Source organism: Phodopus roborovskii, unplaced genomic scaffold, assembly GCF_943737965.1.
Source record: "Phodopus roborovskii unplaced genomic scaffold, PHOROB, whole genome shotgun sequence".
Taxonomy (NCBI): domain Eukaryota; kingdom Metazoa; phylum Chordata; class Mammalia; order Rodentia; family Cricetidae; genus Phodopus; species Phodopus roborovskii.
The window spans coordinates 2,416,360-2,560,538 of NW_026126459.1; the positions used below are offsets into that span (position 1 = coordinate 2,416,360).

The window sequence follows — 144,179 nt, forward strand, 5'->3', positions numbered from 1 at the left end:
GAGAATCTTTCATTAGCTCCCAGGATGAAGTTCAAGCCCATGCACACTACACAGAGGGTCTCCTGTCTACTGCAGCCCTTCCCTTCATTCCATTTGCTCCCTTAACCCTGTCAAGAAGCTTCCAGAACTCCAGGACTGTGCCTTCTCTCCCTCACAGGAAATGTCCCCCAGTCCCATGTGATGTGATGACCAAGCAGGACTGCTTCATTCTCTGTCTCTAGCATGCCCCTGTCTGGGCCTTAGAGACATTCTTTAGACATTGAGTCACCAGTTTCTGAGAACACAGCCCCATTCAAGGAAAAATTGTGATTAAAATAATAATATTCTTAAAGTTTCTAGGACTTCCTGACTTTACAGTCACAGAAATAATCTCCTCTATGCCCTTCAGTGGCCTGGCCTTTGACCTTGTGATGACAGGGCTCACAGTGCTGAATATGTAGTTGTGCAACTTGTCCCTTCTTACCCCACACCCAAACAGTACAGTACAGCCTGTCTTCCTTCTTCACCCCTCCCAGGCTGAGTAGAGGCTGGGGAGTCACAGGGGAGACAGAACTGTCACCCACCTGCTCAGCCCACTTCAGAGAATCCCCAACATGACTCACATTCCCCCAGGGCTTCGCACAGACACATGCTCAGAGACACAGTGTGTGGCACTAGTCCTGGGCACCATGCATCAGTATTTGTTTTATCTGGCCTTGGCAGCAATAATTACCTTGAGCAAACCTCAGGGTGCACAAGACACATGAACAGTCACCTCTCCTGGGAGGTGGCCAGGTTTGGTCATGCTGGCACTAGAGCAGAGACCTGAGGACGCTGGTGAGCTCATCTAAAGGTTTTCACCCTTTCTGGTATGCATGGCAGAGGAAAGGATGGACAACCAGCTTCCAGAATGGCTGCACTTGCACATTGTGTCTCGGGTTGATGTCTAACCTTGATCATCTTTCTCTTTAGGAGCTGCTGGGATGAGGAGCAGGTAGGGGATCTTAAGAGGTCCCAAGTTTGCTGACAAATCTTCACATGGTTGAGCCGGAACGGAACACAGCTCTCCTTCCCTGTGCAGCAGCTCTCTGGCAGTGCATTAGGATCCAATAAGAAACAGCTGCCTCCCCAGTGTACCCAGCAATCAAAAGAGAAAGTCCCACCATCCTGAAGTAAGGTCCAACCCACACAATCAATGGCCACTTGAGGAAAGCATCGACAGTCCCAACATCCTTGCTGACCCATGGAACGGAACAACCTAAATGCAAATCCGTAATCCCTCTCAATCCATGGCACCTTACTTGGGAGTTTGCTGTGAATTTCAGGAAGATCTGCCATCACAGACCTTAAGGCAAGGGGAAGCAAAGCTGCAATGACTTTGGGAGACAAAAGATGAACACCATCACCACCTAGTGGATTTCAGGAGGGTCAGCAGCCAAGGCACAGAGCCATCATGGTCACCACAGCGCAGGTCATGGCCTAGAAAGGACAACTGACTGAGACACTGGCTGCCTTAGAACAGCTCATCTCCCTGATGTCCTCCCTTTCTCTAGGGACCATGGAGAAGACAGGGATTTTTCCAACCTATCATGTGACATGGGACATCTGAAGTTACACAAGTGATCAACACAGATAAACATGCCAGGACTGCAAAGCACAGGGAAGGAAATGGAGCCCACACTGGCATTGCTGGGTGACTGCCTGGGAGGGAAGGATGCTGACACTGCAGCCTGGCTTCCACACTCATCCTCAGGACTACGCTAATTGCCTTTGCTCACATACTGCATCAGGCTTGAGTAATGTGGAAACCTCATGACAAATCAGAACTATATGTAAGACAACAGAGTTGATCCCATGATCATAGTATTTCCATGTAGAAGTGCAGATAACTCTGCCTTTGTGTGATGGACTCAATGCCCACAATGGTCAGGAGCATTAGTCACATTATCTGAGTGGACACAGCAGCTTTGGGATTCCAGTTTAAACAGGACCAGAAATTGACTCAGCGGCTGGTGTTCACTTGAAGACTCCACTGAGTACTGAGGGAGCTGTGAGTGAACTTTAGACAAGAGAGGATGAGGCCTCAGGTTGGTCTGACCAGCTTAGCTACCACCAAGGCCCACAGTCAGCTCTTGGCCCACCCTAGCATCCACCCCATCTACAACCTGCTGGAGCTTCTGAAAGAACTGGTCCTGTGGAACAATATCCACAAATCTCCATGACTCAGAATAACCACAGGATATCTCAGAATAGTTCTAGGGAAGATCCAGTGTGGATGATGAACCAGAAACCAGAGACCTTGAACCAGACCAGTGACTCACTGCAAAGAACATTTGCTAGTAAAGCTGATTTGAAATAAAAAAGGGTATTCTATATGGTAAAAGAAGATATGGTGGGACCCTTGGTCCTTCTGGGTGACTGCTCAGGTGTAAGGAGTAAGGTTTTTCCACCCACCACTGGTCTTGTCCTGCCACCACACCAGCCCCAAATAACACACTGAGACTCTATATTTGATATAATGCTGTTGGCCAGGTACTAGTTTCTTATCAGCTAGCTCTGTCTTAAGTATTAACCCATTTATGTTAATCTACTTATTTCCACGTGCTTTCATCTTACTGGGGAATGGGGCAGGCGTCTCGTCTCCCCAGTCTCTCCATCTTGACTCTTCCTTACTACTTCCTCTTTCCTCCTTGTCTCCTAGTCCCGCCTGTCTTGCTTTCCTATTGGCCAACAGTGCTTTATTCATTAACCAGTAAGAGAAACATATTTACAGAATGATATCTCCCATCACTCAGGGGTGAGCACTGGGCCAGAGTGCAGGTCCAATGCCCCTCCACCTCCTTAGAACTTCCTGGGTTGGCTCTGAGCATACTGGACCCGCCAATCCATGTAGGACCACCTTGAGACTGCACTCACCTGATCTTTGGGCCTCATTGCCTGCCCTCTGCCAGAGTGAGTCTGGGACCAGTTCAGGCCCAATGCCCCCACACAGATATTCTTCACTGGGAACTCTCTGGGTTAGCTCCACATCTTGCTCCCTCCTATAACCTTGCTCTAAGTGGTACAGTCCTGGTACTCTGGTTCACACACCACCCACAGCCTGCATTCCCCCTCACCCTTGGTCCTGCAGGGCCCACTGCTCGGGGTGAGCATTGGGCCAGAGTGTCAGTCGAACACCCCCTCCACCTCCATGGAACTTCCTGGGTCAGCTCGAAGCATACTACAGATACCTATGCACGAAGGACCACCTTGAGGCCACACTCACCTGATCTTTGGGCCCCATCACTTGTTCTTTGCTGGAGAAACCTCCAAGAGAACTTGGATCATCCAGAGTTACAGACATTGAACTCCTGACCCAGCTACACCCACCGGGAGAGCAGGGTAGAAAGAGAGAGACTCCACATGCATCCACGGGAAGAAGCATGGGAAGACAGCACAACAAAAAAACACCCAACAATAAAAAGACAAGCATGACACCACCAGAATCTAGGGACTCTACACCAACCAGATCTGAACACACCAAAGCAGAAATCAGAAGAGAACAACTTAAAAAATTACTTCATGAAAATGATAGAGGCCCTTAAAGATGATATGAGAAAATCCCCTAAAGAAATGGAAGAAAAAAACACAAACAAAAAATTGGAAAAAACAGAGGAAAAGACCAAGCAAAAAATGCAAAAAATGAACAAATCTCTTAAAGAAAGTAAGGAAAGCCAAGAAAAAAACAATCAAACAGATAAAGAAAACAATTCAAACAGTTCAAGACTTGAAAACTGAAATAGAGACAATAAAGGAAACACAAACTGAGGGAATACTGGAAATAGGAAAACTAGGTAAATGATCAGGAACTACAGATGAAAGCATAGCCAACAAAATTCAACAGATCTAAGAGAGAATCTCAGGTGCTGAAGATAAACTAGAGGAAATCAATTCATCGACCAAAGAAAATCTTAAATCAAACAAATCCTTAACACAAAACATCCAGGAAATGTGGGACACCATGAAAAGACCAAACCTAAGAATAATAGGCATAGAAGAAGGTGAAGAAGCCCAGCTCAAAGGTGCAGAAAACATATTCAACAAAATCATTAAAGAAAACTTTCTCAATCTGAAGAAGGACATGCCCATGAAAGTATAAGAAGCATACCAAAAACCAAATAGACTGAACCAAAAAAAATTCCCCTAGCTACATAATAATCAAAACACCTAACCTAAAGAATAAAGAAAGAATATTAAGAGCAGCCAAGGAAAAAGGCCAGGTAACATATAAAGGCAGACCTATCAAAATTACACCTGACTTCTCTGTGGAACTATGAAGGCAAGAAGGTCCAGGATAGATATACTACAAATAATATGAGTCCGTGGATGCCAACCCAGGCATCCCGCAAAACTTTCAAACATTATAGACAGAGAAAACAAGGTATTCAATGCAAACCCATATTTTCACAATACATATCCACAAATACAGCCCTACAGAAAGTTCTGGAAGGAAAACTTCAACCCAAGGAAGTTAACTACACTCACAAAGACAAAGGCAATAGCTATTCCAACTTTACCAGAACCCAAAAGAAAAAGTAGGGCAAATACACACACAATAACACCAACAGCATCAGATCTAAAACAAACAAGCATTAACAATCAATTATCCTTACTTTCCCTCAATATTAATTGTCTTAACTCAATGACAAAATGACACAGGCTAACAGAATGGATATGAAGACAGAATCCATCCTTTTGCTGCATACAAGAAACACATCTAAGCTTCAAAGTTAGACATAACCTCAGTGTAAAGGGCTGGGAAATGATCTTCCAATCAAATGGACACAATCAAAAGAGATGAAGACGGTCATTTTGTATTCATCAAAGGAGAAATCTATCAGCACCAAGTCTCAATTCTGAACATCTATGCCCCAAATACATAAAAAAAAAAAAACCCCTGCTAAAACTCAAAACTCACATAAAACCTCACACACTTATAGTAGGAGACATCAACACCATACTCTCACCACTAGACAGGACCACCAGTCAGAAACTTAACAAAGAAATTACGAACTAACAGAAGTTATGTCTCAATTGGGTTTAACAGACATCTATAGAATATTCCATCCAAACACAAAAGAATATACCTTCCACTCTGCTCCACATGGAACCTTCTCTAAAATTAACCACATACTAGGCAACATAACAAACCTCAACAGATACAAAAAAATTGAAATAATTCACTGTTTCTTATCAGACCACCATGCTTTAAAGTTGGAATTCAACAACAACACAAATCACAGAAAACCTTCAAACTCATGGGAACTGAACAATTGCACCATACCTGGGTCAAAGATGAAATAAAGAAAAAAATTAAGGACTTTCTAAAATTCAACAAGTATGAGGACACAACATACCTGAACTTATGGGCACCTTGAAAGCAGTGCTACCAGGAAAGTTCATTTCACTAAGTGACCATTTGAAGAAAATGGAAGATAACTACATTAGAGAATTAACAACACAACTGAAAGCCTTAAAACAAAAAGAAGCAAACTCACCCAGGAGGAGTAGATGCCAGGAAATAATCAGTTTGAGGGCTGAAATCAATAAAATAGAAACCAGGAAAACAGTTCAAAAAATCAATGCAACAACGAGTTGGTTTTTCAAGAAAATCAACAAGATAGACAAACCTTTATCCAAACTAACCAAAAAGCAAATAGACAACATGCAAACTAACAAAATAATAAATGAAAAGGGGGACATAACAATGGACACTGAGGAAATCCAGACAATTTTCAGATCATACTTTGAAAACCTGTACTCCACAAAATTTGAAAATTAAAAGGAAATAGACAAATTTCTGGATAACTATCACTTACAAAAATTAAATCAAGAAAAGACAAACAACTTAAATAGACCTATAACCCCTAATGAAGTAGAAGCAGTCATCAAAAGCCGTCCTACCAAAAAAAGTGGGCCAGATGGCTTCAGTGCAGAATTCTACCAGAAATTCAAGGAAGAGCTAATACCAATACTCCTCAAATTGTTCCACACAATAGAAACAGAAGGTTCATTACCAAACTCTTTTTATGAGGCCACAATCACCTTGGTACCCAAGCCTCACAAAGACACAACAAGAAAGAAAACTACAGACCAATATCCCTCATGAACATTGATGCAAAAATACTCAATAAAATACTGGCAAACCAAATCCAAGAATTCATCCCTGGGTGGATTAACATATGAAAATCTATCAACTTGATCTACCATATAAACAAACTGATCATCTCTCTAAGTGCTGAAAAAGCCTTTGACAAAATCCAACACCCTTTCATGATAAAGGTCTTGGAGAGATCACGGATTACATGAACATACCTAAACATAATAAAAGCAATACACAGTAAACCAACAGCCAACATCAAACTGAATGGAGAGAAGCTTAAGGCGAATTCTCTAAAATCGGGAGCAAGACAAGGCTGCCCACTCTCTCCATATCTTTTCAATATTGTACTTGAAGTTCTAACTAAAGCAATAAGGCAACAGAAGGAGATCAAGGGGATACAAATTGGAAGGGAAGACGTGAAACTTTCTCTATGTGCAGATGATATGATAGTTTATATAAGTGACCCAAAAAACTCTACCAGGGAACTCCTACAGCTGATAAACACCTTCAGCAAACTAGCAGGATACAAGATAAACTCAAAAAAATCAGTAGCCTTATTTTATTCAGGCGACAAAGGGGCTGAGAAAGAAATCAGAGAAACATCATCCTTTACAATAGCTACAAACAACATAAAGTATATTGGGGTAACGCTTACCAAACAAGTGAAAGACAGAGAAAGGATACAGTTGACAAAGCCAAACATCAATCCACAGACTGGGATAAGATCTTCACCAACACCACATCTGACAGAGGGCTGATCTCCAAAATATACAAAGAACACAAGAAACTAGTCAACAAAACACCAAATAACCCTAATAAAAAGAAGGGATACAGAACTAAATAAAGAATTCTCAATAGAGGAATGCAAAATGGCTGATAGACACTTAAGAAAGTGCTCAACATCCTTAGCTATCAGGGAAATGCAAATCAAAACAACTCTGAGATACCATTTTACTCCTGCCAGAATGGCTAAAATTAGAAACTCCAATGACAGTTTATGATGGAGAGGATATGGAGAGAGGAGAACATTCCTCCACTGCTGGTGGGAGTGCAAACTTGTCCAGCCATTTTGGAGATCAGTATGGTGGTTTCCCAGGAAAATGGGAATCAGTCTACCACAGGACCCGGCAATCCCCCTCTTAGGCATATACCCAAATGATCCACATCCATGCAACAAAGACATGTGCTCAACTATGTTCATAGCAGCATTATTTGTAATAGCCAGAACCTGGAAGCAACCTAGATGCCCCTCAACTGAAGAATGGATAAAGAAGACTCCCAATGACTTGACATATTTAGATGACGCCTCCTGGAGGGCATCACCCTATATGTGGAGTGGGGGGTGTGATGGGAGGGGAGTGTGGTCAGGGTTCATGGGAGAGTAAGAGAGAGGAAAAGAGGGAGGGAGGGAGGGATAGGGTACTGGGATCGATATGTAAAATAAAAATAAAAAATAAATTAATAAAAAAAGATGTAAATAAAAATTAATAAAAAAAAAAAGAAGAAGAAGACAGGGCTGGAGAGATGGCTCAGGGGTTAAGAGCACTGGCTATTCTTCCAGAGGTCTTGAGTTCAATTCCCAGCAACCACATGCTGTTCACAATCATTTGAAGTGAAATCTGGTATCCTCTTCTGGCTTGTAAGCATGTAGGCAGGCAGAATACTGTATACATAATAAATCTTTAAAAAAAGAAGATGTAAATAAAATAAAAAATAAATTAATTAAAAAAAGATGTGGCACATTTACACAATGGAATACTACTCAGTGGGAAAAAAAACAATGGAATCATGAAATTCACAGGCAAATGAATGGAACTTGAAGAAACCGTCCTGAGTGAGGTAGCCTAGTCACAAAAAGAGGAACATGGCATGTACTCACTCATATATGGATTTTAGACATAGAGCAGAGGATCACCAGCCAGAGAAACTAGGATACAAGGAGGAACCTAAGAGATTCATACAAGGTCCCTCATAGAAGGGGAAAGGAACAAGATCTCCTGAACATATTGGGAGTGTGTGTGGGGGGAGCAGTGAGTGGAGAGGGAGTTAGAAGAAAGAGAAGGGGAGGAGAAGAGAACATGTGGGACCAGGAAGTTTGAGTCAGGGGACGAATAGACAAGAGAAAAGAGAGAGAGAAAGAGAGAGAGAGAGAGAGAGAGAGAGAGAGAGATACCATATAAAAGGGAGCCATTATAGTTTTGAAGAGAAAACTGACTCTAGAGATATGCCAGAGATCTACAAGGATGACCCCAACTAACAATCTGAGCAACAGTGGAGAGGCTATCTTAAATGCCCTTCCCTGATAATGAGACTGATGACTAACTTGTATGCCATCATATAGTCCTCATCTAGTAGCTGATGGAAACAGAAGCAGACACCCACAAATAAACACTGAGTGGAACTCCTGGAATCCAGTTGCAGAGAGGGAGGAGTGATTAGAAAATGGGGTCAAGACTAGGCTATAGAAATCCACAGAGGCAGCTGACCTGAACAAGGAGTAGCTAATGGGCCCCCCAGACTGATAGCTGGGAATCCAGCATGGGACTGACTCAGAACTCCTGAACATGAGTCTCAATTAGAAGGCCTGGGCAGTCTAAGGGACCTCTGACAGTGGAACCAGGATGTATCTCTGGTGTGGGAATGACTTTGGAAGCATATTCCTCATGTAGGGATACTCCCTTAGCCTAGAGGCAGGAGGGTGGGTCTATACCCTACTCTAAATGACTTGATAGATTTTGATGATCCCTCCTGGAAGGCATTACCTTCCTTGCAGAGTGTGATGGGGGGGTCGGGGGACATGGGAGGGAAGAAAAGAGGGAAGAAGGGAGGGAGGGAGAAATGGAGGGAGAGGGAATTGGGATCGATATGTAAAATAAGAAAAAATTATATATATGATGTGTTGGAGAGGCCAGGAAGAAAGCAAAGCGAATAGATTTTTTTTGTTTTTTGTTTTATTTTTTGTTTGGTTTGTTCTTGTTTTAGTTTGTTTACTGCTTTGTTTTGTTTGGGGATGTCTTTAAAATTTTCTATTAGGGGTCACTGCAAGGGTAAAGGGAGGATATGGGAGACCAGGGGGAGAATGGAATTGGGGTGTGTGATGTGAAATTCCCAAAGAATCAATAAAGAAACTAGTTTTAAAAAAAGAAAAGGAAAGAAAAAGAATCCCTACTGAAGACAGTACCAAAAAGATACAATCAGCTAATAAAGACTGTTATCCCAGACATGGTACTTGGCACCTTAGGAAAACTTACAATGAAGATAAAATCCAAAACCCCAAGTGGACTCCCTATGCCCTCTGCTTGAGATCTCCAAGAGAGCTCGGACCATCCAGAGTTACTGACATCAAAGTCCTGACCCACCTACATCCTCTGGCAGAACAGAGTGGAGAGAGAGAGACCGCATCTGCACCCACTGGAAGAAGGAATGGGAAGACAGCAGTGCAAGAACACATTCAACAACAGAAAGACCATGACACCACCAGAAGCTAGGGAGTCTACACCACCAGAAAATACCAAAGCAGACAAGGCAGAAGAGAATGACTTAAAAACCATTTCATGAAAATGATAGAGGCCCTCAAAGAGGATATGAAAAGAATTCCCTGAAAGAAATGGAAGAAAAGACACAAAAAATTGGAAGAAATAGAGGAAAAGACGAACCAAAAAATTCAAGAAATCAACAAATCTCTTAAAGAAAGCAAAGCTGCATCGTGGCTCCCCTCATGGCTCAGGCACTGAGATGTGGAATGATAGCCCATGTTTCCTTCCTCACCCTAGTCTCGCCATCTGCAAAATCACATCACAGCCTCGGGGTACATGTGGGAATTACACAGTGATTTGAAAAATGAGTTAAGATTTGGATCTTGGGGAATGATTGTAAAACTCCAAATGGTAAAATAAATGTGCTACAAATTGCAGTGTGTGGATCCCAAGTAGTCACCTGCTCTCCATCCCTCAAACTGTGTGGAAATGGCCATCAAGTCCCAGTGACATTTGTCTATGATGAAATAGACCCCAAAAGAAAGGGTTGTGTAGGCCCCTGATGTCCAGCACCTTAGTCCCTTCTCCTAGGACAAAGCAGAGCTGTCTCATAGCCATCAAGCTGCAGGTTCTGGGAGAGCAAAGGGCTTTGTTCTGTCCATCAAAGATGCCATGAGAGTGAGGCATTAGGTAGTTGGCTCTGCCATAGAGGATGCTGGGAACTTCTTAGAGGAAGCAATGCAAGATGGTTTCAAGTAAAGGCAGACTCCTAGTACCATGCTTACCAACTTCAGCAGACTCCTACCAGCATCAACCACTCCAGAGCTCAGGACTGTGCTGAGGGTGAGGAGAGGCTGGTGTTCTTGTGGAAAGATGGGATGATCAGAACTCAGGAGCTGTGCAGAGTGATTTCTGGAAGGTTCCATCATACTCATCTTCACCACAGCTCTAGATGAGAATGTACACATTCAGTGGATTGGTTCTAGCTGTTTCTCCTAAGCACAAAAGAATTTGGGGAAGCTGCTCATTTGAGATGATAGAATGCTTGAGACATATCAGGGACCACAAAAGGAAGATGTCTGATGTGGGTGCTCACTTCACTTGAAATGAAGGAAACAGATGTAGGAGGGCAGAGGCCTAAGCTTGCCAGTCCTTGTGACCTTGTCAGTAAAGCTGGCTCTGCAGGATAAGGACAAAATCTGCCTTCTAAGATGCAAGGATACCTTTCTGGTGGTGTGGGGGGTATGTCCCACCCAACCTGTCTCTGAATTGCTATTCTAAGTGAGTCTCTGTGTGGAAACTGAGGCTGCAGGAGACAGTGGCTTGTCCAGGATACTGGAAAAGTGGCTGAGCTGTAGGTGGTAGCATTGTGTTCTCTGAGCTTCACTTGGTGTCTATTCAGCCTATGTGGGGTGAGGAAATGACAGGCTGTCTTGTGTACCGAAGTGAAGAATAGACAGACATGGACATACACCCACTTTCTGGCATCCAGCCAACAAGCTCCAGGAAGCCATTTGTCTCAACCTCTGTCCCACAGATCTCCGTGGTTACTTACTACCTGGCATTCTTTGCCCACATTCTATCTCAGGGATGCAGAGCGGTTCTTGGTGCTTATAGACCATGGTTTGTCTGTCTACCTCATTAAGGTTGGCCTGTCAGGTCTTCCCCATCCATTTGGACAAACAGGCTGCTCTTTGCCCCCCCACACACACACACTGCCTCTTTAACCATACAATGTTGTCTCTCTACTAGAAATGTGGGGTGCTGGGGGACATTTACTGGACACTAGAGAAAGGCCATATGGCTGGTCCTGGCTACCAGTACTGGGGTGCTACTGGGATCATGCCAAGTCTGCTGGTCCTGGGTGAGAGATGGCATGGGTAGGTGCTGGAGTGGTTGCAACAGGGAGCACGGCTTATGCACTGTATGGAAGCCCTTGAACCTGACACTGAAATTAATTTGTAGTCTTGACCTTTTTCCCTTCTAAAGCAGAGGCAGGAAGTTCCACTGCACTGGGAGGCTGTGCAGACAGCCTTGGTTTTGTGTCGTTTGGAGAACTCAGCACAGCTGGGGAAGGACAGGGCAGACATCATCCAAGATCCCTCAAAGCACCTACCCAGGGGACACTCATCCAAGAAGATAAGAGCTAGACCCAAGGCAGGTTCACAGCTGACCAAGCGAGCCTTCCTCTGTCCCAGTGCTAAGGATTCAGGGTCTTCTGCATGCTAAGGAAGTACTGTATCACTGAGCCACATACCCAGCACCATAGGATCGTGGAAGAATGGAACCCACAGTGCAGATCCTGTTAGCCATGTGCGGGGTCACCCAAGACTCCATCTCATCCTTCTGCCAACCATCCCAGATCTATTCAGCACATGGTCCTCATGCCTCTGGGGTCTTACAGCCTATGAAGCAGTAAGAAAGAGAAAGGGACAGCTAGCCATTCTGTCACACCTGTATCTGTAGTAAGAGCCTGCAGGACTCCTGTAGTAGCCTTCCCTTCATTTCTGCCCATGTCACATGGTCACAGTTGCTTTGAGCATGCCCCACTGTACAGGGCTAAAAGACCTTGTGCATACGATGAGCACTGGAGAGGCCAGAGAAGTTGACACAGAGCTCACCTCTCCAATGGAATGGACCTCCTGGAATGCTGGGAATGAGTGTAGTTTACAGCCTGGTGATCCTTTCCTGTCTGCTGAGCCAGGCTCAGCCTGTATCTTCCAGAGCTTATGCTTTACTTCTCCCAGACCCTTTCCCCCTAAATCTTAAGCATTGTTTCTAGGCTATAAAACCCATCCTTGTGAGTGATGTCACTTGGACTTGGCAACAGCCTAAGTGATTTCTGTATTACCTTAGGGCCTACCCAATCCTGACACCAACAAGCATTAGGTTTATTTACCCCAGTCACTCTCCCTAGACCTTAACTCTTGGGCACTATCTCTGAGTCAACAGTACCCATTCTTGATGTATGCTATAAAGAATCTCGGTGTAAACATGTCTTTAAATTGTTATGCACTTTAACTGAGTTAATTGCTTTTTTTCCAAAATTGTATTATTCCTAAATGTATCTAAAGCAAAATGACTTTGGGTCAGACTCTAGAAGTCCTGGCCCAGCACCAGTTACCAAAATCGGGTCAATCCCAGTTTCATTCTTAACCCTCTGTGATTTTTTTCCATGCCTGCTGTAAAGCCGGAAGGAGCCCTACCATACCCCATGACCAGAATCCTGGATTTCCAGTGTCCAAGAGGAGAATCAGTCGTGGGGGAGGGGCAGAGGGGTGGCTTCTGAGCTGGTGGATGCACAACAGGGACCTGGGGAGCCACTGTGTGAGCAGGTGCTGCTGTGATGAGGTCAGTGAGCAGACAGCAGCTGCTGAGGAAAGAACTATTGGAGCCATGGCCACCTCTAACAGGGACACCTCACAGATGTGTTGCTTTATTCATTCCTCCTATATGACTCAAGCAACATACACCTGTACGGTCCATGTCCATCAGCCAAAGATCCCAGAGACACTCCTGTGATGGTCAGATGAGTCAGACAGGTGTTCTTCTCAATGAGGCAGAAACCTCGCCTTGGGGTCATGGTATTAGTGAAGGTGATGGGAGAAGCCACTGTAGGAACTGGGTATTGGTGAGTGTGCTTGGAAATTATCCACAGTAGTGGTTCTCAACCTCTCTAATGATCCAACCCTTTAAGATACTTCTTCATGTTGTGGTGACCCCAACCATAAAATTATTTTCATTGCCACTTCAAAACTGTCATTTACCACTGTTATGAACTGTTGGAAGTTAAGGCCTACCAGGCAGAGAGGAGCCAACTTGGCAGCTGACAGTTGCTGTCAGTGGGCCTCATCCTGCCCAGCCAATGAGGAGCAGCTAAGCAATTCTGTCTAAGACCCTACCAACAGGAGCTGTCAGAAGTACTGATTCTATGCAAAGTCAATGGATCAGGATGCCTGGGTGCTGGAAGAGTATGTAAGTTTGTATCCATTGCTAAATAAAGGAGTCCGTTCTTCCTTTCACCTGACTCCCAAGGCCTGTGTGCTTGACTTCTCATCTTCTCACCCTCTTACCTGAAGTAGCCATTAGAACCCAAAACAATTAATCTTAATGTAAATATCTGATATTTCCAATGGTCTTACGTAACCTCTGGTCTACAATGTCTGCTGTAGAAAGTGAGGGATGGATCCCTGCACAGGTGTCTCCTTAAATCCTATCTCTACAGAGAGACAGCCAGAGTGGAAATATCTTTAATATGTCAGTCTGCCTTGGAGGATAAAAGACAGTCTCTTAATCTGTTCTGAACAAACAGAGCACATAACACACAGTGAGAATCATTAAGAATGAAAGCAAAAGGGTGCTAGAAAATTATGATTCACAAGGTCAATCAAGCAGCAATGGACACTATGCAGTTCATGCCAGTGGGTGCAGCCACCACAGGTGTCTCCCTTATAATGGATATGAACTGCCTCTAAAAACTCAAAGCATTTGCACAAGGGTGCAAAGGCAGAGTCAGCTGCAAAGCTGCAGCAGTGGGCTAAGGACCTGGAACAGAAGTTTCAGGAGTTCATCCAGGCCCATGAGTCTGACTCAGTGACCTCTTCTTCTCCCCAGCAGCACAGGGGTTAGGGGAATGCTGGACATAGGTGTGGACAAATGAGAGCCACCAACTGCATCACTTCACAGTGATGAATGATGGTGGCAGTCCCTGCTGAGGGGAGGGAAGAGGTCATATAGAGAGGTGGGAAACCAGAGCACAGGAAGGGTCCAGTCTTGAGACCTCCCACTAGGCTCCATCTCTTAAAAGACACAGTGACATCAGGAGTTAGACTCTACCAAGCAGTCAGGATGGGGCCCTGACCCTGACAGCTTCTACTTGCCAACAAGCACTTGCTGGCCACAGCTGAAGACAACCTGTTTCCTAGAAAAACCACCACGGAGATTAATAGGCAGCTGGTAACTATCCTGCCTATAGTCCCCCTCTCCTTTGCAAAGCCCATTTTTAAGACCCCAAATCAGAGCCAAACAGCAGCAATGCATTCTTAGGTGAGAGCTATGAAAACCTTTGATCACCTAGCTGCTAATTCTAGCAGAGCTCTCAAGAGCTCCCCTGGTGCACACTAGCACCCCCTTATTGTCTGCACATCCCCTTCACCACACTCTGAAACAAAGCTCTTGAGCTGGCTTCTGGGGTTGGATACTCTGGTGACTTCTTTCATACATTTCTTTTATTTTTTCTTTGACAATTTCATACATGCAGACTATTATATTGATCATATTCATCCCCAACCTTTACACACACTCTTCTAAGACACCCATGACACATGCCCCTCCTACCTTTGTTTCATTTTTTTAACCCAGTGAATCTAATCGGTGCCCCTTGCTGACACACTGACTGATCTGGTCAACTTGACTGTGTACAGCTGGTCATAGCTACAATGAGTTCATAGCTACAACAGCCCTGCCATGCCCAGAAGAGAGCATTTCACAGCTTTCCTCCCATTCTGTGGGCTCTTAAGTTCTTTCCATCCCTCCTCCATGATGTTTCCTGAGCCTTGGCAGGTGTGGAGAGGTGGGAAGTGACATGGATATCTCAACTGGAGTTCAGCACACAACAGTCACTTATCCTCAGTACTTAAGCAGGCATGAACCAGCATTGCTTGCTGCCTGCTGCAGAGAAAAACTCCTCTGGATAAGGGTGAGTGAGCACTAATGTGTAAGTATAGATATAAATACTCAGAAGGCTTCTTTACAACATGTCCATTCTTAGCAAGTCAACTGTAGTAGCCCCCCGCCCTTGTGCCTATGATCTCCCAAGACAAACACCTCCTGGCTTTTGAGCAAGTTTATAATATTTGACATGAGTTTCTATCTATGAAACAGACATCCCTCAAATACAGTGCAAAAGCAGCTGGTTGTTCCTATGACCTTTGGTCACTATTGCACCAATGGGCACACGTAGCCTGGCAGATCACTACTATGGCATATGAGGTTTACTTCTGGATAAGACCACTGACGGGTTCTTCTCCAGAAACCTGCATATGAGCATGCGCTCATATATTATATATACTCCCAACACTGTGTGTGTGTGTGTGTGTGTGTGTGTGTGTGTGTGTGTTTATATACTCCTATACTCCTATGAAAGCAAGGACTTCTGTAGCTTCCATCTTTCCTGAGTCCTCCCACAGCTAGGAAGAATGCTTCTACAAGCCCCCACCCCCACAGACCAGTGAACCCAGCAAGACTCTAGCCTCTCTCTGGCCTCCCTGTCACCCTCTTGTGTTGGGTCAGTCATTCTGTCACTGTGACACACATCCAGGAAACATTTTAAAGCATGAAAAACTTATTTCTGCTCATGCTTTAGCCATTCCATTCAGTTAGCTGGCTCCATTGCTTTTCGGTCTTTGACAGAAACTTCATGGCACAGGGGTGTGGGGGAAGAAAACTGATCACCATAGGGCAGCCAGAAAACATAAGGGACCAACAGGAAAGAGGCAGGACTAAGATAACCCATCAAGGGCATGTCCCAGCTCTAAGTGCTTCACAGTTCTCTAGGCTCTTCTGGCAGTCAGAGCCTGCTGTCTCTGGGCTTGACTCCTGTTAGCCTTTGCCTGTACAAGCTGAGCTCTCCACCATTTCTCCATCTACTACGGCTGCCAATCCTGGTCCTCATATGCTACAACCCTTGTGCCCTCTTCCTTGGCACCTGTCTCGCCTGCCATCTTCACTGATGTGGCCCCTGATGCTACTGTTGCCTCTTCCTCTCATCAGCCCAACCCAGCATAAAGACCGTGGGATGGAGATGGCTCAAGAAATTATTCACTGGAAGTAAAGTACTTGCCTTGCAAGTGTGAGAACCCGAGTTCAGATCCCGAGGACAGATTAAAAAGCCAGACACAATAGCACACATCTGTAGTCCCAATATTGAAGAGTCAGTGACATGAAGCTACCTGGGGCTTGCTGGCCAGGCAAGTCTAAATGAATCAATGAACTCCAGATTCAGTAAGAGACATTATTTCCAAAATGAGGAGAGGGCTAGTAAGATGACACAGTCTGCTCACTTCTGATGCAGAGAACAACAGGGCCTTTCTCAAGCCAAAGGGGCCTGACTCAGGGACTCAGATCACCAAAAGTCAACTGAGACTGTGAATCTCAAGTGCATTGTCTCATGTGAATGATAATTAGTGACATGAACATACCCAGAGCAAACAAGAGCAGATTCTGTTAAGGGAAAGTTAACATGGGCAAAATCCCTGGGAGCAGCATGGGTCCCAAGAGGGAAAAACATGGAATTGCTTGCCTTGGGAGCTTTTCATAGGACAGATAGAAGGAACTGGACAGAACTGTATGGCAGGAACTGAGCTCATTTTTATTAAGCTTAGTTCATTTCCTACGCATATCAAGGGCCAAACCTTGGCCCAGCTAGAGAGATGATCACACAGTTCCCACACTCTCACCCAGCTTGGAAGAAGGCCATGCACTTAAGTCTATGTATCTTTGCCTACTGCTTTTTTAGCTATGGACTTTGGCTTGTCTGCTGGCTGCTAGCCCTAGCTGGTGTTTCTGGTAACCAACCTTGGAGGTATTGCTGACTTTGGCAGATGTCTTGCCAGCTCTCAGATAAACAACACTCTACTGTGTGGTCCTAGTATTTTTCACCATGGGCCACTTCCTTTATTATCTGTGAATCAGGCAACTCCTGCTTCCCTTTGTAAAACCCAAAAAAGGACATCATGCTGGATGGTATCTTCTCATCATCACCCATCTCTTAGACTTGGGTCATAAGGCAGACCTAGCACCCTTGAAGGAAGGGATGCCAGAAGCGCCTAAAAACAATCCTTTCATGCAGCCATGTACAACCTACTAACACATGTCCTGTGTTCTCCATGGACCTGGAACACCCTCCAAGTAATGTAGATGAACCAAAGGAAGCATATGTGGCTGGGACTGTTGGGCACTTACCAAACATGCACAAATACCTAAGATCATAAAAACACCACCTCCATTGACTATTTTCAGACAGGCACAAGCCAAGTGTGCACATGACTTCAGCTTACCTTGTACCGATTCTTTGACACCCTCCCTTTGGAAGTGGCAGATGGTCCACCAGACCCATGGCTGGGGTGAAAAGATGTCAGTGAAGATTGCTGTGAAGAGACACCTTGACCGTGACAACTCTTATAAGGAAAAGTATTTTAATTGGGGCTTGCTTACAGTTTTAAAGGTTAGTACATAAGCATCATGGTTGGGAGCATGTCGGGAGTAGGCAGACATGGTACTGGAGAAGTAACTGAGAATTCTACATCATGAATCGAATGTAGCAGGAAGAGAACCACTGAGCTTGGCATGAGAATTTGAAACCTCAAAGTCCACCCCCAGTGATAGACTTCCTTTAACAAGGCCACACCTACTCCAATGACACACCTCCTAATCCTACTGAAGTATTACAACTCCCTGATGACTAAGCATTCAAATATATGAGCCTAAGGGGACCATTCATATTCAAACTAGCATAGGGGCTAATCCAATGAGACTGTCCAGTGGAGGCCTCTGAGTTTTTGTGTCTCTAAACAAATACCTAAAAAGCGCTTCCAAGACCAAGATGGCCACGAGACTCACTGCCTACCTGAAGAATGCTTGGGCGAAGGAGCCGGGGCTGGTGGTGTCTTTCTCGATCTGGGGCCTGGCTATAATTATGCCCATGATCAGCCCCTACACCAAGTATGCCAGCATGATCAACAGGGCCACACCCTACAACTACCCAGTGCCTGTTCGAGATGATGGGAACATGCCCGATGTGCCCAGCCACCCCCAGGACCCTCAGGGCCCAAGCCTGGAATGGCTGAAGAACCTGTGAATACTCCTGCTGATGGAATTCTTCCCTGTTGCCCCTCAATAAAAATGTGAAGACAAAAAAAAAAAAAAAAATACCTAAAACAAAATCAACAGCATCTGTAAAGGTGCAGACACAATGTCATCATTGAGGCTCATAGGGAAGGTCCATAACACAGGAACTCAGTGGACAACAGAGATGTATCTTGGAAAATAAAGGCTAATACCCTTAGCCTGAAGCAATATTCAAGTTGCCATTACAAAGTTGATCCTGCTAATTAGCACAAATAATATAGCCTTTAACTCATGATATGTATCAATCAGCCCTCTTGCTAATGAAAGACAAAAAAAAATAAAGTTAAAGAAACCCCCCCACTTGAAATAAAGGACAGTCTGACCTGAAATTTGCTAACTTCCCCTCACAAGTCCCTGAGATGGCAGGATACCAAGAATTCACACTGCCCCTCCTTTCCGTGAGTAAACAGGTGGTAAATAGGGTCCTTAAGAAACAAAGAGATAGCTTGCCCAGATGAGATTAGTTAGCACACACCGAGGCCCTAAGGTCTGTTGACCCTAACAGCGAGACCATCGGCCTCAAAGGGTCACGTACTCAATGGACAGAGGGTCACACCCCCTCCCTAAGCTTGTGGGTTTTGCCTTTAAAAACACCTGTGCCCAGGGGATGGGGCTTCCCTCTAACCTGTGTGCTGAGGAAGTCCGTTTGCGCAAATGTTTCCTGTTCACTAAAGCCTCTTCCGTGTTGCAGCAACTGGAGTGGATATTGAGTTCTTGGGATACCGACCGAAACTGGAAGATTCCTCATTCTGAGGGTCTTACATTTTGGAGGTCCCACTGAGATCTGGTGACCCCCAGACTCAATTCCATTGCCAGTTAGAAGTAAGATAGAGCTCACAACCTATATGTTTGATGTATGTCTGATGTGTCCGATGTTATGTGTTTTTGACTCGAGTATTTGAATCTGTGCCTGGCTTGCACAGGACTTGTATTTGGTAGGACTACAGGGGGAGACAGACGTGTCCTGAGACCCTTGGTCCCGCCCTGGACGAAAGTCCCGGGTTGTTTGGAGGAGGGGAGGAGACGGAAGTGTCACTTCTCCAGGGGATGGCTGGCCCCCCGGACTCCACTTCCCTCCTGCTTTGTAACTTTGGTTTGGGCGCCATTTGTCTACCACGGGGACTTGTCCTGTTTCTCGGATTGTTCTGTCGCATCCTTCTGTTCCTACTGTTTGTGTCCATTTCTACTCTCCCCATGGGTCAACAACTAACTACCCCACCTAAGTTTGACTTTAGATCCCCTGGAGAGCAGGGCTGGGAGACCCAGCAAGACAATGAGCATGCTCATCCCCCACCCCCAGGAATGTGGTGGGGCAGCCAGAGCCTCTGGGGCTGAGCTGCAGCTGAACGGGGCGGAGCCATGCCGGAATTGAGGGACAGGGTTATGACTTATGACCCCGACGCTGCACATGTTTGTCTCCCCAATGCCAGCCTCCACGGCTGACCCTTCTCCCTAGATCTTTGTAATTGAAAAACTAACCACCCCCTTTTCTCAGAGGATCCCCACCGCCTTACAGGGTTGGTGGAGTTCCTTATGTTCTCTCACCAGGCTATTTGAGATGATTATCAACAGTTTCTGCTTGAGGCTAGAAAAATATCCCTGGGGCCGATGGGCGGCCCACGCAGCTGAAAAATGAGATTGACTTGGGATTCCTTTTGACTCGCCCCAGTTGGGACTTCAACACTGCTGAAGGTAGGGAGAGCTTAAAAATCTATTGCCAGGCTCTGGTGGTGGGTCTCCGAGTGCCGCAAGATGGCCCACCAATTTGGTTAAGGTAAAATTTGGTTAAGGTAAAGAGAGCATTCCTTTTGACCCTATCTCAGAAGCCCAATTACAAAGCGGGAGGGAAGCAGAGTCCGGGGGGGGGGGGGGCGGCCAGCCCACAGAGAAGCAACACTTTGTCTCCTCCCCTCCTCCAAACAACCTGGGACTTTCATCCAGGGTGGAACCAAGGGTCTCAGGACACGTCTTCAGGTCTTCATGGGGAAATTGGGCCCTAGATATTAGGAAGAAACTCCAGAGACTGGAAGGGTTACAGAAAGCTGAGTTATGTGATTTAGTGAAAGAGGCAGAGAAAGTGTATTGAAGGGACAGAGAAGAGAAGGAGAGGAAAGTCAGTAGAGACACAGATAGCAGAAAAAAAATGAGAAAGAAAAAGAAAAAAAGCATGACAGAAGACAGGAAAAGAATTTGACTAAAATATCTTGGCCTCAGTGGTTAAAGGAAAAAAATAGAGAGAGAGAAAAAAAAAAGTTAGACAATTTAGAACAGTCCCTTGACAGCTAGGGAGCCTGGGCAATAGGACCCCACTCGACAAGGACCAGTGTGCATATTGTAAAGAAAAAGGACACTTGGCAAAGGACTGTCCCAAGAAGACAAACAAGGTATCAAATGTCCAAGCCCTGAGAAAAGATAAAATTAAAGGCAGCCCCAAGCCCAAGGTGATTCATGGACTATCCGAAGAACAGTGGACCTTGGCGTGGGCCGGGTACCCCACTCGTTCGAGGTTACATCCCACCAGCCAACTGCTTTTTGCCTTTGAATGGAAGGACTCTGACACGTGCAGAACTGGGCAGCTCATCTGGACCCGACTATCCCAAGGGTTTAAAATTCCACAACAATGACCAGGCAAGTAAGAGAATTTCTGTGGACATCTGGGTTTTTCAGGCTATGGATCCCAGGGTTTGAGACCTTAGCAGCTCCACACTACCCGCTGACTAAGGAAAAAATTCTCCTGGACCTCAGAGCATCAGGAGGCATTTGATGCCATTAAGAAGGCCCTGCTGAGTACACCTGCTCTAACTCTCCCTGATGTAACTAAACCTTTTACCCTTTATGTGGATGAGTGTAAGGGGGTCGCCTGGGGAGTTTTAACTCAATCCCTAGGGCCATGGAACAGGCCATTTGCTTATCTGTCAAAGAAGCTTGATCTTGTAGCCAGTGGATGGCCTGGCTGCCTAAAAGCTATGGCGGCCGTGGTGGTACTGGTCAAAGATGCTGACAAGCTGGCTTTGGGGCAGAAAGCAACTATAATAGCCCCCACGCATTGGAGAACATTGTCCGGCAGCCCCCGACTGATGATGACCAATGCCCGCATGACTCACTACCAAAGCCCGCTTCTCACTGAGAGGATTACTTTCGCTCCACCAGCCACCCTCAACCCTGCCACTCTACTGCCTGAGGAGACTGATGAACCGGTGATTCATGACTGCCATCAACTGCTGGTTGAAGAGACTGGAGTTCGCAAAGATCTTACGGACATCCCGCTGGCGATGGGAGCAGTTACATGGTAAAAGGTAAAAGAATGGCTGGGGCAGCAGTGGTGGATGGAGCCCACGTTGTTTGGGCCAGCAGCCTGCCAAAGATTTCATCTCAAAAGGAAATCAGATTGCTGACCAGGTAGCCAAGTAGGCAGCCCAGGGTATCAAACTGCTGCCTGTAATAGAGAGGTCTAAAGCCCCAGAACTTGGACAACAGTATACTCTGGAAGACTGGCGGGAAATAAAGGAATTAGATGGCTTCACTGAGACCCCAGAGGGGACTTGCTATACCTCAGATGGAAAGGAGATTTTACCCCACTCGGAAGGGTCAGAGTACGTCCAGCAGATACATCGTCTAACCCACCTAGGGGCTAACCATCTGCGGAGACTGGTTAGAGCATCCTCTTGTCATGTTCTGGGACTACTGGGGGTGCGCCTTGTCAGCTGGTTAATGCTAACCCTGCAAGAATGCCTCCTGGGAAGGACTGAGGGGAAGTCATCCAGGCGCTCACTGGGAAATGAACTTCATGGAAGTAAACCATGCCAAATATGGTAACAAGTACTTATTAGTCTTTATAGACACATTTTCAGGATGGGTAGAGGCTTACCCTTCCAAGAAGAAGACCTCAACCATGGTGGCTAAGAAAAAACTGGAGGAAATCTTCCCAAGATTTAGAATACCTAAAGTACTAAGATCAGACAATGGTCCAGTTTTTGTTGCCCAGGTAAGTCAGGGACTGGCCAAGACATTGGGGGTTGATTGGAAATTACAATGTGCATACAGACCCCAAAGCTCAGAGCAGATAGAAAGGATGAATAGAACCACAAAAGAGACCTTCACTAAATTGACCGCAGAGACTGGCATTAATGGCTGGATAGCTCTCCTACCCTTTGTGCTTTTCAGGGTTAGAAACACCCCTGGACTGTTTGGGCTAAACCCCTATAAACGGCTCTATGGGGGGCCCCCTCCACTGGTGGAAATTGCCTCTGGACATAGTGCTGATGCGCTGTTCTCCCAGCCTCTGTTCGCTAGGCTTAAGGTGCTTGAGTGGGTGAGACAGCGAGAGCGGAAGCAGCTCCGGGAGGCTTACGTGGCAGGAGACTTGGAAGTTTCATATCACTTCCAAGTTGGAGATCCAGATTACATTAGATGTCACCGCACAGGAAACCTTGAGACTCGGTGAAAATGCCCACTTTGTGGCCAGTCCAGAATATGTCCTCCTCCTCTAGACCCACTCCCATGCCACTCCAGGTTATAGGACCCAGGGACAGCCTCTTACAACTGCTCATTTTTATTCCTCTCTTGTTGCTTATTGTTGGAAAAAATTGTTACTTTTGTTAAAAATAATAAATGAGTGCAGTCCAGATTATGATACTTAGATAACAGTACAGAATCCTCCTGAGCCAAGCAGAGGCTGCCTCTTAATTTCCCTAGTTCTAAGATTAGAACTATTGACAAAATAAAAAGGGGGGAATAAAAGACAAAAAAGTAAAATTAAAGAAACCCCTCACTTGAAATGAAGGACAGACTGACCGGGAAAGCTACCCCAGACCAATATTAGTTCCTTGGAAGTTGCTAACTTCCCCTCACAAGGCCCTGAGATGGCAGGATACTAAGAATTCACACTGCCCCTCCTTTCCGTGAGTCAGCAGGTGATGAATAGTGTCCTTTAGATACGAAGAGATAACTGTACCTCTGGTTTGCCCAGACAAGATTAATTAGCACACCCTGAGGCCCTAAGGTCTGCTGACCCTAATAGTGAGATCATCGGAGCCTCAAAGGGTCATGTACTCAATGGACAGAGAGTCACACCCCTCCCTAAGCTTGTGGGTTTTGCCTTTAAAAACACCTGTGCCCGGGGGATGGGGCTCCTCTCTAGCCTTCATACTAAGGGAGCCCGTTTGAGCAAACGTTTCCTGTTCATTAAAGCCTCTTCCGTGTTGCAGCAACTGGACTGGACATTGAGTTCTTGGGGGTACCGACCGAAACTGGGAGACTCCTCATTCTGAGGGTCTTACACTAACAAGCCAAGTGATCACCTCAGTGTTGTATGAGGAAAACAGCAAGAAATGTGTTGGGGTGGCAGTAAGAAGGTGGAGAAAAGACTTGGGAAATAAAGAGATGTTCCACCCCTGCTCTGTTCTCCCTACTGTGTGGCATCTCTGTCATGTAAAACACACTATCACAGCAGGAGCCCTAAGCACAGGTCACCTTGCTTAGAATAGGCAACTGCTAATCTTCAGTTTATAAAATCTTGAGAACTGAATGACTGAGCATTGAGTAGGCAGCATCCTGAGAGACCATGCTCAGATATTCTGGGGCTTGGCCCACACACAGGCTTTCAAAAGCACTAGAGAACCAGGGAATGCCTGCTAGAGGTGACCCTGATAAGCATAGAGCATCTCCCCACCCTCTCTACTTAGAACTGTCATCTGCATTGTTTCCTAGATCAGCAAAGGATCTGGCTGGAGTTCAGCACTCCAGTGGAAATAAGTCAGGGGGATATCAGCAAAGATATGTAGGGGAGAGGATGAGGCCAAAGTTGGAAAACCCTCTTATCCTGTGTGAATGCTCTCTTGAAGATCTCTACTATCTAAGAAACTGAGTTGTGTTGTTGTTGTTTTAGGTAGAGGGAGGGAGACAGGGTCTCACTATGTAGCTTTTTCTGTCTTGGAACTCACTTCATTATATAGACTAGTGAAACACAGATTTACCTGCCTCTGCCTCCAAAGTGTGCATGTGCTACCATGCCCAGCCCTAAGAAACTCTTTATACTCAAGGGAAGAGCATGCCTTTGTGGCCACCAGGCCTCTGTCCTCCCCTGATGTACACTGTGTTTTACACTGTATGAAATGTATTGCCATGATTGATGTTAATAAGAAGCTGAATGGCCAATAGCTAGGCAGGAGAGTCTAGGCTGTACAGAGAGAGCTCTGGGTAGAAGAAAGGCAGAGTCACCAGCCAGACATGGAGGAAGCAGGATGGAAAATACAGAGATGAGGTAATGACCCACATGTAAGAACATAGATTTTAAAAGTATGGGTTAATTTATGAGTTCCGTGTCATTATTTGTGAGCTGGCAGCCCAAAGAAAAGTCTGGCTACACTCCCCAGCCGCCTAATGTTTCCAAAGATGTCTCAGAACCATGGAGAAAGGCTGTGTTTATCCACATATTATTGCCCTTACCCTGGCAAGGCTGACTACTTGCCACTTAATGAATCTCAACCCCAGAAGTGACCAGGTGGGGCACTACTGAAATGGCCAGAAGGGGATTCAGCTATAGATCAGCTGGGAGAAGCCAGCTTGAGGACAGAGTGCAGCCTTGTAGGACAGGCTGTGCAAGGGACCTCTGCAGCCACCATGGCCAGTAGAGTAACGATCTTCAGGAGGCCAGAAGGTAACTTGTTCCAGCACAACTAGGTAGCCAATGTTGGCTCCAACTTCAGGAGTCTGACTCTCACATAGTTTATTTTAGGCATATTTAAGCACATTGCAATTTGGTGGACTTTCCTGGTGATAATTAACTTTAAACCATATGCACAATAAGGCTTAAGACACGGCAACATCAAAACTCTTTCTATACATGTGACATCTTTCATAAAGCTGGATTCTATAAATAGACAAATTCAGTGAGGGTCTGGGGGAGAATCCACTGTGGTCTTGGCCTCAAAGGTAGCACAAAAGGTCACAGAGCTATTAACCATGTCTGCTCACAGCCTTCTGCATGGATTATGCATCCCTTCCCTTGAAGGAGTAACCCTGTTGGCATTCCTGCCTCTCCTGGTGCTTCTCTATGAGCACACGATCCTCTGTGCCTCCTACAGACTGTGCTCTGCACCTGAACTGAGTACCCTGCCTCACAGAAGTACCTGTGGATCTAGCAGTTAGGTGGCTAGGATGAGGATGGGCGGGTCTATGATCACACATGCTGTGCCATGTTCTAATGTTTTCCTTACATGTGATTTGGGAACCTTCAGGATGGAATGCTCCATTTTGCTAGAATCACTGGTTAATGTTCATTGAACTAAAGACTATAGAACACAGGGTGGAAGAGAAAAATGAACAGAGAGGTAGCCTTATCCACTACCCCCACCTCGGCCCCCACTCATGATGAAGCTGTGACTCTGAGAAGGTACAACCCTTGATCACAAGCTGGCTGCCCTCAACACACCACAAAGTTTCTTGACCTGCCACTCCAATCTATGTCATTCCCCAGCACTGCCCTCTAGGGCACCCTGGGCCCTTGACAACTGATATGCCCACTCTGGTGTGATCCTCATCCTTGTTACCACCACCGCTGTCATCCTAGGAAGTCACTATGGCTCCTCCACATACAAAACTCTCCCTCTGGCTTTCTCCCATTCCCTGCCTTCTCACTGCTTGATCCTACACAGCCCTCTGTATCCAAAGTGTTCTTTACTCCAAAATCGATTGTTTTGGAGGGCCCTCTCTAGTCCCCTCTGGCCCCTTGTTTCAGGCTCCCACTGCTGTCTTTTTGCTCCAGTAGCTACCTGAACTTATCTTGCAATGCTCAGACACAGAAAAGACAAACCACAAAAAGTGGCTTAGCAGTTTAGAGTATTGGTTGCCTTGCAAAGGACAGGAATTAAGTTCCCAGTACCTATATTAGGTAGCTCACAACCTCCTGTAACTCTAGCTCCAGGAAATCTAATGCCCTCTTCTGGCCTCTGAGAGCATCTACACCCACATACTCAGATACACAACGAAATTTTTGACTAAGTCCTTGTTAGAGGGTCTTGATTTCCTCTAAGAACATGCCCCTGTCTACCCACCCCCCCGAACACCTCCCCAGCCTTCTGCACTACTTTGAGGGAGGAAGCATGTTACTGAACAAGCCTGACTGCAAACCATCATGGATCTGGATGAGCACCTCCAATTTCTCCTCCAGCTCCTGAGCCTGCTGCCTCGACTCCTCAGCTGACTTACTTCCTAGGCAGAAGGCTAAAAGTTAAAAGCAGTTAAATTCCACTGGGAAGGCCTAAGCCAGTACTCATCTTATGGTATTTTCCAGGCACAGAGAGGCCTGCAGATGTCCCATGAATAGCGTGATGAGATGAAATGGCACTTCCCTTCACAGTCTACTGTCCCTTTCCTACCTTTGTCTTCAGATTTGATCCTGCATGGCTATGCAGGTACACATGGTACACTGAGGCATGTTTTGTCCAGCACTCCATTACAAGGTTAACTTCCACGGGGTTCATTTAACCAAGATTTGCCTAGTTCCCCCCACCTCTTCAGGGCTCAGTCAAGCACCGACCAGATCAGCCACCACAACAGAGCGCCCCAGTTCCTCAAAGAGCAACAAAAGGAAGAGGCCCAGAGCTTCTCAAATCTCTCAGTCTGTTCTCAGCAGGTTCGTTAATATTCTTTCCCCTCATTACCAGATTAAGTCTTCTCTGTTCTTTGTTATGCTTTTTCATAACTAGTCACTCCCTGCAAGGCAGAGACATTGAGACACAATGAAAGTCCCCATTCTCCAGCCTTTAGCCCCTCAGTAAAGCCTTGCACTGACCTGGTCAGGGGCCACAGCTGGATGCTCACATGGGCATGGTGGACCTCTTGAAGAGGCCTGTGGTTCAATTCATGGGAAAGCTGTTCCAGGAAGGACAGAGGACACACTGGGGAAAGAAGAACCAGCGTCGGCCCTACCCTACTCCTGGCCAACTGTGTGGCCCTGATAGGAGCCCTCTTTTCCCCTAGCTGGGGCCACGCACTGTTCAGCAAATCCTCCCCTGGCCAGTGAGCTTGGGGCATCCTCCTTGGGCAGGGAAGGAAGGAGTGAAGACAGCTTGCTCCTTCTAAGGAGTCCTTGATGACCTCTCAGGGTCAAGTTGAAGCCCTTTTAGTCAGTACACCAATCCTCAAGCCTACTTTGGCCCCTCCCTCCTTCCCAACCATTCCCTGATTCCCCCATAGGCCTTCAAGACCATCCTACCTCAGCAGCCATGACACTTCCATGTCGTTACTATGGCTGACCCTCCCCACTGTAGTGCCTCCCCAATCAAATAGTGAGACACTTCCATTCTGTTCTTGCTGCTCCCTCACTTTCCTATGGTCTCCATGGCACCAGACTCCCAATGCCTGCTGTATCCTTCTCCCACTACAGAGACTCCAAACCCATCCCCCTGGTGGGCAGTGGCCTCCAGGGGCCAGTAGCACAGGTGATCTATCCACCAGTTGAAAACACAAGCTCTTGATGGGCAGGGCAGAGACCATCACTGGCCCATCCTCTGTGAGACTGAAGCACCAAGCTTGACCCTTAAAAGCCGCATTAGTGGCACAAAACCTAGAATTCCAGCACGTGAGAAGCTGAGATGAGAAAGATGATGGGTTTGAAGTCAGACTAATGGGCAACTCCAGGCCAGCCTGGGTTCCTAGGGAGATGCTGTCTCAACAAAGTTCTGAGTTAGCCTGTGCCTCTTCAACTCAGTCTCTCTCCACACCCATGATCTGTCTACCCAATGAGCCTGCCGTGACAGAGCTGGGATGGCTCTGTGGTTAATGTTTGGCAATGTGCCTCCTCTAGGTCCCCACACCAGGTCCCCTTGCCTAACCAGATACCTGGAACAGCTTCTGCTTTCTGACTCCACCCACAGAATGACACCAGAAGTCAGGGGAGATATAGGCCTGTGTGACCAGATAACCATTCTGAACCCCTTGGCAAATCACCAGGGGCCTCAGTTTCTCCTACAGGATCTGAAACAGAATAGATGCTCAAAGAAGGACTGAATAGGAGCCCTCTGGGTCCTTGTATCTCAAGAGCCAGACTTGTCCCCATCAAACGAGCAGGGGCAGAGCAGACTCAAACTGGCAGAGACAGGCATTCTGCCATGTGATCCTTGGCAGCCCCCTTTTTGCTTATGCTTATTTGGGTTGGGTTTTTTCCCTGTTATTACACTTCTATCAAGTCTTCCCCCTTTATCAGGATTGATGTAATTAACTCAACAGCCCAACAAAACTACTGCAAGGTGCAGAGCCAGGTAAATGTTTATATGAGCAGCAGGATAAGGCATAGATGTCTTGAACCCCAGAAACTCCCTGACATCTGAAGATCTACTACACAACAGCTCAGCTTGACTGGTGCTATCCAAAGTTGTCTCCCAGGATGTCTGCCCACAGCATAGGGATTGGCATTTCAGCCCATGAAATAACTCTAAAACTGCAGCAAGTCAAGCAGAATGCCAGCACCACCTAGTGGACAGTGCCAGGATCAGCAGCCAAAGCAACTGACCACCATAGGTACCCTGATTCCAGCACACACTGGTGAAGATAAGCTAAACACTACACTGGATGCCCTAGAACAGGCACCCACCTCTGTGCTGGCCTCTTTCTCTAGAGAATGCAGGAAGGGACAGGGATATTCAAACTGAGCATGTGACATGGGTTTCTGCACAGACAAGCCTGCCAGGACCACAAAACACAGAAAGAGAAACCATATCCCTCACTGACAGCCCTAGATGATGGCTGGGAATGGAAAGGGCAGGCACTGCTCTTAGCCACCAAATCCTGGCCACCAGTGTCATTCAGAGAACTGTCCTGTCTTTGCTTGGATGGCACATCATACCTCCAAATGTGTCGGCTTCAAGGCTGAAAACTAAGTATAAAGATGACAGAATCTAAACCACACGTGGTGGTTTGACTGAAAATGGCACTATTAGGATTGGCCCTGTTAGAGGAAGTGTGCCTCCTATGCTCAAGCTATGCCCAGTGTTACAGTTGACTTCCTGTTGCCTGTAGATCAATATATAGAACCCTCAGCTCCTTCTCTAGCACCATGCTTGGCTGCACGCTGCCACGTTTCCCACCCTGACCATAGACTAAACCTCAGCCTCAACGAAATGTTTTCCTTTTGAAGAGTTGCCATGGTGATGGTTCTCTTCACAGCCAAAGAAACCCTAATGTAGACACCATGATTACCAAATTTGGTGTTGCAATGCAGAGAATGTTGCCCTCAGTTTGATGCACATACAGCATCGGGGCATCAGCCACATTTGCTGCATGAACACAGCAGCTCTGGGACTCTGATTTCAAACAGGATGAACAATTGGCCCAAGAGGCCGGAGTTCTCAAGACTCTACTAAGTGCTGAAGATATTTTAACCAGAGAACGGATCCAGCTTCAAGTTCAGCAGATTCCCAAATGGTTAAGAGGGGGCACCTCCACTAGGCAGCTCTGCAGCATGAGCCCAGGGTGTCACCACACTCCATAGTCACCAAGGAGCATTGGCTGATGTCACTGTCATGCCACAGCATAGCCTTGAATGCTATAGCACCTCAGTGCTATAACCAGAATGGAGGCTGCAGTGGGGTGTTGGCCAGGCCTGCAAACTGAGAATCTGGGATTACTTTTGTGGGCCTTAGATCTAATGCCAAGTATCCTTTTAAGAGACACACAGATGGGTTAGAGAGATGGTTCAGCAGTTCAGAACACTGGCTTTTCTTCCAGAGGTCCTGAGCTCTATTCCTAGCAACCACATGGTGACTCACAACCATCTATATTGGGATCTGATGCTCTCTTTTGCCATTAAGTTGTAAATGCAGATTCAGGACTCATTATATATGTATGTATGTATGTATATATATGTATATATATAATATATATATTAATTACAGTGAGTAAAGATACTTGCTACCAATGATGGCCTGAGTTTGATTCCTAGGATCCTACTCCCTCCAATCACACACACACACACACACACACACACACACACACACACACACACCACGGACACAAAGTCTAACCTTTTCAAATTTTCAGGGCTGGTGATATGGTTCTGTGGTTTAGCATACTTGTCTTACAGAGGCCCTGGCATTCAATTCTTAGCACCCACATGGTAGCTCACAACCACGTGACTCCAGTTGGGAGGGAGGGGGTTTCTGATGCCCTCTTCTGACCACCATGGCACAAGCACACATGCAGACAAAGCACTGATAAAAACATACAAAAATGTTTTCACCTTTAAAAAAAAAAAATCAAAGAAAGAGGGAGTGTTTAGACAAGACACAGCAGTAATGCCATTACAGGCCATGGAACACAAGGGCCCATCAGGTTCCCCTGGAGTTGACTAACACCTCAGCTTTGCACTTGACAGTAGCTCTCTTCTATAAGCCATCTGGCAAGTGGGGATGCTACAGTTACCCTAGGAGAGAACAAGCTTGGGCTGGTCTGTGAGGTAGCACTTCCCACTCACTTTACTCAGGAGGGAAGGAAACATCCACCGGGTTAGACCAAGGACTCTATCTCCATCATCCAGACCTCTGTGGGTCCTATCTCTGAGCTTGGCTTGCAACTGAATCCCCTGGAGGGCTGGTGGCATCCTGGGTCTGCAGTGATTGTAAGAATGTACATTCTTACAGGGCTAGAGAGATGGTTCACAAGCTAAGAGCACTTGCAGAGGACCCGGGTTCAATTCTCAGCACCCGTGTGGTGGCTCATGGCTGCCTTTAACTCCAGTTACAGAGGATATGATAACCTCTTCTAATATTCATGGGGACCAGGTACACACATGTCAAACATACATGAGGACAAAACAATAAAAAGATGATTTAAAAAGAAGAGGGGAGGGGAGAGGAGGGGAGGGGAGGGGAGGGGAGGGGAGGGGAGGGGAGGGGAGAGGAGAGGAGAGGAGAGAAAATTCAAACTCTTGCAGATGCTGTTTCAGCCAGGCTGGGGCTCCACACAGAGCCTGCTGGCTGTGGCCAGCTCTTACCCAAAAGCTCCCTTCACAAAACTTGACAAAAGAGATCAACACTCCACTCCACTACAGTCAAGGGCTGGAGATCAAGACCTTGATAACAAGCAAAACGCCCTGGACTCCTAGTCCCATGCTGCAAATCAACGTAAGTAACAAGGGACTACGCTAAGCCGTGGAGAAACACACTTAGGAACAAGCAGGTAATTGATGAAAACAGCAAAGGTGAGCATAAAAACCTGTGTATAGAACCACCAGGAGGGATCTGGCTAAGATGGGAGGGCCTGCTGATATCAGGGTTATCCAGAACATGAACTTACTCCAGTAAGACCACATCCCAGTGTGCATGCATGCCCACCAGTGCATAGATGGCTCCCAAAAGATTCAGCTCATTCAAAAATCTTAAGGTCCCATATTCTTAAGACCCACCCTCTCATCCAGACTTCCAACTACCTTCATATGTACGGATGGAAACAGATTTCCAGATGCCTCAAGGACCTACAAGAAACTTAGGTCTACAAAGGTGTCAAAGTCCCCTATTTCCTCCTCCAATGGCTTATAGATCCCAAATGGGAATCTAGGTCTACAAGTGTTCCCAGGACAATGAAACAGAGTCTGCCAATGGATACAAGTCTCCCAACACTGGGAGCACAATAATGTACCCTAGTCACCGGATGTCCTCCAGTTCCTCAGCTAGTCCTGGTTGAGAGCACTCCCTAGGCCCTAAGATATCATCAAATGCATATCATGTTGCTCAGAGCTCCACCAGATCCTCATCTGTTTCCTTTAGTTGTCAGTGTTGTGCCACTCAGAACTGGGGTTTTATAATTTGTGTCCTGGCTAGTGCTATTACTGCATACTTTATTTTGTTGAATTTTATTAATCACAGACATGTGCCACTAAATTCAATACTTTCAAGTTTAAATCTAGCAGGATCCAGGTTGTGGGGGCATGGCCTTATTCACTCCTTCACATTCGAACTGTCTAGTCTGATGACGTCTCTGCCCAGGCCTTCTGATTTCTCTGTAGCACTGTGTGGTCTGACATATTTTGGACCCCTTCTTTTTGTACAGCTTTCTTTCCTATGGCATGCTTCATCCCCACTGATGCTGTTGGGTGTTTGCCATGCACACAGCACCCCCTTGGAGGCTTCTGCTCACTGCCCACTCCTCCCCACTTTCTGCCTCTAGAACTGCAGCAGCTCCCTCCCAGTAAGCACCATAACTTCCTTCCTCTCCTGGGAGAAAGGAAGTTACGGTGCTGTGAAAGGAGAGGCATGAGCCCTGGGCCCATGGCAGCCCAGCTTCTTTGCCTGCACAGAGGTTGGAGGCTCTTAATTTCTCAGAGTCCTCTCAGTCAAACACAGAACCAAGAGCCTTCTTGGGACAGCTGGCCCCGCCCTTCCAGGGCACCTTCCGCTATGGAGAGACACCCAGACACCAAAGAGTAGGACATGGTACTCTTTATTGTGACACTCAGTGGAAACATCTGTAAACCAGCTTACTGTAGTGGTGACAGCTGCGACACATGGTAAGGCACTTTTATTATATATATTAAAAAAAAAAAAAGGAGGGTGTGAGTCCCACTCACTCCTTTGTGACAGCAACCGGGGACCTGAACTCAGAGCTTTTCTGGCATACATTGTTCCATGGTTTGACTTTGTTTGTTTGTTGGGGGTGGGGGGGAAAGGGAGTGGTTCCCTTTAAAAAAAAAAAAAAAAAAAAAAAAGCCTTCTTGATATAAGGGAATCTAAACGCAGCATTTACAAAACAGTGAGGCGCATAGAAAATTCAGCAACCAGTGTAGACCATTGTAGGACAGGTTACTTTTAGTTTCTTCTAAACACAATTCCAGGGAAAGGCAGCGAAAACACCCAGAACTGTAGCGCTTACTCCAAGAAAGGAAAAAAGAAAACCTTGTGGTGTTTGTTTGTTTTCTTTCTTTCAAAAACATCCATGTGGAAGGCAGATCTGAAGCTATAGCGTCAGCGGTGCAGCTCAGCCACCCTTGGCCCCGGTCCTAGAGAGGCACCTGAGTGCATGGTGGGTCCCAGCTCTTGGATATTCTGGCTGCTAGGCCTGCAAGTCCCTTAACCATTAAATATATTTGGTCCCCTAGAGTGCTGGGAGAAGCCACCAGAAGGCTGCTGGCCTTTCCAGTGTGGCCCTGATGCCCTGTCTGGTTGCCCCGGTGCTGGGACAGTCTGCCCTTGGCAAGGGATGGGAGGGGCATTGCACTTGAGACATTTTACAATCGGAAGGAGCAGAGGAGTGGGGAGAAGTCCCCGAGTGCCCCGTGTTCTGCACCCAGCACAGAGGTGGGAGCCCTGGACTGCTCCTTCTGGACCAGGAAGGGCCCAGGGAAGGGGGCCATAGGGCAGGTGTGAGGTCACCATGTGTGATTGCCAACAGCAGAGGAAGGAGTGGGGAGGAGCAGGCAGCAAGGGCGGAGGGAAGGTGGCAACACCTGGAGAGGGCCTGAGCTATTAAAATGTCTATCTGAAGAAAAACAGATTCGTAGAAAACTCTACACTCACTCCCATGGCTGCCCTCTGGATCTACCCGTGCTCTCAGGCAAGTGGGGCAAAACCTTGCTGGTCACCCGGCCTGAGCCAGCCTCGACTCTTTGGTATCAGATTCTTGAAAGGTATGGAGGACTGAAAGGACTGCATTGGCAGCAGAGGAAGCCAATGCCCTCAGTAAGGCCTGGGGGGAGGGGAGGCCATGGTCAGAGCAGTCTCAAGGCAGGGGTGTGGAGGGCTGGGGAGGGAAGGCAGCAAAAGATCCTATTCAGCTGGCTTGGCCTCAGCCCCGTCTGCTTTGCCATCAACCTCCTCATCTGAGCAGTCGCCAGTGCCTTTCCGGACAAGTCGGCGGGTCACCACAAATGGCAAGTCTCCACGCCTGTGGGAAGGGGCAGAGCAATGTCAGTGGGGCCCAGCTGGGGGGGGGGGGAGATGAGCAGCCCCGTGTGCTAATCTCAGAGTGACCTTCAGTGGGACTCCCGCCAGGGCAAGTGAGCCAGCAGCACTCTCAGGAGAGTAGGTCAGAACAACAGCCAGCCTTTACCACAGAGCACCAGCAGCAGGTGAGTGGAGGCAGGAGGTGCTGCACGGTGAGTGCTGAGTGGCAGAACATATGCCTAACACAGGTAGGACCCCAAGTTCCATCCCAGCACCACAAAACAAAAAGAAGTGGAGCCACAAGCTCAGGGAACAGCTGTTCACACGGGAGTCGGGGGCATCCTCTGATCACATTAGGAAACACAGATGAATTCTCATGAGTCTTATCTTCATCCTTTAAAAAACATTCCCTCTGACTGGAGAAGAATGGGATCTCTCCAAAACCTGCTGCAGCCAGCAAAGTTCTAACACTGACAAAGACTGGCTTTCCTTCCCACTGCATCATAATGGCAGCATTCCCTTTGGGCATCTCCTAGAAGTGTAGACAAAGCCAGAAGGCCTCCAGCAGCCAATTCAAAACACCTCAGCATGGAAACATCCCCATTAGGCTTTGCAAGAAGATGGACTGTTAAAATAGGCTGGGAAAAGCCAGGTGGTGGTGGCACATGCCTTTAATCCCATCAGAGACAGAAGCAAGTGGATCTCTGTGAATTCCAGGACAGCCAGAGCTGTTACACTGAGAAACCCTTGGGAGGGTGAGGGGGGCAGGAAATGAACTGCCAAGAAACTGCGGTAAGATTCAAGAGCCTGGCTAAGCCCCAGAGGCAAGATGACCCCAGAAGGGCACACTAGGGTGGGTGCCCTCTACATCGGTCACTATGCAGCCCCTCCTTGCACACTGGCTCTGGAAGGAGATGACTTTCTGAAATGCGCTCAGAACTACCTTTGAGTTAAGGTCTGGGACAGGAGACTACCTCACCTCAATTTGTTCTTCAGGGAGCTGACTTCCCGGTTCATGGCATCAGCTGTCTCTGTGGCATCCTCCAGCTCACGCTGCAGCTTCCTTCGTGAGGCGTTGGCCCGCTGGGCCTCCTCTTCGGCCTCCTCTAACTGCCGCTTAAGCTGCTTCAAGCGGGTAGACGCCTTGTCGGCCTGCAGAGACATGTGGCTACGGTAAGGGGCTCTGAGAGAGCAGCCCACCAGAGCCAAGGCTCTGCCTGAACACAAACCTGGTCCTTGAACTGCTCCGCATTCCTCCGCTCATCTTCCACCTGGAGCAGCACGTCCTTCAGCTTCTTCTCAGTCCGGCGCACCTGCTTGGAGGCTGCCTGGCGCTCCCTGGGTAGGACAGACATGGTGACTGAAAGGGAGACACTCTCCACCAGATGACACAGCCAAATCTACTTTCTGGGGCCACATGGAGGCCTGGAGACCAAAATGCCCTAATCTTTTCCAGACACCCAGTAGCTGCCATCTCAGGATGAGATCGGTGAAGTACCCAATCTATTGGAGAAACTAAGGCTTGGGACCCAGAATGGTCCTCATTACCTCCAAGTCTCAGTTCTGAGCCACAAAACAGCTAGGCAGTGTCTCACACTAGAACAGCCCACAAAGCCCCCAGTTCTAGGTACCGGCTATGGGTTCCTACCCAAACTCCATACTTCTCAGAACAAATGAAGATGACCTGTGGATCCTGGAAGACAGCGCTCATTCCTGACCCAACCTGCATTGATGGAAAAGCCACCACTGAGCCCTCTGTCTGGGTGGGGTGCTTACTTGGTCTCGTTGTCCAGTTGTTCCTCCAGCTGTGCAATCTTGGCCTCCAAGGCAGCAATGGAGGCCTTGTATTTGGACTTGACAGCACTCTCCATCTCTTGCAGCTTGGCCTTGAGCTCCTTGTTCTGGCGTTCTAGCTGCTGCCGCACATTCTCATTCTTCTGAGCATGGCTGCGCTCCAGGTTCAGGTCGGTGTTTATCTGGTCAATCTGCAAGAAGGGAGTACAGAGACCTCAAGGGAAGGCTGGGGCCCAACTGCACAGCAGGACCCTCTCTCTCCTCAGACACCAGAACCAACAAACACCCTGGCTCTCTCAGAGAGGAATCTGCCCACAAACAGGACCCAGAAACTTCCTGAAGCCTGGTCTTAAAGCCATGGGCCATCACAGGGTCAGAAGCAATGTGAGAACAGTGAACACTCATCCTATCTCTGCCCACCATGATCTGTTGACCACAGGGAGCTCAGACAAAGAGTCTGGATCCCAGTGTGCAGAGCCAGTTGCCATCCTGGTACTCACCTGCAGGTTGGCCTTCTTCAGCCGGTCATTGATCAGCTCTGTGTTGCCCTGTTCCTCCTCCAACTCCTCCTCCAGCTGGGCAATACGGGCCTCTAGGCGCCGCTTCTCCTCCAGTGCTAGGGCCCTGGGGAGGACCCAGAGGCGTGAGTGCCTGAGCAACTGGGGAGGCCCCCAGAGACCCTGGTGCTCCCTCCCTCTGCCTCACCCTTTGCCACTGTTGTTGGCAATCTCGTCGGCCAGCTCATCACGTTCCTGTTGGGCCTGGCGCTTAGCACGTTCGGCGGCTGCCAGTTCCTGCCACAAGGACCAAGAACATGAATGACTGGGACCAACACAACCTTCAGCGCCACATGTCCTCTCTGGGCCCTCACACCTACCTCTGTCCCTCCACAGTGCTGTTGTTCCCCAGGAACTCCTCTAGCTCACAGGGTCAATTCCACCCTGGGGAACATGTTTATAAAGCCCCTATGTCTAAGTACTTGGAGTCAATCTAAGAGCCAGGGCTATTAAACAGGAACTCCCAGGCCTAAGAGGGACAGGCAGACCTACACTGCTGGTCCCCCTGAATACAGACAGTCAGACCAGATACTGAGAAGGGTTATGAGGCAGGCTTGAGTGCAGGCTAGAGTCCAGGACTCTGCCACCAAGGGCAGCAGACAGAGCACCATGCACGACCGTAACAATGGAGGGAGCTATCCCTCCCAGTAGAAGAGAACAGCCATGCCACAGCAGAGGGTCTGATGGAGCATTTCATAAGCCAGCGGTGGCACTTTGTGGGAAGTCCACCACCCTGCCCCTCCCCACCATGTGCTTCATGGGGGCACTCAGGACCCTCCTTGCCACATGCAATCAATGTAAGCTCAAAATCAACACATCACTTCATGAGATGGACAGGGGACTAAATGGTCACATTTCCTTTTAAGCGGTGGGGTCTGCCGCCAGTTCTGGAGTACTGAATCTCATCCGTGTCCCATTACATGTGTGCACAAGCATGACAAGCCAAGTATGTGGTCCTTCCAGGACCCCTCCCATTACTCCTGCCAGGAGATAGCTCAGTTTTTCTGCCCTTCCCCTCCAGGCTGAGGCCTACTGACAGGAAAGGGCCCCAGGGTGGCGCTTGCTGGCCAGAAAGCAGCAGCCCCCTGCCCCACAGATGCCCACCTCCTGTAACTGGATCATCTCGGCCTCCATGCTCTTGAACTTCTTCTCATTCTCCTTGGCCTGCGCCAGGATCTCCTCTCGGGAGGCACGCGTGTCATCCAGCTCCCGCATGCAGTCCTTCATCTGGGCCTGTGTGCAGGAGGAGAGGTTGGCATCTTCACAGACTTCACACCTGCTCAGACCCTCTACCCCTTAGGGACCTTCTCTGAGCCCGCCACCAGTTTGGCCAACCTCATTTAAATGGGCAAAAAAGTAACCAAAGCCAAGTGGCTCTGCACCTGTGTCCTCCTCCAAGGACTCCCAGAGCATCTCTGGACAGCACTGACCCCTGGCTACAGTGCAAGCTGTGCCCTTCTTATAACGTCCTTTCGACTGGAAGCTGAAACCAATGGCGCCACCCAGTGGCAGCCACAACAGTCAGCAACCAGATGAGGTCCCTCCACAGTGCTGTTCCCCAGGAACTCCTCTAGCTCACAGGGTCAATTCCACCCTGGGGAACATGTTTATAAAGCCCCTATGTCTAAGTACTTGGAGTCAATCCAAGAGCCAGGGCTATAAACAGGAACTCCCAGGCCTAACAGGGACAGGCAGACCTACACTGCTGGTCCCCCTGAATACAGACAGTCAGACCACATACTGAGAAAGGTTATGAGGCAGGCTTGAGTGCAGGCTCAGGAGCAAGACAGTAGGAATGCTTCATGCCAGGTTAAGTAACTACAAGGCAGAAAACTCAGTCCCCTCTGTCATCCTCCTGCTATCTGAAGATCCCTTTTCTTCTGCAGACAAATCTCACAATGGCATTCTCAGAGGCAGAGTGTGACTCCTGTTATAGGTGGCTCTTAAAAATGCCACCAACCTTGCCCATGTGATACTTAATCTTTCCTACTGCTGGCATACTAGGCGTGGTGGACCATTCAAGAGCTGTTTTTATTAATGTTCTCTTTAATCACTGGTGAGTGGCCCAGGCTCTAGGTACCTGGTTTCTTCTGGAAGCCTGCTTTCTAAGTGGCCACATCCCGGACTCTTCTGCATGTCCAGTTATCTTCTCATTAGTTTAATGTATCCAGGCCCTCTTATTACACTTCCATTCTGAGCCTGAACCTCACCTGTGACGCTCACAGAGGGGCAAGGTCCTGACTCCCAGCCTCTACCAAACTCCTCCATCTGTGGCCAACCCAGGTCTGCCTCACCTGGAGCTTCCGCAGCTGTTTGATGGCCTCCTCCCGGTTCTTATTGGCTGTGTCAATGTGCGCCTCCAGATCCTTCAGATCCATTTCCAGTTTCTTGCGTGCCGCCATGGCCATTGAACGCTGTTTCCTCTCGTCCTCCAGCTCCGCCTCCATCTCCCGTACCTGAGGAACACCAGCAGCTCAGGAAGCAGGGCTCATGCTTGAAGCACTGAGGTCAAATGGGTCAGTTTTAAAGGATCCAAGGGACCATGGGGACCACCAGAGCACAAAGTAAGTCACAGAGCCCTGGGACAGAGGACTGAGAAATGGGACAGTGGGAGGGTGGTCTGGGAGGCCCTCCCAGGACCAGATGTTACATGAGGAGGCAGGGGGCAGTCTCTAGTGTCTTTTTCAGAGGGGGGGGCGCACACACCTGTCTGACCAGCTGTTTCTTCTTTTCCTCGCTCTGTTCATCCCGGCCCTGCAGATCCCGCTCAAACTGGGCCTTCATGGCCTGCAGGTTCACCTCCAGACGGAGCTTGGCATCCTCAGTGGCCTGAAGCTCATCTTCCAGCTCTTCTAGCTGGGTCTTCATCTCCTCTACCTGCTGCTCCAAGGCCCTCTTAGACTTCTCCAGCTCGTGGACCTAGCCGAGAACCCAAGTTAGTTAGAGACACAAGTAGCAAGGCATCCTAAACTCAGACCGCACACATACATCCCAGCTCCCCTGGCACTCACACTCTTGCCCACGTCATCCTTGGAGCTCATGAGGTCCTCCATCTCTGTACGGAACTGCTTGTTGAGCCGTTCCAGCTCTGCCTTCTGCTCCATGGCCTCCTCCAGGGCCCGGGCCAGTGACAGTGCCTTTGTTTCCTTCTCACGGGCCTCAGCCTCAGCTTGGTCACGCTCCTCTGCATACTTGGCAGAGATGGTCTTCTCTTCGGCTAGTAGCTGGGGAAAGAGGTTGTAAGGTTGTACTGTGGGGCTAAGACTGCAAAGCACTGGGGTCCTACAGCCAGACACACAGCAAACAGGCCCAAGGCTGCTGCCCAGGGACTAGCTGACTCCTACAGTGTCCTGACAGAATGAGAGCAACGGTTTCTCTAGGACTTTATTAGAGCTCTGTTTAGGTTTTGTGGTGGTAGTTTTTGGTTTTTTGTTTGTTGTTTTTTTTTTTTTTTTTTTTTTTTTTTTTTAAAGATTTATTATGTATACTGTGTACTGCCTTGCATGTATGCTTGCAGGCCAGAAGAGGGCTTTCACCATAAACAGTTTGTGAGCCACCATGTGGTTGCTGGGAATTGAACTCAGGACCTCTGAGCCATCTCTCTGGGCCTCTGATTAGGTTTTAAACAGTTATCCCCCCCCCCCCCCCCCCCCCCCCCCCCGGTGTGTGTGCGCGCGCGCGCCAGCAAAAACCAGAAGAGTGTGTCGGATCCCATAGAGCTATAGTTACAGGTGGTTGTAAGCTGTCTGGTATGGGTGCCAGGAATTGAACTCAGCCTCTAGAAAAGAAGTAACTGGTCTTAACTGCTGATCACTCTGCAACCTCTACGCTTAATTGTGATTTATATTACCAGATGCCCCTTTGAAGCAAGCTTACAAACAAAATCACCAGGCATCCTGAAACCTGGCAAATCTTTCACTCTCAAAATGAACAGGATGACCACATTCTTAAAAAGATGTGAGCCTGGCTGCTTAAAAGCTTAAATCCCATTATGCCCTTCCTCCAAAGATGGCTGCAACCCCCGTGCCTGTTCTGTGAGCAGACCCACCCTTGCTATCCCTCATCCTCCTGCCCTCCTTGTCCTTTTGGCTCATTCTTTACATGCTCCATGGTTTGGGGGGGAACCTTTTCACAAAGGGCCAGAAAGGCAAAGTACAGTAGAGGTAGCAGGCCATACAGCCTCCTGCAGTGGCTCTGCCACTGTGCACAGCTCTTGTAGCGGCCACTCAGCTCTGCCACTATATCACACGAAGAGCCAGTGGCAGCATAGAAATAAACATGGCTATGTATTATAAACTTTATCTGGAAACACAAGGAGCTAGTAAAATAGCTCAGCAGATAAATGTCAAGCCTGATGAGAGAAGACAGACTTCTGATAGTTGTCCTCTGACTTCAACGCATACACACATGTATATACACAGCCACACCAAAAGGGACCCTGGTGTTTTTAGTCTGTTATTCCATCTGGTCCCAATGTCTGCATCTCTATGGTAGAATAAGGGCTGGCTAAAAACTGAATTCTAACTCCTCTTCTAGTTACTTCCTCCCTGGGCCCCTCAACCAAGCCGCAGACTGGGCAACTGGACATGCCCACCCCACCGCCCTGCCTAGAGGAGACATGGAAGGTGGAACAGAGGCCACACCTGGTCAAACTTCTTCTGCTTCTTCTCCAGGTTGGAGACGCTCTGCCGCTGGTGGTCCAGGTCTACCAGCAGGTCATCCAGCTCCTGCTGCAGCCGAGTCTTGGTCTTCTCCAGCTTATCATAGGCAGCTACCTTTTCCTCATGCCGTTGGCTCATGGCTTCCAGATCTTTCTGGAGCCTCCGCTTTGCCTCCTCTGCAGTCTCCAGGCAGCCTACCCCATCCTCCATCTTCTTTCTCATGTCAGTCACCTGGGCAGGATGGGGAAGTTAAGCAAACACCCACACTGGCACCTAGTCTGGACACATCTTTCTCCAGGACTAGGAACAAGCCTGCTCCATCATGGGGCTTTCAGGGGTCCAGCCCAGTTTTGGACCGGCCTCAATCACTTCCCTCTTCCCAGGAAGTAGAAGGCACCACACCTGGGCATGGAGGGTGGCAATCTGCTTCTCTAGGTTGCGTTTGGCCTCCTCCTCTTCCTCCAGCTGCTCTCTGAAGGAGTTCTTCTCATCTTCCACCTGCTTGAGCTTGGTGCTTAGGCTCAGCTTCTGCCGGTTCTCTTCCTGCAGCAGCTCCTACTCAGAGAACAAACGGGATGCTGAAGAGGTGCAGTGCCACAGCCTTGAGCACACCACAACCAAGATATAGGATGGAGAGAGGATACATGTTCAGAGTGTCTGCAAACAAGACCCACAGGTGTGCTAGCTAGAGCTCTTGGAACTTTCAGGTCCTGGCACTGTCCTCACCTGTGTATCCTGAAGCTGGGACTCCAGTGCAGAGAAGTCCTTCGTGAGCTTGCTGGACTTGCTATCAGACTGATTAAGGAGACCAGTCACACTGTCCAGTTCCACCTGGGCAGGGAAGAGAGAAGCAAAGGCTGAGTGCCTGGATCTGGTCTAGCAAAGCAGGATTGCTCTTGAGCTACAACATGGAGGCCTGGATGAGGAGCCAGTATGAGCAAGCATGTTCCTGGGGCAGCAGGTAAGAAGAATGGCTCAGGCCCAGAGTCCAACAGAAGCCTCACCTGCAGCTTGGTGACTCTGTCAGCCAGCTCAGTGCGCACACGCTCTCCCTCGCTGAACTTGACCTGCAGCTCCTGCAGCTGGGCCTCCACCTTCTTGCGCTTGTGTTCTGAGTCACCCTTGCCCTGCAGCAAGACCTTCACCTCATTGGCCAGCTCTCCTCGCTCATTCTCCAGGGTCTGTTTTGCCTTCTCAAGAGTAGCTTTTACCTGGAGGATGAAGCAAGGGTGTAATGAGCATCAGGGTCTGATATGGGCCTGGTCTCTCTGAAGTCAGTAGATGGAGCCAAGGACCACTGCCTCTGTCTCAAGGCCCTCAAGAAGGAAAGCCTTGGTCACTTGCACCTATTCTCAAGTCCCTAAGGGTAGGTAAAAACACTGCCAAACGTCCTTCCCTGAATGGAGGGACCACTCTAGCATATAGTTTCACTTGTCACTTGTAGGAATTATAACAACATTCCTCATACAAAGAAAACTGTTCCTACATTTGATATCTAATGTTCAAAGCACTAATGTGATGTTCTCTTATGAACTATCAAGATGTTAGGTATAGTGGTGCACACCGTTAATCCCAGCACTCAGGAGGCCGAGGCAAGTGGGTCTCTGTGCATTTAGGGCCAGCCTGGTCTACAAAGGCTACCGAAATATACATAATCAGACCCTGTCTCCCCACCCCCCTAAAAAAAAGTGCAGCTCATTAAATGGATGCAAAATAACTCCCACACAGCACTTAATGGGCTCAACAAGGACAAGGGTAACAGGACCCTGAGTACAAAACCATGCTGAGTAAAAACACTAAGGAATGGACCTCACAGTGCTGGTGGTGGTGTAGCAAGGTATATTTCTCAATGTTTTAGACTGTCACATGGAAGAGACCTGGACTTCTCTAGCTGCCACCAATAATGATAGGAGCTGAAGACAGAAGGCAGAACCTGCCTAGAAAGAGCTGCCAGCTATCAGTTGCCTGACGGACATCACCAGAGTTTCCCGGTAAGATGTTTGCTGCTAGTGCGTGGAAGAGACCATTGAGCCCCCCTTAGGTTCGGGGTCAAGGTCATGGGTGTTCCTTGTACTTTTTGGTATTACAGATGAAAACATGTCATCATCAAGAATCAACACCTATACAGATACTTTATGGTATGCTCATTTCAACTCAGGTAATAGCAGGGCAGACAGACCAGCCACCGTCCTCCTTTACTGGCATGAAAACTGAGGCATGGAGGGACTACTTGTGAAGGTCTGGCCAGCCCACACTGCACCAGTTCTGGTCTCCCCGGACATCGGCGTAGATGCAGTAAGGCCCATCTTGGCCCTCCCCAGACACAGCCTGCCTTTCCCAGAGTTGCTGTACCCGCTTTGTCTGCTCCAGTTGCTCCGCCAGCTCCTCCACAGCCTGTGAGTGCTTCTGCCTCATCTCCTGGATCTGGGCCTCATGGGTCTTCGCCTCATCTTCCAGAGTCTTCTTCAGTATGCTCACTTCCTGCTCACGTTTCGACCTGGAAAGAAAACATGCTCAGAGTGGAGGCCAAGCAACCCTAGGGGACTGTTGTCCCTTGGCTCATCCTGACTGCAGTCCTGAAAGGGGCAGAGCCACTTCACATAGCTTCTCTTTCTCTCTCCTGGTTCTTATGTCATCCATGCTGGCCTTAAACTTGGTGTGTAGCCAAGAATGACCCTGAATTCCTGACGCTTCTGGCTCCATTTCCCAAGTACTGGATCACAGGTGAGCTGCACCACACCCAGACTCCAACAGATTCTCTACCACTGACCTCCCTCCTTAACCATCCATCCACCCTCAGGCCCAATCTAACATGCACACTGCAGAGACTCCTGTCTTTTCAGCCCTAGTAGGGTCCTGTCTCAGCAGGGTTCCTACTCTACTCAGTGAACTGAGGAAACATCAGCACGTATGCTCCCCGTCCCCGGTTCATGCAAAGGCAGGCTGCCCTGTGTGTGCAGAGGACTGTGCCGTGTGTGATGTGTGTAGAGGACAGGACAGTACCTTTTCCAGGCCTCCCCAGCTCACCACCCTCCCCACCCTGTGTGGCCAACCCTCCAAGTGGCACACCTCAGCTCCTGCTGAGCAGCTGTGGAATCCAGAGTGTCCTCCAGCTCTGTCTTCAGCGCCTCCAGCTCTTCTCCAAGATCCCGTTTCTGCTTCTCAGCTTTATTCCTGGACACTCGCTCAGACTCCAGGTCTTCCTGGAGCTCAGAAATCTGAGCTTCCAGTTCTCGAATCTTCTTCAGGGCCACGTTCTTCTGGGCAGCTTCTTCTTCCACTCTGCCAAAGAGATCAGCAACATCAGTCGAGGCCACCTTAGAAAGGTGTAGCCAAAGCAGCATCTGGCAGTCATAATCATGTACTAGGGACAACCTCAGCAAAGCTCAACCATCCAGGATGTTTAAGAACAATACCACGTGGAGCCAGAGAGACAGCTCAAGGGATGACAAGAGCACAGGCTGCTCTTTCAGAGAACCTGAGTTCAACTTCAAGCACCTGTATAGCAGCTCACAACTGCCTGTAACTGGTGCCTCCTGCTGGCCCCAGGTAGAAACAGACAGAGACAGACACAGTCAGTCAGTCAGTCAGTCTCTCTCTCTCTCTCTGGAGAAATACCATTTGAGAATTGGACAGCAGAATTACTTCATTTTCTAAATTACAATTACCTCAAATGCATAAAATTTAAACATTTACTGAAAACATATACAAAGAAATAAAACATTATGGTTCATAGCAACTGTAAGTAAAAATGCAGGTATACTTTGAATTTACACGATTAAGAGGCATTTCAGTCACCAGCTGTGTACAATAGTGGCACAGGCAGAGAAGGAAGAAGGGGCTGTACATGTGAGTGAGGGCAAGGCATGTATGAGAAATGTCAACCTTCTGCTCAATCTTGCTGTGAAACTAAATTTTCTCTTTAAAATAATAATAATAATAATAATAATAATAATAATAATAATAATAAAGTATGCAGGGTGGTGAGATGGCTCAGCACATAAAGGTGGCTGCAACCAAGCCTGACAAATGAATTCAGTCCCTGGGACCCACAGAATGAAGAGAACTGGCTCAGGCAAAATGTCCTATGACCTCCCATGTGCACTGTATACAACACATATCCCTTGTGCCCCCAAATAAGTAAATGTCTAAACAAAGTTTAAGTACAAAAATTATTTTTAACATACGCCTATAGCCACAAAATAAAAAGGAAAAAAGAGGAGGGGGTAGGAGACCAGAGGAGGGAAGCGGGCAAGGAAAGGGAGAGGGAAGAGGGATGTGGAAAGGAAGGGAATAAGAGAGGACCACAGATGACTGTTATGAGGACTAAACACCCTGAACCGCACTGTGGATCAGAAGTATCTATCATGGGCTCTTCCGCAACAGGAGCAGACAGAGTGCTCATGGCTCAGCAGCACCAAGAACACGGCAGGAAGCCACTGTGCATGCAACACTGGCCAGAAGCTGGGCCTCACCTGGCCAAGGCAGCCTGCAACTCCTCCTCTTTCTTGGCCAGCTGCATCTTGAGCTCAGCAATCTGCGCCTGGAGCTCTGCAATCTGGTCGCTGAGGTCGGTGGAGTCTCCCTCTAGCTTGCGGCGGGTCTTCTCCAGTTCCTGCCGTTGCTTTTCCTCCCTACGTAGGCGCTCTGCCAGGGAGGGCAGGGAGAGACACAGAGCCCTCAGTGGCCACAGGCTTCCTGCCTGCTGTTAATCACTTGTACAAGACCAAACACTGAGCACTTGTAAGACACATGGAAGGTTTAAAGGGACACCAGACATACACCCACACCCAACTATGAGATGGAGGGAACAGCTCCACAAGCTACCAAGGCCTCTGAGTCTCCAGAGCAACCCAGCACCTGGAATTTGTTCCTCCTCCTTTCTTCCCTTCACAGCTGTCAAAGTTCAACAGCTCCTGAAACAGCCATGCCCAACACATTCTATATCAAAGCTGCATGCTTATCACTCCTCATACAGACAAGCACCCAGCCATTCAGCAACGAGTCTACATACAACCCAGATGCCCAAGAGAACCAGATACCATCCCTAAAACCTGATGGCCTAGTCTTGAGGCAGTGGCCAAGCACTGGGCAGGGCCCAGCTTGCCTCTGAGCTGTGCAGGGCTCGGCAATCTGGGTGGACAGGAAGAAGCTCGTGCCCAGCATGACTCACCTTCCAGGTCAGTGATCATCGCCTCATGCTTGTTCTTGAGCTTGGCCAGGCTCTTGGACTTCTCCTCCTCTTCCATGAGGTTGGTAGTGAATTCGGCTACTCTTTCTTCCAGCAGCTTCTTCTCCTGGAAGTGGAGAAAGAGGACCAGGGTTCAGTGCTGGCTGAAGATACACACTTCAGCTCTTTCAGAGGAGGACAAGACCAGAAACGCATGAGTCAAGGGTAAACGCTCAAACCTTAAACACTTGGCCAAGTTCATAAGGATTTACTGAGTCTAAGATACCTCTCAGACCACCTGGCAGGTCACCTGACTGAGACATCTGGGTAAACTCACAGCCTCAGATGCTAAACATGTAGGCCTACAAGACCTGCCTGGGGTCAAGTAAGAGAGGCTTCTGGGTATCAGCTGTTTCAGGGGAGGGACAAGTGGTCCTGTCCCTGCCACTATCAGAGGCTGACACACCTGGTATTCGCTCAATTCCAAAAGCTTTGGGATGGAGAGCTCTACCAAGGAAAAATGGTAAGCCTCTTCCCCCAGCCTCCTCATTCATGAGAAAACCCCTTTAGACGTGGAGCTGGTGCCCAGAGGCCTTGGGAACCCCAGGAGAAGTAAGTTACTGCTGGGCAGAGCCCTGGCCCTGCAGCTGAACAGGCAGCCCTGGCCCTGCTTTCCCCGTGACTGCATGGAACAGCAGGCCCACCTTAGCCAGTTTGCAGTTTTGGTCCTCCATGATGATCTGGTCCTCCTCCAGTTTCTTCAGCTTGGCCTCAGTAGTCACCTTCTCCAGCTGCAGCTTCTGCCGGGCACTTTCCTCCTCCTCCAGCTGCTCCTCGAGTTCCTAAAGGGAGAGGACACAGGAGAAGGGTGTGTGACACTCACTTGGCTGGCACTCAGGGAACCTGGATGTGAACTGGGCATAAGAATGACATGGCTTCACACTATCCCCTTCACACTTAAGCCAGCATGCCACAAAGAGGGCCATGTGCTAAGGCTACCTGCTGGAAGCTGATAAGAGCAGGGACCAAAAAGAAAAGCCAATGGCTTCAACGTTCAACTGGGTAGAGCTCATAGAGATTTGAGAGCTGCATGTTATGAGCTAACACACCAAACAGCAAACTCCACAGGGATGCCCAGACAAAGAAGAATGACATGACAACTGAATCCGTGTGCCTGTCAGGTGACCCCCCCTAATCAGCCCTGTGTGCCCCACCCTGCCCTGCCCTGCCCAGCAAGTGCAGATGGTACCTGGATGTTCTGCTGCATCTTCTTCTTCTCTGCCTGCAGATGCTGGCAGCGCTCTTCCTCCTCCTCCACCCTGGCCTCCAGGTCATGGCAGATCTCCTCCAGTTCCTGCTTCTTCGATGTCAGGCGGGCCCGGAGCTCCTCAGCCTCGGCACACAGCTCTGTTTCTGCCTGCAGCTGCTCCTGAAGCTGTAGCTTCTCTGCCATTAGCTACAAAAAAGTTCCCTGTGACCTCCTTGCAGTCCGGATGGGACATGTCTCCCAAGGTGGGCACTAAAGGCTTGGCAGCCAGTTGGTGGCACTGTTAGGAGCTGTTGGAAACTTTAGGAGTCACTGGGAGCACACCCTGGCCCCTTCTTTCTCTCACAAAGGGCAGCACTGAGAGTGGCAGGGATTGATGTGTGGGGCCTCTGATACCTACCTGAGACTGCAGAGTCTCCATCTCAGTCAGCCTGTTCTCAGCAGCCAGATGCTTCTCTCGCATCTTTGACAGCTCCATCTCCTTGGCTATCAGCTCATCCTCATGCCGTTTCGAGTTCAGCACGGGCTTCACCTGGGAGAGAAGACAGAGACAGAGTTAAGGCCGGCTAGGGGTTGCCCACCTCTGATAGCTCCCTTGTCTCTAGAATACAAGCTCTAGAGATGACAACCAACCAGACCTGCTATCTGGGGAGTAGATGAAAGCAGGTGCATCCTTCCTGTAAGTCAGTCTGGTGCAATACTCAACAGGCCTCTGACCCACTTAATTACTTTCAGAGAAACCACTTCTGCATGTGCATAAAGATGTCCACTAAGATTTTAGGAGATACACAGAACCATCCTCTAGAGAAGAATCCTAAAAACTGATGCTGAATTTTAAATAGAAAATGCAAAATATAAGGCTGTGTACAAAAGTCAAAGTTTAGCTATGTAAGAATGCATACACTTAGCCAGGCGTTGATGACACACACCTTTAGTCCAAGCACTTAGGAGGCACAGGCAGACAGATCTCTGTGAGTTTGAGGCCAGCCTGATCTACAGAACTAGTTCCAGGACAGGCTCCAAAGAAACACAGAGAAACCCTGTCTCAAAAAAAACAAGAAAGAATGCATACACTTTACATAGCTGGCATTCACTGCAAGTGAGAAAGGAAGAGTGTGAATAAATACAAAACATCATAGCACTGGTTCAGTGTGAAGGGCCCATGAGTGAAGTTTTATACTCTTGCTAATGCTTTTTGGTATTTAACATTCTGCAGTTATCATGCATTATTATAAACTAAAGAAACCAGAACACATTACAAGGGAACTTTTTTTTCCTTTCTGGAAACAGAGCCTCTATGTAAGTGCTAGCTGTCCTGGAACTTGAAATCACAAGAGATTTGCCTGCCTCTGCCTCCTGCAGGCTGGAATTAAAGGTACATGCCACTACCCCCAACTTTTAAAAACTCGGGGTGTAAAGCAGAACTTCTGAGAGGCTATCCTGGGGCACCTCAGGAGGCCAGAGTCTCTCTCACATGGGGCCAGAGTGCTGGGCAAGGCCTCGCCTACAGGAGCTGCTTTCTAAGTTGGCCCAGCCCAGGCATTGCCATCCATAGCAAACAAGTGGTATTTGTTGGCACTCTGGACAAGACCAGGTTAGGCTCACACTACTGAGCTCTGTGGAGCTATTGGAAAGGCTCACGATGAGGGCAGAAAGCTCAACGTGAGCAGAAGGAGGTCAAGCTGCTTGTGGAGCGCCTGGCCAAAGTCTTCCAGGTGGGAGGCAGCCTCACAACACCCACCTTGGTGAACAGTCTCCACCACTGCCAGTTGCGCAGCCTGAGGTAGGCAGCACAGTTCCTCTGTAGAACTTTCATGGCGGTCAGCTGCTGCTGCCTCTTTGCAAAGGCCCTGCACAATAAGGGCACAGTCAGCAACTCTGAGTGAGGGAAAGCACACACACACCAACAACCCTAGCTCACAAGTCACCAAACACACGACTGGCAAGGGCTCAGGTCATTTAAAAACCAGTGACAGACCCCACTCAGTGCAAGGTCTAACTATGACCTTGGTCATGATTTCCAACTGTGCTCAGGAAACGTGGATTTGGGGTATCCACCTGTGCTACCTTCCTATCTGAGCTGCTGGCTGTACACAGTATCAGCAGCCCATGTGCTGCAGAAGTGGGCAGTACAGTGTGGGCAAAAGGGCTCCATTTCTCCCAACATCACAAACCCATGCTCATCCTTCATGCCCTGGAGAATAACCAGAGACTTGTTCTGGGATGTTGCTGCTCTGCCTAGAGCAAGGGAATCTGAATGCACTGACTACATTCTGAGCTCACGATACCTCCATGGAGCATACAACTCTACAAGGACAGGCACAGATGGGTCTGGGTGTCATGGTGCAAAGTGAGGATTACAATAAACAGACATTTGGGGGCAAATCAAAGCTCAGCTGCCTGACTACTATATGTCCCTCTAAGCTCCCTCATAAATAGCCATTTCTACCCATTGACAAGAGAAATACAGAAAGCAGAGAAGAGAGGCAACAAGAGCCTGGGGGTCCATCCCCAGACAGGTTCTGCCCAGCCCCAGAGGCCGTCAACTAGTGCTGTCTAAGCTCTCCACAGCAACAGGAGCACAAGTGAGGAAGTATGGGGTAAAGGCCCCTGAAACTTACTTCCTGGCCAGGTAGCCCCTGCAGCAGGCCTGGAAGCCAATGATGACATCAGTGATCTTCAGGTCCCGCTCCTCCTCCAGATGGGCTAGCACCCCAGCCCGGAAGAATACTTTGCTCTGGCCAATGCGGTACAAGTTGCTGTCAAGCTCCAAGGCTTTGATCTAGAGAAAAGAAAGCAGACCACTGACTGCACCACTCTGGACCCTCACACCCCAGTGTGAGCCAGGACCCACCTCACCCCAGTCATCCCAGTCATCTGGTCCTTAGAGAACGGTTGCACCTCCTGTATGAGCCTCTGCCCCAGGACCAGAGAACACAGGACTCAGGGACACTGAGAGGAGGAATAGATAGCATGGAGCAAAGTGACGAACCAGCCTGTAAAACATAGGACTCCTCTGAAACCTCTTCTACCTCCTGCCTCTGCACCCTTCAGAGTCACACTCCACAAATGCTCAACCAGGACACCATCCACTATAAAGCAGCTAAAGTGCATTGGCACTAAGATTAACATAATAAGTGCCCTCCTGGACCTCAGGACCCAACACCCCTAGAGACCCTGGGCTATACCCTCTGTACCCTCAACTGCAAAGCAAGGGGTGCTGCAGTTCAAAAAAAAAGAGGACACAGCAAACAGCAGTGCCTCCTTCCCAGTAGGGCTATCGGCACAACCCAAGAGTGTCAGGAGCACGGTGTGTGTGTGTGTGTGTGTGTGTGTGTGTGTGTGTGTGTGTGTGTGAGCACCCAGTGAGCACAGCCAAGTTTAGTCATGATGGCAAACTTGAGCAACTCCAGCCAGGGCAGCAGGGTCTCTGAGAAAGCCCACATGCTAGGGGGTTCTCTGCTATCATCTGACTAAATTCAGCATCACCCAGGAGACACACCTCTTGGTGACTGTGTGCGGATGCTTCCAGCATGTACCTGAGGATGGAATAGGTAGGGGACACCATCCTAAAGACTGGGCAATGAATAAATGAATGATAATAAATAAGTAATAAATAAAAGGGGAGAAAGGAGAAAGCAGCTGAGTGCCATTCTTCATGTCCCCTGCCTGATGCAGATACCATGTGACCAGCTGCCTCACCTTTTTCTTCCCACCACACCCTCTTCTCTCCCATAATGGGCTCTACCCTCAAATTGCGAGCCAAGACAAATGCTCTCCCCCTAAAGTTGCCATTTGTCAAGTACATGATCCTAGCCATGAGAAATGTAACTAATATAGACAGCAATGTGAACCAACAGCCTGTCTGTCTGGGAGGAGAGGGATTTACAATAAGCTCCCAGTAGCACTGGCAGTAAGTTTTCTATATGGGTTCTTAGAGAACTTTGTTGTTATAAAGAACCTTGCTAGTCTAGCAAGATGTCTTGGTAGAAAAGCCAAAGACTAGAGGAGGAGGTGGCCTCTTCCCTGCCTGCACCCAGCTCTCTTACCATGTGACAAGATTGAGGAATAGCCATATTCATCTTCCCTGAAAAAGCTAAGAAGGACTTTAGTCCCTGTAGGAACTGGCAGTCCGCCTGGCAAGAAAGTGGCCAAGGTTTCACAGAGAAGAGGTAATACAGACCCCAGAAGAGAAAATCCCCACCCTACCCAGCCCATTACTGGTTGACAAGCATCTGGACAGCAGGTAGTATCCCCCTGCCTCAGTTCCTTCCCATCTCAATCTCCCAATCACTGAACCTGTACATGGAATAATTTTTCTTCCCACACCTCAATCTAGCAGCCCCATGTCCATTACTCTTGAGCCAGCAAGCAATGGTTGCTCACACAAGCCAGGCAGGAAATAAGATGCATAAGAAATACAGACAACAGCCCGGGGTAAGGCTGAGCCCCGAGTGTGGCTATGAGACACTGGGACCATTGGTCATTAAACCAAAACCCAAATATGCAATGTACATTAAGCTAGGTCAGGACAGTGTACAGAGGTAGGTTCAGAGGCACAAATTCCAAATGCTGGACTAAGCCCAGGACCACTAAGTCCTGGCTGTGTGCTGCTATGAATACACTGAGCACACAACCAAAGAAAATGAGGCCAAGAAAGCAATAGAATGCTCCCCCAAAAGGAATAGACCAAGTCCTGTCAGAATCCTGTCTCCCATGGCCCAAGTCCTTGGCTCTTTGTCCTGATTCCAACACACCCCTGACCACTCAAGGCCTTTAAGGGCAGCCTCTCAAAGCACTTAAAAAACCCAGAACCTGAGCACAAGCAGAGAGCACAGGCATCCACAGATCAAAAGGACCATCCCACAGGATGGACACATGTACAGCTGTGACCTAACTGCCAAAGGCCCCACTCCAGGGAACTACAGCAGAACTCACCATGAGCACACACGCCTGCTTCCCATCCATGAAGCCTTTCGGAATGGAGTTAGGAGTGAGGATCTCATACCTGAGGAAGGAAAACAAGAGTTGTTCATTCTACCCATAGTTCACTTTGGCATGGACTAGGGCTTAATCAAAACTAAGGTCACCCTTGTGGTGCAGCAGGAGTGTAGTACTGCTCAGTGAGTTCCCAAAGAGGGAGTCGCACCCCAGTCACACCCTGCTCTTTCTTTGACTAAGTTTGGAGAGAACACTGGAATGTTTCGGCTACTGGGAATAAAGCTAAGGGCTGTGCTTGTACCCTGCTTGCTGCACAGAAACCAGGACATCTGGGACCCAGGGACAGACACACTTGCAGCTTCCCTGGACACTGCAGGCTGCATCACAGGAACAACCTTCACACAACAGTCCCTAGACACATAAGCCTGAGTCACCAGCACAAACAGCAAGACGCTGCAGCACTTTGCAACCCCAGCTCCATAAAGTCCCTTCAGTGTGCAAGCGTCTGGCTGCATCTGTTGTTGCAGCCACAGCAACAGCTATCATCACCCAGCACGGTGACAGTCCTTCTAGTAATAAGGCAGGGACGACTATTCTCACAGAAGTGGCTGGGCTGGATTGAAAGAGATGCCTCCTGTATTCTCGGCATTTGAATGCTAGGTCCCCAGTTTGTGGCCTTGGGAGGTGACAGTGATGAATCCCAACCCTCTGAAACTATGAGCCTCAAACAACCCTCCTCTCCTTTAAGTTGCCTTGCATTATCACAGTAACAGAAAAGTCCCTGAAACAGTGACAATACCATAACTAAAAACTAACTCCCTCCAAGGCACACAGCATAGAGAGCTGACCAGATCCTACTGTTCATAGATGGTAACACAGGCCCAGCCAAAGCTTCCTTCAGGAAGCTGTCCTCCTGAGGCTTACTCTACATTAGCCTGGGCCAAGTAAAGGGCTCAGGCCAGCTCACCTCTGCCGGAACTCCTGGAAGACCACTCGGTTGGGAAAGCCCTGGCGGCAGATGCGGATGCCCTCAAGGACGCCATTGCAGCGCAACTGGTCCAGCACCAAGTGTGGGTCCAGTTTACCAGCCTTGGAAGGAAAGCACATGTAGATGGGCTCACTACTGTACCCAGGATTTAATGAGAAAGGGGTAGATGAGCCCCGCTGGTACAGGCACAGCTTTGTCCTGCCCCACCATGCTAAGTATCCACACCTTCTTCTCGTGGTTGGGAATGATACAACGAACGAAGTTGGGGTTGGTGTTCCTCAGCGTGGCCATGAGCTTGGCCAGCTGCTCCTTGTACAGCTGCCCAACTGTGCGGAACATGCCCTTCCGTGTCTTGAAGGCCCCGGGTAGTGCTGTCTCAGACATGCCTGCCACTTGATCCAAGCCAATGATCCGATCCACTGTGAAGAACATATAAACCCGTGAGTGCCAGTGCCACACTGACAGGTCAGAGGGCACAAGAGAGACTGATGTCAAGACAAAAAGGACAGTCAGTAAGCATGGAACTGCAGGACCCTCCTGCTCAGAGCTGAGAAGTGCAAAGGACAGGACAGACCTGACCTGGGCTGGAGGTACGGGGAGGGAGGGACAGCAAAGTCCCAAGGCATATCTCTAGTGCATAACCAAGACTGACCTTACATGCTTATGTCCCCTAACCTAGCCAACTCTGGAAGCCCCCAGGGAGAACCAATGAAGGTGGTAATGTGTTTGGAATAAGGGAATTCCCTGAGGCTGGCTCTGGTGTTAAACCCTGGCTTAGCATGTGTGGGTTCCTGTGGCACTACCTGAAAAAGAAATAGTATCTTGACTTCACAGTGACCTTTGCTTATAAGCAATGTTAGGAGCCAAGCAATGGGATGTTCAGCAATGCTCTGCCATTACAGACAGGGCTCAGAGTATTCTCCCCATACATATGGTCCTCCCCAGCAGAGACCTCTACATAGAGGACTAACGGCAGCACATGGCAGCATTAGGAAAGTTCTGAAAAAAACAGTGCTGGCCCAAAGTATTCCCAAGGTTCTCCTTGGAACATTTACAAGGTAACATATGGTGCTTGGGTGCTGCACACAGACACCTTCATCCTCTAGACCAGCCCAAAAAGACATGGGGCTTGTCTGTATGGGTCCCGCCCAGAAGCAATTAAATGAACTGCTTTCTCCATGGTTACCACAAAACCAAATGAACCAAAACAGCAGCCATTGAGATCAGTTTTGAGCAAGAGCTAGGGTTAAATCTAAAGACTTCCATGACTAGATACGAGTTCTATGGCAAAGGCAGGTTCCTACTCTCTGTGACCAGATCTCTCTTATTCACGTGAGGATGGTTTAAAAGCAAAAAGCCACTTGCTTAAAATGGAAGCAACAGTGGAGCTGCAAGCCATCTGATCTCGGTGCCCACCCAGGGGGCCTAGTTTACTGGCCACCAAAGCCTGGAGGGAAGTGGGTTGGAGAAAACACTTGGGTCCTAGAAAGGAAGATGAATGTGGTCCCATGGTGACTGGTATCTCTATGTGTCCTGCTGCTGACCTACACAGCCAGTACTTTCTGAATAAATGCCGAAGGGTCACACAGCTGCCCTTCAGCAAAAGACACACAGTAAAACACTTATCTGAAGTTCATGCAAGACACACAACTATCCAAGCAGAAGACGAAGCCTCTAGGGGGAACTCTAAGGAGGTCACCAGGTATTGATGGTTTTCCCTACACGTGAAACTTCCAAAAATCTCAACGCAGTTCCTCAGAAAACCTGGCACTCTATTGAGGCCTGTGCCAGACATACTGAGGACTGGAGCCCAGGGCAGCACAGGGAACAGGCACAGCCAGGCAAGGGGAGCCATGGGATAAGGAAGATAAGACAGAAACGTGCACAGTCCTGAGTATGCCACACAAGAGATCCCACTCGGGGCAGCCAGTCACCTGATTCTAGGTGGAGAATGGGAAAGCGGCGATAGAAATAGGCTCTCTGAGTGTTCTGCATCTCTGCAACAGAGAGGTTAAAGCAAGACCCAGGCAAAGGAGTGGGAGAAAAGGAGAGAGACAGGGAGAAAACAAACAAACAGCTTCAAAGCAACCAGTCTGCCAAGGAGAAGAGGCAGAAATGCATGAGGTTTAGAGGCTGCAGACCTGTGAGGCAAAGGCTGGAGCCACCTGGGAGCTGATCACCTGTGGGAGATGCCTGGCCAGAGAGCCAGCAAAGGCCTCTGCCTTAGGGAACATGGCTACACTGCTGTTCAGGACAACCTCTCCCTTTCAGCCCAGGGAGAACTTCCTTGTGAGAGGCACAAATTACCACAGACATGTGTCTGTTACCAGGGCCCTTTGTATGGTGGCTGGGTTCACTGCAGATGGGGAAGATGATGGGCCATGGTGAGGCAGGGGTGGAGGGCCAAGGACGTACCATCCTTCCACAGCTCAGAGACGAACTTGTCTGAGGACTGGTGAAGCAGAGTGGCAATGTTGTCATTCAGAGGGTCCATATTCTTCATCAGCCACTCATCAGCTTTATAATCCACCTGGCAAAGGCAGAGACTGTATCGTGAGTTACTCTGGGGACACAGGCTCTATGTGAAGACCCTCTGGCCTAGTAGTGCCATCCTCAAGACAAAAGCAATGAAGTACTGACAAGATGTTCTTTAAGGTGTTGAAAATGGAAGCCAACCATTAAAAACAACACAAGAAGCCAACAAGGGACAGCTCAGAAAATGATGTCACAGCTATAACACAGAAAGCTGTCTTCTTTAAAGTAGTAAGAAATTAAGCAAAAATGCTTTTTATGTCCACCACAGAACATACTCCATGTCAACTAACATTTCTTTGTAGTCATCAGGCCAGGAACCTCTGCTTTCCTTCACCTTGTAATGGAACGCAAATAGCAATGTCTAGAGCCAGAGCAGAAGGGTACTACAGCTGGAACCCTCGCAGGAGAGCCAGGTGCAGAAGAAACAGCACTGTTCAACACTGCAGCTAGCGCAGGCCAGTCTCCACAAGACAGACAACTGGGCTGTGGGAGGCCGAGAAGCCTTGCCCTAGAGTACTGACCCACTTCATCCCTGTCTGCTCCTCAGTCAGGAAATGAGCTAAGAGAGATTAAGTAACTGGTTCAAAGTCACTCAGTTCCTAAACTCTCGTTTCAGTTACATATTACAGCCATAGCTCCTCCACCCCTAAAACACATTACACCACAGCCTTGACCCACAAACATGTTCTACAAGCTTCCAACACCTCTGCTAGGCCTGTGTGAAGGTGTTATGAAAGCCACATGCAGGCTTACTACTGTAACCACCATATTACCAGAAACTGCTTGGACCACACCTCCACCCCAGGGTTGCCTGGCTCCTATGCCTGGAGATGACCTCACATCACGGCACAGAGCCACTAGCTCCTTATCCAGGTGCCTCCCTCACCTTGCCAGCATAGTGGATGATACAGAAGTCAGCCTTGTCCTTCAGCTGCTTGGGCTTCTGAAACTTGGGGTGGGTGCCCTGCTCCTGCACCACCTTTTCCACGAAGCTCTTGTCAGTGGCTTTGGGAAACCAGCACTCCTCATCCAGCAGGGCCAGGATGCCTGGGGGGCCTGCCTGAAGGAAGAGCAGCAGGGCACAAGTGAGCAGGGTGTGCAGCTGTGCCCACCTACAGGAGAATCCAGGCTTCTCCCAAAGAGGGACATTCTCCAGAAGAAAAAGTAACAGCACCTGAGAGTTAGCTTTAGTCATTAGCCAGGGACTGGTAGCACACGCCTTTAATCCCAGCACTTGGGAGGCAGAGGCAGGTAGATCTGAGTTCGAGGCCAGCCTGGTCTACAGAGTGAGTTCCAGGACAGCCAGAGCTGTTACACAGAGAAACGCTGTCTCGTTGGGGGTGGGGGGAGGAAGATATCTGTTTCAAGGCTCCTTGGAGGCTATGGCTGAGAGAAGACACAGTACAGGTCTGCAGCAGTGACCGTGCACAGTTCCACAGTCCCACCACCACACATACCCCAAGTTTCTGCAGGGGAACTGCTGAAGTGACTGTCCCCGGACTCAGGGCCCCTCTGCTTAAAGCCCTGGCCCCTTCACTGTGTCTATGCAGCTGCTTAGTAAGGAGATGAGACAGCTAAGGCAGCTCTTAAAGAGGAAAGAGCCCAAGAGACCTAATGCCTTCTGGACACTGAACTTCTAAGAAGTGAAGGACATCTTAGAGAGTGCCTGACACTTTGGAGCTAGATGGGTTCTTGACAACTATAAATTCAATTGAGTAAGAAAAAACAAAATCTCAAAAAGTCAACATTACCAAACTACACACCTCCTGCCACTAACACTGTTTTCATACTGAACAGACTTTCTCTGGGTCTTCTGATTATCCAACCTTCCATGTGACTCAGTGTCCAGGACACTAAAACCAGATGGGCTAACCACATCAAGAAGTGACCCAGAGATAGAAACAGGTCAGGCTTCCATACAGCACACAAACCCAAAAGACCAACCATATGACCCAAATTCCACCTGGCAAGAGCTATAAACACGGCCTGCTTTAAGGAGCGGGCTTCTTCTAGCCCCAGCCATTTCAAGAGTCAATGCATGGGGTAAATGCTATGGGGGTGTGTTGGTCCCAAGAACACGAAATGTGGGTTTTATGTGAATGCGAGTGGGGGTGGGAGGGTCTTACTTTGCAAAATCATGTTGTTTCTTTAAGACAAACAGGTCTAAGGAAAATGGAATGCACAGGCCTAGTCACATCTCCATTCTACCCGGCGGATGTCTTTGCTAAGGGGGGCACTTGAACTTCCCTGGCACTGGCCCAGGCTACGAGCTCTCTAGACATCGGGAAGAACTAGACCAAATGACGACAGCAGGTGCAGAGCAGGCAATGCAGAGAGGAGCAGGGAGCCAGAAAGACCAGCTTGCTCTTACTGGCTTCTCAATGAGGTCGATGCAGGGCTGCAGGTCGAGGCCAAAGTCAATGAAGTTCCACTCAATGCCCTCGCGCTGGTACTCCTCCTGCTCCAGGATGAACATGGTGTGGTTGAATAGCTGTTGCAATTTCTCGTTGGTGTAGTTGATACACAGTTGCTCGAAGGAGTTCAGCTGCAGGGAGAAAGAGGCATCAGAGAGGTAGGGGATCACAGGGAAGGAGACTGCAGGGAAGGGATGCTGTGGACCATCCAAGCACTGCCTGTAAGGCAGCATCCAGGATCTGCCCTGACTCACCACACAGCAGGATGAGCCCTCAGAGGCTGACAAGGCCCTGCTCTGGATGATTTATGAGACACAAAGTGACTTTGCAAAAAGAGATGTGTTGTTGACTACTTAAATCAAAGTACTGGAATATGGAAATACACCTGTGCTCCTTATGAGCAAGAATTAGCTGTGGGCTCCATCTCCACAACACTGACAAACAGAGTGACGGCAGCAGAGCTCTGTGATTCCACTGTAATGTGGAAACACCTGGCATCTAATATCACTGTGGACATGCCCTACACTCAAGCCACAAGTGGGAAAAATATAAGACTTCACTGAGAAGTTGGTGAAAACTGAAGACTGGGCTTCCAAATTTAAGTTCTCAGCTTTAATAAGATCTACTATGAGCAACAGATGCAGGATCTCAGCAGCCATTCTAGAACGCAAAAAATCTCAAAGCCTTCATGGACAGGAACAATGTATGCCCCATAAGTGCAAACTTTGCATGGAAGAATAAACAAGTAGGCACTATTATTCACCCATTTTGTCCCTAAGAGTTTGGTGTGAAAGGCCCCCGTCCCTCTAAAACCTCTGGCTGGCAATGGGCATACACCTGTGTATACATACAACAATGGTGTTCCTTTGCAAAGAAGATTGCCAATATGAGCATCTATAGGACCATGACAAAAAAAGACTCAGGATCCAAGAAGATGGCAACTGAGAAGCCAAGGGGGCAGCCGGGGGGTGTGAAGGGGTAAGCTTACATCAAAGATCTCGAAGCCAGCGATGTCCAGGATCCCAATGAATGAGGCACCCTGCCTCTTGGTCTTGTCCAGAGCTTTGTTGATGCGAAGCACTAACCAGCGGAACATCCGCTCATAGGTAGCCTTGGCCAAGGCCTCAATGGCAAAATCAGCCTAGGAACAACATCCAGGGGCACCAGGGTCAGATACAAAGTCTGATAGCGAATGTCTCTGCCCCCAGAGACCTCACCATGAGGCTTTCCCAGAGAAACATATGAGGAAGGTAAAGAAAGCTTCACACAGATTCTCACACAGACTGTGGTGCTGTCCAATGACAACAGCTGAAACATCTCCATGCCCGGCATCAGTGTACCCAGATATGTGCAAAGACCTTTGTTAATACAACAAAGGTATAAAATATTTACAGAAGTGGTAAGCCCCCAAGACTTGCTTCAAAACAGCGCATGTGGGAAGAGTGAAAACTGAGCAAGACTGGCCATCTGCTAAAGTAGCCTGGTGACAGGCACAAGGGGTCACTCCATTGTTCTCTTCTCTTGTTTCAAAAGCTCCGAAATAAAAAACCAAAAAACTGGAACTGAAACTAAGTTAAAAGGGAAAGTCTGCAGGAGTAACAATCCTGGTGGGTAAGACAATACTATTGCTTCTTCTCCTGGCTTTGGTGTTTGTGTAACAGTTTCTAACTGGGGGGGTGGGGGGAGGGGGGTGCTGTCAAGGTTTCTCCTTAATTATTATGGACATGAACAGTTGGCAACAATTACACACAATGGCTTTTGAAAACAATGTTCTTGTCTTTCCTACAATGGCCCTGTGCAAAAATGGCCACAGGTTCACAGCTATCCCCTGGAACCCTTTAGAAAGAGCCTTGATGCTATCTTCCAAGTGTTGGTGCCATAAAATTCCATGATTAGAGCCATGGTGAAAGCCAACAGAAAAGGCAGAAGTCCAGGCTGTGAGGGTACCAGGCCGAGGAATGACACGCACATTTGACTGGCAGAGACAGGAAAGCCCCTGCTTGTATCTCAGCACATGTAGCAAGGCAGCAGGTGGCAGAGAAACAGCCACTTGGCTTGAGTTCCAAAGATGATGGGGCCACTGCTGGAACCAGAAACCACACCATAGAAACAGTAAAGCCTCATCTTAAACAGAGACAGGATGTGGCATCATCCTGAATGCCTAAAGCTAGCACTTTCCAAATGTGGACTTGGGTGTGTCCCCCAGTCTGTGATGTTCTCAGCAGGACCATCCTGATCTTAGCAGTGCTCAGGTCTGAATAACAGGCCCTATTCGACTATCTTCACACAGTGGGAGGGAGGCCCAGATTGGGCCTTGCACTACACAGCTGGAAGAACATCTTCCCAGGAGATGACCAAGTCATGTGACAGAGACACAATAACATACCTGCTCTTTAGTCTGTGCCTTCTGCACATAGTCTCTGCCCACTTTGATGCGTGGGGTTAGGATGCCTCTGGTGAAGTCAGTCACATTGATCCCCAAGAGGTGGGACACCTTTTGAGCAGCTGATATTTTCAAAAAATAAGGAAAGGAATGAGAAATGGTTTAATTAAATCCATGTGTAGTTTGTGAGCAAAGAAAGGTGCAAAGGGGCAATGTGAAGTTACTGACTGGATCTAGTCATAGTGCAGGACTATGGACATGGTAGCTCAGGCCTCTGAACCAGGGCCAAAGTCAGCCTCTACCCAAAACTAGGCCTTCAAGGGTATAGGCCCACCCAATGCACAGCATTATGGAGTCCCACACAGAAGTATCCAGTACAAGCCACACAAGCCATGTTGAATGTATATAAGAGACTGTTAAGAGAAGAACATGTTGAAAGACTCTAACTTAAAACAGGAAACAGTAATGGCTGAGTGAGGTGAGTACATGGTGTCACATCCTGATCAGTTCAAGGGTAAGACTCGAATTACTTTGTCCCTCTAGCAGAAACAGTGTTTAGTTTCAAACCAGAACAAGTGGCTTGACTTGAGAAACAAATGAGCAAGATTCAGGCCAGGAGGGAAGGTCCAACAGCTGGAGGAAGGAAGAACAATGCACAGACAAGACAGCCTGAGGAATGTGGTGAAACCCAGCTCAGGAAAATCCCAAAAACCTAAAATCAAAACCAGAGGGCTACACACTCACAAACACAGAGTTTGAAACCTCTCTGCTGGCTTTCTCTTGAGCATGCCCACAGCTAAAATGAGGACCTAGTGTTACCTGTGTTGTCGGGCATGGATGCCTGGTCAGTGTTCCGTTCCTTCTTGAAGACGATGTTGCCAAGCTGAAGGACTCCTGAGATAACCCGCAGCAAGCCTTTGGTGTTTGGGAAAGATAGGTCAGAGTGGACAGAAGCCCTGATTAAGGATAACCACTCCACAAGGGATCCTTGGCTAAGCATGGGTACTGTACTTCCTGAGGAGCCAAAACTCCAAGCTTCATCTCATGATGTGTGGAAGCTATCTGCCTTGGGGCCTCACCACCACTCAGAACAGCCTGTCTCTCCCAGGCCTCAGCTTGACAGCACAAAGTCTGACAACATGGTCAACCTTCCTAAACCTACAGGAAGGACACTCTTTTGGCCCAAGGCCCACTGTGGCCTGCTTTTATAAATAATGTTTTACTGGGACACAGTTACACCCATCCATTTAAAAAGTGTCTGCAACTGAACACAGATGTTCTGACCCACCAGCCTCTCCCACACCTGGTAGAGCCAGAGCTCTTCATCCTTTGCTTGTCTGTATAACACCTGTGGTGTCACCAAGAGCAAACCCTGAGGCCCAAACCTACTCTTTAAAGATTTCCTGCTAACAAGGGCTCCACAGCACCAAAGCAAACAGGAAATTATCTGTGGGTCCAACATCTGCTTCAAGGCCCCTAGAGGCAGGCTAGCCAGCCTCACCTCCTCCACCACAGGAGGCCCTGCCCTTACCCATCTGCTCATCCTCTGGGATGCCCATAATCCTCATGGCTTCCATTGTCTCCTGGAACATGTCCTTGTCCTGCTGCCCAGGGATGGTGACATGCCCATTGGATAGAAAGCGATATTTGTTGTATGGCTCCAACAGAAGGTCAGCTGTGAAAGGAGGAAGAAAGTTATAGGTCAGTAAGGTATAAGAGGCACAGGCTCAATGACCTCCAAGACTTGGGGTTGTGGACAGCCTGGACCACCCACACCCCCTTCTTGCTGACTCAGCACATGCAGCTAGCATTTATGCAACACAACCATCAAAGCTCTGAGACACACATTTCTGCCCGTGACATACCCAAAGACAGGGGTATGCCCCACTTCTCTTCCTCAAACCAAAGTATACTTCCACAACCCAGTGGCATCCAGCCCCACCCCAGAGGGACCCTGACTTACTCTTCAGGTGCTCCCCAGCCCCAGACAACAGGTAATAGAAGATGTGGAAGGTCCGCTCCTCCTTGGCTTGGCGGATGGCTCGAGATTTCTCCAAAAGATCTTTGAGTACGTTAAAGAGCAACACATGCTGGACGGAAGGCAACCCTCTGCTTACTTCCATGTCCATCAAAATAAACTCAATGTCATCAGGGAGGGAGGGAGGGAGGGAGGAAGGGAGGGAGGGAGGGAGGGAGGCACAAAACAGAAAAGCAGGGCAAATCCAACTACCTTGCCTGCAGCCTTCAAAGAGGCTGTAGGCTGTGGGACTAATAGTGTAGCTCACATGCTGGGAGAGCTCTGTCTGCTTAAAGGGACCCTGCTGATGAGTGACATCAGACTGGAGCACTCCACAAAGGCCATGGGATGGCGTAAAGGAGATAGAAAACAGCCACCATGTGGAACCACTCTAGGACCTCACTAGTGATTTTCCAGTAGTTCCCTCCTAACCCAACAATCTATCCTCTAAGCTCCACGCCACATTTCTAGTCAGTTCCTCCAGTCAGCTTTTGATTTTGTCCCAATGCTACACAAGTGGCAACACAATGAGGCCAAGAAGGGAAGTCCTGAAATCAAGGCGCAGCCTGTCCTGAAGGCCACCATATCTCCCAAGGCTCCATCATCTCTTATTCAGTCAGCCACAAGGATACAAGTCTCAATGTTGGCACCCACGATGTAACCATTGACGTCAAAGTTGATGCGAATGAATTTACCCTGAGGAGACAAATGTAAGAGACAACTCTCAGAGATAGGGAACAAAGGGCCCCACCAGGCCCTGCCCCTGTACCCGGAAGGCCTAGGAAGGTCAAAAGCTCTGTGTTTACAAGCTGAGCCAACATATAGGACTTGGAGGCACTAGGCTATTTAATCTACTCAGCCTGGGGTGAGCTCCTTGCAGGACGGAAGGCAGAGAGGAGAGGCCTATAATGGTCAGAGCTCCTTCCCTCATGATCTGACCCTAGGAGCCAACTGGTCACTGGCATGGCAGGGCACCCTGCCAACAGACAACTCCTCACTTCCTCTCTGACTTTCCCCATCTTCTGTGAAGGAGGTTATAACCATCATAACTTGGGGGGGGGGGGTGGAGCACAAGACCATGCTGACAGGAACTTGTACACCAACTGGAGGAGAAAGCAACAAGATCATATCCTCCATGTTTGGGGTGAAAGCACCCAGGTGGGAGGTCATCTGCAGGTCACCTTGTGTCCCAAGAGCCAAAGCACTCCCAGCCAGTACTCACAAATCGTGAAGAGTTGTCGTTCTTCACAGTCTTGGCATTCCCGAAGGCCTCCAGGATAGGGTTGGCCTGCAGCAGTTGCCGCTCCAGCTCACCCTGTAGAGAAACTGAGTCTCAGGAAAGCCATGCAGAAGTATGGGCAGCTAAACTTAACATGCCAGGAACAGAGGCCTGCCGGGCCCCTGGCTGCTCTAGCCTCCTCCTTCCCCCTGGGCCTTTGGAAACAGATTGATCAGAAATCCACCTGTGAGAAAAATTAGGAAGCTACCAGTTCTGGGAACTGACCGTAAGAGAGTAAGATTAAGAGATAGCAGGGCACCTTCCCTTTACATACAAGGAAAGGAGTCAGGCCCACAAAAGACACAAGTTATCTCACCCAGAGTGGAGCCAGCTGCACTGTCCCTATGCGCCCCTACCTCCAAACCTTCCACAAAAATCAGCAGGGGTCTCAGGATAGATCAGTAAGGCCCACTTTAGAGCACCAGATATTTATCAATAATTATTATAAATCCTAGTGTTTCATGACTGCCAGAAGAAACAAACCCTCATGAATTGTATCCCTGGATCTATGGTGCAGTGCTTAGGAATGCAGAGAGCTGCCCTCTTTCACAGACTCAGGATCGAGGCTGGGGAAGAAGGGATATTCTGCTCAAGGTCATCCAGCCACAGGTCGGCAAAGCTGGTAGTCAAACTGAAGTCTTCACCTCAACCATTGTCAGCCGTTCAATAGTCCCTGTGCTGCTACTGTCCTACATGGGGGAATGTTCCCTGCCAGGTCAGATCAACTCTACAAGCATCCATCAACCTCCTCAGCCAGCCAGCAACAGCCAAGACTGGCTGAAGACACTGGGCCCTATTCCTCAGAACAGTTAGATCCTTGGAGGGGAAAGAGCATCACTCCCACCAGGCCAGGTTGATATTTATCAGAAGAGCTGGAGAGTGGCCAGGGCTTTACGGAAACAGCAGCCACCTGAGAGTAATGAAAGACAACAGGCGGCAGTGCAGCCGATCTCCCAGGAGAGTTGATGATACCACACCTGCCTTCCAGCACAAGTGCCACAGACATAACCTGCCTGCAGGGCACCAGCCTTCCAGTACACCTACCACAGACACTTCATGCAGCAGCAAGGTGCTGGAGTCTACCAGCGCCCAGAAGTGAACCAAGCTAAGCCTCTTCCATCACCTCAGCCAAGGCTCCTCCCTTCTGTGGAAGGTTCCACAGCCCAGTCAGGTGAGTGGAGGAGTCACTCTGTCTTAAGCCTGAGAAGAGGGTCAACAAGGCCAGGTCAAAGGGCAAGGTTGGTCATACCCTCAGAGACAATTCCACATTGTCACCTTCCCGGAAGGCACCAGGCTCCCTCCCAAAGCCCTGGGTGGGCCTGCTAGTCGGCCCACAGGCAACCCACACAGCCCAACTTGGACAGGCGCTGCTCCCCACCCTAACAAAGCAGATGCCAGAGTGTCAGGATGGCTAAGCCACTCCTGTTCCCTCAGATAGAGTCTCTGCCTGCCTGACTTAGAGGCAGAGCTCAGGCTTCTGTCTGGACTCACACGCAGCTGCTGTTGGAAAGCAGGCTTGCTGGGCCCAGTGGGAATAGTTACAGAGCCCAGCCCCTGTGGCTGGTGGTGACCGCTGACCAACAGAGCATGCTTTATGAACATCTAAGTGGGTACAGAAGAGACTGTGAATGAAATGTGCACAATATGAAATGATATGCCGGTGTATGATCCTAAGTTTGGAATTACTAGTGCAGTTTCTGGATGGTATTTCAGCCACAGGGCTCCAACTAGTTTTAAAAAAAAAAGAGAGAGAGAGAGAGGGACAGAGGGACAGGGTCGCTCCTCAGACTACAGAAGCCCACCTTGCCCTTCTCTTAAGTAAGCTCAATTCTGAGAACGCACAGACCTAGCCAAGGCTGCATGTCCCGTGTGATGTGTCTTGCTTGGCATGTTTTGTTTTGTTGAGGGGGGGGGGGGGGCGTCAGTCATTACAGGTAAGAGTTCTCTCCCAGAGATGTCATGACAGACCTCTCACACTGAGAATTTAGCTGGTCAAGTGTGGAAAACCACAACACAGCTTCAGGGACAGTAAACAACTACACTGGTCAATGGCCTTAGCTGTGACTGGACACCAGAGGCAGCCAGTCTATCACTCCAGCTGGAGGTGGAGCCAGGCACAGGGTGCCCACCACATATTATGTATTCATAGCTTTCCCCCCACCATTTCCCTAACCACCCCTCCCCCAATTATCTGTAGGCCTGAGGCCTTTCTTCCCAGGCATGAGGCACGCGGGGCCCTTTTACTGGTGTCTAACTGGGGTCCTGTTGCCTGTCCTCCAAGGAAGAGAACCCAGTGTCACCCTCCTAAGAATCAGTCACATACCAAGCATTCAATAAATAGCTGGGAAATAGACTTAACTCCAAATTCAGAGACAGAAAAACCACAGCCAGAGACCTCCTAACCTCCCCGCTCTGTTTTTAAAATAGGCCTCTTATAAAGAATGCAAAATGGGGGAGGGGGGAGGACACTTGATTAGTTTCTAAATATAATTCCTGACACCCTGTGGAAAAAGTTTCAGAAAGTTTGGCAAGTGGAGAGTTGTTTCTGGTCTGGTTCCAGAAGACGGTACAAGGATGCTGTGTAGGTGCACCCCAACTATGCATGCAGAGACATACCCCAACTTACTGGTGAACACTGCGCATAGGACACCAGAAAGGTGAAGCCACGGAGGGCAACAGAGCACCCCTGATGGCCTTGGGGATGCATCACTGGTACTTAGATTTCTTTAAGTGTATGGGGGGGTGAGGAGGGGCTCCTCAGCCATGCTCAACACTAACCACTCCTTTCACCAGGAAACTCCAATCTGGGGCCTCCCGGTATCTCTCCCAGCTTGTTCCAGGAGATGAGGGGGGAGCCATCTCTAACTGATGTGGACCATAGAATGGGCATGTGAGACCCTGGGCAGGCAGGTGCATGCCCCACTGTGCCTGCACAGGGCACACTACACAGGGCACAGCTGGAATTCAGGCAGGTCTGATGTTCCAAGAAAAGCCAGGTGATGAGGCCGGCCTCAGTCAGGAACTGTTGCTTCAGAGTGCACCAGAGACCTGTGTGCATCACAACCAGCCCTCCTCCCAAGACAACCAGTGAGCCGAGCCTCTAAGAAAAGTTCTAGCTGCAGAGAGTGACGGTGAGTGAGAAGCTGCTCAGAAGGATGTACAGAATCCAAAGACACACGATGGCAGAACACGCATTCCCAGTGCAGAACGTGCAGTAAAACGTGCATCTCACCTAGCCAGGACACTGCTGAGTTCCACCAAAATCCACCAAAGGAGGAGGGAAAAAAGGAAGTAAGATGACTTTCCAACTGTCCTTTCCCGGTAAGGGAAGACTGTCCACCCAGAGGCATTTATCCCCACAACAGAACAAAGAACCGGGATCTGAAGGCAGGTCAACCCAAGCAAGTCCTTCTGGCCTCCGTTAACTTTGAGAACTTTGTCTCAGACTGTCTCTTCCAGCCTCAGAGGTGGAGTGCATGAGGCAAATAGCTGCTACACCAAGCATTCTGCTAAGTAAACCCTGGGGTGGGTCCAGTTTTCTTACCTACTTGGAGAGTTTGAAAACCAAGAATGGAATGGACCTACTACCACCCAACCACTCCTGAGATCACAAAGCTGCTGCCAAGGGAGGTAAGGTGAGCCTCTGCTCCATTCCCAAAAGCACTTAAAGTTGAGGCCTTCATTAAAAGCCCTCCTTCACCAACCCCTGCCAAGGCCCAGCAGTGCACCAGGCACTCACCTGGTCCTTCTTGCTCTTGTGTGAGGATGCCACATGTGCCAGGTACTGGATGACTTTCTTGGTATTCTCTGTCTTGCCTGCTCCAGACTCACCCCTGCCAAGAGAGTTGAAGAAGTCCTCAGTAAGATGTGGCTATGTCCTCGGCCTCCACCCCTCTTGTCCTCCTGTCTACCATTCTGCCCTTCTGTGGGTACCCATGAGGGAAGCTCTGGAATCTTCTCTCAGTCTGCTTCTCATGGTCCACTAGAGACCAGAAAGTCAATTCATAATCACTGCCTACCCTGGTCACTTAACAGCCTTCACAGCCAAATGTTTTAAGACATCAAGGGGAGGCAGCTGTTGACCTGGGAGCCAAAGGTGGTTTTCCTTATTAAGATGAACAGTGGCCAGTATGTGCCATGCTGGGAGTTCTGGAAAAGCCAATTGGTAGCTCTTGCTGGAGCTTGTGGTGGTTCTTTGCTGTCACCCACCCACCCACGAGAACCACTCCTTGGAAAAGGGCTGAAAAAAGCTTTAGCTGTAGCTTACTGGGACCACTGGGCAGAAGACTCTTAGCCTGAGTCCTGTCTCAGAGTAAAAGCAGGGACCTGAACTGAGAATGAGCCTATCAACCCCCTTTCATCAGGATAAAAGTAGTCTTTCCCCAAGAATAAGAGCAGGGAGGAGTTCAATCCCCAACACCACAAATATCAGAGTGATAAACCACCTCTCTCTCTCTCTCTCTCTCTCTCTCTCACACACACACACACACACACACACACACAGAGAGAGAGAGAGAGAGAGAGAGAGAGAGAGAGAGAGAGAGAGAGAGAGAGAAGGAGGGATGAAGGGAGGGGAAACTTACGTGCACAGAATGGACTGGTCTTCCCGGTCTACAACAAAGAGAACATCAGTTTACCTTTGGTGGAAAGAAGAACCCTGCCCCTTCCCACCTCCATGAAGACTTGCCAAGACAAGGAACAGAGACTTAAATGCTGCTCTGAAGGGACCCTTCCAGGTCTCCCTCAGGAGGAGAATCTCTAGTGTCCAAGTCCCAGAAAGCTGCCTGCCCCACACCCAGGCTGTACACACACTGCCCACTAACCCCATGAATATCAGAAGAAAATGCCCAAGCCAGCCAAGCTCCCAACACTGTCCATAGTTAAGCAAGGACTACTGTTCAAGGAGTCAGAAATCAGAGCAGGCAGCATGACAAGGCCTAGTTTGCAATGGGACAGTCCAGTACAGGATACTACCTCACAGAGACAATGAATAGCCTTCTCTGAGCCCCATGTACCCCTCAATGTTGTGGGGCAACACGTATGTAGAGGACTCTTATGAACTTGCCTGCATGGTGCTTGGCCCATGAAAGGCGTGCAATGAGGGAATGAGGGAGCCAGTGATGAATGACAGCCTCTGCCAGTGTCTGTGACACCAGTGGCAGGATCATCCACTAGCCACCCTAGCTTCATGAACCACTCAACAAGGAGGGATGGATGTGAATGTCCCTCTTTGCATGTGGGGACAACTGTACACTGAAAGCTAAGGGACAGTGCCCAGTGCTCTGAAAGTTAAGCTGGGTTGTCACATTCCAGGACAATCTGCCAACTCAGGTGGGTGCTGAGTGTCCCACTTTAAACCCTATAGAGGCAAAGCGGTCATGCTGTTTGGTAACATCTGAACTACAATATGGTACTTGACTATGGATCTCCATAGCACAAGGTATACTGGAAACTCACTCCCCTTTGTGATTATTTTGATAAATACAACACATAAAACAGACCTGGTGCTAAGCTCCAGAAGGGCCACTATCAGCAGTGGCAGAGGGGTAAACAGGAGAACCAATCAGGGGGAACTGTTGGCTGCTCGAAGAACCAGCACTGCCCAACAGTAGATGCTAGCCATTCATGATGGGCACTCCTGGCTCTCGCTCTAGCTCAGGGCTCCATGTGACAAGGTGCTGGGAGAATGACTCATGGCTTTCTGTGTGTGTGGCCTCAGGACATAGAATTAGCCATCCAACACCAGACTGACCAGGCAGATGACCTGCCCTCCTGTAGGTAAGCTTTCTAGCTGAGCATATAGGGCTGAGTATACACTGCCATACCCACTCTGTCAACTGGCTGGGCAGGAAGAAGGCTGGACTCCAAGATAGGAAGCCGGGAAAAGAAGTCTAACACCCTAAAGGGGCAACAGCTGTCCATGTCCTCAGCTGCAGCCTTCATCCTAATCTCAAGAAATGTCCACCAAGCCAGGCACTTGGGGGCCAAAGCAGAACCCCTGTGGATTTGAAGGCCAGGGTGAACTATATAGTTGAGGCAAACCAAAAGATGAGAAAAAAGAAATTGCCTTGGAGTGTAAGTATGGAGGAACACCGTGATTCACACTCACACAAACTATCCCACCTCCGTGAGAACCACTCATGGAGAAAGCAAGAAGGGGGAGATCAACCTTCCCCCGACCTTGCCCTGTGTTTCCAAAAACATATGTTCTTCAACCCAACAAGGACTACGGCAGAACAGAGTAGAGCCTTCCTCCACAAGGCAGGCAGGGATACAGAAAAAAGCAGGAAGTGACCGGGCTGCAAGAGAGCTAGCTATTTTCACCCCTCCCTCCCCAATAGCAGTGTGGCCCATGAGGCTGGAGCAAGCATTTCTGTCATCCCAGGCTCTGCCCTCCCCTAGCAGCTCCTTGTGGTCGGCCCCAGCTGTGGCTGCAAGCGGGCATGTTTAGTCACCGCTCCAGAGCAGGCAAGAATGTACCTGCGTGTGCTGGCGAAGCATGAGCAGAAAGGGCCTGGTGCTACCATAAAAGGAAACATTCTCCTGCAAAAGGAACTGTTTCCCAAGGCTGTCCAGGCCCAGTCCCTGGATGACTGGAATTCCTTTAACCGTGCAAGGAGGAGTCAGAGACTTTGCTACTGAACAGGAAGCCGGGTGGCCAACACACAGGCGTACACACATAGATACATTCATAGAAACAAACATTGGACAGCTGTGCTCGGTCCTGTATACACACAGCATACTTGCATACATACAGGTGTGTGCCTTGGTGCACAAGAATGTATGCACGTGTAAGCAGGAACATATGAGTGCATGGAGCACACGTTCAGATGTGTGAGATATGCACTTACACATACACAGAGGCCTGCACACATTCCAAAAGCTTAACCCCGGGAGACAGATAACATGAAACTCAAGCTACCCACCACCCTGAGCTCTTCCTCCTTGTCCTTTCCTCTCAACTTCCAGAGGCTGTTTCTGCCACGAATAGCCCAAACACAAGTTTAAAGGAATCCTAACCTGCTGTGCCAGACTCTGCTGAGCCAGTGCTTTCACTAAGAAGAGCTGCCAAGAGACCCCTCCTCCCTTCAGGTGAGGCCCCCAACATTCAGCACTATAGAGCCACCTGCCTAGAGTGACTCACACATACAACCCTCTCTGGAAGTTTTCAGTGTACCTCCTGGCCTCCTGGTCAGGTAAGGCAGGAGGAAGCTAGCTGGCAGTGTGACTGCCTGCCTGGTCCAGCTTCTCTCACAGCGGTTTGCTAGAAACCTGCTCCTGAGCTCAGAGCATCAGTTCCCAGCAGGTGGTGGGCTCTTGGCCTGAGCTTGTTCATCTGCTGCCTGTCATCCCAGTGGCAGGGCCTCTCCCTGACACTTATGCCAGCAGCCCTGTCTCACCCACACTGTCATCTATCTCAGAGACCAGCTAAATGGTCAGAGTTTATCTGAAATGCCCTTTTGTCTGTCTTCTACCCTGGGACCTGGTAGTTAACAGCCACCAGCATAACCATAGAAACACAGGCTCTGAACCACCCAGGACCCCACCTCAGAGGCTGTGGGCTAAGAGGCAGCAAGAACTATGAGCCTCAGAACTCTCTCAACTGCAGCCTTTCCTCGGTAAGAATATTCACAAAGCCCTGAGCAGAGAGCAGTCTGACCACCCCCGTCATACACCCACAGCAGCTAGAAAGGAAGCCATTATTAGCTGTGGCCCTGGAGACCTCTGAGAATGAACAGGGTCTGCCTGAAGACCTGCAGAGAGAGATGAAAGGTAGAGTCTCATCAGGATGCTATCCTTGACCACCCCCATAATACATCTCCAAGCTCCCAAAAGAGCCTTCCAGAACCACACACAAGAAAGGCTCTGGTGAGTGAAACACTCAGGAATCAGGCTCTTCCCACCCCTGACTTGACTTTAAACTCAGAAGCTGAATCCATGGAATGAGGTCACAGAGTTGATGTTGCCACCCTGAGCAGACAGGTTTCTAGCTAACTCAGGAAAATGCCTGAGGCCTGGCTGGAGGTGTTTTGTCCCAGGCATTTAGATTCCTACACATATGGGGGGTTGGGGAGAACATGCTATGGCTCACTTCCTCTGTGAGAGGAGCTATGACTGCTGATTCTTGTCCATAAAAGGCCGTGAGCCTTGAGACTACTAGCACAGTGGTGACATCAGCCAGACAGGAAGTACAGGAGGAAGGGTGCAGGCCGCTGCTAGAAGTGACTCATGGCCAGGCTCAGAGTGTACCTCTCAGGAGGAACTGTCGTAAGGCCATAGCTGGGTGAGTGCCCTGTCTGAGGAAGCCCCATCTCCAAGTCCACTGGGTTCTCTGGGGCTAAGAAGCAGGTATGGTCAAGGGAGGCCAACAATGGATGGCAACAGACTAGGCAACATGCTTCTGAGTCAGGACCATGACAAGCAGCCCCCCTCCAAATGTGCTCTGGAGAAATTACACAACAGACATGAAGGTGGCTATGTGCAGACTGTGTAGGCTAGGTGACTTTTGCACTGGGTCACCCTGGGCAGACACTGAAACTCTGGAGTCATGTCTCTGGATTACCACCTGTGTGTCAGGAAGTCAAAGCGCAAAGGACTATGCAAAGCATATGAAATGCATATAAAAAATGGGAACACTTTAGTGTGGCCTGGAGATAAGGCCTCCGATCCTGGGGAACCTGACAATTTGACTCAAGCAGGCCCTTTTCCCAGTAAAAGCACTTACAGAGGCTAGAGCCATGCATGATGAGAGCGAGCCTTTGAACAGCTCTGATGCCTTCTGCCCAGCCACCTCAATCACAGCCTAGGTGACACGCCCTTGGGAAGCAGACAGAAAGGTGAGAATAAAGGGTGCAAAAACCACTTCCTATGTATTAGCAGAAATTGCAGACAGGCTGAACAGAATTCTTCCAGCAGTCTCCAGCAGGCAGCCCTTTAAGAAGGAAGCCCCTTGCCAGGGGTCCTTAATCACACAACACAGTCCAGGCCATACCGGTAGTTGCTCACTCAGCAGCAATCCCTGCTAGGGACAAATGGATTTGGCCCCGTGATCTGTGCTCCTCAGGAAGACCTGATCCAAGAAGCCTGGGCCCCAGGTGCAAAGGGCAGGAGTTAGGCAGCCCTCCCTGTCAGGCCCAGGATGACTTGACCTTCACTGTGCTAAGAGTAAATGAGACCCCAAACAAGCCTTCTCTTGGCCAGACACACCATCAAAACTCGGGTGCACAAACTATTTCCACTCCTCTGCCAGCAAGGCTGAGAAGAAATCTTCCAGACTGGCAGCTCACCTGGCACAGGTGGCTCCAACAGGTTTCTCAGGTTGGAAATCCAAAACCACCTGAGAGCCCAATGCCCATGGCAAATGCCATCAGGAAGCACCCTGGCCAGCTCTGCCTTGCTCGGTGGAAACAGGGGCCTTGCTGGATCCTGGAAAAGGGGTGAGGAGCCATGGGTGATGGTTTTGCAGAGCTGTACTCTTGAGGAAGGAGCAAAAGGAGAACAGGACAGACAGGAGCCAGGTGGACAGTCAGGCAAGGCTCAGGGAGAACTGATGCACAAAGCACACAAGCACTCAACCACCCCAGGACAAGCCAGGACACCAGCAAGAAGAGTGGCAGCGTGTGGCGCTCTTCAAGATGCCTGGCCCTCTGGTAGCCTTGCCAATCTGGTAAGAGGTATGCTGGAGGCATGCCACAGGAGCACAGCTGCACACCCTCTTTCAGCTTGGGCCTTGGCACCACTGTATTTCTGGACCAGCTGAAGGCGGACAGACAAGATTATGAACAGGGGTGACTCCCCTAAGATATACTGCCTGGATGCTAAAAAAAACATCTTAGGTCCTTGGAAGTCAATCCTGAGCTGATACCCTGGGGGTCAAGACTACAGGAACTTTACGTGTGCAGGCCGCCCACTTGTTCATCTCTCTCTGGCTTCAGAGAATTATTTTTGTTCTCATCTGATAGCTTCACTCTAGAAAGCCAACGGGGAAGGAGAGAGTCTGTCTTCTCTGAACACAGCACTGTCTATTGGGCCACGGCCCCACTGCAGTCTCTGCCAGGGCTTGGGAGAGCAGGACACACGCTGGTACAGCAATGCTGACAGCAAGCAAATGTGGTCTGCCCACTGGATTTTACAGGTGGATTTTTTTTTTAAGGTGGGTTATTTGCCTGTACGTATGTCTATGTGCCTGTTGTCCTAAGACCAAAGAGGCCATTAAATCCCCTAAAACTGAGTTACTGACATCTGGGAACCACCATGTAGATGCTGGGGACTCAACTCTGGTCCCCTGGAGGAGCAGCCATTGCTCTTAACCACTGGACCAGTGGACCAGCCCCTACAGGTGAACTTTACCTTTTTTGAGGGGGTGAGGATGGATGGACTAACAAAATTATGCGGTCACGTCTCCAACTACTATCACAGCAGCTTTGCTGGCCCAGATCAAAGCACAGGGAGAAGGGTCATAGGGGAAGGGGGGAAACACACCATTGTTAAGTTGGATGGAAGGCAGCTAGGGATTCAGCTCAGCTGATCACTTGATTCCCAGGTCACATACCAGGTTCAATACCAGGTTCAACCAACCAAAGAACCTACATAACACACACTTCTCTTTAGAAAGAAGAACCTGAATGGAAAATAATGAAACTGATGAGATTATAACAAGGTAGCTTCACTCCAGAAGCACACCTGCCATCAAGGGAGCAGCATGAAGCAGCCTCCTAGCTCCAGAACTGTGGTAGAAGTAGGTGGGGGGCTTGTGTGCCTCAGTGTCTCTATTGGCCCACCAGCAATAGGGACACACATCTGGAACAAAATGACATTCTCCTACAAGATCCACAGAGGCTATTACTGCTGCAAGGCTGAAGGCCTTCTGGAGACACAGTGAACAGTCTATGCCTGTGGCTCTGAGACTAAGAAGCCCCTGGAAAAAGTACCTGCTCATTTGACAGTAGTGAACAGGCTGGAGGGGGTGTCAGGACTGGGCACTGGGAAGGCCCCACAGAGGCTGTGTATTCAGTCTCCTACTGCCCTTCTCTAGGTACCAGCTGCACAGGCCAACACTGCCCTACTCCTGAAACTCTCTAGCCTAGCCACCTTAGTTGCATCAAAGTTGAGAGGCAGAGAAAAACAAAGACTCTATCATGGTATATTGTTGTGCCATACATAGCCAGGCTGGCCAATCAGCAAAAAAAAAAAAAAAAAAAAAAAAAGCAAAGTCCTACTCTATCTGGTCCAAACTACAGCTACAGCTGAGGGTCCCAGAAGACCCTTGGCTGTAGCCTACAAAGTGCTAATTGGTTTTCTAACCCCGTGCCTATCCCAGCAGCCCTCAAAGTTCCAGGACACATCACCTCTATGTGAGATGCTCACTGATCTCAAGGAGCTGATATCTGGTACTTCTGGGTACCAGTCAGCATCCTCTGGGCAGGACCTGTGTCTGCATGGGTAAACAGTCTACAATACACAGCACATAGGAGGCATGAAGCTAGCTCTAAGCAAGGACCACTTCACATAGACACAGGGCACGGCCCTCCTCAGGGAAACCGTACTGCCTCCTAAAGCACACCGTGGGGCACAGAGCTGGATCCACACCTCCCTATCAGACAGTGAGGCCTTTGTGTGAGAAGGCTGGTCAGGATCAGGCCTCCAGGCCTGCACATTCCTGCTTAAGTGGAGCCATCACATCTGTGGCTTCCCACTGCTCCAGCTCCAAAGCTGCCACTCAAGACCTAAAATACTCTCCAAGTCTAATAAGCTGAGGGCTTTTCCTGGAGAGACCCTGGAACCAGCTGCACCTCCCACCCTAACTTGGGAAGAATTCCTTCAAGGACTAGCCAGAAAAGAAGAGGGCCAACAATAGCCATGATCTCCTGTTCAAAGACTTAAGAGACCCACCCCCCACCCCCAACCCTGTCAGTTCCCATGGATGACACATCAACTAATGAACCTGAGCCCATCCCTTCACCTGTGAGGCAGGGAGACCATGCTTGGGTGGGAAGGTGGCACACAAACCTCACTCTCACTGTTTACCCAGCAAGGTCAGTCAACCACCAAAAGGAACATGTTCATCACTGGGCACTGGAGCAACTGCTCAGTAACCAACCACTTGCAGGGCAGCTTCCATAGAGAAGCCAAGAAGGGATGGAGAGGAACATAGCACAGTGCAAGGGGCAGGCCTGCTATGCAAGCCAACTCTGCTGCCTCCCTGAGAGTGAACCAGACCTGGCTGGGAGCTAATAACATAGATTCTTTTCTACCTGCATTTAGACAACTGAGCTCAAACTGATCTCACTGACCAGATGAACACTCTCTCTTACCAACAAGGGCCCCAGAAGGCCAAAAGCATCCCTCCCCCAGCCCCAGGGGTCCGCTGCCTGACTTCCACAGGCAGCCCCTGTTCCTGCCCTGGGATGCACCTGCACCCTACAAGCTGGGAGCAGCAACACAAGTTAGCATTCTCACCTGGTTCCTAAGGCTGAAATGCTTCTTAATAACCAAGACAGCAAAAATAAAACAAGTGGAGAGCCAGAGTTAGAGTGGTAAGACCATCATGCAAGCACAACTTTAATTAAACCCAAGACTGGAGAGTAAAAACAACAAACAAAACTGTGCAGGCACGTCTGGGCTGCACCATAACCACTTATTAACATAGACAGGCCAAGGTTCCCATGGTCTCTACCTCCACAGTGCATCTCTTTGTTTGCCACACCAGCCTCTGCCGCCACAACTTCCTTGAACTCCAAGACACCTGACACCTGTTGACACTGCATTGGCACTGGCTAGCAGCAGCAGCAGCAGCAGCTTGCTTTGTTATGCATCTATGTCTTTTCTATCTATCTGGACTGCCAGGGCCTCCAAGAACTGGGTAAGATAACCCTTTTTGTGTCCTGGCATTTTCTATCACCTGTTTGTGTGGCCTAAGCCGGACTCCATACACTCCAATGCCCTATCCTGTGCCCATAACAAACAATAGTAATCTATCCCAGAATTCTTTGAGATTGGGTTTCAAAGCCTTAACAGTACAGGGTCCAGACAACCACTGATTAACCGGAATTAACAGTCACAGTAAAATCTATCTGTAAAGCTTAGTCCAGGGATTTTTTTCACCTGGGGACAATTTTGTCCATGGGACAACATCTAATGGAAGTGGCTGGGGATATCTCTGTCCCAACTAGAGAGAATGAAGAAAAGAGGCCAAAATACTACTATGCATCCTACAGTGTCCCCAATGCCATACTTGAGAAAGCCTGGTATAATCTGACAAACAGGTAAAGTAGTTTACAATCACAAATCCAAACCAGGATGAAACTGAAAGAGCCACAGGCAGTGACAAAGACTATAGAAGCAAACCCTAGCACCAAAGGTTTGAAGACAAGAGAGGGCCCTGGGAGTATCAAAAAGCTTGTCTCATAAAAGTCCCCAGACAAAGCCACCAACTACCCTATTTGGCAGAATAAATGCTAGTTTGTCATAAGCCAACTCAGGAAGGAAATTTTTGCCTAGTTCTTGGGGGAGGGGAGACAGAAGAGGAACCATCTGGCTATACCTGTTAAGATGGGGAAGGGGGGGGGGAAACAAAGCAAACCTGCCCCTCCCCCACAGGGTGGGCAGCAAGCTCTAAGACTTCACCCCAAAACACACAGTAACAGGCTCCAACAGCCTGAAGACCAAGGGACCACCTTTAATACCTGGCTTAGGGTATGAATCCAGGGTCCCTTTTAGAAACACTCTCTACTAGTGACCAATGGTGTCACAGGCAGGCTTGTGTGACTAACTTCTTTCATGCCCCAAGAACAAGAAGACACCTACTGCAAAAGGCTTTGTGGGCTCACTGTGTACAACAAGGAACTTTTCAAAAGCTTAGAATGTGCTTAGTAGGTCCACTTGGGGGCTGAAGAGTTCTAGCAAGTCGAAAGCAAAATGGGAAGCAAAGTGGGGGCTTCTCAGGCTGAGGGTGATAGAACATGTGACCCCAGCAACATCACAGGCATGGAGAAGCACTGGGCTTATAGGTCTCCATATTGACAACTGTTCCCTCCCCCTTGTCTTGTTCTCGTGGTCCAGGCAGGATCCTTCCCTGATGAGGCTGCTCTGCTATGGACAAGACTTGCTCTTAACCATTTCCAATCTATGTGACCTTCAGAAATCCTTCCCCAAACTTTCCCCTTTTGAATAAATGAAATTTGGTTAACTCTCTTGGGAAAGAGCCCACAGGTTATGTGATGAGAGTCTGAGAGCCCAGCTCCAATGACAAGCTGCTGGCTCCAATGAGCTCCTCTCCATCACTCTCCCATGCTCACCTAGAAGGGGACAGCTGAAACCCTGGTAAAGAAAGAGAACACGTCCTACTCAGGAAGACCCCAGTGTGCTCAGAGTGTGCTGCTGGGGAGCCAAGGGAAAGTGACTCATAACCCAGAAACAGAGACTCAGACTCCTATGGAATCTCACAAAATGTTCTCCCACCAGACTGCTCTCATTAGCACTTTCAAACAGGCATCCGCTTTAAAACCAAAGGGTTGGAATCCTGATAGATGTGAACGTAAGCCAAAGGCTAGGCCAAACTTGCACATCCTGCCTAATTAATAACCTGACTGAGAAGTACCTTGTACACAGAACTGTGGGCAGAGTGAGGGGTGCACACTGCCATTTTAAACCACTAAACCTGAACAAAGTTAATATTAGGCGCAGGCATTACCACCGCTGCCCAGATGGACTGTTGTGCTTAAAGAACAAAGAATGCAAAAGAGATCACTTCCAAAACAAACCAGCCATTCTGTTTGGGAGTCAGGCCTGAGTCCAGATTGCATAGGCCAGGGACTTGGCAATGACCTAAGAATATAACGGTAGCATGGGCTTGATCTGAAGAGAGAAAATAAAAGTTTAAAATACCAGAGTCCAACAAAGCATTGCCAGGGTCTGATGCAAAGCTGGTGTGAGTCTTCTCCCTAGGGGACAGAGGGCTCCAGAGAGCAGCAGTGCCTCGCCACTGTGTGCAGGTAAAGCAAGTCTGCTCTGAAGCAGAAAGACCTGCCAGAGAAACACATGGAGCTCCCAGAGTCGGCAGAGGGTAGCAGGGGGTAGGGAGGGTATGAAGGTTCTCCAGGTGTCTAACTCTAACTACAGTCTTGAAAAGTGGTCAGCTGGCAGGCGGAGGCTCTGACAGAACAGAGTTTAAGAGGCCAACAGTACAAAGAGTTGCAAAGCTGAACCTAAGGTCAGAGCTGAGACAGTAAGAAGAAAACAGAACCAGAAGCAGTAACAGAAAGAACACCTACAAAGTAGGCTGAAATCAAGCATGGAGAAGCTCAAGACAAGAGGATTCTGAGTTCAAGACCAACCTGGGATACATAGTGAAGGACTGTCTCAGAACCCAAAGAACAAAACCCAAAGTGTCAACTGAGTTGGGAAAGGTGATGAGGATAGGAAAGTGTGTGACAAGCCTAGGTTCTTGGCTTCTAGTACCAGCATGTGAGGACAGACAGACTGCTTCATAGTGATCAGGGACAGTAGCAGCACATAGCAAGGCACTGACAGCAGAAACCACTCTAGTGGTTGAATGAAAAGCCCAGGGCTGAGAATGCGTCTAAAAGGAGCACCCACAGGCAGGAGCAAGAGGACCATGGAGACAGCTGAGTAGATAGGGGAGGAAGGAGCCTAAATGAACAGAGGGGCACCTGAAGGAAAGGCAGGGAGTGGGAGAATGCCCCACACCAGGGAGACGGGGAAAAGGTAGGAACTCAGAAACATAGAGGTAATGGGTGACCTGTCAGTCAGTTTAGCCAGGAAGTAGCCAAGGGGTGTGGCCAAGAGGAGAAGGAATTAAGTAAGCATCCTCCCAAAGCCCTGTGACACAACAGAGAACACAGGCAAGTGCAAGAGTCAGCCACCAAGTTGAGACTTCACATCTGTTCTTTGTAAAGGGATGCACTCCAACTGTGTGTGAAGAACAACCAAGGGGAAAAGAGGGAGAATACGAGGGAGGAACTGATACAAAAGCTGGTGCAGGCAACTGTGAGAAGGATGAGTATGCTATAAAAAAAAAAAAAAAAACCAGGAAGTGGTCTTGGAAGTTTCTAGAACAGTCTATCAACATATAAACATATCCTTTACATAGCCATTGGTCCTGGCTCTTATATGATTATATATCAGCCTCCATGATGCACTGCCCCATATACAGCCACCAGAGAAATGGGACAGTAAGTATGGACCGGCTCTAAGTGGAGGGAGCCCCAAGAAAGGCCAGGTGAGGGCCTTAGTGCCCCCAAAACACTCACCCTGCATCATGCTCCTATAGGCAGTATCTGTGATGGCGTAGATGTGGGGTGGCATCTCGTGCCTCTTCTTGCCCTTGTACATGTCCACAATCTCCTCTGAGTAGATGGGCAGGTTCTTATAAGGGTTGATGACCACACAGAACAGGCCGGAATAGGTCTACAGAAAGCAACAGGAGGCAATGGGTTAGCAAGTCTAAGTCTCGTTAGCATCTGACCTTGGTGTGACTGAGTGTCCCCTGTTTGCAAGGCCACAACTCAGCCTAGAGAGAAAGTGCTCTCTGGTGTTCCTGTTCCTGCTGGAGTACTGGCACTCTCTCAACACAGGTGGCTACTGGCTTTGTATGCTGACAAGTGTCTATCAGACAAGGTCCATATAAAAATATACAAAGTCCAGTTGAAAAACTCAGATTCCAGGCAGGCATGGTGGCACACGCCTTTAATCCCAGTGCTCAGGAGACAGAGGCAGGCCAGTCTCTGAGTTTAGAGCAGCCGCGTTTGAGTTCCAGGACAGAAAGGGCTATGGGGAGAAAACTGTCTTGAAAAACAAAAAACCCAGATTCAAGGACAATAAGAGATGTGTCTGTCATTGTGAGAGATATATAAAAAATAAATAAAGGATTCAATGTATCTCAGAAAACTACAAAGAAGCACAAGTTATTCTACATTGACACACTCACTGTAGCCTTCTATTACTGGGAAAGCTCATCCTATACCTCAATGGCTAAAAGCTGGCTCATGCCCTGTATTCCAGTGCAAATCCTTCAAAAACATAAAGGCCATTTTTGGATCCTCTGAAAGCCCTTTCCAGGGACAGAAACTCAAAATTGTCAAGACCCTTAATGCCAGATACCTACAATATGACCAATGTTCTAGGTCTGCTTTGACCTTAAAATGCAAAGCCCTGGAGTAGATACCCTGAGTTCAAATACCAGTTGGGGCACAGGGGGTAGAGCCCTTACCCTTCTTCCTCCACTTCCCAATCTATAGAAAGAGCATGGGTAGAAGTTGGCACCTTGCTGTATGCTGAGGAGTAGGAACACACCGTGGTGGAGAGCTGCTATTTGAGGCTCGGGAAAGCTGCTTCCTACAGTGAACTTACACAGCTCATTTCTCCATGTTTCTAGAGGAAATGGCCACATTACCTCCCTATTCCTTCCAAGCACACAGATGATAGACTCCTAACAAGCACACAAGAACAGTCCCTGCCAAGGAAGGGCACCCAGGGATACTCAAGTTTGGAAGACATGGATATCTTCAAACAGCAATAGCAACCTCAGCACTATCTTCTTGGGAAAATTATCTCAAGCTGGAAGGAAGGGAGGCTCAGCACACCAGACTCCACACCAAAACTGCCCCTTTCGTCTAAGGACGGTCAAAGGTCACAAGGCATGATGAACTTAGGTCTCAAGTCAGGCCTCAAGAAGGCTAAGGCCAACCTCCTCGTCATCCTTTGCTCCCTGCATCTCCACTATACAGTTTTATCCCCTGATCCAGGAGCAGCCCATCTATCTGGGGGACTGGTCGTGGTATGCATCCAGCTCCTGTGCCTCCTCTAGTAAGGCTCCACTCAGAGGTTCGCACAGAAGCCAGGCATGAAGACAGGGCTCTTCCCCAGCACTGACCAAAAGTTCTCCTTAGAACTGTGAACAAAAAAAAGCTATGCTGAGGACAAAGCTCAGAGGACCCCAGACACTAAGGAAGACTTCCTTCTTCCTAGGGAATTGTGGGAGTAGGATGGGGGGCTTCAGCCAAGTGTTCTCCTTCCAGCTACTCTACTTTCAAGGGACCAGGAAGGTCAAAATAAAGAAACCCAAATGTGACACTGAGTTGCGTGCTGCAAAAGGAAGAAGGGAACAAGGTCATCTTGTAGTATCCTGTCATGTCAGATGGCATCAGGTGGGGACAAGAAGGCCAGAAAAATAGTGAGGTCATCCCTGGATCTCCAAACAATTGGACTTTGTTCTCAGCCTTGTGTGTGTGTGTGGGGGGGGGGGGACCCTATACTCTAGGATCCTCAGCCAGATAAAAGCCAAGGACACATGGTCCCACATAAAGAGTATGCACAAAGCCAGGTGCTTGAAACAGCTGGCAGAAACAGAAAGGGACAGAGGGTCATTAGGACCATTTTTTGGACAGCTGGATGGGCAGATGACACTGCAGAGGGCTCTAAAAGACTCTGAGATAACCCCCTAAAGCCAAGGCCACCAGCCAGCTGAGCCCTGAGAAGGATCACACAGCTCAGGTGGGAGGAAGGAGCACATTAAATGCTCATGGAGACACAGACACTGAGCAAGTGGCTCTGCTCCCACGCAGCCACACCAGGGAGTTGCTCCATTCACAGGCCACAGAGGCTCTTTGTGCCCAATCGCCCCCTGTCCCAGAGTCTCACTTCCCCCAAAGGAAAAGACAGAGCAGCTGTGGTGCAGAATTGTCTGTGACACCCACAAAGCTAGGCAAATGCAGCATGAAGGTTCCTAAGGTCACAGTGTGGAACCTTGCTTCACATTTATCGGCTGTGAGGGAGGCTGCAGCCCCGCCCAGCCAGCTACCAAAGGGGTGCTACCTGGGGGAAGGTCTGTGACATGGGAACCTACACAGGGCAGCAAAGAAACCAAACCAAGAGCCAATGCCTGCCACCAGAGCTGTAGGGGGAAAAAAACCTTTAGCTTCTGAACACCACATCCACCTACAGATTGAGAAGCACTGTATGTCACTCACAGGGTGCAAAGACTTAACACTCAATGTACTTTGACAGCTAATATTGCCTGCGTAGGAAGGATAGACCACTTGCAGCTAGGTAGAGGTAAGAGAAAGTTGAGTGGCTAGCTTGTTTCTCCAACCAGGAGCTCAGTTAAATGGAGACGCCAGTAAGAGACCAAGTAGAGGACTTAAACAGTGGCAGCCAGAGTCCAGACCTTTGCAGGCTGAGAGCAACCTGGAAGCTTTACAGAGGAATTGAGGCTCCCTAGCACCATGTCAAGGGGCAGACCTGCACAGCACAGTGAAAGTGACATCAGCAACAATCCTGCTAAGAGCACCCTACTCCCAGACCAAGGGAATGTGGCTCCCATGTTATCTGGGCAGACAGACAAGGTTTTCTTCCTTCATTTTTCTGCAGGCTCCCAATTTAAAATTCATGTATAATTCTTCTGAAGGGCGGGATTTGAATTCATATTATACATTTTCTCAGAAAACCCCCAGGTCTCAGGACCTAAGTCTGATGCCCAGCACCCACATGGCAGCTCACAACCATCTATAACTTCAGTTTTCCAAGGATTTTCAATGCATGCAGACAAAATACCCATACATATAAAATCAGTTTAAAAAAAAAAAAAAGCAGATTTCGCTCTCAACCCTTGCCAACATCTCATTGTGTAATAAGATCCCATCTAAGTCCTCTTCAGGTCTCAATTCTTCCCACTCTTCCATAAAAAGGATGGACTAAAGCAATCCATCAAAAAATGCTTCTTCCAGCAGGCAACCTGACAATGTACTTACTGGTAGGCCCTGACTAATCAGACTGAGAACCAATGAGTGCGCAGAAAACAAGGACTTGTCATGAAGGACTAACTTAGCATCAGCACAGTGGTGGTCTGACCTGCTAGAGACATCTGTGTAATCCCAAGTAGCCAAAACTCAACTGAGGGCTTTAACACATTGGGGTAGTAGAAGCGATCCAGTGGGGTAGGAAGCACCCTGAGGAAATATGAAATTACCTGGCATCTCATAGCTCAATGGCTAGACCCTTGGGAGCTCTCAGGGCCCTCAGCAGCACACAAGCCTGCACCTCCCCCAAATCAAAAGCAAGCCTGGTGCACTGAGGCTTGGGCTTCCCACTTATCAGATGAGAGGACTATAAAACCTTGAGCTATTTCATTCCCTTGGGGTCTGAATTGTGTGGCTTGGCCTTGAGAGAAAGATCAAGGTGGCTGCAGAAGCAAAGTCAAACACAGAACTATCTTAGGAAGAACAACCACCACATTATTTCTTCCTAAACATCTGAACTAAAAAGAGGAATCTGGACTTCTGGCCTCTTTGGCCTTGTCAGAAGCAAGGTAGCCAAAGGAATGCTGTTTGGAGAGTGCCATGGAAGATGAATGGTTTGTACTGCTGCTGTGGTTTTAAAGCCCACCACCTCCAGAAGCCACCTTTGGCAAATGTGGTCCAGACAAATGCAAGGGAAAGAAAGTATAACTGGACTACCAAGGCTGGGATTGGCAAATGGGGCACCTAAGAACAGTCTATAGCAGATTTAGATATGCATTTTGTGATGGAGAAATGTCTAAGCCCAAGTGACAGCAGATTAGGGTTAGGGTTAGAAGATTCAGATATGCATTTTGTGACGAAGAAATGTCTAAGCCCAAGTGACAGCAGATGCAGCATCTGGTTCATCTTGAGGATTTCAATAATCTATCATAAAATAAATGTTCTGTGTCCAAAGGCTGTTTAAGAAAGAAAAAAGGTGACCCTGGGGCTGGCACTAAAAGGAACCTTGTTCTCTCTCAACACTGCCCACATGGTGATAAAGCTATCCATCTAAAAACATCATAGCCCCAGTAGAAGAAAGAGACTTTAGTGTACTTAGGGCCTTTGCTCACACTGTTCTTAGGACTCTGATGCCTTTTTTTTTTTTTTTTTTTTTTTTTTTTGGCAGGACCTGGCATGGAACAAGTACTAACTAAATATTGGTGTGTCACCACCATTCCACTCTTGGCAGCTCAGCTCTGTTCTAAGTGTAACCCTAGGAAAGAGGCTTTACCAAGCAAAAACCTGCCTTAAGTACCAAAATGGGACTGAACCAAAGTAGCAGCTGTTGGAGTTGACCAGGTAGTCCAGGAAGAACAAAGGAGCCGGGAGACAACAGCACTCAGGTAGAAGGAATTTCCTACGCTGGCCTGGGCCCACAAAGATATGAGGTCAGAGGCTAGTGGGTAGGAGCATGTTCTTCCAACATGTGGCCAAAAACAGGGTGGGCAGGAACAGAAAGAGTTATGTCACAGAACACTCCACCAGGATGCAACAGCTGTGAGCATGTTACCTGGCACTCTCTTCAAAGCCCTCCTATCGCCCAACTAACTCGAGGCCTGGCACCCCCACCCCCACCGCCACCGCCACCGCCACCGCCACCCCCACCCCAGGGCCACTTACATAGATGAGCCCTGAGTAGTAGCGCTCCTTGAGGTTGTGCAGCACCGAAGCTTCGTTCAGGCATGTGAGCTCTGCCATATCCTCCACCTTGGAGAACTTGGGCGGGTTCATCTTCTGGATGTCATCCTTGTTCACCTTCACCTTCTTCCCATTCTCCACAAGCTCCACGATGGCCTCCTCGCCCACCTCCTCCTTGAGGCTGGCTGGCTCAAAGCCATTCTTGTCGGAAGGCACCCATACCAACTTCTTGGCAGCCCAGTCCGCCTGGGCCAGTGGGTTATTGATGAAGTTTTTATCCACATAGAGATACTTGTCTGCAGCCTGCTGGGCCATTGTGACTTCCGGCCAGGACCTAGGAAGAGGAACAGTAACAGAACATCAGCCACAGAAGACTTCTCCCTACAAACGCCCATACAATGAAATTCTTTTTTTTATTATTTTTAATTTTAAAAAAGTGCATTTCTTTTTTTTACATACTAACCCTAGTTCCGTGTCCCCACCCCCTCTACATAATCAGACTGAGCAATTTCCAGAATTTTCTTACTCTATACACCTGAAAGCAAGATTTGGTTAGAAATTAATAAGTCAGTTTTTGATCGGCACATATGCAATTCTATAAACACCACCATCACAGGTAGGGATGAGTTAAGAGCCTCCACAAAGATGGACCCAGCCACAGCCCACCACTAAGACAGCAGACAGACAACCACACCACTGAATACTTCCAACAACACAGGCATCTAACTAATTAGCCAGAATGGCAGCTCTCTACAACTGCACAGTGACAGAAATCAGAACCAAAGTCAGGCTCTGGGATAGCCCATGACATGAAAGGGAACAGGCATGCCTAATGGGTCGGGGGACAGGAGCACTCGTGTGACCTTTTCTTTTCAAAGCTCATTTGAGGAATAAAGATGAGAAGCTAATATGCCTCACAGAACAACAAATGCCATGGGTATATGTTATATAATATATATTATGTATTGCATTATTAGATTTATGTATATCAATCAGACACCCGTCTGAAAGCATAGTTCTCTGGAAGCATAGTTCTCTGGAAGCCAGGGGCTTGTAGAGAGGCTCGAGGACTCCAGGTCCTGGTCTATGGCCTTCCTGTGTTTAGCAAGGCCATGCCTGAAGCCAAGATCCCTGGAGGGATCCCTAGAGGACTGTTGCTTTGGCTGAAGCAAAGCCAGGATCTGAAACCTGTTATAAGGCTGGGTCCAAAGCCACCAGAGGAAGCAACCAAAAGTTGGAACAAGTAAGAAAGTGACACAAGTAAACTCTGTTCTCTGAGATCAAATCCGGCCACCCTACTCTGCAAAGCCACAAAGTTCCCAGATTCAAACCCAGCATTGCTCAGCTTTCAAGTTTCCTGATTGCAGCATCAAGGGACTTGAATGCCAAAGAGGCTGGAGGCTTTGGCTGCCCAAGCCTCCATCTCTGGCTTGTTAAATGGTTTCCAGACCTAGGCTCAGGGGCTCCCTACTCACTCCACCAGGGGCTGTTTTCCTGGAAACTGGGTACTCCCAAACTCCCTCCCAAGAGGGAAGCAAGTTGAGGGAACCCTGGCAGCCTCAGCAGCTCCCTCAGCTGGTGGTGTTCCTTATCTATACCTAGCACCAGGACACTTGGCAGTCCTTGCACCCACTCAGACCCCTGCACAAGGCACCATGTATCTTGCAAGGACAGCTAGAGAGAGGCCAGGGCCAGGTGTCAGCTGGTAGCAAGCAAAACAGAATCAGGCAGATGTAAAGTGCTTCAGCCTTTTCTATGGAGTGAGCACCAGAGTGCCAGCACTTGGTCCAGGCACTGTCAATTTAGAACAGGCCATTGGACAAACTGTCTGCCACAGTGGTCTTCTACCTCCCAAAAGGTACCTAACCAAGACTAACAGCCTCCCCACTACATCCCTGCTCTGCTCACAAACCACTGTGAACACAGAACCCAGGCTTTTATCAGCTCCTGGTTCCCAGCCTTTTCAGAACTCAAACATATCTCCATCACTGCACTCCTCCAAAATCCTATGTATGTAGCAGCTTCTCTACACAGTTATAGTCCTCAGCTAAGGCAGGAGGACCAGGAGTTAGGGGCCAGCCTGGGTTACCCAGTGAAGATACCTGAGGGTACACTTGGGAGTCTGTACCACTCACTGCCCTGTACAAGATCCCTACACCAGGAGGTGGGGCAGTTGTAAAGTGTCTACCACCAACATCAAGCGTACTACCTCACTGCCTGTCTCTCTAGGAAACAACATTTATCTCCAATTCAGAGAAGAGAGAACAGGCTGAGAGAGGGTGAGTCACTGTTCGGGATCCCCAGCTCAGTCATGCAGTGGGGTTCTAACCCACATCTGCCTTTGCCTCGGTGGCTGCAGTGTCCTATACTTGTGCTTCAACTGCCACAGCTAAGTGTGACTGGGGGGTTACGGTTAGGGGGGTTAATATATATGCACATTCTTAAAATAGTTTTAATTAAAAAAAAAAAACAGTCTTCTGGGAGCTGGAGAGATGGACATACCTGTGGCCCTTGCAAAGAGTCCATGTTTGTCTCCCAGAATGCACTTGGTAGTTCACAACTGTCTATGTAACTCCAGATCCAGGGGATCCAATCTCCTATTCTGACCTCTGTGGGAACCAGGTGCGCGTGTGCGCGCACGCGCCCACACACACGCGCACACACGCACGCACACACACACAGGCAAAATACTGATATATGTAGAATTTTTTAAAGCCATTTTCTCTTTTTTTTTACTGGGCCTTTCTATTTTGACTCATGAAAACACTTCTCACAGACAGAGTAAAGAGATTCACATTTACCTCCCTTACTGTATGCATCCATTTCCCTACAGGGTGTTGTTTTTATCTCAAAGCTTCATTTACAAGTGATGTGCATACAAGCAAATCTACCAGCTCACTGGCCATAGGGGGCCAGGGCTTAAACTCAGAACACTTCTTTGTGGGTCACTAATGATTACATAGTAATCCAAAGCGGGTTTTGTTCTGTTTGGAGTGACATAGCTAAGGATTTGGTTTGGTTTTTTTTTTTTTTTTTAAGTTTTTGTTATTGTTTTCAGTACCAGGAATTGAATTGAGCCTGGGGCCTTGTAGATGCTAGGTAAAGCACTCTACTACTGTGCTAATCCCAGAAGTTTTTCAATACCACTTTGAGGGAATTCCCTTATTACCTATAGGCCCCCTTGCAGTGAGTTTACAGCCATGCCATTTCTGCATGTCTGTGGTCCCTGGATGTGCAGTCTAACCATCTTTCCAGAGAGCTGCTGCCGTGTGTGTGTGTGTGTGTGTGTGTGTGTGTGTGTGTGTGTGTGTGTGTGTGTGTATGTGTTAGAACATGACTTCACTGACACTGTGTGCTCTGGCACTCAAGGGATGCTCCTGCAGCTGCACTGGGTCCCTCCTCAGAGGGGCTAGAAGGCAGCACTCAAGGAGTTAAGGGACATAGCAGCTCTGGCCCACTAGAGACTGGGTAGGGCTGAGGCACTTTTCCCAGCAGCTTCCTGCGGGTGCCCATCCAACTTCAGAAACCCAAGCTGTTGCCTTTTTAGGCCATAATCGAGCAGGACACACCAGAAGCTAAATTAGGACTCTCAGGAAATGATGAAACTGAAAGCAAAGAGGTTGACCAAAAACCTTTTTTCAACCCAGAATGCAGTTCCTTCACTATCCATCTCCCCAGCCTCCCCCTAAGCATCCACTAGGTTGTCTCCTCCGCCCCCTGCCTGCTTCTCCTTTTACTTATTTGTGTGTTTATTCAGAAAGCAAATTGCTGGCCCAGGAAAAATGGAAATTATGGTGGTGGAGACACTGTGAGCTTTTCCATTCCTAGACAACCCGACTAGTCTAACATCCTCCAAGGCCAAATTCCAGGCTGGCAGTCTTCAAGTTGTCACAGTCATCATAAAGCCTCTGCTCTCCAGACTTGCTAATGAGTACTCAACTACCATTCCATCCTGACAATCATTTCATAAGGCACATTTCACCACATCCATTTTATAGATGAGGGAGACAAGACTCCAACAGGCCTCAAAAACCCAATGTAACTTAGACCTGTGTGACCTCCAAGCACTGTGTCAATTTCCACTGAACCAACCAATTGTAAAGACTCAGACATTATGCTGGCCTGCCCCTGTCACTTGACAAATGGTCAGCCCAGGGTTCCATAACCGTGCAGTCTGCACGCAGGTACAAAGAACCTCTTTAAAAGACAGACCATGCCCACTTACGCTCTCTTTCCTGCGGTTCCCCTGGGGCAGACAAGACTTTCCCCCTTCTCCTCTATCCTCTCTCTGTCTCTTGTCTCTTTACCTCTTTTCTCTTTCCTTCTTCCCCCTTCCCTCCCCTTTTTAATAAAACTTCTCATTTAAGCTCTGTCTGCCTGGCATGTTTGTCCCTCCACCTTAGTGGAATCCACCAAAGTTCCCCACTTTATTATAACACCAATGTCGCCCTAAGTCACAGAACTATGAAAAAGAAACAGTGTTGCGGCCCTGGTGAGGCAGACTTTAGGGTGTCTCCTCAAAGCTGGGAGCCTGGCTCCCTGCCCTGGCTTGCACAGGGACTCTGATCAAAAACAGAAACTGCCAGAGCTAAAGTAAGGTGGTAAATGCAGCTGGATTCAGCAGTCACCAATGGCCTGGAAGGCAGAGTCCAGTCCTGACCCTGGCAGCTTCCATTCAGATTCTGTGTTATGGGCTGGACCCACCCCACAAGGCTCAAGCACCAATGGCTTGGCACCCAGTGCAGAAATGCTCAGAGGTGGGACTGTGGAGAAGAAATTGGGTCATGAGGTCTCTTCAGTGGATTCCTAGTCTGGTGTTTTTAGAGGGAGATGGTAGTAGCTAGCCATTTTCAAGGGTGGAGCCCAGTGAACCCAGATCACAGAGGGGGTGTCCTGAGTGGTCACAGGATATTACTTGCTGTCTCTATACCTCTTCTCTGCCATGAGGCAAGCAGCTTTCCTCCATACCCTCCTAGCTGTGATGATTCTCTGTCTCAAGACAAAGGTAGCAGAAGACAGATGGACCCCCAAACCTGTGAGCCAAAGCAATCATCCCTTCTTTAAAGCATTTCTATCCAGTAACTGGTAAGGACACACAGTAAGTAAATATTCTGCATATCCTAATTCTAGAATAACACACAAAAGACATGGTAAGCTCCCTAGAGAGCATGAAGCTCCCTCAGAAACTCCAACACAGTAGCTCAGACAATGATTCATAAGCAAAGTTCACCACAAACAGTCCAGGGAATCAACAGAAAACAGGTGGGAATGGGGAGGGAGGAAGGAGGGTAGGAACTGTTACACATTGGTGCTAGCTCATCCCATCTGGAGAATTCCATACCAAACGCTATTTAGTGAGTGATACAGTGGGACAGTCAGGATTGGACCTGGGGAGCCCATGGCTTCTTACCCAGATCCCAGTACTTCCCTTCCCACTCAGGCCTCTCTTCCACACTCTGATTCATCTATAACCTTCCAATGAGCTACCTCCACCTGGAGGAGCACTTGTACCCATGCCTTCTGTGGATCTCTGTCAATCTAGCTACCCAAGTTTACACACTGGGGAGTGTAAACTCCTTGCCAGGGGACAAATGAGGCCTTCATCACCACTGTCCTATGTACCACACTTACCTAGCCTCCTTTCCAGCTTGGGGCTCTGCAACTCAGACCGTTACATGTTCTCCTGTTTTATAGACATCACTGGTTAGGTTCAAACAGATTCCCTAACTCCACACCTTCTTCTAAAGACGCTGAATCATCTCAGCTAGGAAGGAGACTGGCCTGCTCTTCCCCTCTCCACCAACCATGCCAGCTCTTCATGCCAACTCCATTTTCATGGCCTAATCTCCTCAGGGTCCCAGAGTTCCCTAGAGGCTGTTTGCGCTGCCATCAGGAAACTCCCAGATCTCAGCTCACGTGTTCCCTAATGTAGCAAAAGGATGTCCTGTTTGATGCCCCTCTATGCCCTGGGTTCATTACCACCACAGTGACCAACTGGTCAAACTGTAATTGCTTACAGTTTATTTGAGGTCTCAACCTTCTCAATTCCAATGTTTAACACAATGTGTGGCCCAGGGCAGGCACTCACCTAAAATTTTGTGAATGAATGAATGAATAAGAAATGGCCAGGAAAATCACCCAAGCTTTACAAAGGGGGGCAGAAAAGAGCAGAGGGAGACACATTGAAACAAGGAATGAGGGGCATGGTTAGCTCATCTTTACGAAAACTAGGCCATTCATGGACCGATGGTCATATACTCCAAACAGAAAAGGAGAGCATAATTGGGGCTTCAATCTACAATGAAAATCAGAGTGGGCATAATTTATTGAATCCCCCCCAAAAAAAGTTTTGCATAGGATTGAACTGTTTTTTAGAACCCTCTGGCCCCCACCCCAACTTACCAAGGCAAAGTTGGACCTACCAGACCAATATACCAAAAGGGACACTGATGAGCACAACCTGTGCTGCCTTTGGGTGCCATAGAAGCTAAAGGGTTGTCTTCACCTGTCAAGTGGGGACTGTGGCCACCAGCCTTGCCCATCAGTCTTTAACTCAGAAACAGTAGTAGGGGCATCATTCAAACCCCAGGAGAATTGCTTGAAGTCACCAAACATACAGAATGGGTATGGTGTGGGGGACAAAAAAGATCAAGGGTTGGATTCCATAATTCTGTGTCCTCTGCTCACAAATCCTGCGACCTGAAAGCTATTAACACCTCACACTGCTGACTTTAGAACGAAGGGGGGGAAGGGCTGCAATTCATGCTCCCAGACTCTTCTCCTTTGTCCTGCTCCCAGAGTGATTTCCCCATCTTCCCCAGGAAGAAAGAGTGCCTGTGACTCTGCAGGTTCTGCCCTCCCCTCAGAAAGTGTACAGTACCACAGCCTCCTGCAGAGTTCTGATGCAGAAGGAAGCCTGCATAAATTCATCAAATTGGACTTGGCACTCAGGAAGATCTCATGGGGGAAAAGACCCAAGCTGATCTGGGAAATGTTGACAGGATGTGCGCAAGGGCTGTGCGTAGTGCTGTGCCAGGAAGCTGGACCAGAGCCTGCCCTGGCCTGGCATTGACCACCTGTTTGTTACCAAACCCTAGGCCTCAGCTTTCACACTTGTCTGCTGTTAGGTTCAAAGCAGACAAAGGGGCTGGCATAAACACCTAGGACAACAGCTATTTACAGAGGGTCCACAAAGGGGCCACTCTGCCACAAGCATGGCCAGCCTCACAGTGGCCTCTCTAAAGCAGCCACTGACCTTGCTTGCCTTGTGAGGAGGCGGAGGCAGAGCTGAAGAGCACCAGGAGGGCCCCTTCCCCCACCTCAGGAATGTTGTTTGCTTACAGGAGAAGCTGGGACCTGTTTGTATTAGCAGTATTCCAACCCAGGCCCAAGCTGATGCTCAGCAGATAAGGAAACCAGACCAGGGAAGGACCCAGAGGAATTCAGCTCATGGGCCAAGAGCCCAAAGCCTGCCGGAGGGACTGCCTTCCTCAAGAACTGAGACATGTGGCCTGTGGTCGTTTTCACAGTGCCTATGCCCAGAAAAGGACACAGCACAGATCTGAAAATGTATGTGTAAATACAGACAAGTTTTATTTTGCCAATCAAATGAAAAAAATTTATTTATTTTTAATGTGCATTGGTGTTTTGTTGTGCCTGTGGAAGGGTGTTGGGTCTTCTGGAACTGGAGTTACAAATAGTTTGTGAGCTGCCATATTGGTGCTGGGAATTGAACCTGGGTTCCCTGGAAGAGCAGCCAATGCTCTTAACCCCTGAGCCATCTCTCCAGACCCAAAAACTCTTTTTTAAAAAGGCCTGAGAATTCCCTGTGTAGATTTCGTACATTAAAAGGTGGGATGAATTCAAAGGGCTGTAGGTAGTCCCCAGGGCCAGTTTAAGCAGGATCTTATCAGCCATTTAGGAATGTGGACTCTAAGAACAGTGGGGGAGGGGGAGATAAATCATCAGCTCTGTATTTTAGAGTTCTCCCTACATACTTCACTGAGGGGGTGGGTGGCCACACATGGGAAATCAGCAGTTGTAAAGTTCTGGACCTGGCAAGGAGGATACTTCCAAGCTAAGGGGGGAAGTGCAGCTTCCAGTGTAGTCAGAGTAGTTTTGGGGGGGAGGAGGGGATCCAGCTCCCAGTGAAGGCAGGAAAGGGGACTCAGGGGGCCCAGCTCCCATGATAAAAGCTGCCAGATTTCACCTTTAGACAGGTCCCCAACTCCTTGGAGTCCAATAGCTGTAGCTCCCAGATGGCCAGTGGCCAGGGCTCTATGTAGATGTTTGCAGTATCAGGGATAGCCCTTGTATATATATCATGTGTCATGGGAACTATAGGACAATCTTACTGAGTCTCCCCAAGTAAGACAGCTATCTCAGGGCCTCAGCCTGAGAACTACTTCTAAATGAATCAATCAGGGCAGAAAGCAATGAGCCACTCTCAATAGTGTATTGGTCTACCCTAAGGACAAACTGCCCACACAGGCCTCTGGAGGCCAACCCATCGCCAGTGCCTTTGATAATCTTTGTCCTTCGCTCCACGATAGGGGATTGGGGAGGGGGGGACGCAGAGTGTCATTCTTCACATCATTCCCCCAGAGCAGCCCTATGACCCCTCCTGCAAGTCGTCCAAGCCCCAGGCACGGCCCTCACCTGGCAGCCCTTTGTGTATGAATTATCCTTGCCCTCTCTTCTCCCGGCTCAGTCCTTCCCCAGAACCTCTGCTGCTCAGCTTCTTTTCAGGGACACAGAACTGTTTCCTCTGGTTCTCTTACAGACAGGGTCCCCCCAGAGGATTTGCTGTGGGACGGACCAGAACTTTTCAAAACATCTGGGATCCTAGCAGACCTGAGCAACCATTCCAAAGGCATCTCATCTCCTGCTAAAGTCTCAAGACAGGGAGGAAGAGATAGAAGAGGGGAAATGGGTCAAGCTGTGCTGGCACACACCTTTAATCCCAGCACTTGGGAGGCAGAGGCAGGCAGATCTGTGAGTTCGAGGACATCCTAGTCTACAAAGTCAGTTCCAGGAAAGCCAGAGCTGCTACACAGAAAAACCCTGTCTCGAAAAAACAAAACAAAACAAAACAAAACAAAAAAAAAAAAAGGACAAAGAGGTGGGGGGGAGGAAAAGGGAGGGGGAAGAGAAAAGGGCTTCAACCAGTTAGGCAGCCTTGGCCCAGAGCTAAGGCCAGACAGGCAACAGGCAGGGCTGGAGCTGCAGATAAGTCATTTACACTGGCCTCTGGCTTGACTTTTAATTGGTTCAATATTTGCACAGTGAGATCACACGGGAGCCTCACCTGCATGTAATGAGCCTTCATTCAGTCCAGGAGCTGCAGGTAAGCAAGTTATTCCAGGAAGAGATACCCCACACAAGCAGAGTGCGGCAGTGGGTTCCTCCCCTTACCCCTTCTGCTTGTCCCCTCCCCTCACCCTCAGGGTTGAGAGGTTGAGGGAACATTCTGGGTTGCTTTCTCTGGGAGCGGTTCCTTCCTCCCCCCCACAACACACACCAGCAGTGCCCTCCTGCAGACAGCTTCCCCCAGTTTGCTGATGGCTGCATGAGGGCAACTTAGAGCCCTTCAGACAGTGAGGTTCCTTCCTTCCCCTTGGTTCTGCTGAGAGAGGGTTTTCTCTCCTCAAGCATGTGAACATGGGTTGCTGAAAACCAACGCAGAAAAATAACCATCCTCAAAAATTTTAATTATATGCCACTGTCTCAGTGGGAAAACTGCAGAACACTGGTCTCCAAGTCCACATCATGTGTGACTGCTGAGCAATGCAACCCAGGACCCTGGGCCTGGGTGTTGGCTCAGGCCTTCAATACTCGCCCTTCAGAAGGCAGAGGCAGGGGGATCTGTGAATTTTCGGTTAATGGGGTCTCTGTTCCAAGCCAAGATCCTGTCTATAAATAAATAAAATAAATGATTTCTGGAGATCACTCTACCTGGAACCCACCAAACCTTCACACCAATAGTATTTTCTCTTAATGAGGGTTAAATTTTTTTCATTTTTTAAAAGTCTTTTATTTTGGGGTGGTGCTAAAAAAAAAAAAGAAAAAGAAAAGAAAGAGAGAAAGCCATATACACACTATACTAGGCAATTACCAATAAGCTACAACTCTAGGCCCTAAAAAATATTTTTTAAATCTGAACTATATAGCCACTTCACCATACAGCCTCCACCTTCTATTCCTGCAGGGCTCAAGACTCTGATCATCACTAGATCCTTGCTGACCAACCCAAGTGGGTGTTGACTAATGCCTAACCTGAACTGACCAAAAGTGAGAGGGTCTAACATTCCTTTCCTAAAGGTCAAAACTCAATAAAATACCTACCTCCCATGTTCTCCCTCTTGTTCTGTGTTTAAGTATGCCTGGGGTGGTTAGGAGAGGCAAGGTGTCTGTGACAGAGACCAATGTCCAGCTCCACCAATCTCCACCTTTTCTGATAGTTTCTCAATGACCCCAAAGCTGGCATTGTCTAAACTGGCTGGCCAGCAAGACTTGAGATCTGCCCTGCAGGCTCACATAGCCACACACACCCACCACCTGCCACACCTCACTGCCCAGATATCAGTGTGACTACATGTGCAAGCAAAGGCCAAACTGCAGAGACTTACTCTGGGACCACAGTGAATCACTGTCACCACACCCCCTCCACCTTACTGCATGATGTACACTAATCTTTGTTGGAGACACAAGTGACAGTCCCAGCAGTCTCCCTGCACTGATCCAGTCGCTACTGTGGTGAACTGTGATCATGAGCACCATCCCTGAAAGGAGCCAGACCCAATCAGTAAGCTCACAGGAAACCCTGAGCTTCCCAGCAATCCCCTCCACATGGCAATGGCATGAGAAGCACAAAGGTAAGGAGGTTGTGGCAGGACTGGCTGACATGACTGCCCTGCCCTGTCCTTGTAAGGCCTAACTCAGAACCACTGTTGGGAATACAGGGTCCCTGTGCCAATGTCTGCTGGCGCTCTAGACAGGCAGCCCCTCCCCCAACAGTGGCCTCCTCAAGTCATTTGTATGTCTCTAGCATGGCTGAACTCACAATGAGTCAGTCATAGATGAGGCACACTTCAGGGGCTTGAAGTCACATCCTGCCTAGCCCAACTCAACATGATTTATTCCCCTCCAAGAAATACTTTCCCAGAATTTTGTCATGAGCTCTAGTCAGAATTTTGCCTTGAAAGAGCCTCGGACCTGAAGGAAAGAACCTAAGATCAGGTTTGTGAGAGACTCCCCCCTAAGAGCACTTCATCCAAAGAGCTCCACCACAAGAAAACAGACAGACAGACAGACACACACACACACACACACACACACTTACTTTTAAACTTTTTTTGACAAATGCCAATCAGCTTCATGAAATGATGGTCACATGCTGTATGTGCCCTGGTATTTTCCATTGAGTGTACTTTACTTCACTCCTAGAAACACCAGTACCACCCAGCTGACAGTCAGAAAACACCAACTGACTCAAACTGCACTGGGCAGAGACTCATACAGGTCAAGCCACTTGCCCAATCAAGTCCCGCCTCCTACCAGACCAAGCGGAACTCCAAGTTCAGAGGTAAAGGGGGCTCCAGCTTCTGGCAGATCAGAAGACAACAGCAGACCAAAACCTGCCTCTTGCATGACATGTGTCTCACCATATTCCTGTGGCTTGCTTGATCTTACCAACCTTGACCAAGCAAAGGCAGAAATCACAGTCCCTCCCTCTTAAACAAGGGGCTCAGGAAGCTCAGAGGTACCTAACTTGCCTATATATAGGGGCTTTGGAGCATTCTTTAATAATCAGGAGGGCAGAAGATGGATGTGATGTATATACCTGCAGCCCTGGATCTTGGGAGACAATAAGACAAGTTAAAGGTCATACCAAAACCTTTTTGTTAAAAACAAACAAGCCTTTAACCCCAGCACACAGGAGGCAGAGGCAGGAGGATCTCTGTGAGTTCAGAGCAAGTTCCAGGACAGGCTCCAAAGCTACAAAGAAGCCCTTGTCTCGGTTAAGAAAAAAAGAACTCTTGCACTTGCTTCAGTTCAGCTCCCAGAATCCATCTAGGGCAATGACCTGTGACTCCAGCTCCAGGGAGTCTGCCACCCTCTTCTGGGGTGGTCAGACTGCATTCCTTAGCCTCCTGCCTCTCAGGAAGATGATCAAAGTCATGCAGTGAAGACCAAACCATTTGCTTCACACTAAAGACAAAAGATAAAAGAAAACAACAATTCCTAGTTACATAGTTACTTCTGTCTAAAAGCAGGCCAACCCCAGCAGCCCTTGAATAGGGAGCTTGGCTGGCAGGAATAACTTCACCAGAATCTAGAATCCTGACTGCCCACAGAGAATTGCCTCTTTGCCTGAGCCACAATTAGGCTACAAAATGACCAAGGTTGTACATAAGAAAAGAAGCAGGGGTCCTGCCCTAGGGACATTCAAGCCAGGTCATCCTGTTTTGGATCAAGCCCTGTACCCACAGCCCCCATACACATGTAGCCATATATACATAAAGACCTAGATGCAAGCCAACAAGATAGCTGGGGGAAAATGCCTGTAACTAAACCTGGCACCTTGAGTTTGATCCCAAGGAACCACACTGTATTCCACACAAGCTCTCATCCCACACATACTTGCACACTCACAAACACACAAAAGACCTAGATACATATACAGACATGTATATAACAGATACATACATATACACAAAGATCTATATACATAAACAAATACTTACATACAAAGATGCATTCCCAAAAACCTGGATACAAACATATAGATATGTACACACAAAGACCTAGTTGCACACAGACATGTACAAACACAAACATGTACGTACACAGACCTTTGCACACATATACACTCATAGACATGTATATAAAGACATGTACTCACAAAGTCTGGACACACAGACTTATACAAACCTGTATACACAGAGATTATGCGTACATAGAGATATGCGTAGAGATCTGTGGGCATAGATCTATGTTCACAGACATGCTCATAGGCATGTACAAATACAAACATGCTCAGAGATGGCTGCACAGAAATACCCCTAGAAGAGGCTGGGATCTCAGTAGAAAGTGATGCTCCTGAGTTGGACTCTCTGGATGCAAGCACAGTAGTCTCTGCTATCTGGGTGAGGGGTGTGAATAAGCTATTTAATCACTCAGAATTTCCCTTACAGAGACCACCTCAAAAGAACACATGACCATTAACTTCATCCTGCCTGCCTGCCTCCAGAGCAACCTACCTTACATATAGCAGCCCCCTTAGGTAACTTCTGTTTATATCCTGTACATGGCCTGCTAGTGGTGTCTGCATCCTGCAGTCTCATTCTGGGCTCCAGGATCCTGCATCCAACCCTTTTGTTCCCTACCTCCTGCGATGCATAAGGCAGCAGAAACATGAAGCTTTCCACAAGGATCACAGCAAACACCGGATCAGGAAGAACAAAGGGCACAGGTGACTCTGGTCTCCTTGTCCCACAGCTGAAGCAGCAGAATTGGTTCTCAGGCCTGACAGTGATCTTTCCTGCACCTCAGACTCCCCCTGCCAGTCCCTTTGAACTTGATCCCTCTGAGGTAAGACTGCTAGGAGGGGAAGAGGATCATCTCCCTACTGCAGCTCCTCCCAGCTATCTCAAAGGGGTCACATAAAATATACAGGAATTTAATAAGCCTGGAATTGTCATGACTCAAAACAAACCACAACCAATCCAGAATGTCCCCGTCAGTGTGAGCACAACAAAGCAGCTGTAAAGCCAGAAGCCTTTGAGTCCCACCCAGCATCCAGATGGCCTAGGCACCCAGATGGCCCCAGCATCCAGACCTCTACTCAGGTCCACAACAGAGGACCACATTCTTCACATTCCTGTCTGAAAGCCAGAAGAAAATGGGTGGATGGGACTGGGGGAGGGGGCTCTGCTATTTCAACCTAAAGATAATTAAAGCCCAGGACTAGTTTTCCAAGGGAAGAGGTAGGCCCACCCCACACAGTGCTTCCTAAGTGCAGGAAGGATACTGCAGGGTGTGTGGTAAATAAAGCAAAGCCATGCCACGGGCCAGCATCCCCAGAACCCTCATCTGTAGTGCAGGACACACAGCTAAGAAGCAACTGGAGAGCCTCTCCAGCTTTTCCTGTGACTTAAGGTTGGTAGTTCTAGCCAGAGAAGCCTGAAAGGCACCACCTGTGTCCAGCGCTGGGGAGGAGGAGAAAGCTAGCTTGAGCAGCATAGCGCTGGTAGGGCAGGGCTCCACAGTCTGAGATAATGAAGCATTCCTCCTGAGCACTATACATCCACTTCCTCCTGCTCACCCTGACAGGGACAGGAAACAGTGCAGGCAGCAGGCTGTGGGCAGAAGGCAGGCTGAGAACAGCATGCTGGTGGGGGCCAGCAGGAGTAGGCATGCTAGAGAAGAGAAGCAAAAGCTGCTTGGTTCTATAAAGAGAACAGGCTAAAAATGTCTCTTCCTTCCTATCCCCTCCCCACAAACCTGCTGACCACATCTGCCCTGGCCTGCCCACACTCAAGTAAGGTGGGATCTTCTGCCTGGTACCAAAAAGTCAGTAAGCAATTGGAACCCAACAGCCACTGGCCAGAGAATCCATGTCACCACTGCCCATATGACCATGGTCATGAGATGAGAACAGAGAGGATCTTAGAGACCTATGGCTTGATTCTTAGATTCTCAACATGCCCTGCTATAAAATGAAAACACTACTCCTGACAGCCTTCGTTGTAGGAAACTTCAGCCACAATAACCTGGATATGACTTCAAGTTTCATAAAGTCATAATAAAAGGACTGATAAACAAAACAGATTTTTGTATGTGTTTGGTTTACGAATGTGTTTCTGTGTGTGCAAAGGGCAGAGATCAACACTAGTTTGTCTTGCCTTCCTCCACTACTATCTTACCTTTATTTTATGTGCCCGTGTATTTGCCTGCATGTATGTGTTTGCACCACTTGTGTACAGTACCCATAGGACCCATAAGAAGCACTGGACCTGCTGGACCTGCTGGACCTGGAGTTAGAGAGATGTTAGCTGCCATGTGGGTGCTGAGAACCGAACCCCAGTCCTCAGGGAGATCAACTAGTACTCTTAAGCAAGGAGTCATCTCTCTAGCACTCCACTGTTTAGTTGGTTGGTTTTTGGTTTTTCAAGACAAGGGTTTCTATATGTAGCCCTAGCTGTCCTAGAACTAGGTCTGTAGACCAGGCTGGCCTCTAACTAAGAGATCCACCTGCCTCTGCCTCCCGAGTGCTGGGATTAAAGGCATGCGCCACCACCTAGCTCCACATAATTTTTTTAAACAGAAATTTGTCACTGATACTGCAGCTCCCTAAGTAGAAACCAAGAATGAATCTTCCTGTCTCTGCCTCCTATGGCTGAATTATAGAAAGATACCTGTATATCTGACTTGGTTTGGTTTTTTTGTTTGCTTTTGTTTGTTTTGTTTTTTAATGTAATTGCTCTGGATCCAAACTCAGTTTTTTGTTTTGTTTTTTGATTTTTGTAGCTTTGGAGACTGTCCTGGAACTTCCTCTGTGGACCAGGCTGGCCCTGAACTCACAGAGATCTGCCTGTTTCTGCCTCCCAAGTGCTGGGACTATCCATGTGCACCACCACCGCACGGTCAAACTCAGTTCTGCATTCAAGTACTTTACCAACTGAGTCATCTTTCCAGCACATAAAATAATTTTTTTCTTTCTTTTTTTTTTTTCTTTTTTCTTTGCTTTTCTTTTTTGGTAACAGTAAAAAAAAAATGTAAGAGATACCTTGCCACTGTGCTGGGAAAACTATATGTAAATAAAATGCAAAAGAAAAAAAAGTCTTCAGTAAGCACCAAAACTCCTTATGACATTGCTTCTTTTCCTAGCTCCACAGATGAGGAAAGAAAAAAACAAAAACAAAAAGTTATATGACACAATGGTCATATAACTTGCAAGTGAGAGAAAAGGGGTTGGGTCAGAAGCCAGAGCCCCTACCTATTGATCTAAGACATACTTCATGATACTTAGGCCTCAGAAGCCACCTACCCAGGGCCACCAGAGCTAAAGGAGGACATGAAACCTTTGAGTTTGACCCAGTCCGGTATTAACATGTTCTGTTCCACAGTCCACCATGGAACTTCAAGGGACTTCACAAGGGTCCTGACCATGAGACAAGAGCAGAAGTGAGCTAGCACTTCTCTGAGAGGTAGGAGTGGTGCCCCAGTTAGGCTAAGTACTCAGCCCAGAAGCTTTAACAGCAGCCGCTCAACAGTGGCCAACCCAGGAACTTCCAAATGTATAGTTCTGAACCTCTTCCCCACACTGCTAATGCCCACCTAAACTGGCCATACTCAGCACTAGGTGGAAGGCTGAACAGCCCAACCACTAAGGATTTTAATCTGAAGTGGAAAATGCCATTTCACTGAGGGGGTCAGGAGAGGAATGGGAGCTAGTGTACCTGCTGTTTGGAAGTCAGTCCAGACTGCTGAAGGTACCTCATCCTTCAGCTGCCTACCGAACACCAAGACAAGAGTCAGGTGTGAGGAGAGCAAAGGGAATAGTTGCTTGGTTTTGTTGGAGACAAAGTTTCAGTATGTAGGTAGCCCAGGCTAGCCTTCACTGAGCTCCTCAATGCCCAGCTAAGACATACACTAACCTGTTTTCACATGAGAAAGTGGGGATCAAAGCAGACTAAGTAGTAGGGGGTGATTAGAGCATGCCTTTAATCCCAGCACTGGGGGAGGCAGAGACAGAAGTGGGTGGATCTCTATGAGCTCAAGACCACCCTGGTCTACATAAGAATTTCCAGGCAGGCCAGGCCTACATAATAAGACTCTGTCTTTAAAAAAAAAAAAAAAAAAAAAAAAAAACAGTGGTAAGTGCTCATCCCCTAGACCTGAAAAGGCTCACCAGAATGTCTGGGCTATACTGGGCTCCTCTGATAGCTAAAAACACACCAGGTTGTCATGCAGGGTAGAAACAGCACCTTGTCAAAGGTGACTAAATCAAGCCATGGTTATTGGAGTAGACCCAAATCCTGTGTGACTGGATTAGGACACATATACTGAAGCATGTGAGAACACAATAAGATGGGCACCTGAAAGCCAGAGTGCCAATGGCCCCACAATGACCTCGACTTCCAGCCTCCAGAACCGTGAGAATGAAGGCCTACTGCCAGTCCGCGGCACTCCGTGGCATCTGTTCCAGCAGCCTCGTGTGTTTCCCTCTCCTGCACAGAGGACAGTACAGTATAAAGAACTGGTTCCTATGGCTGCTGTCTGCCTCCATAGCATGCTCACTGCAAGGGCGTCCAAGGATGTATTTAATGGCATTGTCCCAGAACCTACAACAGCCTCTAATGCACACCCAGCCTTCAGTTCATAGCTAAAGAACAAATGAGCTGGATTAAAAAATGGAATCCAAACTCAGTGCTGCCATTGCCCCCTCCATGTACCACTTTCCCTCCACTCTCTAAACCTTACACTCCCTTCTCCCACCTCCAGTATGAGAGCTAGTAAATAATGTAAAGTAGTATAAACTCAGTGATAATCTTTGGCCTGCAATTACCAAACAGTAGTGTAAACAGGAAGTGAATAAAGATGGGGGGGAGCGTTGGAGAAATGGGTTAGCTGTCAAGAGCACCTCCTGCTCTTGCAGAGGATCCAGATTAGGTTTCCAGCACCCACAAAACCATCCATAGCTCCACATTCAGGGATCCAATGCCCTCTCTGGGGCTTCCTAGACATCAGGCATGCATGTAGTACACATACTTACAAGAAAGCAATGTATACAAACTAATCTTTTTTTAAAAGGCCACAAAGGACCTCACCCTAACTAGGAGCATCATAATCCACCAGCTGCTGGACTCTTCCATTTACTTTTTATTAGTACCAACTTCAACCCATGTGTGGAAAAAAAGCTAGGTTAAGCCTTGGATCATGCTGCTTTGAGTAAACTGGGGGGTGGGGGGCTGGGACAAACTTCAAACCCAAGAGGCCTGGGGCTAATGCAAATACAAACTGCAGGGTGGAAAGAGGTCCCAAAAAGGTAAGCAAAGACTGCAATGCCTAAGTCCTGTCAGCATTTCTGGGGCCACCCCAGCCCCATTCATTCCCCCAGTGAGACAGGCTGCAACAAGCTTCTGGCTCATTCCCAAGCAACAAGTTACCTCTCCTGCTCTCTAAGAAGACCACACATTTCAGAAAGCCTTGAACTGGAATGGGAACTGAGGGGAGGGGGCAGAGAGAACTAAGTACAATGCCTTCCCTGATGAAGGCAGACAACCACCATCCTGAAGCCCAGCTGCCCTACAAATACTTCCCCCCACTACAGATCAAAGATGGGTGCAAAAGCTGCCACTAGGGTTCTGAAACTTCCTTTTTACAACAAAACCAAACTGTTGCAACTTATTGCTACAATCTTACACCATCTCAGGAGCCTCAGCAGAGTCCTGAGCCCCTGGCAAAGTATGGAGATGTTTTCAGACCCTCTCCACCCTCAAGGGTGGGGCCCTATACCCTCTTCCTTCCTCCCCCTTTCCTCTTTCTCCCTACCCTCAGCAGCCTCCTTCCTACACAGTATGGTCCTCAGCAGTGAGGACCCTGTGAACAAGGCCCCCTGGAGACTTTTGGCCCCTCACTCTTGCACATGGGTTTTCTGACCCAGGTCTTGTTAACTGCACTGGTATACACAGGAGACATGTAAGGCTGGGAGGCAGAAAGTGGAAAGAGACCTTCCTCTACAGAGTCTAGAAAGTCTCCCAGCTCTTGACTCCAGTTCCTGAGCTTCCTGACAGCTCATGAATGACAAAGTGGTTTGACCAGCTTTCTATGAACTGGACTGGGCACCCAGCAGCCCTTCTCAGCTACAATACCAGAAGACAGTGACTATGTTCCTAGGACCAGACCGGAGCCCAGAGGGCTGCCCAGTGATCTCAGGCACCAGCATCTTGATGTGTAACCATCTCTGACAATGGATGCTCAACAGCCACTCCTTCAATGAATACATTTTAAGAGTCAATAAAACCCATGGTACTTTCTGACAATGTGAATAATAGTTCTACCCCTCACTGGACAGCATGGCTGTTAAAATATCCAGTGTGGATAATGGTGCAACATAAAAAAACTTCAGATCACAGGACTAAGTGAGAAATCAGAGCTTGGGATTTGGTGACATGCACACAGGTAGGTATGCGGATTCATGTGTGTGTTATGTGTGTGCATGCCTGCGTGCGTGCGTGCGTGCGTGCGTGCGTGCGTGCGTGTGTATACCAATGGTGGGGTGCTTCATGCCAGCTTTGTTGTCATACTTGTGCTGTAAACACAGGCTCCTAGTTTTTCTTTTTTTAACTTTAATGGGACACTCTCCAATTGCAATGGTTGTTTCTCAATGGTCCATGAAAAATCTCACCTCAAGTCCTTTGACTGGGTATCACATGATATCTGACCACCCAACCAGAGGACATGGGCAGCCTGCCCAGCACCCGTCAGAAGCTAATGGCCTGGGAGTGGAATGCAGCTCTCTACTTCCCAAGAAATGGTGCAAGGATGCAAACCTCCCTCCACGGGTTACCTTGGCCTCTGAAAGGGCTAGCTAGGGCCTAGGCAAGAACCTTCCACCACTCCTATGAGTCACAGGGCCTTCACCAACCTGAAATCACTTCTGAACAAAGGTTTGGCAGAGCTGAGATGCCTAAGAGCACAGTCCCAACCCTGGACACGTCTTACCCTGTCCTCTGATATTGCTGCCTCCTCTAGGCAGCCTTCTCAGACTCCCCAAGGGCTGATCCCTGTAAGAGATGAAGATCCTCGGCTCCTACAAACAAGAACACACCTCCTGTTCCTCCATTCTCCCAGCACCTGGCCCTGAGTCCAGCTTTGTACATAGGAAGCCCATGTTATCCAGCATGGTTATTGAATAGCTAAAGGTTGGACAGGTAAGTGGATAGACAAAGGAAGGAATTCAACAGTGCATCATGCATAGGCATTAGCAAAAGCCCAGCTGTTAAGACAGAAATGGACTTCTGGCCATGGTCCCCAGCGGGTTTCTCGCGCCTGCCCTCCCTCCCTGAATTCCATACTCATGAAAAAAGTAGATGTAATAAATACAATAGTACAGGGGGCCTCAGTGAATGGCCAGCAGCAATGGGGATGATGGTGTTCTTTAATGAGCTCACAGCCAAAGGAGGAGAGTGACAGGAACCAGTCCATCCTCTTTGCAAGCCAGGTTATGTATACCCATAGTGAAGGGCGTTGGCAAGGCCAAAGGAGCTAAAGCGGCCCCCTGGATTGAATCTCTGTAAGGCAATTCCTCAGCAAAACGAATGAGTTTCTATTTCTGAGGGCAAGAGAAAAATTCTTCATCACATAGCCTGTTATAGAATGAGTTTCTACTTCTGAGGGCAAGAGAAAAATTCTTCACCACATAGCCTGTTATATATGGGTGCTCAGGCTCTCTCACTGGCCAAACTGTGACTCAACTCAGATACCCAGATTCTTGGGCTGCTACTGTCTGTCCCAGCCTCTTCCTCCTGTTCTGGCTAGTGTTATGTTAACCTGACACAAGTTGAGGTTGTCTGGGATGAAGGAACCTGAACTGAGAAAACACCCACCAATCCAGACTGGCCTGTAGGCCCAGCTCACCTGGAGTAGGGCAGCCCCTGGCAGGTAGGACTGAGCTATAAAAGAAAGCAGCTGAGAGGGCTATGAGGAGAAAGGCGGTAGCAGCATCCTCCATGCTCCGCTTCAGTTCCTGCCTGCCTCCCATCTGACTTCCCTTTACCACAGACTACATATATAAGCCGGGGGGGGGGGGGGGGGGGGGGGCGTCTCACACCCTTTCATTCCCAAGTTGCTTCTGGTCATGGTGTTTTAGCTATGGAAACCCCTAAGACAGGCACCATGGAGACCTTAGCTGTGTTCAAGCAGCAAGGCCTGAAGATGACTCAGTGCCAGGCCCCATGTTAAGGCAGTCACCAGTAAGGACAGGAGGCAACCTTTAGGTTTCCAGGCCTCACAGCCCAGTGAGCTCTAAGATTCCTACCTAACCCTCACCCCCACTCTGCCCTGGTTGGGTTAAGTCACTGGAAGTGTTCCAGAGTGCCGCTCTGTTTATCACACAGGAAGCTGTCTTCTCCAGCCCAGTGACTTCACATAAAACACAGGAAACACAGACTCCACAAGAAGGTGCCTCTGCTGCTTTCTAGACCCTTTTTCTTAATACTTACCCAGTTCAGCTTGGAGTAACAAGCTGAGCTGCACTGCATGAGAGGAAGGCTACACGAGAGGCTGACCTGGAAGCCTGCACGCTGGTTCCTTTCTGCATCACTTAGCTACTACCACAAGAGAGTAAATGTACTCTCTTGAACTTAAACATGTATTTCCTACCATCTGAGAGTGATGTCGACACTAACATAAGAGTAAGGAGGGAGGAGGAAGGGATGAAGATGAAGAGTGCACCATTTCACGGCTGCCATGTCTGTGTCACAGGTGGAAACTGAGGCAACAGCAGGAGATGCTCTCAAGAGTCCAGTCCCAGGTCTGCCTGAAGCCAAAACCTCAGCTTCTTCCTTCAACAACAACAACAAAAAATAACTAATCCTCATACTGAGTCAAAGTTACTAGAAATTCAAACTGGCTGGAAGACTGTGACTGCCAATGTGGCTCTTGCAATGGCCCACCCACCCTTCTGCTTGGCCATTCCCCATAGAGATACTAATTTCTTTCTCTTTTTTTTTTTCCTTTTAGCTTTGGGAACCTTTTCAATCCAAAGGCCCCACCCAACTGGAAGAAGTTCAGACAAATCCAACCCCATTTGTTAACTTGTTACCTCTCAAAAGAAAAGATGTTTTAGGGCATGGAAGAAGGTTTTGGAGGGAAAGCCTAAAGGAGCTGAGTGTGCCATCTGGCTACTAGTCCATGAAAGCCAAGAAAGATGGTACTATTCAAAAGCACTTTCTCCTGCCGGAGTGAAACCAGAGTGACACTCAGCATGAGCCCTGGGCAAAGTACTTGTCAACATTGAAAGAAAAAAAGTATTTCCTTAAAAACTACCCCAGACCCCTTTGACTCAGACATTCTACAAGTCTAAGCAAATTCAAGAAGGGGACTTTCTGTTTTGGTCTGGTTTCTTCTTTTTTAAAGATGGGGTCTCCCTGTATTGCCCTGGATGGAAGGCCTGGAACTCACAGAGATCTACCTGCCTCTGCCTCCTGAGTGCTGGGGTTAAAGGAGCCACCATTCCCTACATTGACACCAATGGCTTTTCTTTTAATCAGGATCATTTACAATTAGAATCAATATTCAGAGGCTGGGGATAGTTCTGGGGGGAAGCTCAGTGGCATCTAAGCCTTGAGACTAAGATTCCTAGCACTGCAGGGGTTAAAATTAAAAAGAAAAAAAATCTAAGGGTCAAGCTTCCAAATTGTAAATGTCATTAACATCCTCTTAAAGAAAAAGATTCTCCCTCTTAACATATAAACATTATGGATACAGGTGTCTGGCCCAATGGGACCATAGGTGTCTCTCAGGAAGACCCCCTTTTTCCTTTGCAAAGCACCATAAGGACCTTGAGATCTGCCTGAAAGGCCACAAGAAAGTAACTTAGGGCATGGAAACCTCTATGAAGCAGACAGGCTGCAGCCCAATCTGTCCTACAGGAGCCTCACCTTCACCAGCAACTTCCTTCCAGAGAGCACCGAAAGCTCCTCAGCCACAAGGGAGGGTCCTGGGCATTCACAACCAGAATGAAGACAGCTAGAGACCTCAGTCAAGGCCAGAAGCCTCCTTCTTCTCCAGCTACCTGCCCACTGCTGAATCACCTCAGGCTTGGGAAAGTGGTCAGAGTGGAACCTGACTAATCCCAGCACAATGCTGCCTTGGGTCCTTTTTAAAGAGGCTCACATCACATCCAAGAGGAAACACCACACACACAGAAGCCTTCAACCACCTGCCCATGTGGTGGCAGGCCTACTTTAGAGCCTGGCTCATTGTATGTGCTCTACAGTGACTCATGCCACTCTTACTTTCCATACCGTCTGGCAGGGGACAGATCCTGCTAAGAACCCTGGGAATCTCTTCCTCAGGCTTAACTGGGGAAAGGAGTGAGGAGAGCTGGCACCATCTCCTGTATCCATCCAAGACTGACATCAGCCCTTCCTGGAGACAAAGGTCAGGGTCCCCCCCAAGTCAACATGTCCCTTTGATTACATTGTCTCAAGAACTTGAGCTTTCCCACTGCTAATGCATTAAAAAACACAGACAAGATGCCTGAGCAATAAATAACTGGGGCACAGCAGAAAGGAGTATACTTTCAAATGCTATGACCCCACCTTACAAAAGAAGGGGACACACCCTTAATCCCAGAACTCAGGGAGATCTCTAGGAATTTAAGGCCAGCCTGGTCTACAGGGTGAGATCCTGGCCAACCACAGCTACACAGGAATACCTTGTCTCAACAACAAATCCATGCAAGCTTCTTTTTCTCATAGCCAAAAAAGGAATCACACACACACAACCCATATTCCCCAGGCTGGGGTGCGTGATGGGATGACAATCAGAACAGTACATCTGTCATTCTAGTGATATTGAGGCAGGCAGAGAAAAACAGAACTCAAAGTGTTCTAAGACAGAAGAGCAAGTCAGTCCATTTTTAAGCCCTTTCCCCCTCCGCCAGGTGTGATGGACCAGACCTGTGATTCCAGCATTCAAGTGGTCAGGAATGGAAAGGCAGAGCTAACTAAATGTATACAGTAAGAGCCTGTCTCAACAAAATGGCAGAGAAGCAAAGGGTTTTCCACAAATGGGAGCAAGGTCCCCCTCAGAGAGCATGCCCTATGAGCACATAGAGATTAGCCTGTCTTTTAAGGGCTGCAAGGATTTCCGCTGTACAGAGAGCTTGTTTCCTGCCTTCTCTGACAATACCACAGTGACTATCCTCAGACATTTCCTTCTGCACAGTCAAGTTTATCTGTGGGGTAAATGCCTAGAACAGTTAAAAGGAAATACCCTTCAACAGATAGACACTGTCAAAACTACCTTTAAAAAAAAAAAAAAAAAAAGTGTTTCCAGAGCTGGAGGAACAGCTCAGTAATTAAGAGCACTTGGGAGGCAGAGGCAGGTGGATTGAGGCCAGCCTGGTCTACAGAGTGAATTCCAAAACAGGCTCCAAAGCAATACAGAAAAACCCTGTTGAGGGGGGGGGGGGGAATGTGTAAATTTTGGCCGAGGACTGGAGTTTGGTTCTCAGTACCCTCATCATGTGGCTCTCAATGGTAACTCCAGCTAAAGGGTGAAATCTCATACCTCCAGCCTCTTTTGGCACCTGTACTCAACACACACACACACTTTTAAAAGGTGTGCAACACACACCCCATCCATGGGTAGGCACTCAAATGGGGAAGCAGAGGTATTTGGAAGGAAGTCCCTCAACTGTAGTTTCTCAGGAACCCCCTCTACACCAACAAGCATATAAGCTGCTACAATCTTATAGGGAATGTGGTACTCTTTAACAAAAGCAGACCTGTCTTCTAACCAGCTCCACAGCTAGAGGAAGCCAGGTCTCCAGGAACGCAAGTCTGCTGTTGTTCTTTCCATATTACCTTTGTGTTTCACCTAGAACATGGAAAATCATGTTTTATAAAAAACAAAACAAAACCACAGGCAGTACAACCAACTTCTGCCTAGGCCAACACCTCAAAACAAACCATTTAACCCACACTCATAAGCAAATGCACCCAAAAAGCATTGACAATCCTAAAGGCACTTATGTTTTTCATTATTTTTTTGCACCCCCAGGAGACCCCAAGCACCCCATGATACATGGACCCATTTTTAAAGGTAGAAAAAAAAGTTAGGAACACAGCGACCTAGTGAGGCAAGACTGATACTATCTACAATTAAAATAACAAGAGATGTACCCAGGCCCTTTTACATGATTGCTCCTTCTAGTTCTTGCATTCAGTTCTGTAAGAGTAATCTGGGGATCCCCATGTTCCAGATGAGAAAACTGAGGGAGTTATAGAGTGTGATGTCACAAAGCTAGTGGGAACCCTATCACCACAGCTCATGTTCTTTCCCTGATGCACTCCCTCTTCCCACCTCAGTGGATTAAAGACTCCCCCAAGCTAGTCCCTGTCTGTCTCTTTCTCTCTCTATCTCTCTGACACACACACAAACTTTTATTTAAAAAAAAAAGTCTATGAAGCAGTTGCCTAGGCAACCAGTGCTGTGTTCTGTTGTCACCAGAGGCCCTGAGCCCAGGGGCTCAGAGCACCAAGGGTTAAAGCCAAGAGGCAGTGATTCTGTGGGGCAGCACAAAAGGAAAATGTACTTCCTGCCCCTGCGGGTGGGCAGGCGGAGATGCTGTTTTATGCTCAGTAAATTAGGACGGTTGTTTAATTAAGAGAACACACAGATTTTGTTATTCTAAATATTTTTGGAACATGATGCTCAGAGGAAACTGTCAAGGCAAGGAAGGAATTTTTTTCCCCTTGCTTTAGCCTCTCCCCCTCCCCCAAGAGAAGGAAAACAGCTAACCCGTCCTCTCCTTTTGAAATAAAGATGTCAAGCTGGTAGGGACTGTCTTAAGTACTTTGTTGAAGGATTAGTGAGAAGAGTAAGTGAGCAGAACTCCAATCAGCCCCATTTCTAGCAATACCACTGGCTATGTAACAACGCTGCATTTTTTTAGTGTGCTTCTCTAAGAAATAAGAGATTCTTGTTTTGTTTTAGCTAGAGCAAGACCAGGCAAAAGACAGGCTGTGATTAACATGAAACCTACATTCCACAAGAGAGAAGCTGCCCTAACTCCAAATCCTTTGGTTAAAAGTTCAAAAATCTAAAAAAAATAAGAACCAGATAAACCAGAACCCTGTCCTTTCTTTCCTCTCCCCTATCATGCTCTTCAGATCAGCAGTCCCACTGAGTCCCTGACCCTCACCTTGTCTTATCCCCAGACAGGCACAATGCCTCCTAAAAGAACTGGCTAATGCTGGTTGGAGGGGAACCTGGATCAGCCTGCCTGCCCTGCCAGGATCTGCTGGGTACAGGAGCAAAGTTCTGGAGTGTCACCCACACTGTACACTGGCTCTCAAACTATACTAAGCAATCTCTTGATGCTTTTAATTACTCCCCAATTACCCATTAAATGACTCCCCACTTTCCTTCACTACGTGCCTGCCTCAGTTTGTCAAGCCTGAAATGTCTGCCTTCCTCATGATGGCTTCCCTGCATGCCCTGGAGACAGTAGTGCCCCCATAACCTAAGAATTCCTTGAGTCCTTTGTCTGTGGCTTGTTTGGGACACAGCACAAGCTGTCTTTGTATCTCAGTGTGCCGCTGTTGCTCCTTGAAGCCTTCAAATTTCCCGGGAACACAAATCTCTTCAGGAAGCCAACAAGTTCTCACAAGGTACTCCTATGCCTCATGGTACCCTTTCTGGAGTTCCTGTCATCTCTCTCACACTAGAGTCACCTACTGATTTGTCTCAGCTCTCCCCTAAATGCCTGTGGGCAGGGGCCAGGTCTTACTCAACTCACACCCACCCCGCCTCACACCACCCCCACACACACCACCTGGCACAGTCCCTGGCAGGAGAAGCCAGTTAAATATTTGCTCAATTACACATCTATAGGCCCTTCCCCCACCCATAGCAACCTTGTATATAAATTGACTGATATTGAGAGATTGTCTAAATAGGCTTCAAGCAGCCTGCCTCCTAAACCAAAAGAAGGTAGGCAGGTGAGGTTATCAGCCTGGCCTCCAGACAGTGGAGTCAGAAATGGCTACAATGTTGCTGAGAACAAGAAAGAGCTAAATTTCTTCCCCTTCAACAGTTACCTTTTTGTTTGTTTGTTTGTTTGTTTGAAAAAACTTTATTTTAACTCGGTGCAAGACTTGGGAGGGGACTGGAGAGATGGCTCAGTGGTTAAGAGCACTGACTACTCTTCCAGAGACCAGGGTTCAACTCTCCAAGTATCCATATGACAGTTTGCAACTGTCTTTAAGTCTTTCCAGTATCCAGGAATCTGACACCCTCCCACAGACATACCTGCAAGCAAAACACCAATGAACATAATTAAATTTAGAGATGTGATCAAAGGGTGTGTAATTATGAAAAAATAAAGTTAAAAAAAGAAAAGACTTGGGAGGGGCTCCAGGGTGGCTACACAGCTGCCTAGCGGGTTTGAGAAGTTCAGATGGAGAAGACCTCCTAGTCACGCTTGAGAGTGCACCACTTGCCCAGTGATGGCTGGGACACCCCAGTCTACGTTGACTAAAACTATGGGATGCTAAACGAATTTGCTTGTCATCCTTGTGCAGGAGCCATAAATCTGTGTATCATTTTAGGGAGCAGGCAAGTTACTTTGAAATCTTGCTAAATCCAGAAATCTGAGAACGATAAACCACTGGACCTCTCCACTGCCCAGCCCAGGTAGCCTCCATGTCTCCTAGACCTGGTACTTCCCAGAAACCTTTTCCCTAACACCGCTGGGTGGGGCCTCAGGCATCCGCCCGGGGCCACCCCACCCTCAGTTTCACTACTGCTGCTCGCAAGCAAGTCCTGGAGGGTTCAGACTCCGTTGCCTGTGAGAGATGAGGAGCAAGAGGAGCACGATGCAGTTCTGCCCTGGGCGTGGCTCCAGAACAGGATGGGGTGAGGACCCTTGCACAGGGAAGTGGGGGTATCTTCAAAACTCCGCCTCTAACCCTAACATAAAAAAAAAAAAAAGATGCAGTAGCCGGGCCTGGTCCTAAAGTCAGGACCAGCTCCTAGACACTGGTCCCGGCGTGGCGTCCCAGGGTGCAGTGGAATCAGGTGCACGCCTGGGCGGCCGGACGACTGCGGGCAGACCCAGGCCTTTTACCCTCGGGCAACACAATCCCAAATTTGTTAGAGACAGACAGGGGGTCTTCCCGGCGCCCTGGGCCCCGGGCAGCCGGCTCTCCTTTCCCCACGCACCCAGCGCACCTCTCCCCGCCCCCTCCCGTCCTGAGGACTGCCAGGCGAATGAGGAAGTCTGCTGCATAGGGCGGAAACAGAGCCGGGCGCAAAGTCTGCGGAGGGACCGACTGATCCTGACTCAGAAGGACGCCCTGACAGCTGCCAACGGTCCCTGCCTGGCCGTTACCTCCCTTTGCAAAACTTACAGAAGAGCCGCTGCGCTGGACCTGCACCCTCATCCCGGTGGGCTCAGCCGGCAGCCCCGGGATTGCGGCATCCCCGAAGGGGTTAAAAAGTTTGCCCGAGCCGCCCGTCGGGGAGGCGGGAGCGCAAAGGCGACTGAAGGAGGCCGAGTTCCCAGTGCTCCAACCGGGAAGGCAACCGGCAGGGCGGGAACTGTATCTCCCCAACCCTGAGGCCTTGCTGCCTAGCGTCCCTCGGGTGAGGATGCGGAGCCCGGTCCCAGGCGTTCGCGCCCGACCGCGCCGGAGCCAGCCACGATGAGGCCGAGAACCACAGGGCCGCCGACTCCAAACGCCAAGCGTATAGTCGCCGCGCGCGCGCGCTCGGCAGCTCCGGGGCGGGACACACTGGCAGGGCTTACTCACCTGAACCTGGGTCTGCCCGGGGAAACAGGCGCTGGTTCTTGCGTGAGGACTTTCTCGAGCGCTTGAGCTGCAGGATGGGGCAAACGCGAGACTCCAGCTACAGCAAGTCAAGTTCTTGAGCGTTCCGTGCCCTGCCCAGGAACCGCGGTGATCTGCGCGCCTCACCGCACCCAGTTCTGCTGAACGCCGCCCGCCCCGCCCTTCCAGAGGAGGGCGGGCCTAAAGCCCTGCCGCCGGGTTGGGGGCGGAGCTCCCGGGAGCGCCCGCCCCACCCCCACGATGCCCAATCCAGCAGGAGTCTGGCCTAAACTGACAGATTTTTGGCCTATAAGCAGACAAGGGACGGATGCCAGCAGGCTGGGATTTATCCTCCCCACCCCACCTTCCTCGCGCTTCCTAGGCGGGAGCCCCGCCTCATGGGGCGGATCCAATGGACAGCCAGGTTACAGGACGAGGATTGACGTGAACTACACCCAATCAGAAGTGGACGGCTCCGGCGCGCTGGGCCCCGGGTCCCGGCTCGGGTGCTCAGTTTGGGACGGGCCGAGGCCGGCGGCAGCGTGTTGGAAGGTCTGAGAGTCTGACACTCCGCCCAGCGAGCCGTGTTTTCCCTTCGTCCTGTCCTACCAGGAGAACAGATATTAAGTACCATATATGGGAAAAGTGGTATTTTACATAATTATGATGGCTGTGGGGGCGGGCATGGCTTCAACCCTGCATTCCGTGTGGGCGTCCTGAGTTCGATTTTGGAGCCTGTTCACGGCAAGTCCTCCATCCTCGGAACCTTTGCTTTGGCTGGTCCCTCTGCTTGGAATGCGATCTAAACCGCGCTTTACCTCTGAGTAATTAACTCGGACACATCCTCCGAGATATTTGTAGCTAAATTTTTTTAAGGGTATATTGCATTGATTTTAGTTACTAAGCCTGAGAAGATTTTTTTTCCGCACTTCTCATTTAATCCATCAGCAATCTATCCGCACATTATTTTCTGCCCTGATTATAGGTACCACTTTCACCATATCGGTTTTCGAGTTGTGTTCATTGATCTGTGTGGTCGATTCTGTAGTACAGTCAGTCAATGGGGATAGCTTTCAATTACTTTATGACAGCAAATTTCTCGTCATTGCTCTTAGCTGTTGAAATGTTCTTACCAACACGCTAAAACAATTCTTCCAAATGAACTGCAGGGAAAACTTACATTCTACAGGCAAAAAAAAAAAAAAAAAAAAAGATTTTGCAGCCCAGATGATAAATGATTATTACCAACAACACATTAAAGATTGCTTCCTAGTTGATAAGCAAAATCCAAATACTCCAAAAGGAAAATGGCTGAAAATACCCAGAACTCAAGAGGCTGGGGTAGTGAGGTAGGATGAAGACTGTTCAAGACCAGCTTGAACTACACAGACAAGCAGTTCAGCAGTTTTGGCTGAAAAAAAAAAACAGACAAAATTTCTTTTAAAACTGATCATTGCCGGGAGGTAGTGACTCCAGTCTCTATTCCCAGCACTCAAGAGGCAGGGGCAGAAGCAGGCAGGATCTATGTGAGTTGGAGGCCAGGCTGGACAGGTTCCAAAGCTACACAGAGAAACCCTGTCTTAAAAATAAACAAACAAAACAAAAAACTGATCATCAAGAGGCTAGGAATATATAGTTCAGTGATAGACCATTCATCTGGCCTGTGCAAGGCCTGGGTTCAATTAGCAATAATAACACATGCACACATTACTAAGGAAAGGACAGACTTTAAAAGAGAAGTACATCAGCAGCCTGGAACAACTTTAATCCCAGCACTGAGAAGCAGAGGCAGGCAGATGGATATCTGTGAGTTCAAAGCCAGCCTGGACTGCAAAGTGAGTTCCACGACTGTTACACGAGAAAGCCTGTCTTGAAAAAGAGAGAGAAGTGCATCATTAATTATCATAAAAAGTACACTGAAAACAGAGAGGCACACACCTGTAAACCCAGAGTCACTCTACAAGCTTGAGACCAGCCAGCTTTGGATATATAACAAGACCAAGTCTCAAAAATCCACCCCACCCCAAAAAGTAAAATATGATGCCATAGCAGCACACACACACCTGAGTAGCTGGCTAAAATGAAAGTGCCCCTCATTCCAAGGAAAGGGAGGAAGTGGAACTCATCAATGCTTGTAGGCTCCTGTGTCTCTACAACCACTTTGAGAAAGTATGTAAGCCAGGCATGGTGGCACACACCTGTGATCTCAGCATTGGGGAAATAGAAGCAGAAGAATCGAAATGTCAGAGTTACCCTTGGCTACATAGTAGGTTTGTAGCCAGTTTGGACTACATGAATCCCTGTCTCGAAAAAGAAAGAGGAAACAAGCCAGTCATTGTCATTATTTACTAAAGTTTCACATATACCTCAAGAGTCAACAGTTCTACTCTTAAGCATATATATCCAACAAAACAAAAACAATGACTATTTAAATCCATCAAAGAATGTACAGAAATATCCACAGAAACTTAGAAGAGCCAAAAGGGAATAGTAAAATGGATCAGCAGGTAAAGGTGCCTGCTGCCAAACCTAAGTTCTATTTCCTGGGACCTACAGGGGAAAGGAAAGAACCTGCCCCAGCAGGTTGTCCTTTGATGTACACAAAATAAGTTTTTTGGTTTTTTGGTTTTTTTTTTTTTTTTTTTTTTTTTTTTTTTGAGACAGGGTTTCTCTGTGGCTTTGGAGGCTGTCCTGGAACTAGCTCTTGCAGATCAGGCTGGTCTCGAACTCAGAGAGATCCACCTGCCTCTGCCTCCTGAGTGCTGAGATTAAAGGCGTGTGCCACCACCGCCCAGCACAAAATAAATTTTTCAATGTGAAAAAGAAAGCCAGGTTTGGTGGCGAATGCCTTTAACCCTAGTGCTTAGCGCTTGGAAGGTAGAGGTGAGGTAGAACTCATGAGATCCAGGACAGCCAGGGTTATAGGAAGACTCTGCCCCCCCCAAAATAAAGTAATAGCAAAAAAGTCAATCAATATAAAAATGTGTGTTGCTCATGCCCATAATTCCAACACTCATAACACTCAGAAGGCAATAGCAAACAGTGAGTTACAGGCCAGCCTGGGCTACATGGTAAGACCCTGACTTAATAATAATAATAAGAAGTGGATAAATTAGTCTACACTTGATTACTATGCAGACATGAAAAGAGAGAGAGAAAATCAACAGTCCCATGCCCACTCCCCTAAAGATCCAGAAACTCAGTTTCTTTCTTTTTTTTCTTTTCTTATTTTTTTTTGTTTGTTTGTTTGTTTGTTTCCTCTCCTGCTGCTTCCTCCCTAGCCTGGTGACCTACATGGAAGGACACTCTGCAGAATGCAGGTTCAGTTGCTAGGATTCCTTCTGAACGGTTTTGACCTAAGCTCTACCAGAGACACACATTGATAGATTTTTTTTTTTTTACTGTGTGGCAGGCACTATATTAAAAAAACCTTAATAAATAATTATCTTAATTCATCCAAACTATATTATCCCCCATTTTGTAGATAAGGAAAGTAAAACTCAGCCAAGTTAACTCTCTAAGTTCACACCCCCCCCCCATCTACTAATCAATGGAGTTGGCATTCAGACTAGGCAAATGCAACCTGCTGCCCAGGCCCTCAGTGCTGTGCTGCCCGCTGTGCTCAACACTCAAAGCTCTTTTCTTTGCAGCCTGTGACTCCTTTCCTGGATTTCCAACCCACTCTGCCACCTACAGCTCTACCAGCCCACAGAGGTAACTGCCAAGTCCATGTCCCACCCAGGCCTCCAATTTAGCAATCTTTTCTCTTTTTTCTCAACTTTTAAACATTGTGATAAATACTCTGAAGGAAACTAGTCAGACTGCCACAGAGATATTTGCACATCCATATTCACTATGGAGCCAGCCTAGATGCCCATCACCAGGTAAATGACTGGAACAGATGTGCTGCATATACACAGTGGACTTTAGCCTTCAAGAAGAATGAAACAAAATGGTGCCATTTACAGGGAGATGAGTAGAACTGGAGAGCATCATGTTAAGAGAAATAAGACAGGCCAAAAAAGATAATACCATATGTTCTCTCTCATATGCAGAATCTAAGTTTAAAATATGATACTTGTAGCCAGATATGGTGGTGCATGCATGCATGCTCATAATCCCTGCATTTGGGAGACAGAAGCAAGGGGATTAGGAATTTAAAGCCTAATTTTCTAATTTCAAGCAACAAGTAAGCAAGGGGTCTAAATGATGGGGACAGGGTACAAGAAAGAGTAATAGGGGAAGAAAGACAAATATTGCATATTTCTCTTTTTATTTGTGTATGTGTGTGTGTGTGTGTGTACGCGTATGTGTGTGTATGAAGGAGTGTAGGTGTGGCTAGCTTCACAAAACTCATTTTGCTGAAGAAGACACAGCCCAATTCTCTAAGAACCTCTGTCCTGCCCAACAGCTACTTTTGATATCTTCAATAAGTCTCCGAGTCCTAGACTGTTGCCCCAGACCTCTACAAGGATCTGCAACCCCTGAGAAAGCCATGCCTCTCCTATATGACCTGTCCAAGCTGCTCACTGCACTATCAACCAGCCCCTTCTACAGACAAGTCACTGCCACACTACTACTTTCATCTCTCTGATGATTCTGAGTCCTGGGCTCCTACCCATCCTTAAAAACCCCAACCCCCCACTAGAAAGAAACCTTCCCCTCTGCTTCACCTTTGACATGGTTGTGTCACTTCTCCTTTTTTGCTGTGTGTCAGTCTTGGGCTGCCTGAGGAGAAACAGACACTGCCTATATGGAACTATTCTGTGCCTCAGTTCTCACTGAGAACTGAGATGGGGCTGGTGACAGTCCCTGCCAAGCTGGGTTGTTCTGAGGAGCAGGTGACAATGATGATAGGACTGGCACATGTAGTGCCAGTGTTTGCTAGGACCGGGAAGATGTGGGCTCCCGTCTTACTGCTTCCAATAGGTCATTTTCTACTGTTCTACTACAGTACTGCCTAAGGATTTTTTGATTTGCCAGACTGAGTGGCAGGTGCTGGGATTCATTGACAAAATAAGAGTCTTATGCTTGTAACACTTGCAAAGGTGGCTCAGCCAAGCTGGAAGAGAGTATGCAGATAAAGGGCAGAGGGGGCTCACTCACTCCAGTCAGGACACACTGACACAAGGTCAAGAGGGTGGAGATATAGCCTGTGCAAGATGAGGGGAAGTGACAATCAGAAGGTGTCAGGACCTCGAAAGGGCCAGCTGTGCAAATCAAGGCCCTTAGACTGTGGCATTTCAGCATCAGCCTTCCTTGTAGGGGCTTTGTAGAAACAGGAAGTCCCAGGACACCAAGATGAGTGTAGCAACAGGGTACCACAAGCACACACAAAACCCCAGTATTTGAAACCCAGCAATAAATACATAAATAAAACTAAAGCCAAGGCCAAGAACTGAGAAGAACCCTGAGCCACTGAAGTCAAATCTGTTTGCTGGCTCTAAGTCCTGAGGAATTCTGAAAAGCAGCCAGCATTGGTGACTGAAACCTGTAATCCTAGCACTTCAGAGGCAGAGGCAGAGGCAGAGGCCAAGGCAGGAGGATTGCCACAGGTTTGAGACTACCCTGGGCTATAGAGTAAGTCCCAGACCAGTCAGGACTAGCTAGGAAGACCCTGTCTCAAAATAAAACAACAAAACAAAGCAATGAGTTTAATCTGAGGAGATCCCACATCTCTACAGAGCTGGGGTACAGCTCAATGGTAGATCACTTGCCTAGCATGCACAGGCATGGGCAAAACTAAGGCAGGCCTGGTAGTACATGCTATGAGGCCAGCACTCCTAAGGCTCAGGCAAGAGGCTCACACGTTTAAGGCCAGCCTGGGATACATAGCAAGAGCCTATCTTAAACAAACTTTCAAAGGTCTCAAATATCTAGAGGGAGTTAATTAAAGCAGTGAGTTCAATATTCTTCACACCATTTGTTATTTATTCAGCAACCATGGAGCACCAGCCACAAGGACCATACCTACCTCCCCTGGCCCCAGGGGATCACTCACAGCCCTCTCACTAGCATTCAGTCAACAAACATGATCCTGTACTTCTTGTTCAATGTCTGGCTGCTATGCCTGTTTGGCCACACTGCCTAGAGCCTAGCCTGGTCTCCATGCCTTCATGCTCTTGCCCTTTCCCTTATGCCTTTGAGTGTGGAAACGCCTCCAGGGACCTCTCTAGATCTTCCCACCTGGCAAGGTGCCTCCTCTTTGTTCCCACAGCACCCTGGGCTCCCTGAAATCATAGCATTCTTCACTCCTCCAGCTTGCCTGTCTCCTGATGAGTTTCCTAAGGATCTATCAGTGTGTGTGTGTGTGTGTGTGTGTGTGTGTGTGTGTGTGTACGTTCATGAGACCCAACATGGAACTCAGAATCTTGAAAGACCTCCAATAAGTTTCCATATAGTGAATAAATAAACAAATAGGCCAATAAAGATTGTAAGAGTGCTTATGAACCTACTACACTAATGCCATGCTGTAGAGTACAATTCTTCTTTTGTGTGGGCCCACACACCGGTGCTGAGAACCAAATTCAATAACATGCCTTTGGCTTCTCTAAGCAGGTTTATTGGGGGTATAACTCCCATTCCACAGATTTCACTCACCTGAAGAATTTGATTCTGTAGGTTTTAGTATGTGTAAAGATATGCGATCATTATCACCATCTGCTTCTATAATATTTTTATTAACTCCCCCCAAGTAACCCCGTGTTCATCAGCAGTCCCTCCCCATTTCCCCAACCTTCTCCATCCCACCCCCACCCTGTCTCTGAAAGCAGACAACCATTAATCAACTTTCTGGATGAATTGGCCTCTTCAGAACATTCCACAGAAATGGCATCACAGCATGTGGGCTTTTGTGTCTGGCTGCTTTTATTTAGATTAGATTGCATCAGAGCATCTGTGGGTATCTCGCTCTTTCCTATGGCCTAATGGTATCTCCTTCTATGGAGAGACCACATTTGATTGACCCATTCCAAAACTCCAGTAATAGCTACATGAAGGTATACAGCAAAGAAAGAGATTCTGCAATCCTGTCTTCACAATGCCTCATTTCATCTTGGTATTTACTGTTCAAGGAGGCTTATGCTAACCTTCTTTTCACAGATGAGTAAACTGAGGCCTGGGCGACATGTTGAGACTTGCCAAAGATTCCAGACAATTAAGTGGCAGGGGAGGAATGCTAAGTAAGCCCTTTCCTGTGTGTCACTCTGCTTCCCTCCCAGGCCTGGTTTCATGTCTCTTTTTCCGTCTTGGACCCACTTGGCCATGTTCACTTAGCCTGTATCCACCTAGCCTTGGATTTGGGTGTGTGCTCCGGAAGAAGGGGGTTGAACCTATATTCTATCTGGTTTGATTGATTGATTAATTGGTTGATTGATTGATTGACTGTTGATAATGTATGTATGGGTATCCAGAGGCAACCTTTGACCCTCCCATCACCCTGCAGAAAAGGGGCCTCTGTTGCCCGCCCCGGTGCCACCCAGTTCTTCCCTCACCACTTCCTCCTGCTTGAGCCCTCTTGCCACACCCTTCCTCTCTACCTTCAGAGAACTTGAAGAATGTCCCCACTACAGTGGTTGTGACACTAAGGCATGGTTGACCTCTTCTGTGTCTGCTCCTCCAAACCTGGCAGTCTCTCATGAGCTGCCATTGCATTAACTCAGTCTGGAGTGGTGCAATGAATGCATTGTACTGTTTAATGACAGTGCAATGCACTGACTGAATGTTTTCCAAAAGCCATTTGATCCTAATAGTCCTGTGAGGTGTGTCTAATCTCCTTTTTATAGCAGAAAAACTGGACACTCAGGTGAAGTTTACAACCAGGGCTTGGGGGGAGGGGGAGGAACAGAGAAAGAGTGGGAGGGAGAGGAAGAAGAAAGGGATGAAGGAAGGAGGAAATAGTCTCTTGTCTCTTGGACCTCTCCTTCCAGTGCACTGTCCTTCCCTCCCCTCCAAAGGTAGTAAGTGTCCCCACTAAGAAGCAAGTGTCAAATTTAGAATCAGAGGCTAGGAATGGTGACCTATTATTTTAATGTCAGCACTCAGGAAGCAGAAGCAAGTGGATCTTTGTGAGTTCAAGTCCAGTTTAGTCTACAAAGTGAGCTCCAGGACAGACAGGGCTACACAGAGAAACCCAACTGTCCTGTGGTCTCCTTAGATTTCCCATATCAGAACTAAGTGAAAACTAGGGCTACAGTGGAATTTATTATCAAAGTGTGTGTTTAGCAAGAATGAGGACCTGGGTTAGTCTTCAGCACCCCCACACACACGCCCCAAAGAAAAAGAGCAAAAGACGGGGGAGATGAAGAGATAATGAGGCAGAGAGAGAAAGTGCTCAGAAATGTTACAGGGTTCATAAGAGCTAAGCAAAGAGGGAGGGGCCAAGTCTGCAGTCCCCAGGGACAGAAGAGCTTCAGCCTACAACCACTGCACATCCCCCACTTCCACCCTGCACTCCTTGGGCGCAAGTCTGTTTTCACAGGGAAGCTTTAAAAAGAAACGAAGAAAGCAGAGGAAACAATCGCTGTCCACAGCGTCTTGAGAGGAACAGAAAGGATAAGGATGCTAAATTCCTTTTGATTCTGATGGTGAGCCAGATTCATCCATTGGTTGTTATTATAAGACCAAGCAGGTCCTCCCAACTGAAAAGATGAGTCATCCATAGACTGCACAAGTGTTATAAATTTGTCTTGTGTACTCAAGCAATAAAATCACCTTAAATAAATAAAAAGAAAGCATAAAATGGTGGAGGGAGGCTGGACAGGTAAGAGTACTTGTTCTGGCAAAGGGTCCGAGTTTGATGCCCAGCACCATTGCACAGCTCACGTTGTCTTTGATTCCATGCACCCTGGACACTTTTGCTCCCCTGTGGAGAACCAGGCACAATCATGCAGGCAAAATATACACACACATTAAAAAAAAAAAAAAAGTAAAAGTAAGAATGTGGCTAGATCTCCATCATGGCAAAATAAACAGCTTGGTGGTGGCGGGAGGCAGGGGCAGGTGGATCTCTATGAGTTCAAAGCCAGACTGGTTTACAGAGTGAATTTCAGGATTGCCAGGGCTACATACACAGAGAAATTCTGTCTTGAAAAACCAAAAATAGATAGATGGATAGATAGATAGATAGATGATAGACTAAAAAATTAAATATAATAAATATTTTTAAAAAGGACAGAGAGAAGCCATTGGAAATATCATGCCTCAACACTGGACAGGAAGATAATGTAACCACCTTGGAGACAAGCATGGCAGTTCCTTCATGAATAAAAACAGAGTTACCACAGGTGACTGTTTGAATGTCTTCTCCAAACTCAGATGGAAATTTTATTGGTAGGAGGAGATTAGAAGGTGGCAGTTCCAAGAAGTGCACACCTATGATCTCAATACTTGAGAAACTGAGGCAGGAGGATCAACACAAGTTTGAGGCCAGCCTGGGCTACAGTGTGAAACCCTGACAAAGTAAAAAGGTGATGCCAGCTGTCAAATATTTTTAATCCCAGCACTTATGAGGCAGAGGCAGGCAGATTCTGTAAATTCAAGGCCAGCTTAGTCTACATAGTGAGATCCTGCCTAAAAAACAAAAACTAGTGATTAGCTCTATTCTCAAGACCGATGAGACCAGTATCTGAGGAGTAAGTGAGGGCATTGTTTGGGAAGAGAATCTGGTTTCCCTAGCCCTCTTGATGCCTGATGTGCCCCCTCCACATTGTGACACAGCAAAGAGGTCTCCAGGGATGCTGGCACTTTGATTGTGAACTACCTGCCTTAAAGTACTGTGGAAAGTAAACGTATTCTTTCTTTTCTGTTTTTTCTTTTTGAGACAAGCTATCTCTGTAGCCTTGGATGTCACTATGTAGACCAGCCTGATCTCAAACTCACAGAGATCTGCCTGCCTTTGCCGACCCAGTGCTGGAATGCTGCTGGGAATTGAACCTGGATCCTCTGGAAGAGCAGTCAGTGCTCTTAACCTCTGAGCCATCTCTCCAGCCCCCAGAAATTTCTTTTTTAATTAAATTATTTTAATTACATTTATTTACATGTGTGTGTGCACATGTGTGTTCATGCCAAGGCATGTAGAGGTTGAAGAACTACTTGAGGGAGTTGATTCTCTCCACCATGTTGGTTCCAGGGAACTGAGTTATGTTGCCAAGCTTGGCTGCAAGCTCCTTTGCCTGCTGAGCCATCTTGCTGGCCCTAAAGTTTCTTTGGGATAATGAAAAAGTTTATGAATTATATCATGGAGGGAGTCATAGGGCTCCAAGAATCTCCTGAAAGCCATGAAATTATACAGTCTAGCTGGTGAACTTTATGGCATGTGAATTGTATCTCGATAAAGCTGTGATTTAAAAGAAAAGAATGAAAAGACAACATAAAGATGCCCTCCTTGGTTCCGTAGAAAGGGTATTTGAAGTTGAAAACTACCAGCCCAGCTACTTCTCCCACTCCACAGCCTGTGGCTAAACATAGCACCCTGAGCCACCACCACACTAGGCATGGTTGACTTGGTGTGTCAGTGGCTCTGGGACTCTTCCTTTGGAGGCTTATTTTTCTACATATGGCCTCACACCACTACCTCATGGCATAGAGCTATAGCTATGGTCATGTTTTCTGGGACGATGGGCCAGATGGCGTGAAGAACCTTCCTATGTAAGGAAGCCTGAATCCCATGCTGCCTTATAAGCCATGTTTGGCTAGGTGGGTGAACTCACAGCAAGGAACAGAACCCCAGTCCAGAGCAGCCTGAACCTGGCACCCTAACATCTGAGTGGGAACTTTAGTTCCACCACTTACTAGCTGGGTGACATTAAAGTTACACAGGTAAGAAACCCACTATGCATGGTCTAGCATGATGCAATACTCAGGAGACAGGCAGACATCTGTGAATTTGAGGGCAGCTAGTATGTATAGTGAGCTCCAGACCATCCAGGGCTCCATAAAGAGAGTCTGTCTCAAAACAAACAAGCTTTTCCTCTCTCTCTCTCTCTCTCTCTCTCTCTCTCTCTCTCTCTCTCTCTCTCAAGAAATAAACCCTGCTGGGCAGTGATAACACACATCTTTAATCCCAGCACTCAGAAAGCAAAAGCAGGCGGATCTCTGTGAGTTCAAGGCCAGCCTGGTCTACAAGCACTAGTTCCAGGACAGCTTCTAAAACCACAGAGAAACCCTGTCTTGAAAACCCCACCCCCCAAAAAAAACCACTTCCTAATTGTGTGATCTTAGGCTAGTCACTTGACTATTTGGACCTTAGCATTCTTCATCTATCAGAAAAGTAGTGTGAACCAGGTATAGTGCCATATACCTCTAATCCTAGTATTTGACAGGTGGAGGCAAATGGATCAACAAAGTGAAGGCCAGCCTTAGGTTATGTAGCAAGTTTGAAGCTAGCCTGGATTACATGAGACTCTGTCTCAAAAAAAAAAAAAAAAAAAAAAGAAAGAAAGAAAGAAAAGAAAAGAAAGGAAGGAAATGGGAAAGAAGGAAGGAAGGAAGGAGGGAGAAAAGAAATGACAATAGGATGTTATACCTCACCAAGCTAATACACTTGGTTTGATCATCCAGGAAGATTTGTGGGAACGCAGTTTACAAACTTAGGGGGTCTGAGTTATCTTGACAGTTATCTTGACTAAATCAGAGAGTGGCTTTCTTGACTCGAAGGATTCTGGATGTCAGAAGCTCAGGAGGGAGGGGCCCAGAGGAAGAGGGACAGAGATAGCTCCACTGTTGCCTCAATGTCAAAGTCATTCAACCATGGAAATGAGACAAAAACCATCCAGTATGGTTGGGCAAGAGAGGGAGGTGCCTGGCAGGAAGCAGGATACTCAGACTGAGTGTCTCCCAGTGAACAAGAGCCAAAGTATCAAACAGCCTGGAGCAGGACCAAGGGACAGAGACAGTCCTCCTGTAAATATCCTGGACTCAACTTGAAGTGCTTCCCAGGGCTGGAGAGTCCCACTCCACCTACAGTCTCTCTACCAGTGGGTCCCTGTGTTTCAGAGGAACAATAGCAGCAGATATTGACAGGGCTGTCAGAACATCTAGTTGGCATCTCATATCTACGTAACTATAAAATAAAGTGTCTCTATTGAACATGTGGGATTTTCCTTATTACTCCCTAGACATGGCAGCTTGTCCTGGGAGTGAAATAGGTATATAAAAAGCTCAGTCCATCATCACATTTGTAGTTAAGATGGAAATAACATAGGCCAATGAGATGGTTCAGTGGTTCAGAGGACCTGAGTTCTGTTCTCAGTACCCATGTCAGGCAGGTCACAACAACCTGAAACTCCAGTTTTAGGAAACATGATGATCTCTTCTGGCCTCTGTGGAGACCCATACATACATACACAGCATATGCAGACACTCAAACACACCTCCAAATTATTTATTAAAGGGTCACATTATATATAGTCCTCACAATGTACCAGCACAGGTACAGTGGCTGTTACTACACTACCTATTGGGTGGAGACATAGACTAAGAAGATCAAGCGGCTCCTAAGGTCACACTGACAAGGGCTAGATCAAGAATTTGCTTCCCTGAAGTCCACAGCTGCCTCCCACAGAAGCAAAACTCACTGGGCGTGGCTTCCAAATGTGCACTACTGGTTAGAGCCCAGCTAAGTGGCCAAAGGAGAGGCCATGCTGACCATTCCTGGGAAATATAAGATTCCATGCTTACTCCTTCCTGGACTATCTGTCCAGGGATTCAGTATCCATTTTCTGGGCTCTGACAGGGCACAGGGGCTGCTCCATTTTGCTGTCTCCACCCAGGAGTGCTCTTATCTCAACTGCTGATGCGATGTCCCTTACATTATTCACTCAAAAGTCACCCCTCACCCCTTCACACTGGTTCGGGGTCACCACCACTTTCCAGGAGAGGCTTTGCTACAGCTGTAGCCTTCCTTTTCTTCCTGCTCCGGTCACTGGCTGACAAACTGTGCTCTCTGCCAGGGTATTCATGGTCTTCAGTGGATGAGGACTTCCAGCCTTGGCTCCTTGCCCTAGTTCTAGTGCAGAGAGCAGCTAACAGACAACAGGTGTTCCATACATGTCAAATCAAGAAATGAGAAGAAATGGAAGGAGGGCCTGAGGAGATGGCCCAGTGTGTAAGTAAAGCTTGGGAAATAAGATTCCAGGGCAAAATATTGTCTGATGGATGTCTATTCAGGGAGAAATCACTTACACCAGAAACAGATGACCACTGCAGGTTCCTGTTCCAAGGATGCCTCTGGATGTTCTCTGTCTCCGACCAGGAAGTAAGAGAGCAAGCTGGGGTCCAGGACCCCAGACCTAGTTCTCCAGGTCACACCCACACCTGTCCCCACGCCCTAATGGGCGTGGTCAGTGCAACAGGTGCAGCGGGGTGGATATCTCACTCCATATAAGAGCCCTTGCTGCTCAAGCATGAGGACTTGATTTCAAATCTCCAGGACCCACGTGAAAAGCCAAGCTTAGTTATGTTACTGTACTCCTAGGAGCAGAGACAGGAAGATGTGGCTTGATGGCTATCAGCCTAATTCCAGCTTCAGTGACATACCAAGTATCAAGGGAATAAGGTAGAGAGTGATAGAGCGGGGCGCTTGAAATCTTCCTCTGGCCTCTACATGAGTGTGCACCAACACCTACACTGTGCATATAACCACACACATACATACTGTGCACATACATACATAGAAATATCAGGGACACAAGGCTGTGTGGATCTGGGCTGAAGAACTAATAGGAAACAGGGAAGCTATGTGAATAGAATTTTCACAACTGTCCTTGCTTACATACAAAGAAGATTCCCTAGGCAATTCCAACGAGGAATGGGGAAAAGAGAAACCTAAGAGATCTCTGAAGATGAGAAGAGCAGACTTAGGGAAAGGCTGTAGGCGCAGGGAAAGTGGATTGGGCAGAGTGACCAGCTTATGTGGCTACAGTCTTAGGCTCAGGGTTCCTGGCCTGGTGGGAGGGAGGTTTTTGTTGGTTGCAGAAGGTGTTGAATGACAGGCTAAATTTGCAGTTTATAAACTAAGAGTTGTGGTGGTTGTGCACACCTTTAGTCTCCACACTTGGGAGGCAAAGGCAGGAGGATCTTTGCGAATCTGAGACCAGACAGGGTTACACAGACAGCATTCATCCAGGCTTTCCAGGAATGTATAGATCTTTTCTCAAAACAAAACCAAACAATTATGAAACGACAAAAATCTGAGAGGAGCCTAAGGAAATCTCTATATCTTTGCCATTTTCTAGGCCTTTTGGCTACTACTATTAAGTGTATATACACACGTACACACAAGTACACAAGGTTTGGTAAGCCCCCATAGTTCAAAATGAAATCTGCCTTCTGTGCCTACCCTCCTGTCCCCAGAAGTAACCAAGTAACTTGCTCCAGTCAGTTCACACCCACAAGGAGTGGACAGGTTGCAATGGCCACGGTTCCCGCCTGAATCGGGAGCCACAGCCCGCTTGAACTTTTCTGCGGACAGATTCCTCGCTTTTCCACCCCCAGGCAGGTAAGTTGGCTGGATCCACCTACTTCCGCCCCACGAGCCAATAGAGAACGTGTATGTAAATTATCCCGCTCTTAGGGCACCAATGGTTGCGAATGCGCAACAGGTCCTCCAGGTTCCGAGTTTCCGCTCTGTATGAGTTGGCACCCGGAGTGGCGATCCAGTAATCAGGAGACACCGGAACTGTTGGAGAGAAGCCCTTGGAGCAGAGGGAGTTAGCAGCCTGACCTTGAATTGACCTGACTGTCTGGCACTGCCCCTTTCCTGCCACGTGCACTCATGGGTGGACCTGGCTCAGTTGCTGGCTGGCCTGTGTACAGGTTAACTGGGTGACCTTTTGAAACCTCGGTTTGGAAGCTAGAAAAAGTGAGTAACAACGCTCTCCTAGTCTGTGCTGAGGAGCCATGGGCAGGCCAAATGAAAGATGCTGTGGAGCTCCATTTTTGCAAACTATTGTGCTTGCCAGCCATCTGATGACTGGACGTTGAAAGGGCGCTTGTGTACAAGCCTGACGTTGTACTTTGATCTCTGGAATCCATCCTCATGAAGGCTGAAGGAGCGAATCGATATCTTAAAATTGCTACCTGACCTCCACACATGTGCTGTGGAATACACACACATACAAACAATTGTAAAAAAAAAAAAAAAAAAAAAAAAAAAAAAAAAGAATTTAGGGTAAAAAAAAAAAAAAAGTTATCTCTGGATGAGTTACTGTTGTGCCCATGAACTAGTGCAGCAGTGGCTACTAGCATAAGACTCCAGCCCAACATTCCATCCTTGATGGGGCAGGGGCTCATAAGGCCCCACCCCTCCCTGAGGAGCTAATGTTTGTGTTACATTTAAAGTTACAGTTAATGTTTATTGAGAGAGGGAGGTCATAGTCCTCAATGGTGTAGTCATAGGTAAGTTATCCTTACTCAGTAAATCACCCATCTCCTCCAGGCAACCCTAATGAAATACAAGGGGCAGCACACAAGATATGAAGTAGGAGGAGAGGAACTTGTTGGGAAGTAGGGCTTCAGAGGGAGGGAGAGGAGAAAAGAATAAGCAGACAATGATGTGTGTGTGTGTGTGTGTGTGTGTGTGTGTGTGTATGAGAGAGAGAGAGAGAGCGCGCACGTCTGTGAGTATAAAACTGTAAAAGAATAAATTAAAAGAAAGAAAAAGTAGAAGCCCACTGGTGACATGCATACACCTTTAGTCTCAGCACGAAAGAGGCAAGTGGATCTTATGAATCCAAGGCCATCCTGGTCGACATAGTGAATTCAAGGCCAGCCAGGGCTACATAATAAAACTATCTCAAAGAGAGAGAGAGAGAATAAGGATGTTCAAGGCCTGGCACAGCATGTCTTTGGGGCTGGACAACACAGCATGTGAATGCTGGTGTTGCTAGTTGCTTGTGGTAGGACCTGAGGGACATCATACTCCCTCTGAATCTTGCATTCTCATTACTGAAAAAAGAATAGCAGGAGGTGCTGTCAGGGTTACAGGACTGTTTTCTAAGGCACAGGGCCAGGTTGTGTGGCTAGGACCAAGGGACATCCAAGAGCTTCATTTCATCATCCATCTTTCAGATACCACATGCCTGGCAAGATGGTCAAAAGTCTTAGGTGATGTGAGACACTTTTATAGACAGAAAAAAAAGTGTGACACTGGTGTTAATTAGTGGAGTATGACATGCTGACATATTGGAAACATAGAAACACATTAATATTTGCTCCAGCTCTGCCTTTTTTTTTTTTTTTTTTTTTTTTTTTTTTTTTTGAGACAGGGTTTCTCTGTGTAGCTTTGGAGCCTATCCTGGCACTCACTCTTTAACCCAGGCTGGCCTTGAACTCACCTGCCTCTGCCTCCCCAGTGCTGGGCTAAAGGCATGGGCCACCACTGCGCCGGCTCAGCTCTGCCTCTTGAGTGTTAGATGACCTTGGGCACATTATTTCACTCATTGAAGGGTCTGTTTTCTTTCCCATAATGCAGCACCATTTGTAAGATGGTGTGTGGAAAACACCTATACCATATCTGGCACACAGGCTGACTTTAATATATTACTAGACATTCTTCCTTTAAATTGCTATATTGTTTCCTTGTCACTCCTACTCAGTGGAGTTAAATCCTGTTTCAGAGTGCTGGAGAGATGGCTTGCTTAGTGGTTAAGAGTACTGGATACTCTCTGGCAGAGGACCTGGACTAGGTTCCCAGCACCCACATGGTAGTTCACAACCATCTGTAACCTCACTCAGTTCCGAAGATCCAATGCCCTACTATGGCCTCTGTGGGTAGGAGGCACTCATGTGGTATAAAGACATACATGTAGGCAAAGCATTCATACAAATAATACAAGTAATAATAGTGAGAAGAAGAAATGTTTTAAATTATTCTATTTCAACTCACATTCAGCAGGTGGAATAAAGAAGGAAAACATTTATTCTTTAGTAATTGAGGTATTCATTAACTATGTACTATATGCCAGGCACTTTGCCCATGAAACTAGTGTTATCAGAAAATTAGGGATCCCTTTTGCATTCTCTCTCTCTCTCTCTCTCTCTCTCTCTCTCTCTCTCTCTGTGTGTGTGTGTGTGTGTGTGTGTGTGTGTGTGTGTGTGTGTGTGTGTGTGCCCGTGTGTGTGTGTGCCCGCACTGGTGTTTTGCCATGGTATCAGGTCCCCTGGAACTGGAGTTACAGATAGTAACTCCATGAGCTGCCATGTGGGTGCTGGGAATCGAACCCAGGTCATCTGGAAGAGCAGTCAGTACTCTCTACTGCTGAGCCTTCTCTCCAGCTCCCCCATCTTTGGATTTTTAGTCTTGTTAATAAATAAATTTAGAAGCAAACTCAAAAGAAAGCTTGCAGATGATCTGGGAAGTTTGAGAGAAAGCAATAGTGCAAGCAAGCTGCAAATCTCAGAAATTAGTATGTAAAAGGAAATTGAGAAGAGGAAGAAAGTAGGGATGTGAGATGGCTCAGTAGGTAAAGGTACTCAGCACCAAGCCTGACAAAATCTGAGTTCAATTCCTAGAACCCACAAGGCAGAAGGAGAAAAACTCACTCCTGCAAGTTGTCCTCTAACATCCGTGTATGTCTTGACATGCCCATGTCAGTCCCTCCAACAAATAAATATTAATTTTTTTAAAGAAAAGTCATGACTTTTGAGTTAAGATCCAAGAAGACTTGCATGCTCAGAAATAGAGGTCACCAATAGCCATACAGTGGAAGGGGAAGAGGGCTTCAGAGAAAGAATGAGAAAGCCCAAGTGTCATAGAAAGCATGTTTGTAGATATGACACAGGAGATGAAGCAGGCAGGACCAGAGGGGGCACTCAGAACACGGTGAGGCAGGGAATATATTGAGGTAGAGCAAGGGCAGTGTCTGGGAGATCCTCTAGTTTTATAGGAACAGTCTCAGGATTGGTGCATGTCTGGGCTTGGGCGGACTGTCCTGTGTTGATTGACCATAGCAGGAAGGTTGCTATGACCTATAGGCCCTTCCAGGGCGGTTACCATAAAGCATATCCAGAGGCCACCAGCTAACTTCTGATTGGTTTCTTGCCACATGGAATATATTTGGCTTCTTAGTGACTAGGACAAGGTCGGGCAAGGTCAGGTGCTCAGCACATGTTGCTGCGTCAGAGGCCTACCTCTTGCTGGGTCTTTTCTATATCCTGTTATGGCTGCCAAAGCAAGAGGCTAGATGAGGGTCTGATTCCTTCACTTAGCATGCCTTCAGCTTTTGGGAAAAGTAGATTCCTGTCCTGGCGATTGGCAGGCCAGCTGGATTAATTTCCTATCTTTTTAAATTTCTTTTTATTTTATTTTTTTCTTTTTAGATTTATTTTACATGTACCTGTGTTTTTCCTGCATGTATGTATCTGCACCACATGTGTTGCCAGGTGCCTGCAGGAGACAGAAGAGAGAGTTGGATTCCCTTGTGATGGGAGATGTCATTCTGTAGATATGTTTCTCATACTGGTTAACAAATAAAGCACTGTTAGCCAATAGGAAAGAAAGATAGTCAGGACTAGGAGACAAGGAAAAGAAAGAAAGAAGGATGGGTGTTAGGAGTAGCTTTCTCCACCGGTCTGGTCCCGCCAGTCCCACTGCCACGCCAGCAGCCTGGACCCACTGCTGCACCAGCCCCAATTAACAAACAGAGACTCTGATATAATTCTTTTGGCCAGGTACTGGTTTCTTATTGGCTAGCTCTGTCTTAATTATTAACTCATTTTTATTAATTTAAGTACCTCCATGTGGTCTTATCTTACGGGAGAGTGGGGCCGGCATCTGCTCTCCCCAGTCTCAACATGCTGACTTTTTCCTACTACTTCCTCTTCTCTTCCTTGTCTCCTAGTCCCACCTATCTTGTTTTCCTATTGGCCAACAGTGTTTTATGTTTTATAGATAACAGTTTTATAGATATGAGAAACATATCTATAGAATGATGTCTCCCATCACCCTTGAACTGAAGCTACAGATGGTTGTGAGCCATGGGTGCTGAAAATTGAACTTGGGTCCTCTGCAAAAACCACAAGTGGCCAGGCTGTGGTGGTGCACTCCTTTAATCCCAGCAGTCAGGAGGCAGAGGCAGGTAGAGTCTGAGACCAGCCTAGTCTACAGAGCTAGTTCCAGGACAGGATCCAAAGCTACATAGAGAAATCCTGACTCGAAAAAAACAACAAACAAACAAACAAAAACAAATTATAATAAAGTGGGAGAAAATGTACAGTAAAAGTTAATCCAAAAATTATTATGAGCAAACCATACAGACTTTTGCCAGAAAAATAAGTAAACAATTTTTAATGGGCCAAGAAAGTGAATGGGCAATTCATACAATTTATTCAAAGAGAAGCAGTCACTGTGTGGAATATGTCTGCCTCTAATCCCAGCACTTGGGAGATAGGATGGAGGCTAAGCAGACTGAGCACAGCCTCACTAATAGTGAGTTGAAGGCCAGCCTGATCTAAACCAAAGTGAATTAGAATTGTTTTATTACTTCCCCAATTTAAGTAATATTGGGAATCCATAAGCCCTCAAAATCATGTAAAAATACAGATTGCAGCAGAGATCCTGATTACTAAAACTTAGAAAAAAATTTTATGGACATTATATAAACTTTAAAAATAAAAGTAGAGGGGTGTGGTTTGCAAACATGTAGATCAGAGCTCAGCAAACAGGCCAAATCCAGACTATCATGGTTTGTTTCTGTATGGTCCATGAACTAAGAATGTTTTCTACATTAAAATACACACACACACACACACACACACACACACACACACACACAAAAGTGGACCTGATAACATAGACCTGTGATTTCAGCTACTCCAGGCTGAGCCTGGCAATGGTGGCACACGCCTTTAGTCCCAGCACTCAGAAGGCAGAGGCAGGCAGATCTCGGATTTTGAGGCCAGCCTGGTCTACAGAGTGAGTTCCAGGACAGGTTCCAAAGTTACAGAGAAACCCTGTCTCAGAAAAAAAGAAAGAAAAAAAAGAAAAGGAAGGCTGAGGCTGAAGGATTTAAAGTTCAAGACTGTAGCAAGGCTGCCTCAAATATATAACGGTTCAAGGAAGCTCTGGAGCTGCATCTCTATTGCAAACACTTATACCAGCCTCTGCAGCTCCAGGCATGGCTTTTCTGGCCTCATAGGAAAAGCTTTTGGGCCTATGGTGGAGAAAGAGTTCTCTAGTGATAAAGAAGCTTGTGGGGAAGTATGAGCTCTGGGGAGGAGCTGCGATGCTGGGAGAGCCGGGGTTAGTTCTCACCACATATCCTCATATCCTCTACACCTTTAAAATGTTATTGTGAGAGAAACTGTCTCGAAAAACCAAACTAAAAAAGTATTATTGTGGAAATTTTTTTTATTTGTTTCATATTCTTTTTGAGATAGGGTTTCTCTTTGTAGCCCTGGCTGTCTTGGAACTCACTCTGTAGACCAGGCTGGCCTCACTGAGATCCACCTGCCTCTGCCTCCCTGGTTCTGGGATTAAAGGTGTGTGCCACCTCTACCCAGCATGGAAATGTTTTTTAAACTATTGTTTTCAATGTAAATATAATGACTGTGAGATGGCTCAGTGGGTAAAGGCTCTTGCTGCCAAGCTGCCAAGCTGAGTTAGAACCTGGAATTGGTGTGATGGAAGGAGAGAACTGAAGTCTAAAAGTTGTTCTTACTTTCATACACACACACACACACACACACACACACACACACAATCAATATAATTAAATTAAATACAAATTATGGACAATATAATGAATAATAAAAGTACGATAAACCCAAAGTTAATTTTCCATCTCATAAATTGGATGAGGAGACTAAATGTGACCTGCAGTCTCCTGGGCTGGAATTCACCCACAGAAGTTAGAGTCATGTTTTGTTCCCAGGTTCACCAGGAAAACGTTCAAGCTCCATCAAAGGTCACCTCTGAAGGACTGACCATGCATTAGTGTAACTATTCTCCCAGCCTCTGAAGTCATAGGCTATGGAAGGAAATGAGCTGTTTGCAAGCCTTGCAGTGGATTTCCCCAGGATCAGAGGTATTCAGCGCTGAGTCACTCCTCCCCTCTGGGCTTTCCCTGACACTTCAGTAAGGTAAGGAGAATACTCCCTACGGGGGAGCTGGGAGCTGTGTTCCCTTCCTCCTAATGCCCTACATGGGCATCTGTTTCCTTGAGCCGGGAGCCACTCACTTCCCAATTTCTCCAGCTGTTTCAGGACACCACTGGCCTTAGACAAGTGTCTGATTTCTCCTTCGCTGGACCCTGGCGTGAGTCCAGCTGCCATACTCCACACTGGCGACTGTATTCCATCAAACAAGGGAGGGAAGGAAGTGTGCTAGCCAAGTTCCAGCCTTTCTTACTGTGCCTGTCATGGTACCCTGCAGGTTGGGCTACATCTTAGTTGGGTTTACTATTGCTGTGATGAATCACCATAGCCAAAAGCAACTTGGGGAGGAAAGGGTTTGTTTCACCTTACAGTGCCATAACACAGTCTATCATGGAAGAAAGTCAGGGCAGGAACTCAAACAAGGTAGGAACCTGAGGCAGGAACTGAAGCAGAGGCCATAGAGAGGCACTGCTTATTGGTAGCATTACCCACAGTGAGCTGAACACAATAATCATTAATCAAAAAAAAAAAAAAAAAAAAAAAAAAAAAAAGCCAATCTGATGGAGACATTTCTCCAATGAGGTTCCCCTCTTTCCAAAAGACTTTAGTTTGTGTCAAGCTGACATAAAACTAGCCACCTCAGACTGTGACATCACTCATTAAGCAGAGGGCAGAGGCTGCAGTGTGGGACTGGACTGTCCACTGACCCATGTTGCTCTCATTCACAACATGTTGACTGGGACTCCACACATATACTTGTGTCCAGTTCTTCCTATATTTGGCTCTGTGTGAGCCAATAAACTCTCTGGCCTCCTGGCATTGGATTCTCACCTCAGTGGAAAATAGCTGAGGACAGAACACTGAGGTCCAGAGGCAACACCAGCCAGATGACACATGTTTATCACCAGGCTTCTGGGAAGGCCAAGTATAAGATGCTGATCTTGTCTCTCTCAAGCTGGGTCTACCAGCAACAAGAGTGCCTATAACAATATTCCAAAGGGCATTCTAGGACCTCAGGGTCTGGGATGTCCTCCACAGGATCTAAACTGGGGTGTATAGTCAACTCTGCCTGAAGTCCACTCACTTCTATTCACCTCAACATCACATTAAGGCTACCATGCTCAGCTTTATCAGCCTGAAACAGAAAGATCGTGCTCACACATGGGACAAATACACCAGTCACAAAATACCTACATCATGATTCTCCCTATATTAGGGTCCTAAAATTGTCAAATCTTCCCAACACAGGAAAGGCAGGAGGAAAAATGTAAGTTCAAGGCTGGCCAGGGCTACATAGGAGAGATGATGCAAAAATGTAAAACAAACAACAACATTATAGTTGACATAGAGACTAGAGGGCGAATGGTGGCTCCAATGTAGAAGGAATGGGCCTGGGACCAATTGCTCAACTCATATTGGGTTCCAGGTTTGTAAGCTAAAAAGATTCTGGAGATAGATGAAGTGACAGTTAAGGACAGTGTACAATTGCAATGCCAGCAATCCCCTAGACATTCAAAGATGATACATTGAAAAAGAATCTATTTTTGAGATGGAGCCTTTCTGTGTACTATGTAGATTAAGTTGGCCTGGAACTTGTGATTTTTTTCTTACTTTCATTCTTACTTTCATTCTTTCTTTCTCTCTCTCGCTCTCTCTCTCTCTTTTTTTTTTTTTTTTTTTTTTTTTTTTTTTTTTTTTTGCTTCTGTCTCCCAAATGCCAGAAAGACCACTTTAAAAAAGGCTGCCTTTAGTTCATTCTGTAGTTAAGGATGACCTTGAACTCCTGGTCCTCTTGCCTCTATCTTCTCAGTGCTGAGATTATGAATGTGGACCATCAGTCCTACCCTTCTACCCTCACCCATATAGTATGCAGTGCTAAAGATCAAACTCAGGGCTTGATGTATGCTCAGTAAGCCTTCTACCAACTGAGCTGCATTCCCCTCCATAACTGCTCTTTTGCAAAGCTTAATGGATGTGGTAGAGCATACATAGCAGAAATTTTTCATTTTAAACAGGTATGGTGATGTACATTTGTAATCCTACCACTCCAGAGACCAAGGAAAAATAGGAGTAAAAGCTCTCTGGGCTACAGTTTGAGACTCTGTCTCAAACAATAGAGCCATCTTTGGAAACTACTTACTCTCAGATCCTAACTCTGATGCTCGCAGGCTGTGTGGCCTTAGTTGAGTTGCTTTCCTTCTCTATGTCTCATTTCTTCTATGCGATGAGGATATTGGTAGCACCCACCTCAACAGTGCTCCAGGCAGCAGCTAGGACAGAGCATATCCTTAATAATTAACCACTAATAATATTTCCACATTACTTATTTTGGAGTGAGGCTGGCAGGAATGGGGGGGGGGGAGCAATAGCCTACTCTTCTCTGAGGTCCCAGTATTTTCCCCAGCATTTACCAACCCAATGGCTCTGGGTGGCCCAGAAAAGGGTAGAAGAAAAGACAAGAGAACTGTTCAGACAGACTCCATGCTGCTGTGTGGCTTATGACCAGTAAGTGTACTTGTCTGTGCTAGTATTACCTGTACTGGCCTGTCTTTGGGGTTCTGACAGGGTATGTCCTCAGCTGCAGCCATTAAGAGCACCACCTGTGTACATTCACTATGTTCCCTTTTAAAGGGGCCCTGCCTACCTCCCATCTTTCTCTTTTTCTCTCTCTGTTCCTCTTTTCCTCTCTCCCTCTCTCTTCCACCACTCTTGTCCCCAGGGACCAGCCTTCGCTCTCCCCTCTGCCCCTTTTTCTGTCCCTTCTCCCTCCTTTTCCAATAAACCTCCTACGTGAGTCCTGTTATGGTGTGACTTCTCTTTGTGTCATTTTTTTAAAATTGCAGCACTCCTCCAGTTTTCCAGGCAGAAATCAGAACTAAAAGAGTCAGTAGAAGTGACCACAGTTATGCTGTTTGCAAAACTGTCCCTATTTTCTTTCATTAAACTAGGACTGGGGACCAGAGCTGTGATGGCTTCTTTCCCATGCTGTCGCTAGTCTACAAAGGACCAGAAAATGCTGTCTCCAAGGACTACTGTGTTGGTCCATGTGACCAGGATGAAAGTCCTTAACAAAAGGCTCCCCTGGCCTCTCATATTGTTGGAAGAGCCTTTTGGCTTCCTCTCAGAGCCTCAGCTGGGGGGGTCATGGAGATACCCAGAGTGATAAACAAAGAGGGAGAGAAAATAAAATCCCAAATATGTTTACTCTGAGATGAGAGAGCACTGCTTCAGGCTGACCGCAAGGGCTTGTGTATATAGAAGCCACATGTCTGGGGACATTCTGGAAAGTCACAAATTGCAGGGACAAGCAAAAGCTTCTGGGGCTCAGGATAGGCAGAACCAGGACTCCACCCTGGAGGACCCTCCTGGAACCTTTTCTGATTCCCGAGTGGGTTCACAGTCAGGAGTCCTTGCCACTCACACACCCAACATCAGCTAACCTGAGCCAATCCCTGGGATGTTCCATGTTGTTTGTCCATGTTGCTTGGTCCCTGTCCACTGACCCTTCCTGTCACTGCTCCTTTGCTCTGCTCTGTAGGACTCTACTGTATCAACTTTGCTCATCCTCAATTTGACAGTTTAGCTCCAACTTATCCTGTTTTGTTTTGTTTTTTTGTCAACACAAAGTATCTCTGTGTAACACTGGCTGTCTTCGAACTCCATCTGTAGATGAAGCTGGTCTTGAATTCAGAGATACATCTGCCTCTGCCTCCCAAGTGCCAACTCATCCTTAAAATTGTCCAGAGCAGGGGTTGGGGGGGTGGAGGGGCTGGAGGGATGGCTCAGAGGTTAAGAGCACTGGCTGCTCTTCCAAAGGACCTGAGTTCAATTCCCAGCACCCACATGGCAGCTCACAACTGTCTGTAACTCCAGGGCATCTGGCTCCCTCATACAGACATACATGCAAGCAACACACCAATGCACATAGAAATAAATAAAAATGTTTTAAAAAAATTGTTCAGAGCTAAAGAAGCCTGATGATCTGACCTGAGTTCAATGCCCAGGACTCACATGGTAGAAAGAGACTGACTCCTGAACTTCTCTCATACACACACACACACACACACACACACAAATAAATAGATAGATAAATAAACTTAAAACAACAAACAAGGTAACTATTGAGGAGGCTCATCTCTTGAGAGCCCCTTGCTAACCCTATGCCTTCATTGCCATCACTGCAATTCCATACTTGTTGCTTGTGCTCACTGACTCACAAATAAAGCCAGTTTCATGCCATCATGTCCTGGTCAAGGATGTGGACTTGAGAGCCAGCCTGTCGTGTTTGGATCTCAATGTCCCATCTACAGCTCTTCTGCTGCCCCCTTCTGACCCTCCTGTCTCTATCCCCAGAGTGCTGGAACTGCAGACATGACTTACCACACCACATTTATGAATTGCTGGGGATCATGCTAGCCAAGCAGTCTTCCAAATGAGCCACTTCCGAGCCCTTTTAAATTTTGCTTTTTAGAAGAGATTTGGAGGTAGAGAGGTGGTTTAGTAGTTAAGGGTACTTGCTGCTCCTATAGGGAACCTGAATTCAGTTCTAGCACCCACATGGGGGCTCACAACTCTCTGTAACTCCAGTTTCAAAGAATCCAATGCCCTCTCTGGCCTTCATGCACACCAGGAATGTATGTGATACACAGACAAACCACCCATACAAACAAAATAAAAATAAACAAAGCTGCCAGGTGGTGATAGCACATGCTTTAATTCCAGCTCTCAGAGACACAGATAGGTAGATCTCTAAGTTTGAGGCCAGCCTGGTCTACAGAGTTCCAGGGTAGCCAGGGCTACCCAGAGAAACCCTTTCTCAAAAAACAAACAAACAAAAAACAAAACAAAAAAAAAACTTTAAAAAGACTTTATTTTTAGTTGTGTGTATAAGTGGTGTGGTATACTGCATCAGATCCCCTGGAGTTGGTGTTAAAAGTAGTGTGAGTCACCCAACATAGATGCTGGGGATCTGACTGAGTTTTCTGAAGCACCAGGACCTACTCTTTCTTTTTCCCACTTTGGTTTTTCAAGACAGGGTTTCTCTGTAGCTTTGGAGCCTGTCCTGGAACTCACTCTGTAGACCAGGCTGGGCTCGAACTCACAGAGATCTGTCTCTGCCTCCTGAGTGCTAGAATTAAAGGCATGAGCTACCATTGCCCAGCCAGCTCCACTTTTTAAAAAAGATTTATTTTCATCATGTGCATGAATGCAAGCGTCTCCAGAGGTCAGATAATATGAGGAGTTATGACAACAGCTAGTTGTAACCTACCTGATATGGGTACTGAGACTTGAACTCAGGTCCTAAGGAAGAACAGCATGTGCTCTTAACCACTGAGCCATCTCTGCAGCCCCACCTTTAAAATTCAAGATGATTTAACTTCAACCTTCCGTGTGTAGGGATGGCCTCTGGGGCTTTGTGAATGTCCCCTTTGCTAACTGCTTCCTCTTCTCTCATTCCCCATTCCTATTCACCTTCCCTTCACCTAATAGTTCAGATCTTGTAAATGTCCCCTTATGTATCTGGGTTTGCATTCCCAGCAACCATGTAAAAAGGGGTTTAGCAACACTCACTTGTAATCTCAGTACTGAGAGGAGAGGGAGGATGCCAGGGCTAACCAGCCAAGCAGTTCAATTCAAAGAGAAGTCACTCCATAACAGGACTCATGTAGGAGGTTTATTGGAAGAGGAGGGAGAAGGGACAGAAAAAGGGGCAGAGGGGAGAGCGAAGGCTGGTCCCTGGGGACAAGAGTGGTGGAAGAGAGAGGGAGAGAGGAAAAGAGGGACAGAGAGAGAAAAAGAGAAAGGTGTAACAGTTCTGGCTGTCCTGGAACTTGCTCTGTAGATCAGGCTGCTCTTGAACTCAGAAAAGTCCACCTGCCTCTGCCTCCCATGAGTGCTGGAATTAAAGGTATGTGCCACCACCACCCCACTTAGGCTTATCTGAGCATGTGAACTTGAGTCCTTGAGTTTGCATGGTAAATGCTTTATTTATGGAGCCATCTCCCAGGCCTGGTCACAGGTTTTCTGCTGCTTCTGTTTAATAGTAAAACTCTGTTAACTTCTCACTGAAGCAGGTGGACTCCCCACCGCCAGTGCCCATGACCCTTTGGTTGGCTTCCCCTGCTCAAAGAGGCTGTGTACTGTGACTAGTGTCCTCCAGAAGCAGCTGTTGACTTTCTCATGGGAGTCTGGCACTTCAGAGCCCAGCCCTCAGCCAACAGGGAGGATAAGGAGGAGCTTCCCTGCCTATGTCCTCTGCTCCCCAGTGAGTGGAGCTGAAGGCTGCCTTGAAAGTTGCTTGAGCATACACAATGCTGCCACTCCTTTTCCTATAGTGCTCTGGCTAACCTCCCAATTTTACCCACATACTCAAATCCACTTCCCTCAAAACCAAGTCAGAACCTCAGGGTTTGAGAAACAAAAACCCAGCTGTGGCCTCAGGAACAGAGTGTTGGTGACCTGTACCCCTGTACTACTCAGGGGTTTCCAGAGACTTAATTCTGTCTGTATTAAGCAAGAGGAAAGCATAACTGGAGAGGAGTCTCCAGAGCCCTCAGGCGACAGTTCTCGGTCTCTGTCCTCCACAGTGACCAAGCCCATATTGTCACCTTTCACCCCAGGCCACATTCCTCCTTTGAGTACTAAAGTTGCCCAATAAGGATTGTGGTCAGTTTCTTATCATGCTTGCGGAGGAGGCAGTGACCACTCATCAGACCCTTTCAGCTCCCAGAGCCTCAAGTGACATCCCAGTTTCACTGGGGACCACTCCAAGTAACTCCCAAACCTGAACCAGTGAATCATGAAGGTAACAGAACTCAACAGTGTCCTGAGACCATGTCATCTGCAGCAGAACACAGGCTGGAAATAAGGCCTCATGCTGCTGCCTGCAGCTGCCTGAGATCTTTGCAGAGATCTCTGTTCAGTGAAGCTGGGATTGTTTGTTTGTTTTTTGATCCAGGGTTTCTCTGGGTAGCCCTTGCTGTCCTGGAACTTGATTTTTAGATCTGGCTGGCCTTGAACTCAGAGTTATGCCTGCCTCTGCATCCTGAATGCTGAGGTTAAAAGTGTGGGACACCACTGCCCAGCAGACGCTTGTATTCTTGACTTTGTTGTAGAAAAAAAATTCAGGACAAATTGGTATGAGGGTGAAGCTGGAGTTTATTAGGAAGAGGTCTTTTTTTTTAAAAGATTTCCAACTGGGAGTTGGAGGTGCATGCCTTTGATCCTAGCACTCGGGAGGCAGAGCTAGGTGGATTTCTGTGAGGTCAAAGCCAGCCTGGTCTACAGAGTGAGTTCCAGGACAGCTCCAAAGTGATACAGAGAAACCCTGTCTAGAAAAACCAAAAGAAAGAGAAAAAATTATAAAAGATTTCCTTGGCCGGGCAGTGATAATGCACACCTTTAATCCCAGCACTCAGGAGGCAGAGGCAGGAGGATCTCTGTGAGTTCAAGGTCAGCGTAGTCTACAGATTGAGTTCCAGGACAGGCTCCAAAGCTACACAGATGGTATATAAGACACACCCAGGTTCTGGTGTGTTCTGAATCCTGCTTAAGGAGCTCCCCAGGAGCCATGTCTTCTGAAGTCACATCTGAGAATTTCCTAAGGGGCTTTTTTTTTTTTTTTTTTTTTTTCACTTTCTCTTTTTAGAAAATGAGAAAGACAGGGAGGTTCCTCAGGTGCTTTGGACAGGATTGCAACCTGATGAGGAAATATGGTTGGTCACAAAGCTTATACAAGGGGCATAAGGCACACCTTTTTATTATGGATGGAGTTTGCAGTCTGGCTTGTAAGATTCCTAAGAAATTACATATTGACAGCAGGGAAAGTCCTGTTGGCCATACTTGCTCATAAAACATTATTGGCCATAGATCTGTAGAGTCTGGGGCACAGCTCATTGACATATTCTAACATTCTTATTTGAAATATCTTGATATAAAAGGAGCACCATCTCCCCATAAACAAACTTCACTTCAAGTTTTGTTAACTGTGCTGAATTCCTTTTTTATTTAATTAATTTATTTTTATTTTGTGTGCATTGGTATTTTGCCTGCAAGTACATCAGTATGAGGAACTAGAGTTATAGATAGTTATGAGCCATTATATGGTGCTGGGAAATAAACCCAGGTGGCAGCTGATGCTCTTGACTGTAGAGCTATCTCTCCAGCCCTTGTGCTGGAATTTTTAACTACCAGCAACAACAGACTTCAAACAGACCCTGGCACCAGGGACTCCCTTCCCTGCAGTTCTATCTTGCCTCCACTATGCCCTGATGAGCATCAGGCAGCAGGTTCTGGAGAGCACTAGGGAATGAGTCCAGCTACCAACACATGATGGGCCTCACCCAGCATCGCTGTCTTTGTGTCTTCTGAGTTCCACCAGAATGTCCTTCACCAGGGTCAGGACACAGGGCATGCTGGGGCTTCTCAAACCACAGACTATAAACAGCAGTGCTGAGGTATGATCCTGAAGACTTTCGAGGGCAGAGCCCTGTCCTTCCTCCGGTTGTGTCCCAGAGTTGGGCAAGTGCCTGCTGCATGATAAGAGTTCAGTTCTAGCCGGGCAGTGGTGTTGCTCGCCTTTAATTCCAGCACTTGGGAGGCAGAGGCAGGCAGATCTCAGTGAGTTAGAGGCCAGTCTGGTCTACAGATACAGAATGAGTTCTAGGACAGCCAGGACTGTTACACAGAGAAAC

The 144,179-nt window shown here is 47.9% G+C and overlaps 2 protein-coding genes across 2 annotated transcripts; one reads left to right on the forward strand and one right to left on the reverse strand.

Annotated features, from left to right (window-relative positions):
* Nucleotides 1-18,189: 18,189 nt before the first annotated feature.
* On the forward strand, nucleotides 18,190-18,523 carry LOC127225561 (NADH dehydrogenase [ubiquinone] 1 alpha subcomplex subunit 3). Its single transcript, XM_051189062.1, has one exon. The coding sequence runs from the start codon at nucleotides 18,200-18,202 to the stop codon at nucleotides 18,452-18,454; it is 255 nt and encodes an 84-aa protein (XP_051045019.1). The 5' UTR covers nucleotides 18,190-18,199; the 3' UTR covers nucleotides 18,455-18,523.
* Nucleotides 18,524-32,924: 14,401 nt separating this feature from the next.
* On the reverse strand, nucleotides 32,925-114,553 carry Myh9 (myosin heavy chain 9). Its single transcript, XM_051189297.1, has 41 exons — nucleotides 114,376-114,553; nucleotides 85,805-86,156; nucleotides 80,657-80,813; nucleotides 68,969-68,996; nucleotides 68,125-68,218; nucleotides 64,329-64,421; nucleotides 63,739-63,802; nucleotides 63,053-63,151; nucleotides 62,621-62,764; nucleotides 61,909-62,004; nucleotides 61,093-61,211; nucleotides 59,695-59,847; nucleotides 58,664-58,837; nucleotides 57,179-57,352; nucleotides 56,173-56,287; nucleotides 53,983-54,176; nucleotides 53,737-53,858; nucleotides 52,767-52,836; nucleotides 50,450-50,610; nucleotides 49,570-49,678; nucleotides 48,229-48,360; nucleotides 47,811-48,017; nucleotides 47,266-47,403; nucleotides 46,565-46,688; nucleotides 45,867-46,038; nucleotides 44,461-44,673; nucleotides 43,744-43,888; nucleotides 42,396-42,602; nucleotides 42,118-42,222; nucleotides 41,794-41,946; nucleotides 41,374-41,622; nucleotides 39,742-39,954; nucleotides 39,437-39,649; nucleotides 39,025-39,186; nucleotides 37,835-37,963; nucleotides 36,879-36,967; nucleotides 36,674-36,797; nucleotides 36,156-36,364; nucleotides 35,609-35,717; nucleotides 35,359-35,531; nucleotides 32,925-34,380 (listed from the first exon to the last, which is right to left on the reverse strand). The coding sequence occupies exons 2-41, from the start codon at nucleotides 86,135-86,137 to the stop codon at nucleotides 34,263-34,265; spliced, it is 5,883 nt and encodes a 1,960-aa protein (XP_051045254.1). The 5' UTR covers nucleotides 86,138-86,156; nucleotides 114,376-114,553; the 3' UTR covers nucleotides 32,925-34,262.
* Between the last annotated feature and the right edge of the window lie 29,626 nt (nucleotides 114,554-144,179).

What these genes read in the sequence shown, in the direction of transcription:
- LOC127225561 (XM_051189062.1), top strand. Translation starts at nt 18,200, where the DNA reads ATGGCCACGAGACTCACTGCCTACCTGAAGAATGCTTGGGCGAAGGAG.
- Myh9 (XM_051189297.1), bottom strand. Translation starts at nt 86,137, where the DNA reads ATGGCCCAGCAGGCTGCAGACAAGTATCTCTATGTGGATAAAAACTTC. An exon ending in AGGATGACGTGGGCAAGAGT is followed by an intron (nt 39,650 to 39,741) that starts GTGAGTGCCAGG and finishes GTTCTCGGCTAG; the next exon opens with GTCCACGAGCTGGAGAAGTC. An exon ending in TGAAGAAGGCCAACCTGCAG is followed by an intron (nt 36,365 to 36,673) that starts GTGAGTACCAGG and finishes CCCTTCTTGCAG; the next exon opens with ATTGACCAGATAAACACCGA.